General features: G+C 44.9%; 3 protein-coding genes across 7 annotated transcripts; all 3 read left to right on the top strand.

Moving 5' to 3' along the window:
- Positions 1-41,496: 41,496 nt before the first annotated feature.
- LOC137357369 (espin-like) lies at positions 41,497-63,228 on the top strand. Of its 4 annotated transcripts, XM_068023650.1 has the most exons (6): positions 41,575-41,815; positions 47,801-47,903; positions 48,168-48,299; positions 49,134-49,266; positions 57,299-57,435; positions 62,901-63,228. In XM_068023650.1, the coding sequence occupies exons 3-6, from the start codon at positions 48,285-48,287 to the stop codon at positions 63,033-63,035; spliced, it is 420 nt and encodes a 139-aa protein (XP_067879751.1). In that variant the 5' UTR covers positions 41,575-41,815; positions 47,801-47,903; positions 48,168-48,284; the 3' UTR covers positions 63,036-63,228. The 4 variants fall into 4 exon arrangements, with proteins under 4 accessions (XP_067879749.1, XP_067879751.1, XP_067879750.1 ...); XM_068023648.1 differs by lacking the exons at positions 41,575-41,815; positions 47,801-47,903 and adding an exon at positions 41,497-41,518; XM_068023649.1 differs by lacking the exon at positions 47,801-47,903.
- Positions 63,229-76,042: 12,814 nt separating this feature from the next.
- LOC137357368 (ceramide-1-phosphate transfer protein-like) lies at positions 76,043-92,960 on the top strand. 2 transcript variants are annotated; one of them, XM_068023647.1, is made up of 4 exons: positions 76,043-76,333; positions 81,052-81,122; positions 84,034-84,203; positions 92,319-92,960. In XM_068023647.1, the coding sequence occupies exons 1-4, from the start codon at positions 76,207-76,209 to the stop codon at positions 92,842-92,844; spliced, it is 894 nt and encodes a 297-aa protein (XP_067879748.1). In that variant the 5' UTR covers positions 76,043-76,206; the 3' UTR covers positions 92,845-92,960. The 2 variants fall into 2 exon arrangements, with proteins under 2 accessions (XP_067879748.1, XP_067879747.1); XM_068023646.1 differs by lacking the exon at positions 76,043-76,333 and adding an exon at positions 79,377-80,143.
- Positions 92,961-105,847: 12,887 nt separating this feature from the next.
- Positions 105,848-135,952, top strand: psmb6 (proteasome 20S subunit beta 6). Its single transcript, XM_068023630.1, has 6 exons — positions 105,848-106,017; positions 106,825-106,892; positions 121,471-121,602; positions 124,781-124,910; positions 126,194-126,338; positions 135,683-135,952. Exons 1-6 carry the CDS (start codon positions 105,901-105,903, stop codon positions 135,808-135,810), a joined length of 720 nt encoding a protein of 239 aa, XP_067879731.1. The 5' UTR covers positions 105,848-105,900; the 3' UTR covers positions 135,811-135,952.
- The last annotated feature ends 748 nt before the right edge of the window (positions 135,953-136,700 follow it).

Raw genomic sequence — 136,700 nt, 5'->3', positions numbered from 1 at the left:
GGAAAGGGTGCAGAGGAGATTTACTAGGATGTTGCCTGGTATGGAGGGAAGGTCTTACGAGGAAAGGCTGAGGGACTTGAGGTTGTTTTCGTTGGAGAGAAGGAGGAGGAGAGGTGACTTAATAGAGACATATAAGATAATCAGAGGATTAGATAGGGTGGATAGTGAGCGTCTTTTTCCTCGGATGGTGATGGCAAACATGAGGGGACATAGCTTCAAGTTGAGGGGTGATAGATATAGGACAGATGTGAGAGGTAGTTTCTTTACTCAGAGAGTAGTAGGGGCGTGGAACGCCCTGCCTGCAGCAGTAGTAGATTCGCCAACTTTAAGGGCATTTAAGTGGACATTGGATAGACACATGGATGAAAATGGAATAGTGTAGGTCAGATGGTTTCACAGGTCGGCGCAACATCGAGGGCCGAAGGGCCTGTACTGCGCTGTAATGTTCTAATTCTAATTCTAAATTGGGTTGAAACTTAGCTAGAGTACTTGTGCTCGAAAGATCCGGCTGATATCGCAGCAAACTCTCTCAGACACTGCACTGATATTGCAGCAAACTCTCTCAGACACTGCACCGATTCACAACAAACTCTCTCAGACACTGCACCGATTCACAACAAACTCTCTCAGACACTGCACTGATTCACAACAAACTCTCTCAGACACTGCACCGATTCACAACAAACTCTCTCAGACACTGCACCGATTCACAACAAACTCTCTCAGACACTGCACCGATTCACAGCAAACTCTCTCAGACACTGCACCGATTCACAACAAACTCTCTCAGACACTGCACTGATTCACAACAAACTCTCTCAGACACTGCACCGATTCACAACAAACTCTCTCAGACACTGCACCGATTCACAGCAAACTCTCTCAGACACTGCACCGATTCACAACAAACTCTCTCAGACGCTGCACCGATTCACAACAAACTCTCTCAGACACTGCACCGATTCACAACAAACTCTCTCAGACACTGCACCGATTCACAGCAAACTCTCTCAGACACTGCACCGATTCACAACAAACTCTCTCAGACACTGCACTGATTCACAACAAACTCTCTCAGACACTGCACTGATTCACAGCAAACTCTCTGAGACACTGCACCGATTCACAGCAAACTCTCTCAGACACTGCACCGATTCACAGCAAACTCTCTGAGACACTGCACCGATTCACAGCAAACTCTCTCAGACACTGCACCGATTCACAACAAACTCTCTCAGACACTGCACCGATTCACAGCAAACTCTCTCAGACACTGCACCGATTCACAGCAAACTCTCTCAGACACTGCACTGATTCACAACAAACTCTCTCAGACACTGCACCGATTCACAGCAAACTCTCTCAGACACTGCACCGATTCACAGCAAACTCTCTCAGACACTGCACTGATTCACAGCAAACTCTCTCAGACACTGCACCGATTCACAGCAAACTCTCTCAGACACTGCGCAGATCCGCAGCTATGTGTGCCTATGGATTTAGTCAGTGTGCACCAGGTGAGCAGGTGTGTGTGTGTGTGTGTATGTGTGGATTGAGGCAGTGTGCACCACGTTTCTGTGTGAATTCAGTCAGTGTGCACCAGATTTCTGTGTGAATTCAGTCAGTGTGCACCAGATTTCTGTGTGAATTCAGTCAGTGTGCACCAGGTTTCTGTGTGAATTCAGTCAGTGTGCACCAGATTTCTGTGTGAATTCAGTCAGTGTGCACCAGGTTTCTGTGTGAATTCAGTCAGTGTGCACCAGATTTCTGTGTGAATTCAGTCAGTGTGCACCAGATTTCTGTGTGAATTCAGTCAGTGTGCACCAGGTTTCTGTGTGAATTCAGTCAGTGTGCACCAGATTTCTGTGTGAATTCAGTCAGTGTGCACCAGGTTTCTGTGTGAATTCAGTCAGTGTGCACCAGGTTTCTGTGTGAATTCAGTCAGTGTGCACCAGGTTTCTGTGTGAATTCAATCAATGTGCACCAGGTTTCTGTGTGAATTCAATCAATGTGCACCAGGTTTCTGTGTGAATTCAGTCAATGTTCACCTGGTTTGATTGCAGATTCAGACAGTGTGCATCAAACTTGTGTTGGGTTCAGTCAGTGTGGACTAGGTGAGTGTATGTGTTTGTGTGTGGATTCCGTTAGTGTGCACCAAGTGAGTGTGTGGATTTAATCACTGACTACCAGGTGTGTGTGTGTGGATTCAGTCAATGTTTGCCACATGTAGTTACCAGTAGAGGTGTGCAAAGGAAACCAGAAGTGAGCCCAAATTCTGGAACCAGAAGTCCAACCGCACTCAACCTGAACCCTTTACATCAGTACATGGGTAAAGGCCTGCTACCTGACCTAACCCCGACGGGATCCGACGGCATGTGTTGGGTTCGTGTCGGGTCCGTTGGGCTTCTGCGTCCAGAATTCGGGCTTGCATTGGGTTTCCTTTGCACATCTCTAGTTACCAGTGTTTAAAACAGCATTTATTTGTGCTGTAGGCAATCACAGAATCATGGAAAGTTTACAGCACAGAAAGAGGCCACTTGGCTTATCGTGTCTGCGCCAGCTGAAAAACAAGCCATCCAGCTGAATCCCAGCTTCCAGCATTTGGTCCCTAGCCCTGCAGGTTACAGCACATGAGGTGCACATCCAGACACATTTTAAATGAGTTGAGGGTTTATGCCTCCACCATCCTTTTTGGCTGCGAGTTCCAGACCCCCACTGCCCTCTCGGTGAAAAAACTTTTCCTCATCTCCCCTCTAATCTTTCTACCAATCAAATCAAAACTGACCTCTCTGCTAAGATAAATAGGCCCTTTCCATCCACTCTGTCCAGGCCTCTCACAATTTTGTACATTTCAATCAAATCTCACCTCAGCCCTCTCTGTTCCAAGGAGAACAACCCCAGCTTATCCAATCTTTGCTCATAGTTGCAATTTTCCAGTCTCGGTAACATCCTCATAAATATCCTTTGTACCCTCTCTAATATAATTACACCCTTTCTATAATGAGGTGACCAGAAGTGCACAGTATACTCAAGTTGTGGCCTAACCAATAATTTATACAGTTCCAGCATTAACTCCCTGCTCTTATATTCTATACCTTGGCTAATAAAGGACAGGATTCCATCTGCCTTCTTAACCACCTTATCGACCTGTCCTGCTACCTTCAGGGATCTGTGGACATTCACTCCAAGGTCCCTCACTTCCTCTACACCTCTTAGTATTCTCCCATTATTCTCCCGTGTATCCCTTTGCCTTAAAATAAAAGCAAAACACAGTGGATGCTGGAAATCTGAAATAAAAACAAGAAATGCTGGAAATACTCAGCAGGTCTTGCAGCATCTGTGGAGAGAGAAACAGAGTTAACATTTCAGGTCAGTGACCCTTCTTAATTCCTTTGCCATGTTTGACCTCCCCAAATTAATCACCTCACACTTTTCTGGGTTGAATTCCATTTGCCAATCATCCTCATTTTGCCTCTTTATGTTGCACACAAAAATCTCAGTCAAAATGTGGAACCAATTGGATAACGAGTTATTAAATTCTCGATATCATTGGGTGCAAATAACTAATTATTCATGTTTCATTATAGAAACATAGAAAATAGGAGCAGGAGTAGGCCATTCGGCCCTTCAAGCCTGCTCCACCATTCATTATGATCATGGCTGATCATCCAACTCAGTAACCTGTTCCTGCTTTTGCCCCATATCCTTTGATCCCTTTAAACCCAAGAGCTATATCTAACTCCTTCTTGAAAACATACAATGTTTTGGCCTCAACTGCTTTCTGTGGTAGTGAATTCCACAGGCTCACCACTCTCTGGGTGAAGAAATTTCTCCTCATCTCAGTCCTGAAAGTTTACCCCATATCCTTAGACTATGACCCCTAGTTCTGGGCTCCCCCACCATCGGGAACATCCTTCCTGCATCTACCCTGTCAATTCCTGTTAGAATTTTATAGGTTTCTATGAGATCCCCCCTCACTCTTCTGAACTCCAGCGAATATAATCCTAACCGACTCAATCTCTCCTCATATGTCAGTCCCACCATCCCAGGAATCAGTCTGGTAAACCTTCGCTGCACTCCCTCTATAGCAAGAACATCCTTCCTCAGATAAGGAGACCAAAACTGCACACAATATTCCAGGTGGGGCCTCTGTTAGCCGCTGTGAACGCTGATCTACACTAACTCCTGGTTCGGCCACACCCCGAATTTAAAATTCTCAATCTTGTGTTCAAATCCCTCCATGTCCTCACCCCTCCCCATCTCTGTCACTTCTTTCAGCCCTACAACGCTCCAAGATCTCTGTGTCTCCTATTCTGACCTCTTGTACATCCTTTTAATTCCTTCACCCTACCTTTGGTGAACTTGCCTACAGTTGTCTCGTCCCTAAATTCTGGAATCCCCCCCCCCCCCCCCCCAATAATCCCTATATCTAGCCACCTCTCTCTCTCCTCCTTTAAGACACTTGCTAAAATTGACGAACCTTTTGGCCACCTCTCCCAATACATTCTTGTGTTCTTATTTGTCAACCTTTTGTTTTGATAAGTTCCTGTGAAACGCCTTAGGACATTTTACTACTTAAAGATGCTAAATAAATGTAAGTTGTTATTGGATAAATGTGGGAGTGTTGAATTGTGCTTGTGTTGTAGACTTTGACTGTGTATGAAGATGGACGTGGTTAAACAGTGTGCAAAGTCTTTGTCTATCCTCGAGGTTTGTTCCCCTGTTATGACCTGAGGCGATTTTACTCCAACACGTTTCCATTGAAAAACGAATTGTGGGACACGAGTTGCCAGTGATTTGCGCTTCACATGCGACCCTTTGATGTATCGTCAGTTTTATGTCCTTTCCAAGTCGCGCTTTTGCTCCATGCTTTCAATCCTGGTGCGAATGAACTTCAAAAGATGTGGCAAGGCATTAGCTCGTGTTTTTCTCGGTTACAATCTCACAACTTCCACAGGCTACCAGATTTGTAAAGGTTACGAGTCTGGAGCTGCATTTCTGCTTTGCTTGAAATTCTGCAGGATAACTGCAAACTCTCCGTTTCTCAGCGATTCCGTACGTGTAAAAAGTAGAACAGGAAAATAATGCAATACAGTCAGAATCAGCTGTTAAAGTAACCACAGTGACAAAACAAAGTATCTGTTGTAATGAGGATTTCATGTTGTAAATATATTTTCCACTTTCCCCCTTTCAATGAGAAGTGGGTTTGTTTTTGACAGGAGCCTCCACTCGAATTCTGGACAAAATGGTTTAATGTTTAACTAGTCCTGAGTTATGTGTTGGAATTTGTTTCCGTTGTCACAGCTGATGTTCGCCTTGCATCTTTTTGGACAGGTGCTAAACAGCTATTGCGCATTGAAGTTCATATTCGCGACCTGCTTACACAGTTCATGAAAGTTTGATCAATGCAATAAACAGACAAGTACACAGGCAGAGATATAAAATACCGGTTCCGCCCAGAAGTAAACTTAAGAGCAGAGTTACACTCATAAAGGAGTGTCACTCTGCTTCATAATATGTAAGAAGGGAAAGTCACATTGTGGTATCTGATTTATGGTTACGTCACGCTGAGAATGAATGTGAACAGTTCAGGACTCCATATTATAAAAAGGATATAGAGGAACTGGAGAAGGTACAAAAAAAAAAGATTTACAAGGATTATATGAGTAACTCACCTCCTGACCTCCCAAAGCCTGTCCACAAGGCACAAGTCAGGAGTGTGATGGGATACTCTCCACTTGCCTGGATGGGTGATGGGTACAGCTCCAACAACACTCTAGAAACTCGACACCATCCTGAACAAAGCAGCCTGCTTGATTGACACCCCATTTACAGAAACATTCACTCCCTCCACTGCATAATGGCAGCAGTATGTACCATCTACTAGATGCACTGTAGCAATGTACCAAGGCTACTCAGGCAGCACCTTCCAAATCCGCGACCTCTACCAACTAGAAGGACAAGGGCAGCAGATGCATGGGAGCACCACCACCTGCAAGTTCCCCTCCAAATCACACACCATCCTGACTTGGAACTATATCGCCGTTCCTTCACTGTCGCTGGGTCAAAATCCTGGAACTCCCTAACAGCACTGTGGGTGTACCTACACAACATGGACTGCAGCAGTTCAGAAAGGCAGCTCACCACCACCTTCTCCAGGGCAATTAGGGATGGGCAATAAATGCTGGTCTAGCCAGCGATGCCCACATCCCATAAAAAAATAATTTAAAAAATACAAGATCACGAGAGGTTGTGCCTATCAGGAAGGACTGAACAGGCTGGGGTTCTTTTCTCTAGAAAAAAGGCGGCTTAGGGGTGACCTGATACGGATCTTTAAAATTATGGAAGGGTTTGATAGAGTAGAAGTAGAGAAGATGTTTCCACTTGTGGATGAGACCAAAACTCAGGGCCATCAATATAAATAGCTACTAATTAATTCAATAGGGAATTTAGGAGAAGCTTCTTTACCCAGGGAGTGGTGAGAATGTATATCACAAGTAGTTGAGGCAAATAGCACAGTTACATTTAAAGGAAAACTAGATAAGCACATGAAGGAGAAAGGAATAGAAGGATATACTGATGGAGTTAGATGAAATGATGTGGGAGGAGGCTTGTGTTGATTAATATTGAACAGCCTGCAACAAGCCTGCAACTCTTAATCTCTGGATAGTCTAGCAAGAGGAAGAACCACTTGTGCGGATTTGGGATAGCTATTAGTTATGTACTGTGCAGCAAGAATCAGAGTCTGGGAGGTTTCAATTATGCATTTGAAGGCTAAGAATTTAACTGACTTGGTGATTGAAAGTTAACACAACTCTCTGAACACACTGCACAGCATTAGAGCAATAGAGTTCCCAATGTGATTGAAACCAGGGAATGAATCTGGTAAAGTCAAATCTCATTAATATCATTATGGTGAAGTCACATGCAGGTAATGCAATTTTTCCCAATGTGATTGTTATCACCAAATCATAGATGTCACTGGGATTTATAACCTACTTTCTAGAACCCAACTAAATAGTTCACTGAATCTCGAGAAACCCAACTTGTTCTATATTGAGTATTCTGAGCTCCTCCCATATTTATAGATTAAATTTTGCCTGCACATCCACCCAATTTTGGATTCAATAATCTTTTAGAGATGTTTATCAGTTATGCAAGTTATCAGAAAATACTGCAATAATTAATTCCCCCGAAATTTTCTCTTTTCCTGAAGACACTGAGGTAATTTTGATCTTGTGCGATTGCATAAAATAGGCGATGGTGAGTCAGCTGCCCATTTTACACCCCTCCCTTTGTTCTTTCCAATCAATGCAACTATACAGTCACTCCAGCTGAGACCAGCTAATTGAGCACAGATCCAGGAACAGAGCTGGTCTGTGTATCCGAGAGTTATACTTGGCACAAGTTACTAAGGATGCTCAATTAGGTTTAATTTGGTCAACACTCAAGATTAGATTAACCGGATAAAGAGATATTGTTATAGGGCATGTAAATGTGTTTGGAACTATTTGCTCACATGGAGCGTAAATTTCAATACAGATTGGTTGATCTGAATGGCCTGTTTCTATGTATTTCTATGTAACAGTTATACTAGACACTAACATCTACAAAATTGGAAGCATATATGATGCTTTAAGGTTAAAACAGAGAAGGTCACATTTCTGTCTATCTCTTTCATTTAGAAAAAGACCCAGCAACAAATATATTAGCTTGGCCTCATTCACTTACAACAAAGACTATTAATATCCTCTATGACCAGGGCCTCCATGCATGTGTTTCAATTTCTAAGTGATTTTGAATGCGTTGTGTTTTCTTACCATTGTTTCTGTGAAGCCCAAGTTCAGCTGTACAGCTTTTTGAGTTTTCACAGTTCTACTACAGATTTGCTGTTTTATTGGTTTGCCTGGATTTGTGAATTGCAATGGTTGAACACTGTATTTGAAGAGATGTTCATTGTAAATCTCCATCCCACTTTCCCTGTAGAGTCTCCCTAAGGATCCATGGACAGTCTGACTTTCCTGATCAAGCTGTGTTCAAGAGGATATTTCAGGGCTGAAAAACATTGAGAATCCAGGAAAAATTGTCATGCACAGCCTCATGGGTAAATGTCCTAAAAACAAACATCCAAACAAGGCAGAAGCATTTGCAACCATTTTCAGCTAGAAGTGCCGAGTAGATGATTCATCTCAGCCTCCTCCTGAAGTTCCTACCATCACAGAAGTCAATCTTCAGCCAATTTGATCACCCTACATGATATCACAACTTGACTCAACTGCACTCTGGTAGTTGATGTAGGAATGGAAACATTACATAATGCAATAGGTAGACAACACCGTTCTGAGGCTGTGATTAAGGCACATTTTTGTGGTTAGTATAAAACAAGTTTTCTCTGAGCTAGGCTGCATTAGACTGGGTCCTGAGAGTTCAATCCCAGCACTAAATGCCTCTAATGGAAACAGATTCCCTAGCACTGACAGTCCCTCATTTTGATGAGCAGAAAAGGTCACTGAAAATTTAAATATGAAAAGATTAACTGCTATCTCTGCTACAGTGGGAAACAAAAAATGAGAATAACCCACTGGAGTTTGACTATAAAATTGGGAGCTTACATTACATGGAATTACATACAATACACAGCACAGAGAAAGGTCATTCGACCCAATTGGTCTATGCCAGTATTTATGCTCCATGCAAGCCTTCTCTCACCCCATCAGCTTATCTTTCTATTCCTTTCTTCCTCATGTACTTATCTAGGTTCCCTTTAAATGCATCTATGCTATTCACCACAACTACTCTTGTGATAGTGAGTTCCACATTCTCACCACTCTCTGGGTAAAGAAGTTTCTGCTGTCTTTCTTATTGGATTTATTGTTAAAAATGATATTTATGGCCCCTAGTTTTAGTCTTCCCCAGAAGTGGAAACATCTGCTCTATGTTTACCCTATCAAACTCCTTCATAATTTGAAAGACCTTTATCAGTTAACCCCCCAGCCTGTTCAATCTTTCCTGAGAGTTCTGATATCATACTTGTAAGCTTTAATATAGAGTTTCATGTAGGTTATAGGAAGCCAGAAAATACAAGCATATACTTTTGCACACTCATAAAAGCATTCACATTCACCTGGCAAACAAACTCAATCACTCATTCTCCTGTTCATTCAGTCACTTGTTCACTCAATTACATATACAAGCACAATGCTGAGTCCAGCCCATCATCCCTCACCCAGACATTCTTGTACACTCATTCACTCTGATAGACAGATAGTGACTTGTACTGCCATTACACATTCAATGCCTGTAGAATTTTCTCTGGGTACCAAATTGTATTTTCAAAGACAATCTGCTGCTGAAACCCTCAACCGTGCTATTTTTACCTCTACACTTGACTATTCCAATGGTCTCCTGGCCAGCCTTCCATCTTCTACCCACATAAACGTGAGCGACCCAAAACTCTGCTGCCCATATTCTAATTTCCACCAAATCCTGTTCACCCATTACCCTTGTGCTTGTTAACCTACATTGGCTCCTGATCCAGTAAGGCCTAGATTGTAAAATCTTTATTCTGGTGTTCGAAATGGCTCCAATTTTGGCCTCTTGTGCATCCCCAACTTTCATCACTCCACCCTCAGTGACCAATGCCTTCAGCTGCCTGGGCCCTAAGCTCTGGAATTCCCTCTCTAAACCTCTCTGTCTCTCTCTCTCCTCCTTTAAGATGCTCCTTAAAACATACATCTTTGATCAAACTTTTGGTCACTTGTCCTAATATCCCCTAATGCGGCTTGGTGTCAAATGTTGTTTGATAATACTCCTATGGAGCACTTTGGAACATTTTACAACTTAAAAGGCACCATATAAATGAAGTTGTTGTTGATGTGGTAAGTGTGTTTCATGTTTGAGTTTTAAAATGCAGATGCCCTGTAGAAGTTTTTATCCCTGTTTTAGAGTGAGATATAATTCTGATACTATCACAAAGAATTACAATTGATGTCTTTTAAATGCAATGGGTTACACAGTTGTGCTTTGAGTTATGCAATTCTTTTCACAATGATGGAGCATTTTGAAAAACTCACACCTACACAATTAAGCAGCATGCCATTCTAAAGACAAAGAAAGTACAGCACAGGAACAGGCCATTCGGCCCTCCAAGCCTGCGCTGATCTTGATGTCTGCCTAAACTAAAACCTTCTGCATTTCCGGGGACCGTATCCCTCTATTCCCATCCTATTCATGTATTTGTCAAGATGCCTCTTAAACGTCATTATCATACTTGCTTCCACCACCTCTCCCGGCAGCAAGTTCCAGGCACCCACCACCCTCTGTATAAAAAACTTGCCTCGCACATCCCCTCTAAACTTTGCCCCTCTCACCTTAAATCTATGTCCCCTAGTAACTGACTCTTCCACCCTGGGAAAAAGCTTCTGACTATCCACTCTGTCCATGCCGCTCGTAACTTTGTAAACCTCTATCATGTTGCCCCTCCACCTCCGTTCCAGTGAAAACAATCCGAGTTTATCCAACCTCTCCTCATAGCTAATGCCGTCCAGACCAGGCAACATCCTGATAAACCTCCTCTGTACCCTCTCCAAAGCCTCCACGTCCTTCTGGTAGTGTGGCGACCAGAATTGCATGCAATATTCTAAGTGTAGCCTAACTAAAGTTCTGTACAGCTGCAGCATGACTAGCCAATTTTTATACTCTATGCCCCGACCAATGAAGGCAAACATGCCATATGCCTTCTTGACTACCTTATCCACCTGCGTTGCCACTTTCAGTGACCTGTGGTCCTGTACGCCCAGATCTCTCTGCCTGTCAATACTCCGAAGGGTTCTGCCATTTACTGTATACTTCCCACCTGCATTCGATCTTCCAAAATGCATTACCTCACATTTGTCCGGATTAAACTCCATCTGCCATTTCTCCGCCCAAGTCTCCAACCGATCGATATCCTGCTGTATCCTCTGACAATCCTCATCACTATCCGCAACTCCACCAACCTTTGTGTCGTCCGCAAACTTACTAATCAGCTCAGCTACATTTTCCTCCAAATCATTTATATATACTACAAAGAGCAAAGGTCCCAGCACTGATCCCTGTGGAACACCACTCGTCACAGACCTCCATTCAGAAAAGCACCCTTCCACTGCTACCCTCTGTCTTCGATGACTGAGCCCGTTCTGTATCCATCTTGCCAGCTCACCTCAGATCCCGTGTGACTTCACCTTTTGCACCAGTCTGCCATGCGGGACCTTGTCAAAGGCTTTACTAAAGTCCATATAGACAACATCCACTGCCCTTCCCTCATCAATCATCTTTGTCACTTCCTCAAAAAACTCAATCAAATTAGTGAGACACGACCTCCCCTTCACGAAACCATGCTGCCTCTCGCTAATAAGTTCATTTGTTTCCAAATGGGAGTAAATCCTGTTCCGAAGAATCCTCTCTAATAATTTCCCTACCACTGATGTGAGGCTCACCGGCCTATAATTTCCTGGATTATCCTTGCTACACTTCTTAAACAAAGGAACAACATTGGCTATTCTCTAGTCCCCTGGGACCTCACCTGTAGCCAATGAGGATGCAAAGATTTCTGTCAAGGTCCCAACAATTTCTTCCCTTGCCTCCCTCAGTATTCTGGGGTAGATCCCATCAGGCCCTGGGGACTTATCTACCTCAATGCTTTGCAAGACACCCAACCCCTCCTCCTTTTTGATAATGAGATGAATGAGACTATCTACACTCCCTTCCCTAGGCTCATCATCCGCCAAGTCCTTCCCTTTGGTAAATACTGATGCAAAGTACTCATTTAGTACCTCGCCCATTTCATCTGGCTCCACACATAGATTCCCTTCTCTGTCCTTGAGCGGGCCAACCCTTTCCCTGGTTACCCTCTTGCTCGTGATATATGTATAAAAAGCCTTGTGATTATCTTTAATCCTGTTTGCCAATTACTTTTCATGACCCATTTTAGCCCTCCAGACTCCTTGCTTAAGTTCCTTTCTACTGTCTTTATATTCCTCAAGGGATTCGTCTGTTCCTAGCCTTCCAGCCCTTATGAATGCTTCCTTTTTCTTTTTGACTAGGCTCACAATATCCCGCATTATCCAAGGTTCCCGAAACTTGCCAAACTTATCCTTCTTCCTCACTGGAACATGTTGGTCCTGGATTCTAATCAACTGACATTTGAAAGACTCCCACATGTCAGATGTTGATTTACCCTCAAACAGCCGCCCCCAATCTACATTCTTCAGTTCCTGCCTAATATTGTTATAATTAGCCTTCCCCCAATTTATCACCTTCACCCGAGGACTATTTTTATCCTTATCCACAAGTACCTTAAAACTTATGGAATTATGGTCACTGTTCCCGAAATGCTCCCCCACTGAAACTTCGACCACCTGGCCGGGCTCATTCCCCAATACCAGGTCCAGTACAGCCCCATCCCTAGTTGGACTATCTACATATTGTTTCAAGAAGCCCTCCTGGATGCTCCTTACAAATTCTGCCCCATCTAAGCCCCTAGCACTAAGTGAGTCCAAGTCAATATAGGGGAAGTTAAAATCACCCACCACCATAACCCTGTTACCTTTACATCTTTCCAAAATCTGTCTACATATCTGCTTCTCTACCTCCCGCTGGCTGTTGGGAGGCCTGTAGTAAACCCGCAACATCGTGACTGCACCCTTCCTATTCCTGAGTTCCACCCATATTGCCTCGCTGCATGACCCCTCCGAGGTGTCCTCCCGCAGTACAGCTGTGATATTCTCCTTAACAAGTAATGCAACTCCCCCACCCCTTTTGCACCCCCCTCTATCCCGCCTGAAGCTTCTAAATCCTGGAACATTTAGCTGTCAATCCTGTCCTTCCCTCAACCAAGTCTCTGTAATAAGAACAACATCATAGTTCCAAGATGCTAGTGTCCTCCCTGTATGTAGAATCTATGATGGTGGACTTTTACAGATACATTTGTGTGCAAGGCACAATGGTTTATTGTTGAATCCAGCTGCCAGTGTAAGATTAGTGCCCTGAGAGATAATTGCTTGGCTGAATTTAGTATAGAGCCTGGGATATTAATCCTCTTTGCACCTGTATTTGCATGCCACTTGAGGCATAACCAATGTTTTATAAAGGCTTAGTATCAATTCCTTGCTTTTGTATTCTGTTCCTCTATTTATAAAGTCAACATGTGTGCATTTATTGCCCACCAATAATTGCCCTTGAGAAGGTGGTGGTGAGCAGCCTCCTTGAACCACTGCAGACCGTGTGGTGTTGGTATACCTACAGTGCTGTTAGGTAGGGAGTTCCAGGACTTTGACCCTGTGATGATGAACTTGTATATGAACTTGTATATCAACGTGTCCTGCCACCTTCAAAGATTTGTACATGCGAACGCCCAGGTCTCTCTTTTCCTTTACCCTTTTAAAAATTATGCTGGTTCGTTTATATTGCCTATCCTTATTTTTCCTACCAAAATGCATCACTTCACACTTCTCTCTGTTAAATTTCATCAGCCACATGTTTACTCATATTGCCAGTGTGTCCATGTCCTCCTGAAGTCTATTATAATCATTACTGTTTACTACATTTTCAATATTTGTGTCCTTTGCAAACATAGGAATTATGCCTTCTATATGTAAGTCCAAGTCATTAATATATATCAAAAAGGGCAGGTGTCCTAATCCTGCCCCCTGTGGGACACCGCTGTATACTTCCCTTCCAGCCTGATAAACATCTGTGTGGTTCTACAGGTGCTGGAAGCTCTCCTGTGGCTCACCAATGCCATCATTCTACAGACGTTTAAAAAATGCCCAGTCTAAGTATTGGCCCCAGAGTTAAACCAGGAGTAGGCCACTCGGCCCTTCGAGCCTGCTCCGCCATTCAATAAGTTCATGGCTGAACTGATTACTCCACATTTCCACCTACCCCCGATAACCTTCCATATATCTATCCATCTATTCACCTGCTGCCTGATGAACAGATTTATCCTGTTCAGTGACAAACTGGGATTCCTAATATTCTCTTGTGTTTTGAACACACGAGTTGATGCTAATAGGAGCGAGCAAATTAATATTAAATATTGAGAAGTAATGAGCGGTTTGTGGGAGCATTTTTGCGACGTCTTTTCATCGCTGTCAAAGGCTGTAGGCACCAAAGACTGAAGAAGAGTCAGTAACACGGTGTCTGGGAAGTCGAATGAGCTCTTTCTATGTTATGCATTCAATGTGAAAAAATAAGTCAGTGCTTCCTGTGGAAAAGGATGGTGTTTCTTTCAGACTTCACTCATTCTGTATTTCAATGGGGCCAATGGTGTGAGAAAAGGGTTGGTAATTTCACACTTTGACGCTGATTCAAGCCGAGGCTAACTGCAGCCAATGTTAGAAATTCATAATCATTTCAGAATATGTTAATATTTGAAGGACATTAAAATGCGTTCACATTTGCATAAATATCAACGATCTGTTTAGCAGACAGCAACTTGTATTTATCCAGACATAGCCAAAGGATTACCTGCAATGGCTTCTGTTCCCACACCCACACCGTTACCTCTGGTATCCTCCAAGCATCTATTCTTGGCCGCCTCCTATTTCTCATCTATATGCTGCCCCTCGGTGAATTCATGCCCCTTGTATTTATTGAATCATTCAGGCACTTTGAGAAGTGAAAGCAGGAAATGACGGAAATGCACAGTAACCCAGTTGGACGATATAAAGAGGGAGGGCAGGTTGATGAAATCAACCCTCAATCATACCCATCTTGTGCACAGATGCTTTGTACTCTATACCAGCAGAGGATTCAAGAACATCAGAGATAATGCAAGAGAGGGGGGAACGTAATAGCTAGAATGCAAAATACAATAAGCAAATTGAGTATGTAACTCTTTGCTCCGTTTCTCTGGAATGGTGTGTTTTGTCGTTTTTTTTACAAAAAAAGATATTTCCACATTCTATTTCTTAGTCCACTCGGTTTATTGCCTGGGTTCTGTTACTCATGTTCACCTAATACAGTGGAATATATGGAAGGATGAATATATTGAATTCCTGGAGAAAGTGTGGGAGTGCAGTTGAGAGTCTTCTGTGCTGTGGTTCAGTTGTGGATTAGTTCCAGGCGATGATGTCTCTTTATCAATCTGCCTGTCCACTAAAAAGCAGTGGGACATACCTTGAGAAAGTCAGTAAGTATTTTATCATCACCTTTATCGATCACATGAGAACCCATGAGTTCTAGATGCTTCCAAGACCTCTCTGGCAGCAGCCTAAGAGTTTGGAGAGAGTGGATACCAAACTCCAGCCACTGACTAATATATTTATATGTTAATCTAACCGCAGCTTCCCTCCTTTCCCATAACCCACTCTTCCAAACTTCTCCAAAGGTACCACCCACCATCTGAACTCACATCTTTCTCTAGTTTCTCCCCTCATGCCATCTCTGAGCTCATCTTGTCCATGTGACCCACCTCATCTTCCCTTGATCCTATTCCCACTAAACTGTCGTACGTCCAGCATCCCTTCCTATTTTTAACAGTTCTTTTCCAAGGTACTGGCCACCTCCCCTTCAAAATTGCTGTCATTACCCCCTGCCTCAAAAAGGACCCTCTGTCCTTGTAAGCTGCCGCCCATCTCCAACCTCCCTTTCCTCTTCAAAGTCCCTGAATGTGCGGTCGCCTTCCAAATCAATGCTCATCTTTCCCAGAACTTCATGTTTGAATCTCTCCAAAACAGCTCTTATCATAGTCACAAATGATATCCTACATGACTGTGACGATTGTAAACTAACCCTCCTCATCCTTGTTGACCTGTCTCCAGCCTTTGACGCAGCCTAGCACACTATCCTCCAACAAATCAATTCCTCTGCCATTCAGCTGGGTGGGATTGCACTCTCCTCATTCCCTTCTTGTCTATCCAGACATAGCCAAAGGATTACCTGCAATGACTTCTCTTCCCACACCCACACTGTTACCTCTGGTGTCCCCCAAGGATCTATCCTTGGCTGCCTCCTATTTCTCATCGATATGCTGCCCCTCAGTGACATCAACCAGAACCACAATGTCAGGTTCCGTATGTATGCTGATGACATCCAAGTCTACCTCACCACCACCTCTCTCAACCCTTCCACTGTCACTAAATTGTCAGATTGCTTGCCCAACATCCAGTATTGGATGAGCAGAGATTTCCTCTAACTAAACATTGGCAACTCATTGCCTTTGGTCTCCGCCATAAGCTACATTCTCTACACATTGACTCCATCCTTCTTCCTGGCTAAGGCTGAACGAAACTGTTTGCAACCTTGGTGCCAAATTTGACACTGAGATGAGCTCTGACCACATATTCAGGCCATCACTAAGACTCCCAGCCTGTGCTTGATGATCTCCTGCAACTTCCTGTCATGGATGAGTTAGATAAAGAACCCTCACCACTGGAACTCAAGAAGGCCATAGACCGCCTAACAAACAGAAGGGCACTGGGCAAGAACAGAATCTCAGCTGAACTGCTCAAGCAAGGAAAGACCTTCTGCTTCTCTGCTGGAAAGTAGGCTCTATTCCACAGGAGATGCATGATGCCAAAATCATCACACTTTACGAAAACAAAGGCAATAGAGGAGACTGCAACAACTACAGGGACATCTCACTCCTCAGCGTCACAGGGAAGGCCTTTACTTAAACATAGATTTACAATAGATAGTCCCTGTTTAAGAGCTAGCAGCGGCACAGGCATGATGAACAAAATGCCCTCTGTGAATTTGATCGAAGTTATTCACTCTGATTCCAAATCAAGCCAAATTTATTCACTTCTGATTGTTTGGCTATAATATTTGCATGAAATGAATAAAATTAATGTTGAAATGTGCAGCGCTGACGGGGTTGTACTACGAACTGAATGTAATGCATTTTATTAAAAGAGTTCAGTTACAGGTGACCCTGGCTGTAACTGTAAAGTGCGGCGAGGTGGAGAGTGAAACAGTTGGGTGAGTTGGGAATTCCAGCATCAAACCACACTCGTGTTCACACTCGGGAGTGAAAGTAGGTTTTCCTGTCGGGGTGACGCCATGGGAAAGAAAGAATTTATTTGAACCGACGGAGAGTCGTGAAGTTGACATGTTTCCCAGATATCTGTAATTCCTGGGGAGTCATTGATGTTTTCCCATTGTTTATGACCTTATGTCAGGCACTGCAAAATCGCATTGGTTTTAACTTGTTCCCAAATCGCGCTGCGAATGTACAACATGTAAAGACTTAATCGAGAGAAAGGATAGCCTGAGAATTAGTGTGAACACATCGGTAGAGCAAAGTTAGCGCCGCTAGAACCACCCGCTCTTTAGCCGAAGCATTATCCATTTCAAATTAACTAGTGGAGGCCTCGTGTGACGGAGGAATATTCTGAGAAACGGGTTGTCCGCTAATATTGCCAACAGTAATCTCTCGTCACTTACTGGAAATGTCTGTTGCGCCAGTTTATTGGAGGGTCGGTTTGCTTCTTCTGAACCATCCTAGTTTTCACATGACAGGCAAATGAATTGTGCCCATGTCTTGACACAGACATTGTCAGGAGTGAGGTACAGCTCCTACATTCCCGTGCCCCACCAACTGTGACAGCAAGTAACATAACGGAATGAGTGACTGCAGATAGAGGTAGAATGTGCAAATAACAAAATATAAACCAGAAGAAGTAACGCTCACAGTTAGAGGAATATGTGACAAAGAGTTAACTATTCCACTCCTGTCTTGGTATTACCATGAGCGAGCTGATGAATATTAAAATCTAAAATTAAAAACATATTAAATTTTCCAATTAGTAGCAGGGCGATCAACATGTTAAAAAAGACCCGTGAACTGTTAAGGTGGAAATTGACAGAACTGGACAACTTTTCCATTTTGGTGATTCCATGTTATAAATATTGAAACTCCGAGTGTAACTTTCGTGGCCCCTAAACTCCATTCAGCACCAAGTAGTTTAACAGTATGAAATACATCACACATTCGAAATGGGAAATGGTTAGCAGAGGTGGAGCTCACACTGGGTTGAAACATTTTCCACCTACATGATTTTCTGGCCAAGACGCCACTTTTAAAACACGAGGAAAGGAAGATTTCGGGTTTTCCCAAGGGAAAATATCAACACTGACACGTCCTTAAATCGAGCCCGGTCATGGTTAGCAAGTTAAATCGCTAATATAGGGAGGAGCTATTAAAAAAAAACTTTTAAACATCGTTTAACCCCCTTGGGAGGTGTCCAAAATGTAGCGAGAGTCAACGTATAACGAACGCATCGTTGATATGGTAACATTGGCCCCGCAGAATGATACTACAACCTCATCAGTCTGTCAGATTATTTTGTATTTAAGTATCTGCTTTAAGGTGAACCTAAAGATTTGGCTCTTAAATTACAAACAATGCAATAATAACGAGGACAGAAACTCGGCAATGTAGAGGAATCGGACTAAAACATTGTAATATATTGAAAATGAACAAGAAATAATGGAGAAGAGGCAATTAATGAAAGAAAGTTGCAGGTTAGCGGTAAAACCTGTTATCTATCTCATAAGAGCAGCAATTCCTTCCAAAGACATGATGTTTAGGAATATTTCCAGCTGCGGGTTACTTTTACCGGTGTCATCCGGATGCATTTTGCTTTCGGTCACTTCTAAGGAGTCACTTTGACAAAAGTTTTGTTCATCACCTCTTAGTTGCTTGATTTCCATTTGTGCACAATTTGTTGCCAGCTCGTGTCTTGCACTCGACACGTGTCTGTGACTCCAATCAGAGTGTTAACATCCCAGGCAGGGAGCAAAATCACAGCAAAAGGCCAACAAAAGTGCGTGAATACTCAAGGTAAGGCGTGCCCATTTCTAATTAGTCAAGTTTAAAACCAAATTTAGACAGGGGCAGTTATCACTGTGCTAATAACAGAACCTTCCAGCTTAACGCCTCAGAAAGAAAAGCAGGTGTTACGATGGGATTCGAGTCCATTTTAAAAATGAATACATCTCCAAGTTTCCAAAACATTCGGAGATTTCCACCCATCCCCAACTCCTGCACCTCCGGATTACAATCACTGACAAACAGGCGATAAGGAAATGTTCACTGATCCGCAGAAAATAAAAAGACAAACATTTATCATGCTTTATGTGCGTTGGTAAAATGATATTTTATTTTCCACAGAAAGATGCCAATCGTGAAGGATTGAGTGAATACACTGCATTTCATGATGGCTCTACAAGGAGTCAGAACAACGCCGGTACTCCGCAGGTAAACACTGGCTGCCAGCGACTCCCAGTGATTTAAATCGAAGTTAATGCTCGGCTGGCCCTCCACATTACTAATATAATATTACAGAGGATAACAGAACTATATTTAAAAAGATTGCACTCTATTCGGTTCTTCACATCACAAATCTAAAAATGGACACTCGGTAAAGGGCGAAAACTGAATGTTGTCAGTCATTCCTCATTAGACAATACTGCTTGGACCTGATGTGTGGGCTCCGCGGTAAACATGGGGCAAGCTGACGGTCTATTTCTGTGAAAATATCTTTCCTCTTTAAAATACAGAAGGTAAATCTGTGAAAAAGCAAGCTGTGTCTGTGGGTAATCTATTCACCAAACTTCTGGGTGCTATTCGCCATGTGAAGTGACGGCACGGGCTCTTACCTTTAACTCTGTCAAAGGTTTAACACCTTTCACCATTGAGATACCTACAAAATGGGGAAAACGGCGAAGACTGAGGTGGTACTAAACCGTCAGACTTTCCCAGGCCCCAGCTCTGCGCTTCCCATAGAAAGAGAGTATCGGTGCGAGGAAGGTGTAATTTAGGATTGTAAATATTCTTCAGCCACACCTCAGTAACTGACAGGTGAGCATGGGAAGCAAAGATTTAGATGTTCTCAGGATTTACGGCCTGACGTAATTCATATTTGTGTTCCCAGGTTTTCTTTTAAGTTGCCGTCAGCCATGGCTCAGTGGGAAGGGAGCAGTCTCATTTCTGAGTCAGCAAGTCTTGGATCTAAATTTTTTTTAGATTTAGAGATACAGCACTGAAACAGGCCCTTCGGCTCACCGAGTCTGTGCTGACCATTAACCACCCATTTATACTTTCTTTCTTTTGGGCCTCCTTATCTCGAGAGACAATGGATACGCGCCTGGAGGTGGTCAGTGGTTTGTGAAGCAGCACCTGGAGTGGCTATAAAGGCCAATTCTAGAGTGACAAGCTCTTCCACATATGCTGCAGAGAAATTTGTTTGTCGGGGCTGTTGCACAGTTGGCTCTCCCCTTGCGCCTCTGTCTTTTTTCCTGCCAACTACTAAGTCTCTTCGACTCGCCACAATTTAGCCCTGTCTTTATGGCTGCCCACCAGCTCTGGCGAACGCTGGCAACTGACTCCCACGACTTGTGATCAATGTCACACGATTTCATGTCGCGTTTGCAGACGTCTTTATAACGGAGACATGGACGGCCGGTGGGTCTGATACCAGTGGCGAGCTCGCTGTACAATGTGCCTTTGGGGATCCTGCCATCTTCCATGCGGCTCACATGGCCAAGCCATCTCAAGCGCCGCTGACTCAGTAGTGTGTACAAGCTGGGGATTTTGGCCGTCTCGAGGACTTCTGTGTTGGAGATACGGTCCTGCCACCTGATGCCAAGTATTCTCCGGAGGCAGCGAAGATGGAATGAATTGAGACGTCGCTCTTGGCTGACATACGTTGTCCAGGCCTCGCTGCCATAGAGCAAGGTACTGAGGACACAGGTCTGATACACTCGGACTTTTGTGTTCCGTGTCAGTGCGCCATTTTCCCACACTCTCTTGGCCAGTCTGGACATAGCAGTGGAAGTCTTTCCCATGCGCTTGTTGATTTCTGCATCTAGAGACAGGTTACTGGTGATAGTTGAGCCTAGGTAGGTGAACTCTTGAACCACTTCCAGAGCGTGGTCGCCAATATTGATGGATGGAGCATTTCTGACATCCTGCCCCATGATGTTTGTTTTCTTGAGGCTGATGGTTAGGCCAAATTCATTGCAGGCAGCCGCAAACCTGTCAATGAGACTCTGCAGGCACTCTTCAGTGTGAGATGTTAAAGCAGCATCGTCAGCAAAGAGGAGTTCCCTGATGAGGACTTTCCGTACTTTGGACTTCGCTCTTAGACGGGCAAGGTTGAACAACCTGCCCCCTGATCTTGTGTGGAGGAAAATTCCTTCTTCAGAGGACTTGAACGCATGTGAAAGCAGCAGGGAGAAGAAAATCCCAAAAAGTGTGGGTGCGAAAACACAGCCCTGTTTCACGCCACTCAGGATAGGAAAGGGCTCTGAGGAGGAGCCACCATGTTGAATTGTGCCTTTCATATTGTCATGGAATGAGGTGATGATACTTAGTAGCTTTGGTGGGCATCCAATCTTTTCTAGTAGTCTGAAGAGACCACGTCTGCTAACGAGGTCAAAGGCTTTGGTGAGATCAATGAAAGCAATGTAGAGGGGCATCTGTTGTTCACGGCATTTCTCCTGTATCTGACGAAGGGAGAACAGCATGTCAACGGTCGATCTCTCTGCACGAAAGCCACACTGTGCCTCAGGGTAGACGCGCTCGGCCAGCTTCTGGAGCCTGTTCAGAGCGACTCGAGCACTAATCCTACTAATCCTACTAATCCCATATTCTTACCACATCCTCACCTGTCCCTATATTTCCCTACCACCTACCTGTACTAGTGGCAATTTATAATGGCCAATTCACCTATCAACCTGCAAGTCTTTTGGCTGTGGGAGGAAACTGGAGCACCCGGAGGAAACCCACGCAGTCACAGGGAGAACTTGCAAACTCCACACAGGCAGTACCCAGAATTGAACCCAGGTCGCTGGAGCTGTGAGGCTGCGGTGCTAACCACTGCACCACTGTGCCGCCCTAGGCTGACATTTCAGTCCCATATTGAGAGAAACCAGGATGATAGGTTAAATTGAGGCCCCCATCTGTCACCTCAGCTGGACCTATCCCACTGCCACTACTGAAAAAAATCCGGAGAGTTCTCTGGGTGTCCGAGGCAATATTTACCTCTCAACAACAACAGATTACCTGCTCTTTTATCACCCACACTCAGGGGCACCAGCTCAATCTTGCTGTCTCACTTGACTTCCCTACTCCTATAGTCTTTATTACAAACAAAACCATCTCAAACCATCACCTTGTCCCTCATTACTAGGGCCCTTTTAAGAATCATGAATTTCATGATTTCACATATTTAAATCCTAAATTTCACAGTGTTGCAACAAACCATGGAAATAATCTATTTAAAACAAGGACAAAGGCGTTTATTGTATACTCAAAAACTATTGTAAAAAGCTGACTATAAATGGGTCACATTCTTTACCCACCAATTCAGTGGTTGAATGTGAGCATGGAGCAACCTGCAACTGTTTCTTTCTTCATTCCCTGTCTCCGCACTGTGAATACCTGTCTGTGTTTAGACACAGCTTTCTCCATGTCCACGGAGTTTGCTGGAATTGTCAGACAGTGCCTTGCAAGATGCGGGATTCTGCATTCCACAGAATTCCAAAACTGCATCACAGTTTCTTTAGCTTCTTTTGCAATGTTTTTATAAGCAGGAATTTCCCGTCTACAGTTCTTGTCAAAGTCAGGAATCACATCAAACAAGTTTAAATCAACCATCAACAGGAGCATTTGTGCAGGGTCAAAGATAGGCACAGCCTTCAGAAACACTACAAAAGGTTGTTGAAAAAGATGAAATTGGTGATTTTCTTTGCATGTTTGCTTTCTAGCAGTGTTGGGTGGTGATGACCTGGAACTCACTGCCCACTAAGGTGGTGGAAGCGGAGATAATCAATGACTTCAAGAGGAAGTTGGAAAACCACTTGAGGGAAATAGACTTGAAGGGCTATGGGGATCGAGTGAGGGTGTGGGACTGATTGGATAGTTCTGTGGAGAGCCAGCATGGACTTAATGGGCTGAATGGCCTTCTTCTGTGCCAGAAATGACTCTATGAACCATTGTCTGCTGAATGCAACCCAATGAAATGCTGCAGCTTGTACAAAACAGCATACTACCATTGGCAACCAGAATGTGGCTTCCAAATTCTTTCACTCGATATGCTGCGGTAATGGTTGTGGCCACTTTTGATTTACTCATTCTGGCATTCTCACTTGTCTGCCACTACTTGAGACTGTTACTGTCAAAACTGCATTGGACGCCCTCCCTCGTCTACCAATCAGCAAGTTGAATCCTGTGTCAGTCAGTAAAATGTATGATGTTTGCAACATGCCCAGCAATTGGCGAGTTCAGCATGTGTCAATCCGAAAAAGGCGCAAAGTTTGCAAAATAGCCGATTTCATGAAGGACTCGAGATTTCACAGAGGATGTGAGATTTGGGCCGTGACGCATTTTTCATGGCCGTAAATTTGGTCGGGCACTACTCATTACCCATATCCAGTATGTCCTTCGAACATCAAATTCCTTCAGTCTCCCTCCTTAGAAAGGCTCCCTCAAAGTCACTACCACTGCACTTTCTAAATCTTAACTGCCAAAACTTTGGCCTGTTGTTTGCCATGACACTTCTGAAGCCATCCATCTGCCTGCTTTAAATCTCTCTCTCTCTTTGGCTAAATCCTTAATATGTCCTCTTAATACTCTGTATCTTCTCTGAGATTGTTTGTTGGGAAGGTGTAGAGGGAGCTTTACTCTGTATCTAACCCATGCTGTACCCGCCCTAGGAGTACCTGCTACTGTTTTGGCGAATACTGGAACTGTTCACCTTTGTTGGACACAATCAGTTCCCCCTCCCCAAAATAGTTTTAGTTGCTTATCAGACAAGACAACTGGGAGTTGTTAGGAAGTCAGATCAGACACTAAAAATGGATTTCCCTTTCTGCAATCACATTTCCTTGTACCAAATAGTGCTAGTCATTTAAGTAAAACAATTCAATATTCTTCAGCAGCAGCAGCACCTAGTGGTAGGACCATGGCAGATATAACCAGGATTCCAGCCGCTATTGCCTTGGAGGCCGTTAGCTACTTTTACACTGCGACTGTTGTCAATTTGTTATAATGGAACAATTCCCATTGGTCATTTTGTATTTAATTTTGATTTAAATTGCGATTGTATACATGTAGTTGAAAGTTTCCTGTTCAAATTCCTCCAACCCAAATAGTCTTATACAAAGTCACATACTGTGCGCAGCACAGTGGCGCAGTAGTTAGCACCGCGGCCTCACAGCTCCAGTGACCCGGGTTTGATTCTGGGTACAGCCTGTGTGGAGCTTGCAAGTTCTCCTGTGACTGTGTGGGTTTCCGCTGGGTGCTCCAGTTTCCTCCCACAGCCAAAGACTTGCAGGTTGATAGGTAAATTGGCCATTGTAAATTGCCTCTAGTGTAGGTAGGTGGTAGGGGAATTGAGGGGATGTGGTAGGAATATGGGATTAATGTAGGATTAGTATAAATGGGTGGTTGATATTCAGCACAGACTCGGTGGGCTGAAGGGCCTGTTTCAGTGCTGTATCTCTAAATAAAAAAAAATAAACAACATTCTCTGAGACCATGATGCATTATCCCAGCTTGGCTTCTATGTGATCTCTTCACAGCCATTGGCATGGTTGTTAACCCCTCCTCCAGTGCTCTTCCTCCATTGTTCAAATAAGTGGGGTTGCCTTCATATGGTTCCAACATTGCTTCTCTAATTTCCATAGCATTGTCACTTTCACACTCCAAAAGTTCTGTACACTTCACTCTTCTTCTTCACAGTATTCCTTGGTAGCATCATTCAATCCACAGATACTGTGTCAGTACATTGATAACACTGCATAAAAGGCTGGTTAACAAAATTGAGGCTCATGGAATAGGATAGGTGTCAGCTTGGATAAAAAATTGACTTAAGGACAGAAAACAGTGAGTCATGGTAAATGGTTATTTTTCAGACTGGAGGTTGGTAGATTGTAATGTTCCCCAAGGATCAGTGCTCGGACCATCCTTTTTTTAACACATAAATGACTTGGATATTGGAATACAGAGTAACATTTTAAAATTTTTCGATGATACCAAACTTGGAGGAGTGCAAACAGTGAGGATGGTACAAATTGACTGCAACAGGACATAGTTAGACTCGTAGAATGGGCAGGCAAGTGGCAAATTAAATTTCATACAGAGATGTGTGAGGTGATGCATTTTGGCAGAAGGGATGGCAAAGGTCATATAGACTTAATGGCACAGTTCTAAAGATTGTACAGTGACCAAGGGACCTGGGGTGCATGTGCGTAGATCTTTGAAGGTGACAGGACATATTGAGAGAATGGTCAGCAAAGTATATGGGATCTTGGGCTTCATAAATAGAGGTATTGAGTACAAAAGCAGGGAAGTTATGCTGAACCTTTATAAAGTTCTGGTTAGGTCACAACTGGAGTATTGTGTCCAATTCTGGTCACCACACTTCAGGATGGACGTGTGTCCTTGAGAGTTTGCAGAGGAGGTTTATCAAAATGGTTTCAGGGATCAGGGATTTTAACTATGATAAAAGCAAAATACTGCAGAAGCTGGAAATCTGAAATAAAAACAAGAAATGCAGGAACCACTCAGCAGGTCTGTCAGCATCTGTGAAAAGAGAAGCAGAGTTAACGTTTCGGGTCAGTGACCCTTCTTCGGAACTGACAAAAATTAGAAAAGTCACAGGTTATAAGCAAGTGAGGTGGGGGTGGGGCAAGAGATAACAAAGGAGGTCTAGATTGGACCAGGCCACATAGCTGACCAAAAGGTCACAGAACAAAGGCAAACAATATGTTAATGGTGCGTTGAAAGACAAAGCATTAGTACAGATTAGGTGTTAATACACTGAATATTGAACAGCAGCAAGTGCAAACCTGAAAAAAAACAGTGGGTAAGCAAACTGAACAAACTAAGATGAAATGAAATAAATGCAAAAAAAGATTGTAAAAAATGTAAAAAAAGAATGTAAAAAGAAAGAAAAAAAAACACTAAAAATGAAAGTATAATGGGGGGCTGTCATGCTCTGAAATTATTGAACTCAATGTTCAGTCCGGCAGGCTGTAATGTGCCTAATCGGTAGATGAGATGCTGTTCCTCGAGCTTGCGTTGATGTTCACTGGAACACTGCAGCAATCCCAGGACAGAGATGTGAGCATGAGAAAACTCCCCCCAGCATTTCTTGTTTTGATTTTAACTATGAGGTTATTTTGGAGAAGCTGGAGTTGTTCTCCTTGGAGCAAAGGAAATTGAGGAGAGATTTGATAAAGCTGTACAAGATTATGACAGATTTGGACAAGGTGGACAAAGAAAAACTGTTTCCACTAACTAGTGATACAAGGACTAGGGGACACAGATTGAAGGTTTTGGGCAAACAATGCAGGGGGAATATGAGGAAGAACTTTTTTATGCAGAGGGTGGTAATGGCCTGGAATTCACTACCCACAAGGGTGGTGGGAGCAGAGATGATCAATGATTTCAAAAGGAAATTTGAAGGACACTTACAGAAAATAAACTTGCTGGATTATGGGGATAGAACAGGAGAATGGGACTGACCGGATTGCTGTACGGAGAGCTGGCATGGACTCGATAGGCCGAATGGCCTCCTTCTGTGCCGTAAATCACTATAATCCTGCTCGATCACTCTCCGGCCTCTTAAACATCCCCCCTCCTTCCCAAACTGGTCATTGTCTCAGGATGAACTACACTGCCTGCAACCTTGGCTTCCTGTTTAACCTGAAATGGTTCCGGACCCCATAGCGTCTCCAACACAAAAACCGCGAACTTGCACCTACACATCATTGTCTGCCTTTGGCTTTGGGCTGCTGCCGGAATATTCCAGACTTGATGATTCCAATGCTCTCTTTACTGACTTCCTATTCTCCATCTTTCTTAAACTCTAACCTGTCAAAACATCTGCCCCAGGTATCCTGTCCTGCACTAAGTTCTGGTTGCCTATCACACCTTCATTGAGCTACACTGACTCACGCGGCACGTGCACGATAATACATTCGAAATAGTGAGTGGCTTCAGAAGGCCTAAGGTACTGCACCTCAATGCAAGATTATGTTCTAAATTAGAGATAAATGGGCCAACATTTAACTTCATGTCAGAGCTGAACTTGACGGCATACTGAAACTAAGAGGAAGTGGAAGGACAGAAACCGTCATTAGATATAAAAACAAGAAATGCTGGAACCATTCAGCAGGTCTGGCAGCATCTGTGGAAAGAGAAGCAGAGTTAACGTTTCAGGTCAGTGACTCTTCGTCATTAGGGGAAAAGTTTAGGGGGGATATGCGTGGAAAATTCTTTACGCAGAGGGTGGTGGGTGCCTGGAACGCGTTGCCAGCGGAGGTGGTAGACGCGGGCACGATAGCGTCTTTTAAGATGTATCTAGACAGATACATGAATGGGCAGGAAGCAAAGAGATACAGACCCTTAGAAAATAGGCGACATGTTTAGAGAGAGGATCTGGATCGGCGCAGGCTTGGAGGGCCGAAGGGCCTGTTCCTGTGCTGTAATTATCTTTGTTCTTTGTTCTTTATTAGATGTCTGTCTGCATTTGTTGAGAAAAAAGTAATTGAAATCAACATGGATGGCTGCAGAAGAAAAAATTGTCTGTACAACCCTCCTAATCAGATTTCCCCCACTGTGAGGAACTGACCAGCCCATCCTCAGATCAGCAAATCCTTGTCCTTCGCACTCTTTCCCCCGATCAAGTTCTCACAGCCCTGAACAAGTGTTTTGTCTCCTGCGCTGATCCCTCTATTGTAATATTTCCACCCTCCACACCCCCCCACCACCCCCCCCCCCGCCCCAACCCCGCCCACTTGCTGTCCACACCTCCCCCTTTGAGCTAGTATCTTCCCCAAGCTGAACAGGAATCATAAAGCCCCCACCCCCAAACCCTCCTCTCATCTTCATTGCTGCAGTCGTCTCTGGCTCGCTATCCCACGCATAGGCTGTTCCATATTCTATTCATTTTCCTATTCATCGTGATTCCACCTCCATCTACAGTACCCCCGCCCCCACACTGCCTGATTCTCCTCCCCTAATGACTGATTCTCCTATGCCTCAATTCCTTTACTTCTCCTGATCTGAATTCCCATCCTCAGAGCTCCCCCCTCACCGGCCGGCTGACCTTTCTGGTCATAGTCAGCACCCTACCCCCACCATCCATTAAAACATCCCAATCCCCCCCATCCCTTCCTCCTTTTCCCATTCCCTACATTTCCTTCCCATCCTCTGGCCCACTAATGGTGTAAAACCCTCAACTACCCAGGTCTGACTATTTGGAATTCTCTCCCTAAACCTCTTCACCTTTCTGTTTCCTCTTTTAGAAACATCCTCATAACCTATTTACTTTGATCAATGCCTCTCCACTGGCTCATGTGGAGCATAATGACCAGCATGGAGCTATTGGGCCAAATAGCCTGTTCTGGGCTGTGAATACTACAATATAATTTATTCTTTCCTGACTTAGTGTCCATCTTTCACAGGCATATCGCGAATCACCAGCATTTTTTAATATTAAAAGAAGCTATATCAATGCAGTACTTCCTCTTTGTTGTTGAAAGAATCACAAAATTTGTACAGTAGACACTCAGTCCTGGGCAGTTCAGTGCCAGCATTCAAAAATGCAAAGACACTGGTTCATTTATCAATAACTTCTGTTATCCCTCCAATCAGGTTTCTGCCCCTGCTACAGTATTGTAACGGCTTTTATGAAAGTCACAAATGACATCCTATGTGATTGTGACAAAGGTAAACTTTCCCTCCTCATCTTTCTTGATCTTTCTGAAGCCATTGACACAGCTGACCACACCATCATTCTCCAATGCCTCTCCACGGTCATCCAGCTGGGTGGGACTGCTCTCACCTGGTTCCATGCTTATCAATATAATTGTAGCCAGAGAATCATTTGCAATGGTTCCTCTTCCTGCTCCCACACCGTTACCTCTGGTGTCCCTCATGGATCTATTCTTGGCCCCTCCTATTTCTCATCTACTTGCTGCCCCTCAGCAACATCATCTGAAAGCACAGTGTTAGTTTCCATATGTACGCTATTGACACCCAGCTCTACCTCACCACCACCTCTCTCAAATCCTCCACTGTTGCTAAATTACCAGACTGCTTATCTGACATCCAATACTGGATGAGCAGAAATTTCCTCCAATTAAGTATTGAGAAGACTAAAGTTATTGTTTTTGGTCCTTGCTCCAAACTCCATTCTTCTCCCTGGCAACAGTCTGGGATTAAACCAGTCTGTTCGCAACCTTGGTGTCACATTTGACCCCGAGATGAGCTTCTGACCTCATATTTGTGCCATCACTAAGACTGACCATTTCCACCTCTGTAACATCGCCCGACTTCACCCCGTCTCAGCTCATCAGCTGCTGAAACCCTCATTCATGCCTTCATTGCCTGTAGACTTGATTGTTCCATCCCACTCCTGGCTGGTCTCCCTTATACTACTCTTTGTAAACTTGAGGTCAACCAAAATTTTGCTGCCTGTGTCTTAACTCGTACCAAGTCCTGTTTCCCTCTCACCCCTGTGATCAATGACCTACACTGACTCCTGGTCAAGCAACATCTTGATATTAAAATTCTTATTCTTGTTTTCAAATCCCTCCATGGCCTCTCCCCTCCCTATTTCTGTAATCACCTCAAGTCCATAAGCCTCCAAGATATCTGCAGTCCTCTAATTCTGGCCTCTTGTGCATCCCTGACTTTAATTGCTCCACCATTGGTGGCCACATCTTCCGTTGCCTCTGCCCCAAGCTCTGGAATACCCTCCCTACACCTCTCTGCCTCAAAACCTCATTTTCCTCCTTTAAGACACTCCTTAAAACCCACCTCTTTGATAAAGCTTTTGGTCACCTGACCTAATATTGCCTATTGTTGCTCTGTGTCATACTTTGTTTTATAATGCTCCTGTAAAGTGCCTTGGGGTGTTTCATTACGCTAAAGGCACTATATAAAATGAGTTGTTGTTGTTGATAGTGCCATGGTAAGTGTAAAAATAAATGCCTCACAATGATGGGAAATGACTGGTTAACTCTGAACTGGGTCCCTCAGACTCTGAAGAGGTATTGGTGGTGGTGGGGGGGGGGGGGGGGGGGGTGGGGGGGGGGATGGTGGTGGGCGCAGGGCAGGGTGGGGAGGTGGTGGTATATCAGATGCATTGGAGAAGACTGACTTGTATTTGACGCTACCTTGGATTATAACTACAATTCAATGCACTGGAATGCCATCTTTATGAAGCCAGTACTGAGTCCAGGGTTCTTTATAATCGCACACAGTTGACAGTAAACACTCACACTGGGTCTCTAAACATGTTTAACATCTAACTAGCCAAGACTTACCAACAAGCATCTGGGTTTTGAATTCTCTGCAACTTGTAAATGCAATTCATAGCCGGGTAACAGAGATTAAATACTTGAAAGATCAAAACTAATTTTTAGACTGAGAACATAATATAATGAGGGGACATAGCTTTAAGTTGAGGGGTGATAGATATAGGACAGATGTCAGAGGTAGTTTCTTTACTCAGAGAGTAGTAGGGGCGTGGAACGCCCTGCCTGCAACAGTAGTAGACTCGCCAACTTTAAGGGCATTTAAGTGGTCATTGGATAGACATATGGATGAAAATGGAATAGTGTAGGTCAGATGGTTTCACAGGTCGGCGCAACATCGAGGGCCGAAGGGCCTGTACTGCGCTGTAATATTCTAATTCTAATTCTAATTCTAATTCTAATAATATGCAGCCTGATCCTCACTGTCCAAGGTCACAGGCACAATTCACTCAGCACTTTTCCAGTTCGGATGAAAGGCCATCAACCTGCAACATTAACTCTGTTTCTCTCTCCATGGATGCTGCCTGACCTGCTGAGTATTTCCACCATTTTTATTTCAGGTTTCCAGCATCCATAGTATTTTGCTGTTGTTTCATTCAGTATTTATTTGCTCATGAGGTGAAGTGGCCAGATTGTGAGCACTTATCAGAGAACAGCCACAAGAGTCACCAAGTCTGTGTTACGATCCCTATAGAGATCACCAACAAACTAAAAGAAAATAATCAATTCCACTGACTGATCCCAATTTAGGAAATGGACAAGATTTCACTTTTATAAATTTTACTTTAACTCTCAAACCAAAACCAACATAAACATGAACTAGCAGTTAAATCATGGTCGGTTATATATATATACATATATATATATCTCTCTCTCTCTATATATATATATATAGAGCGAGAAAGTGTTACAACCTCAGAGAGATCGTTAACGTGAAAAATATGAGATATTAACCCCCAGACCAATTTAATGAATTATACGACAAGATTTCACATTTTAAGACTTTTATTACAACAACTAAACTAAAAGAAATCCCCAATTAACTAAATGGTACTTTGTAAGTAGCTGATACTCCAAATTACAAATAAAGGTATTTTCCTTACTTATTCAAACACTTGAAAACCTCACACCACACTTATACGTTACACAGTCCTTTTTGATGATGAAATCCTTTGCAGTTAAAAGGCGTAAACTCCTCCCAGTTGCAATGAGTTGGATCGCCCAGATTTTTCAAAAATCAGTATTCTCTTTGTTCACTTCTCCGAGCACTTCTGACCTGGACATCTGTGGATAATGTGATTTCTTGTGATCCCATGGGTCCTTCATGCCTCCTCAAGCTTCAACTCTCAAACAGGTACAAGTCTTCACAGTCTTTTGCTGTATATCTTCAGATTCCCTCTCCCTCTCTCCCTTTCTCCCACTCCAGCTGCTACCACCAGGTGTCTTCTCTTGCAGCTTGCCATGAGGCTGCACCCCGATGGGTTCCCTTCTTACAGTCTGTTTGCCTTCAGAAAGTCTGTTAAATTTATGTGAATTCAGAAGTCAATAGCTTATTGTTCTGCTCCAAAATGCAGAATCCAGAAGTCTGGGTTCATAAAGCCACTCAGGCCTTTTCATTATTCCAGCTTCATTTGCATTTACCCAATTACTGACTCCTTGCTTTATGACCCAAAAGTCTGGAATGGTGAAACCCATTGTTCTTCAGATGTTAGTGCAGCAGTCTCTGTTTTTCAGAAGACAGTCTTTGATCTGTGTTCTCTGTTGTCTTGGTAACCTTTCACAGAGTGGAGGTGAGGTCACTTGACCTTCCGGACTCCATCTTGAACTTTTAAACATCACAATAAAAAAAAATCATGTTACAAGGTCCAGCGTTCAAAACAATGGCTTAAATATTACATGTTAATTATCAGATGTAACAAAAATTTCATCTGAGTAGTCCTTTCAGCATGCATGGCCCCAAATTACAGTCACACAGTCCTTCAGGCAGGTTTCCAGTTCTTGTCTTCCAAGATACAGCCACAATTTCCCATTGACAGCAGTTTCACTTTAATCCTGAACCTCACCGGTACAGTCATCACCAAAAGAAAAATGGCATACTTCTCCAGAACCTTCTCAGTTCTCCATAGGGATCATAACACAGACTTAGTGATTTGCTGGTGTGGATTCCCGGTGTCACTATTATCTGTGCCTTTCAGTGACAACCCTGTGCACCGTATGGCCGGATCTTGGTAATCAGTTCATTTAAATAACAGAGACTGGTCTTATATCCAGTTCTTCACTTTCTTCAACCTGCCTGTAAAACAAAACCTTCCTGCTGTCCTAGCTTGGATAGCACTGTTCCACCTTTTTATCTGGTCCCACCCAGTTTTAGTTACCTCAGCAACCTGTCCATTTTGGCAGTAAGAATAAAAAAGAAGCTTATTATCTAAATGGTGAAAGATTGCAAAGCTCTGAAATGCAGAGGGATCCGGGTGTCCTTGTGCATGAATCACAAAAGGTTAGTATGCAAGTGCAGCAAGTAATTAGGAAATAGAATATTATTGTTTATTGCGAGAGGAATTGAAAACAAAAGTAAGGAGGTTATGCTTCAGTTATACAGGGCATTGGTGAGACCACATCTGGAGCACTGTGTACGGTACTGGTCTCCTTATTTAAAGAAGGATGTAAATGCGTTGGAAGCAGTTCAGAGAAGGTTTACTAGACTAATACCTGGAATGGGAGGGTTGTCTTATGAAGAAAGATTGGACAGGCTAGGCTTGTATCCGCTGGAGTTTAGAAGAATAAAAGGCGACTTGATTGGAACTTATAAGATCCTGAGGGGTCTTGACAGGGTGGATGTGGAAAGGATGTTTCCCTTGTGGGAGAATCTAGAACTAGGGGTCACTGTTTAAAAATAAGAGGTCACCCATAAAAGACAGAGATGAGGAGAAATTTTTTTCTCTCCGAGGGTCGTGAATCTTTGGAATTCTCTTCGTCAAAAGGCAGTGGAAGCAGAGTCTTTGAATATTCAAGAACAGGAGCAGGGATGTCTTGCTGCAATTATACAGGGCCTTGGTGAGGCCACACCTGGAATATTGTGTGCAGTTTTGGTCTCCTTATCAGAGGAAGGATGTTCTTGCTATAGAGAGAGTGCAGTGAAGGTTTACCAGACTGATTCCTGGGACGGTGGGACTGAAATATGAGGAGAGATTGAGTCGGTTAGGATTATATTCGCTGGAGTTCAGAAGAGTGAGGAGGTTCCCATAGAAACCTATAAAATTCTAACAGGACTTGACAGGATAGATGCAGGAAGGATGTTCCCGATGGTGGGGGAATCCAGAACCAGGGGTCATAGTCTAAGGATACGGGGTAAACCTTTCAGGACTGAGATGAGGAGAAATTTCTTCACTCAGAGAGTGGTGAACCTGTGGCATTCGCTACCACAGAAAGCAGTTGAGGCCAAAACATTGTATGTTTTCAAGAAGGAGTTAGATATAGCTCTTGGGTTTAAAGGGATCAAAGGATATGGTGCGAAAGCAGGAACAGGTTACTGAGTTGGATGATCAGCCATGATCATAACGAATGGTGGAGCAGGCTCGAAGGGCTGAATAGCCTACTCCTGCTCCTATTTTCTATTCTATGTTTCTATTTTTAAGGCAGAGGTAGACAGATTCTTGATAAGCAAAGGTGTGAAAGGGTATTGGGGGTAGGCGGGAATGTGGAGTTGAGGTTATAATCAGATCAGCCATGATCCTATTGAATGGCAGAACAGGCTCGAGGGGCTGAGTGGCCTACTCCTGCTCCTAATTCGTATGTTCGTAAGTATTTCTTTTCAATTTCTATTAGGACATTCTGTTGCAAAAAATGAAACAATCTTTTGCAATTTGGGTCAATGCACTTGCCAGATAATTCGACAAGGTATCTATTCAGATAACAGTGCACACCCATTTCCACATGGATCCTGCAGACCACAGATTCCATCACGGTCGAACTTTCATGTCCCCCACCCCCCCCCCCCCCCCCCCCACCACACGCCCCTTGGTGAGCTGAGAAAACTTGGTCACAGATGGTTGTCTGGGAGAGAACTCCACCTGCAGGCAAGGTGAGGTATAAAACGTTGCTGTGGAAAGACTTTGAATTGATGCAAATTGTAATGCAAGTATCCCAGCTTCAAACGCAGAAGCCTGAGGTCTTTCCGTATTTTAGCTCTATTAAATAATTAAAGGGCTGGATAGCGTCCTTGTTGATAGATTATTCCACTGCAAGATTACAAATGTTACATTCATGTTCAAAAAAGGGGCAAATGGATAAACCCGGAGAACAGAGAGCCTAACGACAGTGGTGGGAAAACTTTTAGAAACAACATTCAGACAATGAATTGGGAAAAGTATGGGCATGAAATGAAAGATGTCATGGATTTTTTAAAGACAAACCATGTTTAAGATGAATAGCAAAAGAACCAAAGGCCGCACGAGGAAAAACCTTTTTTACTCAGCGAATCGTTCGGATCTGGAATGCACTGTCTGAGAGTGTGGTGGAGGCAGGTTCAGTGTGTGTTTAGGATCTGGAATGCACTGCCTGAGAGTGTGGTGGAGGCAGGTTCAGTGAGTGTTTAGGATCTGGAATGCACTGCCTGAGAGTGTGGTGGAGACAGGTTCAGTGAGTGCTTAGGATCTGGAACGCACTGTCTGAGTGTGTGGTGGAGGCAGGTTCAGTGTGTGTTTAGGATCTGGAATGCACTGCCTGAGAGTGTGGTGGAGGCAGGTTCAGTGTGTGTTTAGGATCTGGAATGCACTGCCTGAGAGTGTGGTGGAGGCAGGTTCAGTGTGTGTTTAGGATCTGGAATGCACTGCCTGAGAGTGTGGTGGAGGCAGGTTCAGTGTGTGTTTAGGATCTGGAATGCACTGTCTGGGAGTGTGGTGGGGGCAGGTTCAGTGAGTGTTTAGGATCTGGAATGCACTGTCTGAGAGTGTGGTGGAGGCAGGTTCAGTGTGTGTTTAGGATCTGGAATACACTGTCTGAGAGTGTGGTGGAGGCAGGTTCAGTGAGTGTTTAGGATCTGGAATGCACTGTCTGGGAGTGTGGTGGGGGCAGGTTCAGTGTGTGTTTAGGATCTGGAATGCACTGTCTGAGAGTGTGGTGGAGGCAGGTTCAGTGTGTGTTTAGGATCTGGAATGCACTGTCTGGGAGTGTGGTGGGGGCAGGTTCAGTGTGTGTTTAGGATCTGGAATGCACTGTCTGGGAGTGTGGTGGGGGCAGGTTCAGTGTGTGTTTAGGATCTGGAATACACTGTCTGAGAGTGTGGTGGAGGCAGGTTCAGTGTGTGTTTAGGATCTGGAATGCACTGTCTGAGAGTGTGGTGGAGGCAGGTTCAGTGTGTGTTTAGGATCTGGAATGCACTGCCTGAGAGTGTGGTGGAGGCAGGTTCAGTGAATGTTTAGGATCTGGATTGCACTGTCTGAGAGTGTGGTGGAGGCAGGTTCAGTGAGTGTTTAGGATCTGGAATGCACTGTCTGAGAGTGTGGTGGAGGCAGGTTCAGTGAGTGTTTAGGATCTGGAATGCACTGTCTGAGAGTGTGGTGGAGGCAGGTTCAGTGAGTGTTTAGGATCTGGAATGCACTGTCTGAGAGTGTGGTGGGGGCAGGTTCAGTGAGTGTTTAGGATCTGGAATGCACTGTCTGAGAGTGTGGTGGAGGCAGGTTCAGTGAGTGTTTAGGATCTGGAATGCACTGTCTGAGAGTGTGGTGGGGGCAGGTTCAGTGAGTGTTTAGGATATGGAATGCACTGTCTGAGAGTGTGGTGGAGGCAGGTTCAATGAGTGTTTAGGATCTGGAATGCACTGCCTGAGAGTGTGGTGGAGGCAGGTTCAGTGAGTGTTTAGGATCTGGAATGCACTGTCTGAGAGTGTGGTGGAGGCAGGTTCAGTGTGTGTTTAGGATCTGGAATGCACTGCCTGAGAGTGTGGTGGAGGCAGGTTCAGTGAGTGTTTAGGATCTGGAATGCACTGTCTGAGTGTGTGGTGGAGGCAGGTTCAGTGAGTGTTTAGGATCTGGAATGCACTGTCTGAGAGTGCGGAGGAGGCAGGTTCAGTGTGTGTTTAGGATCTGGAATGCACTGCCTGAGAGTGTGGTGGAGGCAGGTTCAGTGAGTGTTTAGGATCTGGAATGCACTGTCTGAGAGTGAGGTGGAGGCAGGTTCAGTGTGTGTTTAGTGTCTGGAATGCACTGCCTGAGAGTGTGGTGGAGGCAGGTTCAGTGAGTGTTTAGGATCTGGAATGCACTGTCTGAGAGTGCGGTGGAGGCAGGTTCAGTGAGTGTTTAGGATCTGGAATGCACTGTCTGAGAGTGTGGTGGAGGCAGGTTCAGTGAGTGTTTAGGATCTGGAATGCACTGCCTGAGAGTGTGGTGGAGGCAGGATCAATCGTGGCTTTCATAAGGATATTAGATAATGATCTGAAGAGAGAAATAATTGCAGGGCGATGGGGAAAAGGCAGGGGAGTGGGATTAGCTGAGTTGCTATTGCAGAGAGCCGACATGGACACGATGGGCCGAATGGCCTCCTTTTGTGCGGTAACTATTCTATGATTTTATGTGTGACTAATTCAATTGACATTTTTGATGAAGTAATTGAGAGGGTGGCTGAGGAAAGTGCAATTAATGTTATTTATATGGACCGTCCAAAGGCATTTGATAAAGTACAACATAATAGACTTGTTAGCAAAATAAAAACCCGTGGAATTAAAGATTCACTAACAGCAGGGATACAGAATTGGTTCAGGGTCAGAAAGCAGTGTAGTGGTGAGCAGCTATTTTTCAGACTGGAGGAAGGTGTTTCCCAGGGGTCAGTATTAGGACCACTACCCTTTTTGATATATATCAAGCATGTGAGCCACATGGAAGATGGCAGGTTCCCCAAGGACACATTGTACAGCGAGCTCGTCACTGGTATCAGACCCACCGGCCATCCATGCCTCCGCTTTAAAGACGTCTGCAAACGCGACATGAAGTCCTGTGACATTGATCACAAGTCGTGGGAGCCAGCGTTCACCAGTGCTGGCGGGCAGCCATAAAGACGGGGCTAAAATGTGGCGAGTCGAAGAGACTTAGTAGTTGGCAGGAAAAAAGACAGAAGTGCAAGGAGAGAGCCAACTGTGTAACAGCCCCGACAAACAAATTTTTCTGCAGCACCTGTGGAAGAGCCTGTCACTCTAGAATTGGCCTTTATCGCCACTTCAGGCGCTGCTCCACACAACACTGACCACCTCCAGGCGCTTACCCATTGTCTCTCGAGACAAGGAGGCCAAAGAAAAAAAAAACGTCTTGGTATACAGGGCATAGTTTTAAAGTTTGCAGATAACACAAAACTCGGAAATGTAGTAAACAATGAAGATCATAACAGACTTCAGGGGAACATAGACATACTGGAGAAATAGGCAGGTACGTGGTAGATGAAAAGTGAAGTGATAAATTTTGTTAAGAAGAATGAGGAGAGGCAATATGAATGAAATTGTACCATTTTAAAGGGAGTGCAGGAGCAGAGAGACCTGGGGTTTATGTACACAAATCTTTAAAAGGTGGCAGGACAAGTTGAAAAGGCTGTTAAAATAAAACAAATAGGATCCTTGTCTTTATTAATAGAGACATAGACTACACAAGCAAGCAAGTTAAATTCAATCTTTATAAAACATTGCTTAAACCTCCACTGAAGTATTGTGTTTATTTCTGGGCAGCACATTTTAGAAAGGATGTCAAGGTCTTAGAGAGGGTGCAGAAAAGATTTACCAGGATAATACCAGGAATGACAGACAACAGTTATGTGGAGAGACTGGAGAATCTGGGGTTGTTGTCCGAAGAGGAGAGAAGGTTAAAGATAAGATTTGTTTGAGGTGTTCAAAATTATAAATGGTTTTGATAGAGTAAGTAATGAGAAACTGTTTCCAGTGATAGGAGGGTCAATAACCAACCAACAACAACATGCATTTATACAGAAATAATACATCCCAAGACACTTCATAGGAGTGCTATCAAACAAAATTTTAAACTGAGCCACACAAAGAGATATTAGTGTAGATGACCAAAAGGTAAAGAGGTAGTTTTGAAGGAATGTCTTAAAGGAGGAAAGAGAGGTAGAGAGGTTTAGGGCAGAAATTCCAGAACTTAGGGCCCAGATAACAGCAGGCATGATCAGTAATGGTGGAGCAATTAAAATCAGGCATGCTTGTGAGGCCAGAATTAACAGGGTGCAGATAACTGAGGGTTGTTGGGCTGGAGGAGATCACAGAGATAGGGAAGGGAGAAGCCATGGAGGAATTTCAAACCACAGATTAGAATTTGAAAATTGACACATTGCTTAACCAGAATCCAATGTTGGTCAGCCAACACAGGGATGATGGGTGAATGGGACTCAGTGAAAGTTAGGATATGAGCATCAGAGCTTTAGATGACCTCAGGTTTCCAGAGGTTAGCACGTGGGAGGTTGGCCAGCAGTGCATTGGAATAATCAAGTCTAGAGGTAACAAAGGCATGGATGAGGGTTTCAGCATCAGATAAGCTGAAGCGGGGGTAGAGTCTGGCAATGTTACATCGGTGGAAATAGGCGGTCTTAGTGATGGCATAGATATGTGGATGGAAGCTCATCTCAGGGTCAAATATGACACCAAGGTTGTGAACAGTCTGGTTCAGCCTCAGGCAGTTGTCACTGGAGAGTGTAGGGGTGGTGCAGAAGCAGATTAAATAATAACTTTCAAAAGGGAATTAGAAAAATACTTGAAGGGAAAACATTTACACGGCTATGGAGAAAGAGCTGGAGAGTAAGAATAATTCGATAGCTCTTTCAAAGTTTTGGCACAAAACCGAGAGCCAATTGGCCTCCTTTATGCTGTATCATTCTATGATTCTATTATTACAGTTTACAGATTGGGGAAGACCCCATATGATTTCAAACTAGGCATGCGTATGAATAGACTGGATGTTGGGTGGGTCTTCTTTTCTCAGAGAGTAGTAGAGTCATATAAAGTTTACAGCACAGAAAGAGGCCACTTGGCCCATTGTGCCTGAGTCATGAGCCCCTTGAACACATTGTCAGCTGGTGTGGTGGGTGCTGGCTCTCTGCCTCCCAGAGGAGGGATTCTCAACTTTTTAGCTTCTGAGGCCCCCTTCCCAAGTTTTAAAGATTCACTGACCCCTGTGAAGCAACACAAGTATTTTTTCTGCTTAAAAATTAATTATATAATAGACATGTATTTAATATTATTTTTGTTTTACTTACTTAATGTGAAGCCTGAGAGTAAATGTACAATGTCTGCCATTGACATTGGCTCCTTGCATTCTCTCACCAAGCACCCACTAGAAACTCCACACTTTGGATACACTGGCTCTGAGGCCTTTATCTCCCCCTCTCCAAGGTTGGCTGCCTTGGTAAGTAACCTGTTGGAAGACAGCCCTGTGCTTCTCCCGCATCAAGTGGTCAAAGGCTGACTGTATTTTTGCGCAGAATTTTGTTGGCACATGCCTGAGGATTACAATAATCAGCCTTATTTCTATATGTACTGTACAAGGGGAGGAGGCTGCAGGGGCTCAGATCCTGGCTCCTCCTGATGCTGCCACCCTCTGGCACCCAGCATCAAGGTTTGTTCCTTTTTATCTCAATGCATTATCTTTTCTCTCTTCCTCTTGCACATCACATATTTCAGTATTCTGATGTTCAGGTTAACCTGGAGCCAAGCTATCAAGCCCAGGCTTGGAAAAAATCCACAGTTATTGTTGGTGGACCTCATGAAACCTTTTGTTGATGCCTAGGAGACTGTGGACCCTGTTTGAGAACCCCTGTTCAGTTCCTGACAGGGGCAGAGATCACAAGATTTACAAAGGTCTTTATAGATAACATTTGATCAATGTGATCTATAGAACTGCTTTTCATCATCTGAGGGGATTGGAGAGAAATTTTACAAAGTACCCTTTCCCTTATTGGCCCTGTTTCTTTGCTCTCTGATTTGTTTCCTCTCCCAGGGGATTATATGGCAGTGTGTGTGAGGTGGTAGGAGTGAAGGAGTGTTTAGCTATGATGGTTTGACCATTGTTGGGTGGTGCAGGTTTGCTGGACCAGCTGTTTTTTTTTTCTTGCTGATCTATTTAAATGTTCACATGTGACGAATCAGTGTGGGAAACACATTGGCTGGTCTGAAAGAAAGCCATTCAGGCCAGGATAGTCCCAGGTTTCATCCCTGGTCTGTGACAAGTTAGCTATTCTTGGCTAATACTTGGAGCACTACAAGTAACATTAGTTCCTTGGGACCAAGAGGCAGAAGAATCAACTGGAATCCCTGCTGCTGATTAGTGACCTCTGCTGTAAAGTGTACAAATGAATATCAAGGAAAGGCAAGAGTCGGGTCAACTGTGATGGCCTCCATGGTGAATAGCTTATTAAATAGGATCACATAATAATAGCATGGATTTAATCTTCATATAGACTGGGTAAGCCAAATTGGCAAAAGTAGCTTGGAGGATGAGTTCATGGAATGCACTCAAGACAGTTTCAGGATAAAGAATCCGTCATTTAGAACTGAGATGAAGAGAAATGTCTTCACGCAGAGGGTTTTGAATCTTCAGAATTCTCTAACCGAGGGCTGTCGATGCTCAGCCAACGAGTACATTCAAGACTGAGACCAATAGATTTTTGGGCAGGAAGGAAACCAAGGGATATGGAGATCGGTGGGAAAGTGGTGTTGATTTAGAAGTCCAGCCATGATATTATAGAATGGTAAAGCAGGATTAAGGGGCTGAATGGCCTCCTCGTATTCTGTTCTTTCACATTTTTCTTTTTCAAATATGAATTCATTTTAAAAGATATTCTGGATTCTGTTCTCCACTGGACGTTCATGTCATCACAATCCTCTGTGTAAAAATCATTCATTTCCTTTGTCATTTTGGGTAAGATCTCAGAATTGAAGTCCTCCTATTCCCAACTCCCTGTCCAGTGGTAATAGTTTCTCACTATTTATCGTGTCTTACGTTGAACACTTCTTTCCTCTTTGCGATTAACTTTCTTTGCTCTGATAAAAAAGCCCCAATTTCTGTAGTATGCCCTCGTCGCTAAAGCCTGCAATTATTTTGCAATGGCTCGGAGAGGTACGGGTTTGGAGCAGAGCCTGGAAGCAAATCGCCTGCTTGGCCCCAGTCGCTGTGGGATATTGCCCTTTTAAATGTTGCTCCAACAGATGGTGGTGAGTTCCTACAGACCTAAGCAGCCAATTAAAGATCTTGTGATTTCTCCCAGCCAAGAAAGTCCAACTTTAGTCCTAAGCGTGTTGCTATGGGTTTTCCCTACAGAACCAAGGTTAATAATTGACTAGAACAACAGGTGCCCGCATACCGGGTGCTGGATTAGACCGAAGTCTGGCCCTGGTTATTCTCATGTTGAGGACTTCTCTTTAATGGTGTAAATATTGTTGTTCTTTGCTGCTGCTCGCCTTTGGCTGTTGTAGAGAAATTTGGTTGTGTGCCAGATTGCACTGACGCAGGTAAGACTGGCCAAGTCTTCATTCCGAATCCCTTTATATTCGTAAATCCCAGCTGGCTTCCACTCCGTTCGTTACCCCTGTTTGTCTTTTAGTCATCTTCTAATCTACAAGTCTTTCAAATTTAAGCGTTGGGTCATTAACTAACACTTCCCGATTAACTTCTCCATTTTTAAAATAAAACCTGCGTGTGACCTGGTCTACGAGCTTAACTATTCACCTAAGCTTTTAAAACAAAAAGTTAAAGTCTAGTACAAACCATAAATATTTTTCTGCTGTATCGTTGCGTAATCTCCAACTGACCTGTGCCAACAAATGACGAAGCTAAAAGAAAGTTCGACATAAATATGTATTCTGTTTTGTGTTAAACAGACCAGGCATCTAATATAGGGGAAGAGGAGGACGACAGATACCGTAAATCAGGAGGCAATGTTTGGGCGACCCCACACTTAGATTTTCAAAGTCCTTTGTTGGAAGGGAGCTGAAGTGCTTCAGTTTCGGGGTCCTGGGAGAGTAGGAGACGAGCTCTGAACATGCAGGAGGAAGACGAGTGTGTAGGATGAACAAAGGGTTAAGATTAATAGGAGCACATACCATAATAGTGTCAATAGAACAGAACGACGCCATAAGGGCTGCGATAGAAGAGGTTGAAAATTAGAGGTGAGAAACACCACCTCTCAGGTATAAAGCTTTTTCTACTGGCAGTGCTGCTTAACTTGGTTTAATCAGGGGGTTCAGTTAGAGGTTATGGAAGAGATCGTGCAATTGAAAGTCTGTGGATTGAGGAATAGTGTGGGGTGTTTGTATGAAATGGTCACGATGATTTATTTCGTTACATTGTGACGATGCTGGTAGATTATTGATTCTTTACTATTCAGTGAAATCCCCGATCCCGTTGACCAACTAGTTATTAAAATAGGCAATTGTAAGATGGATTTTTAAAAATCTACTCTTTTGGCTATCAATTAGGATGTTTAATCATCGCTTGGAATCACTTCAACTGCAAGGGACACAAACAATAAGTTCTAAATTATAATAATGTAACTTATCCAATTATAATTATCTCCTGTATTCACTATGTACTGCAGTTTCCCCGCCCCTGGATGCAACCACTTGCGGAAAGTCATAGCCATAACAGCACAGAAGGAGACCATTCGGCCCATTGAGCAATCCAGTTAGTCCCTTTCCCTGGCTCTATCCATGTAACCCTGTAAGTCTATTTCACTCAAGTACTCATCCAATTTCCTTTTGAAATTATTCATCGTCTTTGTTTCCATCACCCTCATAGACAGTGAGTTCCAGGTCATTACTACTCACTGCTTGAAAAAAAATCTTCATGTTCCCCCTGGACCTCTTGCCTTAAAGTGAGTTAAATTGGCACCCCCTAGTCCTTGTATCATCAACAAATGGAAGTAGCTTTTCTTTGTCCGCCCTATCCAAACCTGTCAGAATCTTGTACATCTCTATCAAATCTCTCTGCAATCTCCTTTTGCTCCAAGGAGAACAGCCTAGCTTCTCCAACCTAACCTTGTAGCTAAAAATCCCTGATCCCTGGAACAATTCTGGTAAATCTCCTCTGCACCCTCTCGAGGCCCCTCACATCCTTCCTAAAGTGTGGTGATCAGAAGTGGACATAGTACTGCACTTGTCGTCAAACTAGTTTTATAAAGGTTCACTATAACTTGCTTGCTGTTGTACTCCATGTCTCCATTTATAAAGCCCAGGATTCCAAATGACTTATTAACCACTTTCTCAACTTGCCTTGCCACCTTCATAGATCTATGCACAGGAATCCCCAGGTCCCTCTGTCCCTGTACACTCTTTAGGGCTATGCCATTTAGTCTATATTGCCCTCCCTGTCACCAAATTGCATCACCTCAAATTTCTTTATTAAATGCCATCTGACACTTGTCTGCTCATTCTGCCCGTCCCGCCCCCCCCAATCATTGTTTCTAAAACCTTACCTACCACTGCTGTTAAACTGACTGGCCTGTAGTTATTAGGAATGTCCTTGAACTCTTTCTTGAATAAGGATGTCACATTTGCCACTCTCAATCCTCTGGCACCTCCCCTGTAACTAGGGAAGATTGAAAGATTATGGCAAGCCCTTCCCCTATCTCCTCTCTGACTTCCTATAACAATCTGGGATGCAAGTCATCCAGACCAGGTGACTTGTTCACTCAAAGCATAGCCAGTCTTTCCAGTACATCCTGCCTGTCAATTTTCATCTTGTCCATTACCTCTGTCATCTCCATTTCCACTGATCTGTTGTCAACATCTTCCTTAGTAAACGCTGATACAAAGTACTCATGAAATATTCTAGCCTTGCCTTGTGCCTCTAAGCATATATCACCCTGTTTGTCTCTAATAGGCTCCACCCAACTCTTACTACCTGCTTACTATTTACATGCTGCTAGAAGATTTTTGGGTTCTCTTGTATGCTAAATGCCTTTCTAGTCTCATAATCCCTCTTTGCCAGTCATATTTTCCTCTTCACTTCCCCTCTCAGCTTATTGTATTTGGTCTGCTTCTCGCTTGAAGAATTCACCTGACAGGCATCATTCACCATCTTTTTTTGTTTCATCATATTCTCTATTTCCCTCACTATCTGAGGAGCCCTGGCTTTGGTTTCCTAACTTTTCACCCCTGTTGGAATGCTTAAATGGATGCAGCTGCAACAATGCTGAAGAAGCTTGACAGGAAAGTGCAGTTTCTTGACTGAAACCCTTGCCAATATCCACCCCAAACTACTACTACTTTGGCCTCCTTATCTCGAGAGACAATGGGTAAGCGCCTGGAGGTGGTCAGTGGTGTGTGGAGCAGCGCTTGGAGTGGCTATAAAGGCCAATTCTAGAGTGACAGACTCTTCCACAGGTGCTGCAGAAAAGATTAGTTGTCAGGGCTGTTACACAGTTGGCTCTTCCCTTGCGCCTCTCTCTTTTTTCCTGCCAACTACTAAGTCTCTTCGACTCGCCACACTTTAGCCCCGCCTTTATGGCTGCCTGCCAGTTCTGGCAATCGCTGGCAACTGACTCCCATGACTTGTGATCAATGTCACAGGACTTCATGTCACGTTTGCAGACGTCTTTAAAGCGGAGACATGGACGGCCGGTGGGTCTGATACCAGTGGCGAGCTCGCTGTACAATGTGTCTTTGGGGATCCTGCCATCTTCCATGCGGCTCACATGGCCAAGCCATCTCAAGCGCCGCTGACTCAGTAGTGTGCATAAGCTGGGGATGTTGGCCGCCTCGAGGACTTGTGTTGGAGATACGGTCCTGCCACCTGATGCCAAGTGATCCACCCCAAACTAATGTAACTAAAAGCACTATGGGAACGCAATCATCACAAGGACTGCAGAAATTTAAGAAGGCCTCTACCACCTTTTCAAGGCAAACAGGGATGACCAAGTTTTGCCAATGCACCCACATCCAAAAATGAATAAAATGATGGGCCATAATTTGCTGTCAAAATAGTGGTGATTCTAATGGCACTCAGTTATTTATGATACTTCATGCAAGATTAAACTAATAGACATGCATTGAAAAATGTAAATAAGAATTAATTTATAACTTCAACAGCAGGTAAATGGCTGGGAATTCTGTGGTGAATGAATCACCTCCTAACTCCCCAGAGCCTTTCCACCACGTACAAGGCACAAGTCAGGAGGATGATTGCAGCTCCAGCAACTTTCAAGAAGCTCAGCACCATCAGGACAACGCAACTTGTTTGACAGCCAACCCATCACCTTCAACATTCACTCCCTCCACCACCGGCACACAGTGGCAGTAGTGAGCACCATCTATAAGATGCACTGCAGTAATTCACCAAGGCTTTTTCAACAGTACCTCCCAAACCAATGACCTTTACCACCTAGAAGAACAGGGGCAGCAGATGCATGGGAACGCCACAACCTCCAAGTTACACACCAGCCTGATTTAGATGTATATTGCCGTTCCTTCATATCGCTGAATCCTGACCTAACAGCGCTGTGGGAGCACATTAACCATATGTTCTGCAGAGGTTTGAGGAGGTGGCTCACCATCACCTTCTCAAGCCAATAAGTGCTAGCTTCATCAACGATGCCTATATCCTGTAAATGAATATAAAAAAATTGTGCGGTGGATGCAAGCTAACTTTCCACAAAGTTGAATTTTCCTTTCGGTCTAAGCACCCTTTTAATGACATGATAGGTGTTAATTACTGCCAGTCAACAATACCTCTTGCACCAAAAACTAACTAACTTAAGTCTGAAGTGTCAGTCCTTCATGTTTTAATTGTTGGAGATTTTTAAAAAAGTAAGATTTAATTTTTTGTTTACTTTTCCTATGTGTCTCATTCTCTCTTGAAATCCAATCTTTCTTTCCCTCTCTTTCTCCTCTTGCACCTAATTTTACATTGAATTCACCCACACTAATTTACACTTCCTTCTCTGTCCGTATGCTGTTTATTTCTCAATCGTTCAGTCTGATTGGTTAAGCAGATACACTGTTAGTTCCCCTGTTAACTCAGGTCCCAGATGCCTGATTTGCCTCAGTTATCAGTCTCACTTTTAGTAACTGTCTTCCAAAAAAATTTTCAACTTAAACATGCAAGGGCAAATCTAACTAACAGCAAAAAATGTTGGATGTTCTGCTACAGCAAATTCTGCCCCAATATATAAACCATTTTAGGTAAATTTTAGGGAGTTGATTCCTAATTATTTTATTTATGTGATATGGGCATCACTGGCAAGGCCAGCATTTATTGCCCACCCCTAATTGCCCTCGAGAAGCTGGTGGTGAGCTGCCATCTTGAACCGCTGCAGTCCATCTGGTGTAGGTACACCCACAGTACTGTTAGGGAGGGAGTTCCAGGACTTTGACCTAGTGACAGTAAAGGAATGCCAACATATTCCAAGTCAGGATGGTGTGTGGCTTGGAGAACTTGCAGATGGTGGTGTTCCCAGGCGTCTGCTGCTCTTGTCCTTCTAGGTGGTAGAGGTCGCAGGTTTGGAAGGTGCTGTTGAAGGAGGGTATGAGGTGAGTTCCTGCAGTATCAAATCCCAGTGCTATGAGCAACCTCATACGCTAGAATAATTAGAACTGAAGCCTGCTGAATTGCACAGCAACATTGAAGAACTGAATGCTACTGTCTGGCTAGGAGGTATCGGGCAGATCAGTGACTTGAAGCCTGTTTCGCTCTACTAGGGGAGGGAAAATTGCTCTTCAGGCTGATGTGAACCTTTGGTTTCAGTAGATGACCCACCCTGCCTGAGAGGCACGGTTTGCTTTTGTGCAGCTCCTTTCTCCCTCCAGAGATGTTAATACTTGGACCCTTGGAGACTGCGTCCTTTTCAGACATGGTACAGCAATGACTGAGTCCTTGTGTTGACTTATTACATAAACTACACTCTACATGAACTCCTGTGGGAAAACAAATTATCCTTTTTTTTAAAGGGATCCTTGAAAGAACAGCTCCCTTGTTTCAGTACCTGGTTGGCAATCAGAATATAAAGTTGTTGGCATAAAATACTCTCGGGTTTCTATAATGCTGGGGTTGGAGATGTGATGAGGGAGGGATATTCTGTTTTATTTTGTGATCAGTGTGCATTCATATGGAGCCTTTCCTCTGGAAATTAAATAGATGGGGGAGATACACTAGGGCCCCGCTGTGATGCAATCTGCTATAGTGTGGAACTTGGTATAATACGGGTTCATCTTGGATCCCAAAATTTTAATTAAATTTATCCTTTCAAAACGTAATTCCAATCTTTTTTGTGATGTGTCGAACATTGTTGAAGTATAAATGCTCCACAAATAACAGATAAAACATATCACAACCCAGCAAAGTAATTCAGTAAAATTAAACTTTATTGTCAAACTTTACAGCTCACTTTATTTATAGAAATATCAATTTAAATAAACATCTTTAATATTCACAATTGTGTTCTTTATTAACTGCTGGATTATTGCTAATGCTTTCATTGTTATTTTTGATAAAACACAAAGTTAGACAGTGTTGGACGGTAAGGATGACGAGACAACTTGCCTGACCAAAGTCAAAGTGAAAGAGGGAAACTACATATGTACCATGCCTGGCAAGAAGAGATAAGTACGACATGAGCTATGGGAGGATGTTATTTGGTAGGGTAAAGTCAATGATGAAATTGTACATGGTCTGTTGAAGGAGATTAAATGAAAGGGTAGAGTGTACATGGGCTGTGGTTTAGATGCAGGCTTGATGTCCTATTCTCATTTGATGCTGTTGAACATTATTGTTTCAGATGAGTGACTGAATTCATGAAATAATCCCTGGTTGTCTGTTGCAACCACCATTGCTGTGTTTCCTGATGCATTTTAAAATGTTTTTATACAGGCATTTACAGCTTTCTGCTTTTGGAAGAATTATATCTACACTGGAGGTTCGTTCACTGTTCAGACAGGTTTGGAGTCATTGCTACACATCACTCAGCACAAGAACATTTCCAGAAGCATGGATAATGAAAGGGTAAGAATATTTAAAACTAGCTGCTGCTGTCAGTAAATGTGACTAACAATCTGTTGTTAAAAACCCAACTGGTTTACTACTGAACTTTAATGAAAAAAACCTGCTGTCCTTACTCCGACAGGTATATGTGACTTCAGTGCCACAAAAATGTGGTTGACTCTTGATTGCCCTCTGGAAAAGGTATAGCAAGCCCCCATTTGTATAAACCACATGGGCTGTAGCGGTTCAAGGAGCCCCCCCCCCCTACCACCCACCACCTTCCGAGGGCAGCTAGGGATGTGTAATAAATTGTAGCCTGGCCAGTGATGCCCACCTCCCAATGACCTAACCGTTGTGCTGCTATACGGTATTAATTCAGAACTGCCATACGCTAATAGGCTGCCCAATGAGCCGATCACTACTTGCACAGGGACACTTGGTTGATCTGATACTGTGAGATGTTCTACCCCTGACATCTGGATTCCCAATCCACATCAAGTAGATCAGATGGTTCTTTGTCTGAACACGGGACATACTTAATAAAAATCCAAAGGCATTTGTTACCTAGTTTTTTTTTTACTTTCAACTGAAATTTTGATGGCTTTACCCTGAATTCTATTTATATACAAGCAATGTTTCATCACTGTAAGCTGTTCCTGTGGTAATACCCAGACAAAGTGTTTGCCAGAAAACAAATTTAAAGTGACTGCCCATGTCTCAACTATGGAGATTTCAAGAGTTGAAACGTGACCTTTCTCAAATTGTCGCAAAATTTACTCTGAGCCTCACCGGAAGTAATTTTTGGACTATGAGCTCTCTTGTGCACAGTCCAATTAATGACTGTTAATGTTTCAGGATTCTTCTCCCTCGTCCCTCAGCCACAGGGTAGTGCCAACATTCCTTCCTCTGTCCGACTCCCGAACATCCCATCTTCCAAATTCAACAGTGTGTAATGGGATGACATCTCCCCTTCGATTTCCGCATGAAGGTCAGTACAGATGTGGAATTTTATTTATGGGAAGTCGGTGGCACTGTTAGATGCTGATGTTTCATGTTTGGAATGTATATTAAAATCCAACCCTGATTAATGGGATGAATGGCTGTCTGTGTATTTTGTGGGGGTCCTACATGGAATGAATTAAGACAGTCTCAACACTGCACATCTTGACACTATGTGCAGAACACAGAACTATTCATATTTCACCGTTAAATGATAATCTCACTCAGGGAGATAACATAATGGTTGGAGTGGGATGCTTTTAATTCTGGGTGGAACTATTGTGTTTGATTTATTCAAACTATAAATAGAAATTTGCAGCACCTTCTGTGTTTACGTGTTGATCACACAATAACATTATATCTATACACAAAATATTTCAGATTAGGATTATTGTGACAACATTGGCCTTTATGATAGAATGGTTATAGCACACAAGGAGGACATTTGGCTTGTCTGTATCAGCTCTCTGCAAGAAGAACTTTGCTAGACCCACTCCTCTACTTTTTCCCTGTAGCCCTGCTAATTTGTCTCTTCAAATAATTAGTCAATTCTCTTTTGAAAGCCATGATTGAATCTGCCTCCACCACACACTCAGGCAATGCATTCCAGATCCTAACTACTTAACCACACAAAAAAAAGAATTTCCTCATGTCGCTTTTGGTTCCTTTGCCATTCACCTTAAATTGACGTCCACTGGTTCTCGACCCTTCTGCCAAAGGAAACAATTTCTCTCTATCTACTCGGTCTAGAACCCTCATGATTTTGAACACTTCTGACGAATTTCCTCTCAACCTTCTCTAAGGAGAATAGCCCCAGCTTCTCAAGTCCTGCATCCCTGGAACCAATCTTTTCTGCACCCTCTCTAATGCCTTCACATTCTTTCTAAAGTATGATGCCCAAAATTGGACACAATATGCCAGTTGAGGCCAAACCTGTGTTTTATAAAGTTTCACTATAACCCCCTTGCTCTTGTACTCTCTGCTTCTATTTATAAAGCCCAGATCTTGCCTTATTACCCTACCCTGCCACCTTCAACAATTTGTGCACATGTACCTCCAGCTCCTTCTGCTCCTGCTCCCCCTTTAGAATTGTATCCTTTATTTTATATTGCCTCTTCTCATTCTTCATCCCAAATTGTATCACTTCATATTTCTTGCATTACATTTTATCTGTTATGTGTTACGACCAAGGCAGGAGGAGTGCACTGTTTGTTCTAGTTCCACTTCTTCATAGGTCACAACATATATTTAACTTTTTTCCCACTTACTGATACGGTCAATCATAGACTGTATTTTTATCCCAGAATAAAACACACCAACCAGGTTTCTTTAATAAACAACAAAATTATCAGTTTATTATTAAAAAAAAAGTCTTGACCAATAATGAAGTAAAGCATAAACACACAGATTGAAAAATTAAAGTTCCCTTTTTACCTTAGCCCCTCACACTCCTATACACCAGTTAATCGGAAAAATAAAGGGATTTACGTTTTAGAGCTCTATTTAAAAAAAAAAGACAAAAACCACTTGGGTTAAATACTTGCTAATTCTTGAAGAAAGAGAAGATATGGAAAGATGTCCTTTGGTTTGGCATCCCCAATGCTTATAGATGGCTGTCACTAGAATCTCCCTAGAACAGTTCTTTTCAGGCGATGTTGAAGATCAGTTTGGGTAGGCTTTCCAGGTGATACAGCAACAGTGGTTTCAGACACATGCCTTACAGGAGGAATGCAGCCATAGTTTTAGTCTGCTTCTTAGACTTGTTTCTCAGCTTCTTGAGATGGAGATCTGGCAGGTTCTCCCCCCCCCCCCCCCCCCCCCCCCCCCCACCACCCAAAGAGCTGGAACAGACTGAGTTAGGGTGGTTTCTTCTCTTGGCAAGCTGATTCTTTACTAACCACTGTTCATCCCCAACTGCCTTTTGTAACAATTCAAAGTGAAACCAAAAACATTCCAGAAGTCAAGCCTCCTGACCTCTATAAATTGTGACCTGTCACTTTTTTGTAAACATCTGCCCAAGTCAAAAACAACTGCTGCTGGATAATTATCTGCAGACAGGTGCCTTCCAGTAATTGTTTGTTATCAAGCTCAGTCCAAAAACCTTCTTGTGACCTCCCTTTCAAAAATAAAACACAGCATCGATGGAATCTTTTCTGTTTTGAAACACACATCTTCAAAATTTACCAAAAAAATGGAAGCACGCATAACATATGTGTCTGCCCATTCCACCAGCCAGCCTATGTCCTCTTGAAGTCTATCTCTGTCCTCCTAAAAGTTCACATTACCTCCCAGTTTTGTCATCCACAAATTTTGAATTTGTGTCCTGCACATCCAAGTCTAGGTCATTAATATAGATCAAGAAAAGCAGTGGCTCTAATACTGGTGGCTTTCCTTAATCACATTGATCCAAGTGACTGCTAATTTTGTCACAGATTATCATTTCTAAAAGCTTTCCCATCACTGAGGTTAAACTGACTGGCCTGTAGTTGCTGGGTTTATCCTTACACCTTTTTTGAACAAGGGCTTAACATTTTCAATTCTCCAGTCCTCTGGCACCACCCCTGTATCTAAGGAGGATTGAAAGATTATGGCCAGTGCCTCTGCAATTTCAACTCTTACTTCTGTCAGTATCTTCGGATACATCTAATGCAGTCCTGGTGACATATCAGCTTTTAAGTACAGCCAACCTTTCTAATACCTCCTCTTTATCAATTTTTAGCCCAACCAGTGCCTCAACTACCTCCTCTTTCACTATGACTTTGGAAGCACCTTCTTCCTTGGTAAAGACAGATGCAAAGTACCTCGAGCATACCCTCTGTCTCCACATGTAAATCTATTTTTTTGTTCCTAATCAGCCCCATTCTTCCTTTTATCACCTTTTTACTGTTTATCTGTCTATAGATGATTTTTGGATTCTCTTTTATGTTAGCTGCCAGTCTCTTCTCATACTGTTTTTCTTATTTCTTTTTTTGCTTTCCCTCTGAACTTTCTACATTCAGCCTGTTTCTCACTTGTATTATCAACCTAACATCTGTTTATATACACCCTTTTTCTGTTTCATCTTGCTCTTCTATCTCTTTCATCATCCACAGAGCTCTGTATTTTGTCCTACCTTTCCCCCTCCTGGGATTGTACCTCAACTGTCTCAGAACCATCTCTCTTTAATGGAACAATGGTCTGCCTTTATAGTTTTGCCTATCAATCTTTGATTCCAATTTACCTGGGCCAAATCTGTTCTCACCCCATTGAAACTGGCCCTCCTCCAATTAATTCTTACTTTGGATTGCTCCTTGTCCTTTTTCATAGCTAAACTAAACCTTATAGTATGATCACTGTCCCCTAAATGTTCCCCTATTTGACACATGATCCACTTGACCCACCTCATTCCCTGGAACCAGATCCAGCAATACCTCTTTCCTCACTGGACTGGAGATGTATTGATCTAGAAAATTCTCCTGAACACACTTCAGAGGCTTGTCCCCCCTCTCTGCCCTTTGCATTATTACTTTTCTAGTCTATATTAGGATAGTTACTGCACTCCATTATAACTACCTTATAGTTTTTGTACCTCTCTAATTTTCTTGCAAATTTGTTACTCTATATCTTTCCCACTACTTGGCCTATATAATAGACTTAGTAGTGTGATGTTACCTCTCTTGTTTAGATTATGATTAGATTAGATTAGATTAGAGATACAGCACTGAAACAGGCCCTTCGGCCCACCGAGTCTGTGCCGAACATCAACCACCCATTTATACTAATCCTACACTAATCCCATATTCCTACCAAACATCCCCACCTGTCCCTATATTTCCCTACCACCTACCTATACTAGTGACAATTTATAATGGCCAATTTACCTATCAACCTGCAAGTCCTTGTTTCTTAGCTCTAACCAAATAGATACTGTCTGTGACCCCTCTATTTATTTTTATTTTTTAAAGATACAGCACTGAAACAGGCCCTTCAGCCCACCGAGTCTGTGACGACCAACAACCACCCATTTATACTAATCCTACATTAATCCCATATTCCCTACCACATCCCCACCATTCTCCTACCACCTACCTACACTAGGGGCAATTTACAATGGCCAATTTACCTATCAACTTGCAAGTCTTTGGGAGGAAACCGGAGCACCCAACGGAAACCCACGCAGTCACAGGAAGAACTTGCAAACTCCACACAGGCCGGACCCAGAACTGAACCCGGGTCGATGGAGCTGTGAGACTGCGCTGCTAACCACTGCGCCACTGCGCTGCCCTCTAGGATATCCTCTCTCTCCAGCACTGTAATATTCTCCTTAATCAGTACTACCACCCCTCCTTTCTTTCCTGAACACCTTATATCCAGGGATATTTAGTATCCAGCCCTAGAGTCATAGAGTTATACAGCACAGAAATAAGTCCTTCGGCCATCGTGTCCTTACTGGCCATCAAGCACCTATCTATTCTAATCCCATTTTCCAGCTCTTGGCCCATAGCCTTGTATGCTGTGGCATTTCAAATGCTCACCTCGATACTTCTTAAATGTTGTGAGGGTTCCTGCCTCTACCGCCTCTTCAGGCAGTGCATTCCAAATTCCAACCACCCTCTGAGTGAAATTATTTTCCTCAAATCCCCTCTAAACCTCCTGCCCCTTACCTTAAATTTATGCCCCCTGGTTATTGACCCCTCCGCTAAGGGAAAATGTCTCTTCCTATCTAACCTATCGATACCCCTCATGATTTTGTACACCTCAATCATGTCCCCCTCAGCCTTCTCTGCTCCAAGGAAAACAACCCTAGCCTTTTCAGTCTCTCTTCATAGCTGAAATGCTTCAGCCCAGGCAACATCCTGGTGAATCTCCTCTGCACCCTCTCCAGTTCAATCACATCCTACCTATAGTGTGGTGACCAGAACTGTACACAGTACTCCAGCTGTGGCCTAACTAGCATTTTATACAGCTCCATCATAACCTCCCTGCTCTTATATTCTATGCCTCAGCTAATAAAGGGAAATATCCCAAATGCCTTCCTAACCGCCTTATCTACCTGTGCTGCTGCCTTCAGTGATCTATGGACAAGTACACCAAGGTCCCTCTGACCCTCTGTACTTCCTAGGGTCCTACCATCCATTGTATATTCCCTTGCCTTGTTAGTCCCTCCAAAATGCATCACCTCACACTTCTCAGGATTAAATTCTATTTGTCACTGCTCTGCCCATCTATATCGTCCTGTAATCTAAGGCTTTCCTCCTCACTATTTACGACACCACCAATTTTCATGTCATCTGTGAACTTACTGATCATACCTCCTATATTCACGTCTAAATCATTAATGTGCACTACACCACTGGTCACAGGCTTCAAAACACAAAAACAACCCTCGACCATCACCCTCTGCCTCCTGCCACTAAGCCAATTTTGGATCCAATTTGCCAAATTGCCCTGGATCCCATGGGCTCTTACCTTAACCAATCTCCCGTGTGGGACATTATCAAAAGCCTTACTGAAGTCCATGTAGACTACATCAACTGCTTTACCCTCATCTACACATATAGTCACCTCCTGCCCTAGTCCTCATCTAGTTCTGCCCTTATTTGAGCCAGGTCCTGTTATCATCTCAACATCATAATCCCACTTGTCTATCTGTGCCTGCAGCTCACTGCCCTTATTTACCATACTCCATGCATGCACAGTAAACCTAATTTAGACTTTATTGCTTTCCCCCCTGATGCTTACAGTTGTATTTGAACTATTTATGGCTCTTGCCAGGTTTATTTCCATTTATACAAGCAGAGTGTAGGTATGAGCTTGTTCTTGCCCCCACTTTTTCTTTCTTTCTTGCTGAACATTTTCTGTTGGAACACTTGTGACTCAAATCCCCAAACCTGTGGACTTCTTACATTTCAATAAAGATATGAGCGTGCAGGCTGTCCCATTGAAACCCTTCACTCTGTCTCCACCACTAACCAATGTTCTCCAGAACTTTGAACCAGTGGAATTTCACCTTTCCATCTACAGTTTGAAGGTTTTAAAAACTCAATCCTGGCATCAGCTAATCATTACATTTTTTCTTTTCCTTTACACTTACTAACAACCAGCATTGACATTGGCAGAGCCAATGTTGCCTTATCATGCTTTCCTGGTTACACCTAATATAAAAGCTTATGCTGCACATTCTAATCTAAAGAAATTAGATCAAGGAACAATACTTTAAAAAAAAAAGGACATTTAGTTATAATTTTTAGTGTTTACCAGTACCAAATATCTGAATAATGTAAAATATCGCAGATGGGTCAAAAATAGGCAACACAATTAGAAAGAACAAATATGAAAGAACTTGCAATTATATAACATCTTGCATGACCTTAATGTGCCAAAGTACTTTACACCCAACAAAGTACCTTTAATAAAAACAAGAAATGCTGGAAATACTCAGCAGGTCTGGCAGCATCTGTGGAGAGAGAAGCAGAGTTAATGTTTCCAGTCAGTGGCCCTTATTCAGAACTGGCAAATATATAATGGCAGATAGTGATGTTGGTTGATGGAGAACTCCCCTGCTGCTCCTTAATTATTTCCATGGTATCTTTTACATACACCTGAGGGGACAGTTTAATATCTCATCTGAAAAATGACACCTGCCAACAGTACTGCACTGGGAGGGTCAATCCTGCATTATGGGTTAAGTCTCTGGAGTTTGTACAGAACTCTGTTAAATAGGTTAGATACCACAAACGTCCATGATTTTAAAATATCAATGTTTATTATGATTAATCAAGGATTCTCCCAACAGAATGTTGTCAAAATTACAGCTCTAGGATGGGCTCTGGGAAACAATGTGAATAGTTCAAAGTATACAACTTAGACTGAAGGAAGTAAAAAGGAGCCTATTAAGGTATGTAAACTTTTAAGTGATAAAGTGTCAGCCATGGCTCTGTGCTTCACTCTTGCCACTGAGTCAGAAGGTTGTGTGTTCAAATTCCACTCCAGAGATTTGAGCCCATAATCCAGGCCGACCCTCCCCGTGCTGTACTGTTGGTGCAGTAGTACTGAGGGAGCGCTGCACTGTCGGAGGTGCTGTCTTTCAGTTGAGATGTTAAACTGAGGTCCCATCTGCCCTCTCTGGTGAAAGTAAAACATCCTATGGCACTACTTCGAAGAACATGTGAATTCTTCCCAGTACCCTGGTCAATATTTATTCCTTAACCAACCTCATTAAACTAGATTATCTGGCCATTATCTCATTGGTGTTTGTGGGATTTGCTATGTGTAAATTGGCTGCTGTGATTCCTACATTACAACAGTAACTACACTTCAAAAAATACTTCATTGGCTGTGAAGTGCTTTGGGATGTTCTGAGGTGGTGAAGGGTGCTATAGAAATGCAAGTCTGTCTTTCTTTCACTTCTCCCCCATGTATGTGCACACATCACAGTAGCTGATGGATAATGATCAGAGCAGGAACCAAGGCTGTATTTTCCTTCTTAGCCCATAGATACTGAGGTTCATTTATTTGCCCTACCACTATCATGCACAGTAGCTGCTCAGTAAACACAGAGCAGGGTGAAGCCTGTGACCTTTCCACTCTGTGATTCAGTGCCACAGTTCACTGTGTAGAAGGTTATGCCGATAGGGTGAAATTAAATAAGGTGGGAGGAGGCATATATTTACCTAAACACCAGCATAGACTTGTTGCTGGCCTGGTTTTGCGCTGTACATCCTATGCATATCATGCAATCAGCAAAGAACAAATGCACTTTTAAACTACTTGGCAGACCAAGAATGGCTGGAGCTTTGGGCTGTGATTTGCTTTTTACTGTGCTGACAGCAATGAGAAAAAGACAAGTTGAAGAGACATCCATCTTTGTTGCTGCCATCTAGTTCAGACATGGAATAAAGCCAAGTCAGTGAGTGTGAATATTTACTGGTAGCTTTGTGGCTTGTTCCACGTGTCACTAGCCATGTTGGGACATTAGACATTCTATCTTTAGCTGATGGATGTCTAGCTATAATTTACCAATTATTTCACTGGCTTTGCAGAACAGGCATATTTCAACATGACCTCCCCTTCTTCAAGCAACGAAGAGCTTTTGTGTGAACTGAAGGCTGGAAAGGCCCTGAGACCAACACAACAGACTAAAGGCCTGACCACAATATTTTCTGGCAGTGGAAGAAATGTGAGTGAAGATCAGCAATAACTTGCAATCCTAAAGCATCTTTAATGTAGTAAAATGCCCCAAGACTCTTCACAGGAGCCATTATCAAACAAAATTTAAGACTGAGCCATATAAGGTGATATTAGGGCAGGTGACAAAAAGCTTTGTCAAAGAGGTAGGCTTTAAGGAGTGACTTAAAGGAGGAGGGAGAGGTAGAGAAGTGGGGAGGTTAAGGGAGGGAATTTCAGTGCTTAGGACCTAGGCAGCTGAAAGTACAGCTGCCAACGGTGGAGTGATTAAAATCGGGGATGCACAAGAGGCCAGAATGGAGAAGTGCAGAGATCTTGGAGAGTTGCAGGGCTAGAGGAGATTAGAGATAGGGAGGGGCAAGACCATGGAGGGATTTCAACTCGAGGAAGAAAATTTTAAAACTAACGTTTTGCTCGACCAAGAGTCAATGTAGGTCAGCAAGCACAGGAGTGACAGCTGAACAGGACTTGATGGGAGTTAAGGATACAGGTAGCAAAGTTTGAATGAACTGAAGTTTACGGAGGGTGGAAGATGAGAGGCCAGTGAGGAGAGCATTGGAACAGTCGATTCTGGAGTTAACACAATCCTGGATGAGGATTTCAGCAGCAGATGAGCTGAGGCAGTGACAGAGATGGGAAATATTCTGCTGATGGAGAGAATATTTTGGGGTCAAATAGAATGCTGAGGTTGCAAACAGTCTGGTTCAGCTTCAAACAGTTGCTAGGGAGAGGGTTGGAGTCGTTGGCTAAAGAAAGTAGATTGTGGTGAGGACTGAAGACAATGGTTTTGGTCTCCCAATAATTAATTCAAGGAAATTTCTGCTCATGCAATAATGGATGTTGGATAAGCAGCATAACAAATCGCAGACAATGGAGTAGTTGAAAGAAGTGGTGATGGTTAAGTAGAATTTATGTATGCTTTCGCAGCATACATATGGAACCTGCTGTTGATAATGTCCCCAAGGGGCAGCATGTAGATTAGAATTGGGAGGAAGCCAAGGATAGATGCTTGGGAGCCTCCAGTGACAACAGTTCAGCAGCAGGAAGAGAAGCCATTACAGGTGATCCTCTGACAATGACTGGATAGATAAGAATGGAACCAGGCTTGGGCAGTCCTACTCAGCTGGACAACGGGGGAGAGGCATTTGAGGAGGATGCTTTGGTCAACCATGTCTGGAAAGGTTCCTGCAGACTGGAAAGTAACAAATGTAACCCCACTATTTAAGAAAGGAGGGAGAGAGAAAACAAGGAACTACAGACCTGTTGGTTTGATGTCAGTGGCAGGGAAAATGATAGAATCGATTATAAAGGATGTGATTTAAAAAAAAATTCATTCTCAAGATGTGGGCATCGCTGGCCAGGCCAGCATTTATTGCCCATCCCTAATTGCCCTTGAGAAGGTGGCAGTGAGCTGCCTTCTTGAACCGCTGCAGTCCATGTGGGGTAGGTACACCCACAGTACTAGCGGTTAGATACAACTGAGTGGCTTGCTAGGCCATTTCAGAGGGCATGTAAGAGTCAACCACATTGCTGTGGGTCTGGAGTCACATGTAGGCCAGACCAGGTAAGGACAGCAGATTTCCTTCCCTAAAGGACATTAGTGAACCAGATGGGTTTTTTACAACAAATTGACAATGGTTTCATGGCCATCATTAGACTAGCTTTTTAATTCCGGATTTTATTAATTGAATTCAAATTCCACCTTCTGCTGTGGTGGGATTTGAACCCATGTCCCTAGAGCAATACCCTGGGTCTCTGGGTTACTAGTCCAGTGACAATACCACTACGTCACTGTCTCCCCCATATGAGACACTTAGAAAATAATAGAATTGGGCAGAGTTAACATGGATTTATGAAAGGGAAATCATGTTTGCCAAACCTGTTGGAGTTTTTTTGAGGACGTTACTTGTAGCATAGATAAAGGAGAACCAGTGGTTGTGGTGTATTTGGATTTTCAGAAGGCTTTTGACAAGGTCCCACACAGGAGGTTAGGAAATAATCTTAGAGCACATGGGATTGGGGATAACATACTGGTATGGATTGAGAATTGGTTAACAGACAGAAAACAGAGTAGGAATAAATGGGTCATTCTCAGGATGGCAGGCTGTTACTCATGGGGTACAGCAAGGATCAGTGCTGAGTCACTAAAAGCTAGCATGCAGGTACAGCAAGCAATTAAGAAGGCAAATGGTATGTTGGTCTTCTTTGCAAGAGGCTTTGAGTACAGGAGGAAAGCAGTCTTGCTGCAATTGTATAGAGCCTTGGTGAGACCACACCTGGGGTAATTTGTACAGTTTTGGTCTCCTCATCTAAGGAAGGATATACTTGCCATAGAGGGAGTGCAATGGAGGTTCACCAGACTGATCACTGGGATGGCAGGATTGTCTTGGAAGAGATTGAGGAAACTGGGCCTATATTCGCTGGAGTTTCGAAGAATGAGAGGTGATCGCATTGAAACTTAAACATTCTTACAGGGTGTGACAGGGTGGTCGTGAATAGAATGTTTCCCCTGGCTGGTGAGTCTAGAACCAGGAGACATAGTCTCAGAATAAGGGACAGGCCATTTAAGACTGAGATGAGGAGTTTCTTCACTCAGAGGGTGATGAATCTTTGGAATTCTCTACCCCAGAGGGCTGTGGAAGCTCAATCATTGAATATGTTCAAGACATAAATCGATAGATATCTGGATACTAATGACATCAAGGGATATGGGGATAGTGTGGGAAAGTGGCATTGAGGTAGATGATCAGCCATGATCTAACTGAATGGCAGAGCAGACTCAACGGGCTGAATGGCCTACTCCTGCTCCTACCCCTATGTTCCTATGTCAAAAGCTGCAGATGGGTCGAGAAGGATGAGGAAGAATAATTTATTACAGTGAAAGTTTTAAAAGTGGGATAATGTGACTCGTGTGATGGGCAGTGTTTATATGGGAATACAGAACACACTTAACAGGATTGTGCAGCCATTTTACGTGGGTGGGGGTGGGGGGAGGGGTGGGACGGGATACATTACAATTTTTGTCTTGCATGGGAGGGCTGGGGAGACAATTTCAGAAAGATAAAGGCATTAAAAATTTATCCTACCATTAACCAAAAAAAACAAAGGTGCATTTTTGTGAAGAAGCTTTAAATGAATTAATTTATTGACTTACTTTCTCATCACTATGTTGGACACTGCTTTAGTGAGATATCTGGCATTTTTCTGCTTGCGCAAGTAGTCAATGTTTGTCCGCACACTTCTTGTAGCGATGAGAAGTATTCTAGATAGACAGCCACCTGTCATGGTTACCCCCCCCCCCCACTCCCTCTTTACCCCTCCCTCCCGCTTTACCCCTCCCTCCCTCATTACCCCCCTCCCTCCCTCCCCTCTTCTCTCCTCCTCCCTCCCTCTTCTCTACTCCCCCCCTCCCTCCCTCCCTCCCTCCCTCTTCTCTCCTCCCTCCCTCTTCTCTCCTCCCTCCCTCTTCTCTCCTCCCTCCCTCTTCTCTCCTCCCTCCCTCTTCTCTCCTCCCTCGCTCTTCTCTCCTCCCTCGCTCTTCTCTCCTCCCTCCCTCTTCTCCCCTCCCTCCCTCTTCTCCCCTCCCTCCCTCTTCTCCCCTCCCTCCCTCTTCTCCCCTCCCTCCCTCTTCTCCCCTCCCTCCCTCTTCTCCCCTCCCTCCCTCTTCTCCCCTCCCTCCCTCTTCTCCCCTCCCTCCCTCTTCTCCCCTCCCTCCCTCTTCTCCCCTCCCTCCCTCTTCTCTCCTCTTCTCTCCTCCCTCCCTCTTCTCTCCTCTTCTCTCCTCCCTCCCTCCCTCCCTCTTCTCTCCTCCCTCCCTCCCTCCCTCTTCTCTCCTCCCTCCCTCCCCTCTTCTCTCCTCCCTCCCTCCCCTCTTCTCTCCTCCCTCCCTCCCCTCTTCTCTCCTCCCTCCCTCCCTCCCTCCCCTCTTCTCTCCTCCCTCCCTCCCTCCCTCCCTCTTCTCTCCTCCCTCCCTCCCTCCCTCCCTCTTCTCTCCTCCCTCCCTCCCTCCCTCCCTCTTCTCTCCTCCCTCCCTCCCTCTTCTCTCCTCCCTCCCTCCCTCTTCTCTCCTCCCTCCCTCCATCTTCTCTCCTCCCTCCCTCCCTCTTCTCTCCTCCCTCCCTCTTCTCTCCTCCCTCCCTCCCTCTTCTCTCCTCCCTCCCTCCCTCTTCTCTCCTCCCTCCCTCCCTCTTCTCTCCTCCCTCCCTCCCTCTTCTCTCCTCCCTCCCTCCCTCTTCTCTCCTCCCTCCCTCCCTCTTCTCTCCTCCCTCCCTCCCTCTTCTCTCCTCCCTCCCTCCCTCTTCTCTCCTCCCTCCCTCCCTCTTCTCTCCTCCCTCCCTCTTCTCTCCTCTTCTCTCCTCCCTCCCTCCCTCCCTCTTCTCTCCTCCCTCCCTCCCTCCCTCTTCTCTCCTCCCTCCCTCCCTCCCTCCCCTCTTCTCTCCTCCCTCCCTCCCTCCCTCCCCTCTTCTCTCCTCCCTCCCTCCCTCCCTCCCCTCTTCTCTCCTCCCTCCCTCCCTCCCTCCCCTCTTCTCTCCTCCCTCCCTCCCTCTTCTCTCCTCCCTCCCTCCCTCCCTCTTCTCCCCTCCCTCCCTCCCTCTTCTCTCCTCCCTCCCTCCCTCCCTCCCTCCCTCCCTCTTCTCTCCTCCCTCCCTCCCTCTTCTCTCCTCCCTCCCTCCCTCTTCTCTCCTCCCTCCCTCCCTCTTCTCTCCTCCCTCCCTCCCTCTTCTCTCCTCCCTCCCTCCCTCTTCTCTCCTCCCTCCCTCCCTCTTCTCTCCTCCCTCCCTCCCTCTTCTCTCCTCCCTCCCTCCCTCTTCTCTCCTCCTCTCTCCTCCCTCCCTCCCTCCCTCCTCCCTCCCTCCCTCCCTCCCTCTTCTCCCCTCCCTCCCTCCCTCCCTCCCACTTCTCCCCTCCCTCCCTCCCTCCCTCCCTCTTCTCCCCTCCCTCCCTCCCTCCCTCCCACTTCTCCCCTCCCTCCCTCCCACTTCTCCCCTCCCTCCCTCCCACTTCTCCCCTCCCTCCCTCCCTCTTCTCCCCTCCCTCCCTCCCTCTTCTCCCTCTTCTCTCCTCCCTCCCTCCCTCCCTCCCTCTTCTCTCCTCCCTCCCTCCCTCCCTCCCTCTTCTCTCCTCCCTCCCTCCCTCCCTCCCTCTTCTCTCCTCCCTCCCTCCCTCCCTCTTCTCTCCTCCCTCCCTCCCTTCCTCCATCTTCTCTCCTCCCTCCATCTTCTCTCCTCCCTCCCTCCCTCTTCTCTCCTCCCTCCCTCCCTCCCTCCTCTGTCCCTCCCCCCACCCCCCCAAGTCGCTTTGAAAGAAGATGACAATGGGAAATTTGTCATCTCTGAAATACATCCGCAGGCTGAATGGAATCCTTTGGTAGGCTCCATGTTGAACAACCCTGCCCCAACAGGTCGCATGACAGAGTTATTTCATTTAATTTACTGCTACTTAACCATTTTTTTTCAGAATCAGTGGTTAAATATGGGCCGTGGAAAAGTGCCGCTACATGGCCGAGTACAGTCCCTGCAGGGGAAGCCTTCGAACCCATCAGCAGCAGGTGCCCCTGGCAAATCGAGCACTGATCGCAAGTCGTCAATATGAATATATAAGGGGAGAAAGGTGTGGCTGAATTGAGCCAATAAGTAGAGGTTTCATTTCTTATTAAATTCATTTTAATTAATATCTCCTTATTGTTAAGGTCTTTACTTCTCTGATATTTACTTTTCTGTCCCAGTTGTATCTGCTGAAATTACTGGCTCGGGTTATTGAGATGATAAATGCTTATCTATCCTGATATGTGACTGTCAACTTTGTGGCTCAATATATATTATTGTCTGTTTCTTTCTCAGCACCACAATGGGATGGTTCAGTTGCAGGTTAATGGAGACAGAAGGTATCCATGATGCATGGTGAATGAGAAACCTGCAAGTTTCAAATCCATTCCCCCCTTGCTGAGCAGAATGGGCAAGCTCAGCCTCAATTAATATTAAACTGTCTCTCTTTCAGACTGTAATGAATCAGATCAGGGAAACAAAGTAAGTAGTTCATACATTGGACAATGATGTTTGTAGTTATACATGATTTATCAACTAAGCCAGACCAAGCACAGGCACGATGGGCTGAATGGCCTCTTTATGCTGTCACATTCTATGGAGCACTAGCAGCAGAGGACCTAAATCTCTCAAACTATCAAGTGCCACTTCCAACTGCAAAGGCTTTTCAGAATATATGATCAATGAACCACAAACATCATGAGCTAATGTCAAGAATCATTGCCTTAAAATTGTAGAATCCTTTACCTCCTCCATTCTTCACTTTTCTCTAACAGCTACAGGGCCTGATGATGAACCTGAGATTACTACAAGTCAGACATTTGGCGACATGGGTTCACTCTTGAGCAGGAAAGCAGTCAGACAATTTTTAGATTTTGGTACGCTAGCCAGTGGATGGTGAATGTGTTTAACATTGTCCTGGAAGGAAGGGAGGTAGAAAACATAATTAGATAGTTAAAGAAGTGTGCAATTAAGAAAAATGAGTTTGAGATAGACTGTGAAATCCTTTCTAGTCCTGTATTTTCCCATGATCCTAATGGACTCCTGGCCTTCCCCCCCTCCTCTCCAACACTCCCCAATTTGGAAGGTCTCCTGGTATTATCAGCCTTGTAATTCACCTGTTGTTTTTTCAATTAGAAACTGAAATGCATTTTCCAGCTCTGCAGTAAAGATTGTTTTTACTGTCTGCAAGCTTCTGAAACTGTTTCATTTAACAGATAAAAATGCAACATTAAAAAAATTCAGACACTGCCCTCCTCTCTGAAAAGAACATTTAAAACCTGAAGCAAGTTATCCTGCCATAGTTAACAATCCAATCTGCAGCTGTGTGATTTGCCTGTGATAATGTTGTCATACAGCTCAGAGAATAAGCCTATCAGTTTAAAAATAAATCAGCAGAGCAAACAACAACTTGTTTTTATAGAGCACCTTTAATCTAGTAAAGTGTTCCAAGGCATTTTACAGACTTATCCGTTCCAAGAATTTGCTGCATCAATTTTATCCTCCGGAGTGGTATGGAGTCTAATGTTCTGACCAGTTGGTGCTGTCCTGTCCCGAGCCAAGCAACAGAGACCAGATTTTATTTTCCCAGATTTACCTTTCCTGCTTAAATTAAATTGACCATGCTGAAATCCTGAATTATTAGCTGCACAAACTTACCCTGGAATCATTATTGAATTTGGATTGATGCAGAAGAATCATGAACCAATTTCCAGAAAGTAGCCAACTGCAGCCCTGAACATGTGAGAATGAATTAGTGCCAGGCTGCTGGTCATGGCAGAGTTTGTTTCACAGAAGGTATTAAGCACATCATTGATCTACTGATCCTGTGATGAGAAATGTTGAATGAAAAGGAAAAGAGGGAGAGGGACTGTTAGAGAATGACCGGGAAAGAGGGATTGGAGAAAAGAAACAATGAGGGAGTTAGATAGTGAAAAGAATGAGAGGCAAGAAGAGCAATAAAAGAAAGGAGAAAAAGAGGAACAAGATATTTTAACTTGAGTAAATAGAAACAAAGCAGATAACAAGGCACATTATGGCTTAGTTTTAAATGTCATTTCAATGGGTTACATGATTCCTTTCTAGTGTAGGAGAGGAGGGGGGAGGCCAGGCATCCATTAGGATCATGGAAAAATACAGAACTGGAAAGGATTTCGTAGCCTATCTCAAATTCATTTTTCTTAATTGCACACTTCTTTAATTAGGTATTTATGTTTTTCTACCTCCCTTCCTTCCAAGACAATGTTAAACACATTCACCAGTTGTAGCTTCAGCTCTCTGGATCGAAGCATGATACAGGGGAGCACAATAAACTGGAGCAAGCGTGGCTATCTTTATAGTCTAAAACTAGAAAGGAACCATGTAACCCATTGAAATGACCTTTAAAACTAAGCCATAATGTGCCTTGTTATCTGCTTTGTTTCTATTCACTTGAGATTCCTTAAGTTAAAATATCTCGTTCCTCTTTTTCTCCTTTCCTTTATTGTTCTTGCCTTCTCATTCTTTTCGCTATCTAGCTCCCTCATTGTTTCTTTTCTCCTATCCCTCTTTCCTTGTCATTCTGCAACATTCCCTCTCCCTCTTTTCATTCACTTACACTCAGCTCCTGACCTCATTACAGCCTAGGTTCAAACATGGATTCGAGGTGAGGTGAGCGTGACTGCCCTTGACATCAAGGCAGCATTTGACTGAGTATGGCATCAGGCGCCCTGGCAAAACTGAGATCAATGGGAATCGGGGGAAAACCCTCCGCTGGCTGGAGTCCTATCTAGCAGAAAGAAAAATGGTGTGGTTGTTAGAGGTCAATCATCACAGCCTCAGGACATTGCTGCAGGGGTTCCTCAGGGTAGTGTCCTAGGCCCAACCATCTTCAGCTGCTTCATCAATGACCCTCCATCATAACGGGGATGTTCGCTGTTGATTGTATGCTCAGTACCATTTGCAACTCCTCAGATACTGAAGCAGTCTGTGTTCATATGCAGCAAGACCTGGTCAACGTTCAGGCTTGGGTTGATAAGTGGGAAGTAACATTCGTGCCACACAAGTGCCAGGCAATGACCATCTCCAACAAGAGTGGATCTATCCATCTCCCCTTGACATTCAATGGCATTACCATTGCTGAATCCCCCACTGTCAACATCCTGGGGGTTACCATTGAGCAGAAACTGAACTAGAGCATAAATGCTGTGGCTACAAGAGCAGGTCAGAGGCTAGGAATCCTATGGTGAGTAACTCACCTCCTGACTCCCCAAAGCTTGTCCACCATATACAAGGCACAAGTCAGGAGTGTGATAGAATACTCTCCACTTGCCTGGATGAGTAAGTCTGCAACAACACTCAGGAAGCTTGACATCTTCCAGGATAAAGCAGCCAACTTGATAGGCACACCATTCACCATGTTAAACATTCACTCCCTCCACCATCGACATCCAGTGGCAGCAGTGTGTACTATATTAGAGATGCACTGCAGCAACTCCCCATGCCTCCTTCAACAGCACCTTCCAAACCTGCAACCTCTACCACCTAGAAGGACAAGGACAGCAGACACATGGGAAGACCACCTCTAAGTTCCCCTCCAAACCACACACCGTCCTAACTTGAAAATATATCGTTGTTCCTTCACTGTCACTGGCTCAACATCCTCGAACTCCCTCCATAACACCATTGTGGGTGTACCTACCCCACACCCCAAGGACTGCAGTGGTTCATGAAGGTAGCTCACCACCGCCTTCTCAAGGGCAGTTAGGGATGGGCAACAAATGCTGGCCTTGAATTACACGAGTTTTGTGGTGTAATTGTTGTGGATGAAAATTAGTTGAATAAGATCTATCAGGTTTCTGTTCATTTCGATAACTATCTCTTGCCATCAGTTGAAGCTCTAATGGAATAAGGCAATAACGTCATAGGACGCTTATTCCATTGGTGTAGAGTTTTACTGCGGCTTGCAACGGCATTTGACAAATGAGTGAAGCCGAGCCCTGGAGTGAAGATTGCAAGCAGAGTGTGGAGATACAAGTTTGGTGAGTGGGGGGGTTCGGTGAAGGGGGAGGAAGTGCTTATTTTTTTTATTCCTTTTTTAAACCCTCCAGCATTTGTTTCGTTCTTCGGTGCAGTGGAAGGTGCTGCTTGGTGAGTAAGCTATTATACTTATAATAAATAGTCTGTAAAGTTAAGGTATGGCAGGGCAGCTCCGCCAAGTGGAATGTACAGCCTGTGGCATGTGGGAAATCATGGATGCACCATGTGTCCTAGCCAAACACATCTGCAGGAAGTGTCACCGGCCGCAGAAGCTTGAGCTCCGGGTTTCAGAACTTGAGCAGTGGCTGGAGTCACTGTTGTGCATCCACGAGGCAGAGAACTTCATGGATAGCATGTTTAGGGAGGTGGTCACACTGCAGGTTAAGAGCGTGCAGGCAGAGAGGGAATGGGTGACTGCCAGGCAGTCTAAGAGAACCGGGAAGGTAGTGCAGGAGTCCCCTGAGACAATCTCACTCGCTAATCAGTTTTCCATTTTGGATACTGCTGAGGGTGATGGTTCCTCAGACAAGTGCAGTCAGAGCCAAGTGCAGCACCGCAGGTGGCTCAGCTGCACAGGAGGGGAGAAAGAACAGTAGTGATAGGGGGTTTGTTAGTTAGAGGAACAGACAGGTGCTTCTGCGGCCATAGATGTGACTCCAGCATGTTGTGTTGCCTCCCTGGTGCCAGGGTCATGAATGTCATGGAGCAGCTACAGGAAATTCTTGTAGGGGAGGGTGAACAACCAGAGGTTGTGATCCATGGTGGCACCAATGACATAGGTAAGAAGGGGGATGAGGTCCTGAAAGATTTTAGGGAGCTAGGAGGGAGATTAAAAAGCAGGACCTAAAAAGCAGTAATCTCAGGATTACTCCCAGTCTCACATGCGAGTGAACATAGCAATAGAAGAATTGAGCGATTGAACACGTGGCTGGAGAACTGGTGTAGGAGGGAGGGCATCAGATTTCTGAGGCATTAGGACCAGTTCTGGGGCAGGTGGGACCTGTACAAGATGGATTGGTTGCATCTTAGCAGGACTGGGATTAATACCCTTGCAGGGAGATTTGCTAGTGCTGTTGGGGAGGGTTTAAACTAGATTGTCAGGGGAATGGGAACCCGAGAGGAAACCTCAGATTGGAGGGAAGCAAAACTGGTAACTTGTCAGGGGTGTGGGAACCAGGAGCAAATGTCAGAGAGGAATACCAAGGTGCACAGAATACTGAGAGAGATGGATAGCACTGGAGTAGAGAATAATAAGTTGTCTCTTGGTAGTACAGAACTTGTGTTGCTGAAAGTAGAGACATTTCGTCAAAGCTTTTCATCTTGCACTCATCAGGACAATTTGAAAGAAAACCAATGTAAGGAAAAGCAACAGATTTATACTGTATGAGAAGAGAGTGCTGATTGGTTGGCAAGTGGACTCTAATTGTTAGAGGCATTGCCATGGAGAATGCACCAGCTTATGGTGACTGACAGTTAACTGCCAAGCTTTGTTTGAAATTTAAACCAGGCAGCTTGACTCTGATTAGTCAAGGCATTGCCCTGAGGTATGAACCAGTGAATGACTGTCACTTATTTTGTTTAGCTGAAACAGGTGCAATGTGTATACATGTTTTGTGTGCAAAGAACAGGGCCCTGTGTATTAATATATGTAGCTTCCAGTACAGACACATGCGCCACACTGCGAACCCGACTGACAATCTTAAATTGATTGTCAGCGTAATTTTTAGCACACTGAGGATTATTTAGCAAATGTTGTCCAATCGCGGAATCGCATCTAATGTTAGACACTGTGTTTTGAGTTTTGCAAGCATGGGCTGGTTGGGTACGGCCTGTACCTTGTCCGTTGTGAACAATGGAAGGGATATGTTTGATGTGATCTGCCAGTCTTTGGGATGTACAGCCTACATACATTAAAAAAAAACAAGGTATAAAGATATGCCCAGCAACTACAGGCCAGTCAGTTTAACTTTGGTGGTAGGGAAACTTCTAGAAAAAATAATTCAGGATAAAATTATTTAAGAAGTACACTACACTCAAGAAGGAAATTAGGAGGGCAAAAAAGGGCCATGAGATTTCCCTGGCAGATAAGATAAAGGAGAATCCTAAAAGATTGGCAGCTAAATGTTCCAGGCTTTAGAAGCTTCAAGCAGGATAGAGGGGGATGTTAAAGGGGTGGAGGAGTTGCATTACTGGTTAAGGAGAATATCACAACTGTACTGCGGGAGGACACCTCAGAGGGGTCATGCAGCGAGGTAATATGGGTGGAGCTCAGGAATAGGAAGGGTGCAGTCACGATGTTGGGGGTTTACTACAGGCCTCCCAACAGCCAGCGGGAGGTAGAGGAGCAGATATGTAGACAGATTTTGGAAAGATGTAAAGGTAACAGGGTTGTGGTGGTGGGTGATTTTAACTTCCCCTATATTGACTGGGACTCACTTAGTGCTCGGGGCTTGGATGGGGCAGAATTTGTGAGGAGCATCCAGGAGGGCTTCTTGAAACAGTATGCAGATAGTCCAACCAGGGATGGGGCCATTCTGGACCTGGTATTGGGGAATGAGCCCGGCCAGGTGGTCAGGACTAGCTGTTAATGTGACAGTCCCTAGCACCCTATACAATGCTGAAAAGAACTGGTTGCTGCTGTAACGAAGTATAACGTTTTACGCTCCCTCTCTGTTAGCATCCTGCACACATGAGCAGGGACATCCCACCGCTGTCATTGAGTATCCTTTGCTTTAAAATATCGAACTGTGTAAATATGCATGATCCTTACTTCATTTACCTGTATGTATTGTGAAAGAGCAATAATTTGCCGTTATATAGCACATAACAAAGAAAAATGTCCCAAAGTGCTTCACAGAGACATAATCTAAAAATGTGTGTTGAGCCAAGGAAGGAGATATAAGTGGGATGAAAAAATATTTGGTCAAAGAGGTGAGTTTTAAGAAGGGCCTTAAAGGAGGAGAGGGAAGTGGAGAAGTGGAGAGGTTCGAAAATTTAGGAGGGAATTCCAGAGTATGGGAGCTAGCTGGTGGTGGGGCAGCACCTGAATAGTAGGGCAAAAGGAAGAGAAAATGCACTCGGGGTCAGAGTCTGAGGAATTGAGAGTTTGAGGGAGTATGCCCTTTAAATGTACTCTGTAGGAAACCATTCTTGTATAAAATTTGAAGGAAGTTTCAGTGGGGGAGCATTTCGGGAGCAGTGACCATAATTCCATAAGTTTTAAGGTACTTGTGGATAAGGATAAGAGTCGTCCTCGGGTGAAGGTGCTAAATTGGGGGAAGGCTAATTATAACAATATTAGGCAGGAACTGAAGAATGTAGATTGGGGGCGGCTGTTTGAGGGTAAATCAACATCTGACATGGGAGTCTTTCAAATGTCAGCTGATTAGAATCCAGGACCAGCATGTTCCTGTGAGGAAGAAAGACAAGTTTGGCAAGTTTCGGGAAGCTTGGATAACGCGGGATATTGTGAGCCTAGTCAAAAAGAAAAAGGAAGCATTCATAAGGGCTGGAAGGCTAGGAACAGATGAAGCACTTGAGGAATATAAAGACAGTAGGAAGGAACTTAAGCAAGGAGTTAGGAGGGCTAAAAGGGGTCATGTAAAGTCATTGGCAAACAGGATTAAGAAAAATCCCAAGGCTTTTTATATGTATATAAAGAGAAAGAGGGTAACCAGGGAAAGGGTTGGCCCACTCAAGGACAGAGATGGGAATCTATGTGTGGAGCCAGAGAAAATGGGCGAGGTGCTAAATGAGTACTTTGCATCAGTATTCACCAAAGAGAAGGACTTGGTGGATGATGAGCCTAGGGAAGGGAGTGTAGATAGTCTCAGTCATCTCATTATCGAAAAGGAGGAGGTGTTGGGTGTCTTGCAAAGCATTAAGGTAGATAAGTCCCCAGGGCCTGATGGGATCTACCCTAGAATACTGAGGGAGGCAAGGGAGGAAATTGCTGGGGCCTTGACAGAAATCTTTGCATCCTCATTGGCTACAGGTGAGGTCCCAGAGGACTGGAGAATAGCCAATGTTGTTCCTTTGTTTAAGAAGGGTGGCAAGGATAATCCAGGAAATTATAGGCCGGTGAGCCTTACGTCAGTGGTAGGGAAACTATTAGAGAGGATTATTCTGGACAGGATTTACTCCCATTTGGAAACAAACAAACTTATTAGCGAGAGACAGCATGGTTTTGTGAAGGGGAGGTCGTGTCTTACCAATTTGTTTGAGTTTTTTGAGGAAGTGACAAAGATGATTGATGAAGGAAGGGCAGTGGATGTTATCTATATGGACTTTAGTAAAGCCTTTGACAAGGTCCCGCATGGCAGACTGGTACAAAAGGTGAAGTCACACGGGATCAGAGGTGAGCTGGCAAGATGGATACAGAACTGGCTCGGTCATAGAAGACAGAGGGTATCAGTGGATGGGTGTTTTTCTGAATGGAGGGATGTGACTAGTGGTGTTCCACAGGGATCAGTGCTGGGACCTTTGCTCTTTGTAGTATATATAAATGATTTGGAGGAAAATGTAGCTGGTCTGATTAGTAAGTTTGCGGACGACACAAAGGTTGGTGGAGTTGCGGATAATGATGAGGATTGTCAGAGGATACAGCAGGATATAGATCGGTTGGAGACTTGGGCGGAGAAATGGCAGATGGAGTTTAATCCAGACAAATGTGAGGTAATGCATTTTGGAAGGTGTAATGCAGGTGGGAGGTATACAGTAAATGGCAGAACCCTTAGGAGTATTGACAGGCAGAGAGATCTGGGTGTACAGGTCCACAGGTCACTGAAAGTGGCAACGCAGGTGGATAAGGTAGTCAAGAAGGCATACGGCATGCTTGCCTTCATCGGTCAGGGCATAGAGTATAAAAATTGGCTAGTCATGTTGCAGCTGTACAGAACCTTAGTTAGGCCACACTTAGAATATTGCGTGCAATTCTGGTCGCCATACTACCAGAAGGACGTGGAGGCTTTGGAGAGGGTACATAGGAGGTTTACCAGGATGTTGCTTGGTCTGGAGGGCATTAGCTATGAGGAGAGGTTGGAAAAACTCGGATTGTTTTCACTGGAACAACGGAGGTGGAGGGGCAACATGATAGAGGTTTACAAAGTTATGAGCGGCATGGACAGAGTGGATAGTCAGAAGTTTTTTCCCAGGGTGGAAGAGTCAGTTACTAGGGGACATAGGTTTAAGGTGCGAGGGGCAAAGTTTAGAGGGGATGTGCGAGGCAAGTTTTTTATACAGAGGGTGGTGAGTGCCTGGAACTTGCTGCCAGGGGAGGTGGTGGAAGCAGATACGATAGCGACGTTTAAGAGACATCTTGACAAATCCATGAATAGGAAGGGAATGGAGGGATATGGGCCCCGGAAGTGCAGAAGGTGTTCGTTTCGGCAGGCATCAAGATCGTCGCAGGCTTGGTGGGCCGAATGGCCTGTTCCTGTGCTGTACTGTTCTTTGTTCTTTGATTCTATAAGCATATTAAGAGTAAAAGGGTAGCTAGGGAGAGAGTAGGTCCCCATAAGGATCAGTGTGGTAATCTATGTGTGGAGCCACGGGAAATGGGCGAGGTCTTAAATGAATATTTCTGATCCGTATTTACCGTGGAGAAGGTCTTGGAAGCTAATGAGTTCAAGGGAGGGAACAGCGATATCCTGGAGCATTTCAACATTACAAAGGAGGAGGTGTTGGAGGTTTTGAAGCGCATTAAGCTGGATAAATCCCCAGGGCCTGACCAGGTGTATCCTCGGATGCTATGGGAAGCAAGGGAGGAGATTGCTGGGGACCTGGCAGAGATTTTTGTATCATCGTTAGCCACGGGTGAAGTACTGGAAGACTGGAGGATAGCTAATGTTGTGCCTTTATTTAAGAAGGGCAGCAGGGATAAGCCAGGTAACTACAGGCCGGTGAGCCTTACATCAGTGGTGGGAAAGTTATTGGAAGGGATTCTGAGAGACAGGATTTATACGCATCTGGAAAAGCATGGTCTGATTAGGCATAGTCAGCATGGCTTTGTGCGTGGGAAATCATGTCTCATGAATTTGATTGAGTTTTTCCAGGAGGTGACCAAGAGGATTGACGAGGGCAGGGCGATGGACATTGTCTACATGGACTTTAACAAGGCCTTTGACAAGGTCCCGCATGGTAGGCTGGTCCAGAAGGTTCAAACACATGGGATCCAGGGTGAGCTAGCAAATTGGATACAAAATTGGCTTGGTGATAGGAGGCAAAGGGTGGTAGTGGAGGGTTGTTTTTCAGATTGGAGGCCGGTGACCAATGGTGTGCCGCAGGGATCGGGGTGCTGGGCCCTCTGTTGTTTGTCATATATATTAATGACTTGGATGTGAATGTAAGGGGCATGATTAGTAAGTTTGCAGATGACACCAAAATTGGTGGTATAGTGGACAGTGAAGAAGGTTGTCTAGGGTTACAACAGGATATAGATAAACTGGGAAAGTGGACAAGGGAGTGGCAAATGGAATTTAATGCAGACAAGTGTGAAGTGATGCATTTTGGGAAGTTAAACCAGGGCAGGACATATACAGTGAATGGCAGGGCCCTGTAGAGTGTTGTTGAGCAGAGAGACCTTGGGGTCCAAGTACATAGTTCCCTGAAAGTGGCAATACAGGCAGACAGGGTGGTGAAGAAGGCATATGGCATGCTTGCCTTCATCAGCCCAGGCATTGAGTACAAGAATTGGGACATCATGTTACAGTTGTACATAACGTTGGTTAGGCCTCATTTGGAGTACTGTGTGCAGTTCTGGTCGCTGCACTACAGGAAAGATGTGATTAAGCTAGAGAGGGTACAGAAAAGATTCACAAGGATGTTGCCTGGTTTGGAGGGCTTGCGTTATAAAGAGAGATTAGATAGGCTGGGTCTGTTTTCCCTGGAGCGAAGGAGGCTGAGAGGGGGCATGATAGAGGTATATAAAATTATGAGAGGCATAGATAGGGAGATAGCCAGAGTCTGTTTCCCATGGTAGGGGTGACTAAAACTAGAGAGCATAGATTTAAGGTGAGAGGGAGGAGGATCAAAGGGGTAGATTTTTCACACAAAAAATAGTGGGTATCTGGAATGAGCTGCCAGAGGAGGTGGTGGAGGCAGGAACAGTAGCAACATTTAAGAGGCATCTGGACAGATACTTGAATGAACAAGGCATAGAGGGATATGGAATTAATGCAGGCAGATGGGATTAGTATAAATAGGCATTATGGTTGGCATGGACGCGGTGGGCCGAAGGGCCTGTTTCTATGCTGTATGACTCTGACTCTATAATTAATTGTCACATGGACAAATGCTGGTTAATTAAAGAAAGCCAGCATGGATTTCTTAAGGGAAAATCATGTTTAACTAACTTGGTGGAGTTGTTTGAGGAGGTAACAGAGAGGGTTGATGTGGTGTACATGGACTTTCAAAAGGTGTTTGATGCAGTGCCACACAACAAACTTGAGCAAGGTTGTAACTCGTGGAATAAAAGGGACAGTAGCAACATGGATAGTGAATTGGCTGAGTGACAGGAAACAGAGGCATGGTTAATGGATGTTTTTCAGGCTGGAGGAAGGTTTTTAGTGGAGTTCCCCAGGGGTCAGTGGTGGGACCCTTGCTTTTCCTGATATATATTAATGACCTAGACCTTGGTGTACAGGGCACAATTTCAAAGTTTGCAGATGATACGAAACTTTGAAGCATTGTGAACTGTGAGGAGGATAGTGTAGAACTTCAAAAGGACATAGACAATTTGGTGGAATGAGCAGACAGGTGACAGATGAAGTTCAATGCAGTGAAATATGAAGTGATTCATTTTGGCAGGAAGAAACTGGAGAGACAATATAAAATAAAGGGTACAATTCTAAATGGGGTGCAGGAGCAGAGAGATCTGGGTATAAATCATTGAAGGTGGCAGGACAGGTTGAGAGAGTGGTTAATAAAGCATACAGTATCCTGGGCTTTATTAATAGGGGCAGAGAGTACAAGAACAAGGAGGTTATGTTGAACTTGTATAAGACACTAGTTCGACCTCAGCTGGAGTATTGTGTCCCGTTCTGGGCACCGCACTTTAGGAAAGATGTGAGGGCATTGGAGAGAGTACAGAAAAGATTCATGGGAATGGTTCCAAGGATGAGGAATTTCAGTTATGAAGATAGAATGGAGAAGTTAGGACTGTTTTCCTTGGAGAAGAAAAGGTTGAGAGGTGATTTGATAAAGATATTCAAAATCATGAGGGGTCTGGACAGAGTAGATAGAGAGAAACTGTTCCCACTCGTGAAAGGATTGAGAACGAGAGGGCACAGATTTAAAGTATTTGGTAAGAGAAGCAAAAGTGACATGAGGAAAAACTTCTTCACACAGTGAGTGGTTAAGGTCTGGAATGTGCTGCCTGAGAACGTGGTGGAGGCAGGTTCAATTGAAGCATTCAGAAGAGAATTAGACAGTTATATGAAAAGGAAGAATGTGCAGGGTTACGGGGAGAAGGCAGGGAAATGGAACTGAGGGAGTTGCTCTTGCAGAGAGCCAGTGTGGACACGATGGGCCGAATGTCCTCCTCCTGCACTGTAACAATTCTATGATTCTGCAATTGATTATGAGGTAATTAATTTGTTCTCCACTTGACTTTACATTGATTTTAGAAGAGACTAGTCACTTCTCTGTCATGGAGATGCCAGTGTCTTGCAGCTCCCCTGGTGGAAATCTCGCTGAATTATGTAATTGGGTTGACGCTGGGAAATTCTCCAATATCAGTTTCGTGCGTGCCAGGTGAACGGAATTTCCACCACACTCACAACTGAGTTAAGAGAAGTTCCACCATCAGGCCACGTCCAAAACTCCAACCTGCAAAGGTTCAGGCAACAGGTCCAGGAAAGTCAGGATGACGTTAGCCAGTTTACTTACATAAACCCTACGATTGACCAACACAGAGTTTAGCTGCAGATGAGTGTTCTTTACATAATTTAATGTAAACAGGAGCTCTGCTACTTTAACGCTGTAGGCACACATTTCCCTTTTAAAATTCTAGTATGTTGACTGTGTGATCGCTGAGAGGGAAATGGTACTTTGGAACCTCTTTGTTTGCAGTGAGAGGCCACTCTTTAAACATTTCACAAGAGGGAACAAAGGCTTCACTTTGAAAGCTGTCAATGAGGGCTCTGTTCGCAACCAGTCAGCAGATGGAACGCAGCCTGACAGTGCATTAAGTCTGCAAACATGATATGTTTTCGAGAAATCTGCACACAATGAATAAGGAAGGATTGATGTGTAGCAAAGGGAAGACCCTCCGGTTTCTGCCCCTTGTAGTGGTCCTCCTGCTGCTTATCTATCTAACAAGCTTTAACCTCCGTAAGTATAGCGGATCCTCAAAGTACATGTTAGTTGCGGGCTGAAAGTTTATGCTACCTGCTCACTCTTATTTTTCCTCTCCATTTCCACGTTCAATGGAAATCCGTGCTCGTAAGGATCACATCAACTGACAGTTAAAACCAGAAGAATGTTGATTTAGTTGGTTAATGAACTGCCTGGTGACATCAGCGCTGAGTGAGCTGATGCCCTGATTATTGGAAAGTGCATGATAGTCGTGTTATCAAATCATATTGTGATGCCTAACAGGAGCAAAGAGCAACATCCTGAATGATAGAAGTGCAGTAGTAAAGTTGAAACTAAACACAAGGAAACAAATGTATCCAGTCCAAAAAAACAAGCAACAGGTTTGAGGTTAGTTAGGATTACAGTTAGTCTGTTCGGGTTCGAGTTATTAGTTAAGTAAGGGTTAATGATAAAGTCAGAGTTAGAGCAAGTGATAGAGTTAAAAGTTAGGGTTAGGGTTTGAGTTAAGGTTAAGATGAACATTTTTAAAAAAAACTTCTTGTAGCTCCAGCTAACATTGGTACTTGACATCAAAACTCATGCGCCCTGAAATGAATATACTAAGGTTTCCCCATCAGAGAAAACAGAGGAAGCACAGATCTGCCACAAGCCAGTAACTCCAGTACTCCTATGCTCAGGATGGGCTTGTACGGGAACAGAATTTCAACCCCTGGAGTTAAAACAATTTTGTGTTTTGGACGCCGGAAATGCATTCAGCCACATAGAATGGGTGAACAAGGATACTTGCTTTGTGTTATAGCATAAGGGGTTTAAAAGGACAAACAGCAAGTTGAGCTGATTGTCAGCTGTTGTTGAAGCATTGTTTTTGCGCACTTTTACTGAGAAGGTTTGGTGTCAATGGCCTTTAACATGAACATTTTTTTGGTTTGTCCAAGCATTGGGCCAATTGTTTTCCGGAGAACTGCTCTCCAGTTATGTTCATTTGGAGAAGAAGCAATGGATGGATTTCTAGAATGGAGTACGACAGTGCTGACTGCACCGCCTGCTATTACCCTCCACATGACACATACAAATATATTTAATTACATTTGTTGGAAGCATTCAATTTTTATGCTTCAGGATCCTTCCAGGCTGTCACAACAGATATCGGCACATGCAGTACACTGTTAGATCAACCATTGTTAGTCAAAGCAAGCGGCTTCATCATATTGTACATAATAATCAGCAACAGCATGAGAAAACATTTGTTTTCCCAAAGGGAAACTTTCTCCAAGGTCCAGCTCATCACTAATACTCTGATGGGTTCCTGCACACACTAGTTGTGCTTTTAGACATCACAAGGGCTGCCACTCCATGACGTTGCAATTTGTTTATGACCATCCACATAGGACCATTTGAACGTTCCATTTTTGCTCCAATGATACAAGATTCACGACAAAGTCTCCAAGGCTGCAGCCCTGGCAAATGACACATCTATGACAGCAGTGTGCAGCTATTGAGCACAGGTCCAATAGGGTGTGTGCAGTCTGGGTCATCACAGAACATGGCATAACATGTTACACCTCTACATGTTCTCTCTACACCTCCATCCCCCACCAGGATGGTTTGAGGGCTCTCCGCTTCTTCCTGGAACAGAGGCCCAACCAGTCCCCATCCACCACCACCCTCCTCTGCCTGGCTGAACTTGTTCTCACATTGAACAACTTCTCCTTCAACTCCACGCACTTCCTTCAAGTAAAAGGTGTCGCTATGGGTACCCGCATGGGTCCTAGTTATGCCTGTCTTTTTGTGTGATATGTCGAGCATTCTTTGTTCCAGTCCTACTCAGACCCCCTCCCCCAACTCTTTTTCCGGTACATTGATGACTGTATCGGTGCCGTTTCCTGCTCCCGCCCCGAACTGGAAAACTTTATCAACTTTGCTTCCAATTTCCACCCTTCTCTCACCTTTACATGGTCTATCTCTGACACTTCCCTTCCCTTCCTCGACTTCTCTGTCTCCATCTCTGGGGATAGGTTGTCTACTAATATCCATTATAAGCCCACCGACTCCCACAGCTACCTCGACTACACTTCTTCACACCCTACCTCCTGTAAGGACTCCATTCCATTCTCCCAGTTTCTCCGTCTCCGACGCATCTGCTCTGATGATGCTACCTTCCATGACGGTGCTTCTGATATGTCTTCCTTTTTCCTCAACTGAGGATTTCCCCCCACTGTGGTTGACAGGGCCCTCAACCGTGTCCGGCCCATTTCCCGCACCTCTACCCTCACCCCTTCCCCTCCCTCCCAGAACCGTGACAGGGTTCCCCTTGTCCTCATTTTCCACCCCATCAGCCTCCATATCCAAAGGATCATCCTCCGCCATTTCCGCCACCTCCAGCGTGATGCCACTACCAAACGCATCTTTCCCTCCCTTCCCCTGTCAGCATTCCGAAAGGATTGTTCCCTCCACGACACCCTGGTCCACTCCTCCATTACCCCCACCACCTCGTCCCCTTCCCATGGCACCTTCCCCTGCAATCGCAGGAGGTGTTAATACCTGCCCATTTACCTCCTCTGTCCTCACTATCCCAGGCCCCAAACACTCCTTTCAGGTGAAGCAGCGATTTACTTGTACTTCTTTCAATGTAGTATACTGTATTCGCTGCTCACAATGTGGTCTCTTCTACATTGGGGAGACCAAATGCAGACTGGTTGACCGCTTTGCGGAACACCTCCACTCAGTCGGCAAGCAGGACCCTGAGCTTCCGGTTGCTTGCCATTTCAACACTCCCCCCTGCTCTCATGCTCACATCTCTATCCTGGGCTTGCTGCAGTGTTCCAGTGAACATCAACGCAAGCTCGAGGAACAGCATCTCATTTACCAATCAGGCACACTGCAGCCTGCCGGACTGAACATTGAGTTCAATCATTTCAGAGCATGACAGCCCCCCATTTTAGTTTTATTTTTAGTTATTTTTTTCTTTTTAAAATTTCTTACATTTTTTTTGTATGTTTATTTTATTTCATCTTAGTTTGTTCAGTTTGCTTACCCACTGTTTTTTTTCATGTTTGTACTTGCTGCTGTTCAATTTTCAGTCCGTTAACACCCTATCTGTACTAATGCTTTGTCTTTCAACACACCATTAACATATTGTTTGCCTTTGCTCCATGACCTTCTGGTCCGTTATTCTGTGGCCTTGTCCAATCTACACCTCCTTTGTTATCTCTTGCCCCACCCCTGCTTTACTTGCTTCTAACCTTTGACATTTCTAATATTTGTCAATTCCGAAGAAGGGTCACTGACTCGAAACGTTAACTCTGCTTCTCTCTCCACAGATGCTGCCAGACCTGCTGAGTATTTCCAGCATTTCTTGTTTTTATAACATGTTAAAGCTGCATTTCAGATCAAATGGCATCCTCCAGTACAACCCAGTCTCCCATATCTTTGGTTTCTCGAGACATGCAAAAGAGGAAAAAGCTAACAGGCAGCAAGACGCTTGAATAGCCCCTTTCCCAATGGCTATCAGCAAAGCTCAGGTTTTCATTTTGCCGATCTTCTAACGAACCCATTATATCAACAGTTCCCCCTTAGTTCTTCACCTGCATTACCGCAATTGCAATAGGTCCCATTCCTGTTCCCTTCCGGTACATTGAGTGACTTTTAACTCCCCCAATGGGGTGGACGAGCGGGCACTTAAGATGAATCTGGTGAAACACCCTGTACGTTCTCAGTTTGCCCAAGTCATTAATAGGACCCTGATACCCATCTCAACCCAACCCACAATGGAATGCTCACAAGGACAGTTACAGTCAGGTCCGAAGACTGAAAAGGTCTTTCCAGGTAAGTCACTGTCGCTCCGGATGACTCCCTGTGATTTTGCTGCTTTCCCGCCCGGGACATACCTTCCATATTCAACAAGAACAATGTCGGGGGGCACAATACCTTTTTAATTGTGAAGAAAACGTAAAACTGCAAAAAGACGTGGACTAACATGGGAGCAATAATAGCAAGTGTACGTGTTCTAGCCAGATAGCATTTGGCTGCTCTCAGCAACTCAATCCCCGCTACTTTGTTAAATTCCGATGTTGTCACAAGGTTCAGACATCGGCCCCACCCAGCCTTCTTGTGATTACCAAGTGAGTAATTGATTTACAGGCCAAGTAGTTTTAACATTAAGGAATGCTCCAGGCCTCAGCTTGTCATTTGACTAATTGTAATAACAGCAAAGTAACAGCACCCACATCAACACATATTTTCCAGCCAAAAGGAAACTTCATCTAAATTATTGAAATTGCATTGCCTAGTTTGCAGAAGGACGAATAACGGGTCATTTTGTAACCACTTTTGTCGGATAATAAAGTGGGAGGTGTTGGTACTCAATCTGGCTTTTTACTGTTGAATCACCTGTGTAATAGCAGGGTACCTCTCTGCACTACATACTTATTGACTGCCTTTCAATGTAAATACTAGCAACCAATTTTTTCTGCAGCGCCCGTGGAAGAGTCTGTTACTCTAGTATTGGCCTTTATAGCCAATCCAGGCGCTGCTCCACAAACCACTGACCACCTCCAGGCGCTTACCCATTGTTTCCCGAGACAAGGAGGCCAAAGAGAGACTAGCATGCCCCATCAGTGGTCTGTATGGCTTCATACCAGGTGAAACAATGCCCACTTTACACCAGTTATACCCAGACTCTACTGTAAACGAAGTTTCAACAACTGTTTTCAGTATTTTATTATTTCCTGCAGCCCAATTTCATCAGTTAAACCCTCAGGAATTAGAGACCGAAAACAAGGAAAAGGAGCGTCGTGAAAACAAGGTAAGGCTCCTACCCACAGTGAACATCAACCCCAATAATATCAAATCCAGGCTCCTGATGTCCACGTCCGTTTCTTCGTCTGTAGGGTCCCGAGCAATTGCTGCACTGTGGAAGATCCGGTTTTGCCCGGGAAGAGAAGTAGGCCCCTGAGTCTGTTAGAGAATCATAGATATAATTTAATTCATTCTAAATTTAATTATAGCTTAACAAGGCCATAAAATGCAAAGCACCAAAGTTCATTCCTAGCAGAATAGAACTGAAAAGCAGAGATGTTACGTTAAACTGAATGGAACCTTGGTTAGACCACACTTGGAATACTGTGAACGGTTCTGGTCTCCATATTATAAAGAAGAAATAGATGCATGGGAAAAAGTGCAAAAACAATTTACATGACTGATACCAGAACCAAAAGGTTATACCCATCAGGAAAGATTTTTCGGGCTTGGGTTCTTTTCTCTCTACCTAATAGAGGACTTTAAAATTATGAAGGGGGTATAGAGATGACGTTTTGGAGGAATCCAAACCTTGGTGCCAAAATATAAGGTAGTCACTAATAAATCCAGTAGAGAAGTTCGGGGAAATTTCTTTACCCAGAGAGTGGTGAGAATGTGGAATTCGCTACCACAGCGAGTGGTTGAGGTGGTGAATAGTATCAATACATTTAAGGGGAAGCTGGATAAACACATTAGGGAGAAAGGAATACTTAGCGTGATATGAGGGAGAGTGTGAGGAGGCTCGTGTGGAGCATAAATGCTGGTATGGACCTGTTTCTGTGCTGTAAATTCTATGTAATATTGTTACACCATTTAACTAAATCATGCTGATCAAATATAAGAACAGGGAGGTTATGATGGAGCTGTATAAAACGCTAGTTAGGCCACAGCTGGAGTACTGTGTACAGTTCTGGGCACCACACTATAAGAAGGATGTGATTGCACTGGAGAGGGTGCAGAGGATATTCACCAGGATGTTGCCTGGGCTGGAGCATTTCAGCTATGAAGCTAGACTGGATAGGCTAGAGTTTTCCCTAGAGCAGAGAAGGCTGAGGAGGACCTGATTGAGGTATACAAAATGATGAGGGCCATAGATAGGATAGATAGCAGAGATGTCAATAACCAGGGGGCATAGATTTAAGGTAAGGGGCAGGAGGTTGAGAAGGGATTTGAGGAAAAATGTTTTCACCCAGAGGGTGTTTGGAGTCTGGAATGCACTGCCTGAAGGGGTGGTAGAGGCAGGAACCCTCAACATTTAAGAAGTATTTAGATGAGCACTTGAAAAGCCACAGCATACAAGGCTACGGCCAAGTGCTGGAAAATTGGAATAGAATAGATAGGCGCTTGATGGCCGGCATGGACACGATGGGCCGAAGGGCCTGTTTTTGTGTTGTTTAACTCTATGACTCAATGTACCTCAGCTCCATTTAACCAACTTGTCTCCATATTTCTTGATACCAACAAAAATCGATCTCAGTCTTGAAAGCTCCATTGACCACCAGCCTACTGAGGCAGGGAATTCCTGATTTTAATGATCCTTTGTGTGAAGAAATTCTTGTTGATTTCACCCCTGAATAGTCTAACTCTAATTTTAAGGTTCTGATACCAGAGGAAACCGTTTATTTGTATCTACTTTATTTGCATCTATCTTCTCAAATCCCTTTATCATTTTAAACACCTTGGTTAGGTTACTCCTCAATCTTCTAAACTCAAGGGAATACAAACCCTTGCAAACTTTATGCAATCTGTCCTCAAAATTTAACTTTCTATGTCCCTGTATCATCCTGGTGAATCTGTGCTACACCCCTCCAAGCTAATATTTCCTATCTGTGGTGTGGTGCCCAGAACTGAACAGTGTGCCCAGATATGGTGTAACTGGAGGTTTATACAAATGTAGCACAACTTCCCCACCCCTTTACATTTCAGCTCCCTGAAGACAAATGCCAATATTCTATTAGCCTTTTTGATTACATTTTGTACCCGCACACTAGTTTTTACTGATGTTTACATGGAGACACAAATCCCTTTGCTTCTCCACGACTACTAGTGTCTCATCATTCAGAAAATATTCTGATTCATCTTTTTCAGCTTCAAAGAAGATGATCTCACACTTCCCCAACTTGAACAGCATCTGTCATAGTTTTATCCACTCACTTAGTATGTCTATACCCCTTTGCAACTTTCTGCTCCCATCTACACAACTTACTGTTCCTCCTAACTTAGAGTCTTCAGCAAACTTGGATATATTTGTATTCTAGTTTTTCATCCAAGCCATTGATATATATGATGGAAAACCTAAGGTCTCAATAGATTCCTGGAGACACCACTTGTCACATCTGTCTATATTTTGAATGAGACATTAAACCACATCTTTCTGCCCTCTCGGATAGACATATAAGATCTCAAGGCACTTTTCAAAGACTAAAGGAGTTTTTGCAGTATTCTGGCCAACATTTATACTTCAATCAATGCCACTAAATCCAGTAATTTATCTTGTTGCTGTTTGTGTGCAAATTGGTTTCTGTATTTCCCTACATTACAAAAATGACTACACTTCAAAAGTTTGTGAAATGCTTTTGGATCTCCTCGCATCATGAAAGATATTATATAAAAGCTAGTTCTTTTTCATCCATATTATAAGATACAGAATTAAGTGACCTGGATACCCAGATAGTACGAGCCATGTCAGTGTGTTTATCAACAACAGTGAATTGGATGCAGCAAGCTCTCCCTAACTCTCACACCAGAGACGTACAGGAAAGGAAAGCAGCAGTGGAGATATGAAGGAAAGTGAGGAGAGGGGGGAAGGAACATACTGTCATGGATAATGTAATCCAGGAGTGATCAGGTGTTAAGGATATCTGACTCCATTTTAATAGCTTTCTCCTGTTCTTGTTTCCTTTGGTGAATGGGAATAGCTTATCGATGCTTCACGGTCAGTGAATTCTGTGGATAAAAATCATGGAGAGAAGTGTGACAGCAGCAATTTCCAGATCAAACAGGTTCAAGCTGCGTTCCAGGCTTGTGTGGCAAAGAATGAAGATATTTTACTTAAAAGCTACCTTGAAGGATGGACAGAACTCCAAAAGTAAGCAAAATATTAATCAAATTATCTTCATTTAACAACAGAGATGGAATTGGCAAGGCAAAGGGAAATCCAGAGAACAGGAGACTTAGAGTGGTATGGAAGGAGCATGGGACAAGAATCCTGGTGATAGGAGTCAAGAGTGTCTGTGGGATGTAAGTCATGAAGATCACTGAAATGGTATGGGCAAGACAAAGAAGTATTCTGAAGTTACCATGCAAGGCCATGGGGAGCTAATTGAGCTTGGAGGGAACAGGAGTGAAGGGGGCATAAGGCCTTGTGTATGCGAGTACCTGAGCTACTGTGTTTTTGATGAACTGAAGCTTGCAGAAGGCTGAGGCAGAGAAACTAACTCGGAGGTTTTAAGAAAATTCATTCCTCAGATGATAAGGCGTGGAGCAGGACAGAAATAGCAATGGAGATGGGTATCATTATGGAATGTGGGGATGATAAACTCTGAATCAAAGTGTAAAATCATAAAAATTGCAATACCTTTAACATTGAAAAATGTCCCAAGGTGCTTCATTGCAGCATAACCTGACCAAAATTGACAATGAGGGAAAGAATAGGACAGGAAACCAAATGCTTGGTCAAAGTGGAAGGTTTTAAGGCCCCACCAATGGTGGGGCAAAGGGATTGGGGAGTTAAGCCTTTAAGAGACTAGAGTTGGAGAAACAGTTCTTGGAGGTTTGTAGGGCTGGAGGAGGTTACAGGGTTGGGTGAGGGGCAGGTGGCTGGTGAGACCATGGATGGAATTGAACACAAGGATGAGAATTTTGAATTTGTGGCTTTGCCAGACTGGGAGCCAACATGGGTCAGCGGGCACAGGGGGTGATGGTTGGTTGGGAGTTGGTGCAAGGTAGCATATGGGCAGTAGAGCTTTGGATAAGCTGAGGTTTATTGAGGATAGAAAATGGGAGGCTGACCGGGAGAACATTGCAAACATTAAGGTAACAAAGGCATGGATGAGGTTTAAGGAGCAGATGAGTTGAGGCAGGGTGGAAATGGGACAGTAAGCGGTCTTGGTGATGGAGAGGTTATGGAATTAGAAGCTCAGTTCAGGGTTAAATGTAACACCAAAGGTTGCAAGCAATCTGGTCCAGCTAGGGAGAGGGATTGACTCGGTGGCTAAGGAATGAAGTTTTTTGGCAAGGTCTCAAGGCAATGGCTTTGCTCTTCCCGAAGTCAATATTAAGCTGCTTTAAGGATCATGTTCCACTATTCGGACCCTTTAGGAATATTTAAGGAGATCCCTCCTCAACATTGGGCTGCTTATCGAATTCAATGATGCCCTCTGCTGGCACAAAAGTGATGTGATGCCCCAGTTGCAAAGTCATTGCTGAATCTCCAGACACCCAGAAATACAAACATTTTCCTGTACAAAAACAGGCAATTGTCCCATTGCAGTCTTCCCCAATGAATCATTTAGTCTAATCTACTCACTTAGTGCGTTGACCACCCATCTTGTGTAATTAGGTCCAGCTACCTTTCCTGATTGTTGTCAATGAGAGTATTGCCCGTGGTGGTGGTGGAGGGGTGGGAAGTGGGGGCAGAGGCGGGGGGGAATAGTGGGGCTGATAATCCCCTTTCACTGTTGATTGTGATGGTTCTACATGAATGATTTTAAAGCAGCTTTCTATACTGAGATCATAAATGTGCTTGTGAAGATTACCTAAACGAATACATTTATAGTTTTATTAGATAACACCAAAAGAGCAAATCTTCATTTGATGATGTTGATATACAAAGTGACAAGAGGAATTCTTACACAGAGATCCACATTAAGAATGCCTTGAATTTGTAGACTGGGTAAAGTGACTCAGAGAGGTCATGTATCAGCAGTACTTCAGAGTTTAAACCTGAGAACATTGTAGAGCAATGTATAGGGAGAATTACTCTCTATCAAACCCAGTTTTTTTTAGTATATAACCCCATTTTTTTTCTTTTTTTGTGTTTGATGGTGACAGTGTAGAGGGAGCTTACTCTGTATCTAACCCCTTTTTTCTTTTTTTTTTGAAGGCGGCCTTTATATCCCAGGCCCCTTTTATATTTTTGTTGAGGGGGTCTTTATTCCTCAGGCCCCCATTTATATGCATTTTAAAATAACTTTATTAAAAACATAAATAAATCAAAAACTCAAATTAAAATGCCATTCTCGGCATCAATAATGCACTCCAGTCCTTGCGGTGTCCACCGGTGGCGGAAGGCCCCAAGTGTACCAGTGGACACCGCATGCTCCTTCTCCAGGGACACCCGGGCGTGAACGTAACCGCGGAAGAGGGGCAGGCAATCAGGGAGGACGGACCCCCCCCCCCCCCGACGGCCCGCAGCCTGGACCTGTGAATTGCCACCTTGGCCAGGCCCAGGAGCAGACCGTGAGGAGATCCTCCTCCCGGCCCACGCCCCTCCGCACCGGGTGCCCAAAGATCAGGAGCGTGGGACTGAAGTGCAGCCAGAACTTGAGGAGCAACCGCTTTAAATATGCAAACAGGGGCAGCAACCTCGCACACTCCAGATAGACGTAGAAACAGACTCGTCCAGGCCGCAGAAATCACAGGCGGCCTGGGAGTCCGTGAACCTGCTTAAATGTCTATTGCAGGGGACTGCCCTGTGCAGCACCCTCCATCCCAGGTCCCCCATGTAAAGGGATAGGACTCCCACTTGGAGACCTCCACTGGGGTTTCCCCTCGCCGCCAGATGGCAACACGGACCACCAGGGCGTGTCCGTCTGGTTGACAAGGGCGAGGAAGTGGAGAGTGTGCAGGAGCAGCCCGTACAGGAAACCCCTCTGCGCCGTTTGGAATGGTACAGTGGGCATTTCCAAGAGGTGACTCGGATTGTGCAGGACCGGCTCTCAAGGAGGGTTTCGGGGCCTGGGTCCGATAAGCAGTCAGCTTGGCCGGGAGCACTCTGCACACCCGAGCCCCCTCATCACCCCACAAAACTCTGTGCATGTCCTCGCTGGATGGATCCGTAGAGAACAACGCACTGTAATAGATATGAACCAGGAGGCCCATTCCCTCCAGATCCGTGATGGAGGATCCGTCGTCGGCCAGCAGCTCAACGAGCTGCTTACAGACCTCCCGCCATTTTTCCAGCGAGTAGAAGAAGGGTGAGGTGCAGTTCAAATCTTCCAGGATCTGGATCCGCGACCTCACGTACGCGTGTCGGGACCCTATGAGCTGCAGGTCCCTCAGCGCGCCCTTTTTCTGTTGTATGCCTGCCACAGGGCTGGGTCCGCGACGGCTTGACTGAGGCGGGTCTCCAAGTCGAGCACCTCTCTAGGCGTCCGTTCTCAGCTTCCCGCCTCTTGGTCAACCCCTTCGCGTACTCTTGATAGAAGACACGGATGTGAGTCTTGCCCACATCCCACCATATTCTCAAGGAGGGGAAGCCCCCCTGCTTCCTTCTCCAGTCAGCCCAGAATCGACAGAACGAGTCCTGGAATCACTCGTCCTCCAGCAGCCGGTTGTTAAAGTGCCAGTACGCAGACCCCACCCGCGTGCGGAGCGGAATGAACTCCACCCACACCAGGTGGTGGTCCGAGCACGGCACTAGCCGCATGGAGGCCGCTGAGTTGCAGGAGATGTATGCCTGCGAAATGTAGAGGTGGTCGATTCGGGACCGTCCTCCATGAGAAGGCGGAGTCGGGATGGAGATTCCGCCAGACTTCCGCTAAGTTGAGGGAGCTGATCAGTTCCCTCAACTTCTCCACCGACGCTTGGCTGCGCTGGGGACCGGAGCGATCCCCCACCTCGAGGTTACAGTTAAAATCCCCCCGAGGATGATGCACTCACCACTATCAATAGGGCTCAAGAGAGTAGACACTTCTTCAAAGAAGCGCGCTTGCAACGCGCCGGGCCTGGGCGCGTACACGTTCACAAAGTGGAGCGGCACGCTACCCAGGTGAATGGCGAGGTGGAGCAAGCTGCCCGGCACAAGCTCCTTGACCCCCAAGATCTCCGGCTGAAAAGTCGGGGCCAACAAGATAGCCACCCCACTAGAAATAGGGGTGAGGTGACTCATGTAGACCCCGCCCTGCCACTCCAGGAGCCAGGTGGCTTCGTCTCCTGGAACGGTGTGGGTTTCCTGCAGAAAGCTCACCGCGTATCTCCCTTCCCTGAGGACTGAGAGATTGTGAAATCTGCGGTGAGACCCCCTGCTGCTGTTGATGTTGAGGCTGGCTATGGTTATCTTCATGTCAAAGGTACTTAAAACCCGTCACCAACACCTCACTGTGAGGAGGGAGTGGAAGTGCACCTGGCCTTTCACTCTCTCAGCAACCCATTGAGGAACACATTAAACCAGCGCCGCTCAACCAGTTTCACGCCCGCGCCCTTCCCCGCTTTCTTAGGGCAGTACGGATGGACCGGATGATCAGCGCCAGATTCAACCAATGGCCGAGGGCCAGCTGACCTTTATTGCAGCAACCCCTGCAAGCCGTGAAGAATTCCTGGAGTTCCGCCGTAAGGATGAATCGAGACTCGGTGGGAGACACGAGGGAATCCACCGCCTCACTGGCGATGGATTCAAGATCGTCCTCTGTGCCCCACACTGAGTCCCCATTCTCCTCCGGGTCGTCAACGCCAGCAGCCGACACATCCAACACACATCCCGGCTGCGCATCTGGTCCCGCCTCCGTCACAGTTTCATCGCTAGGATCGATGGCAGAGGAGTCCTCTCTGGGTTCTTGAACGGAACTGGAGCCTATGGGCGGTTCAGGACCCCCATCCACCTCCATCACCAGGCCAATGAGTGGCCCAGGGAGATGGTAGTTGCCAACTCCGGAAATCCAGCCGGAGCTGAGACTGGAGGTGGAGAGAGGAGGCCATCGCCCGCTCCGTCAGCGCCCACAGGCCCAGCAGACAGGGAAACATGCAAATTGGCCTGAGTCAGGTATATCCTGGGCGGCAGCGCCAGGCTGTTGGGAGGGTTGACCCTCACAGGACTCGCACCCACCCAGGACAGATGGAATATTTTCTCCTGGTGGGTCCCCAGACTCCCCTACCATGGGCGGGCCCCCACTTCAGGAATTGCCAAGATTATAGGGGCATCTCCTCCCCACCGTTCCAAGGGATAGAGTGTTCCCACCCAGGGGTCGAGGCCCTCATGGAGCTGGTGGCGGGGGGAGCTCAAGAAGCCACGCTAGGAGATGGACCCTGTAGTTCAGAGCCTTCTTTACAGGAGGGGCGCCTCCTCCTCTTATTCCAGGAGGGGCACATAGGCTCAGAGACCTCCCTCTCAGTCGAGGCTTCTGCTTCTACCTGTGTACCCCCTGCCCAGATCCCTTGGGCCTGAGATCAGCCACGGGGCAGGTGGGCTCCCTTGGATTGGGCCGAGGGATAAGCTCAAGCTCAGGTTCTCCTGTTGTGTCCAAAGGGGCCCACCTTTGGGTGTTTCGACCTGCGCTGTGTCTTCCTTCCACTCAGTGAAAACCACAGCCTCCAGAACCGCCTGAACGGTGGTTGTTGCAGGTTTCGGGGGAGGTGCAGCGGCGCCGCCCTGGGCTGCCAAGGTGGAGTTGGCCGCCTGGATGTTGGGGCAGCTCTTCTGAACATGCCCCACCTCCTTGCAGGCATGGCACTGCGCCCATCCAAGGTCCAGAAGTCACGGTAGGAATTCCACATTAAACTGGCCCTCTGTAACCTCCTCCCGTGCCAGCTGCATAAAGAGCTGGCGGCGGAAGTATATATGCCAAAGGCTGTTCTCCCAAAGGCTGAGCGGGACTGGGGTTATCCCCGATCTCACCTCCCGCAGATGGTGCAGGGGTGGGAGGAGCTAACTGGGAATGAAGGGTGGGACTTTTGACAACATTACCACTGTGCAGTGGCCCCCAGAGGCTCCACCTGCAGGAAGGATTCCCCCACCCCACCCCACCCCACCCCACCCCACCCCACCCCACAGTGAGCCCCTTGCTCAGGGCCAGAGACACTGCCCGTTTGGTCTCCCCGTACATCTTTGAGGCTGCCACAATGGCCGAGGGGCCAACAGCCTCAGCCATTGCCTTCACGCAAGCCTCAATAGACATGTTGGGGTGGGCATAGCTCTTCAGCCCATGGCTGGAAGTGATCAGCTTGAATGGTGACGGGGCCACATGGGCAGCCACAGAGGTGTCAGAGGGCCCCGCCGCTGGCACAGATGGACTTGCCATGAGTCGAGCTAAACCCCACCCCAATTGTAGGCCTGCAGATTTGAAATTTGAAAAATAAATAAGAAGGAATAAGGTAGGGGAGAGGCAGAGGTTGTGCTGAAGAGGAAAAGGGAGGCTTGGAGTGATGACTTGCTTCACCGAGGTGATATGACAGACAACAGATCAATCAAACAGTCCTTCACAAGCTCTTCTGGTCTTCCAGTTGGGGAGAGGTGTCTTCACCAGGCAGTATCTGTCTTCTGCTTTTTTCTTAGCTAGTCAGCTGACCCAGCCTGGGCAATTGGGGCGGGCAGGAGCTTCCTTGTATGGTTAGTGCAACTGCACAGTTCCCTGCAGAATTGTACAGCCCCCACCCCTTGTTCTTCCGTCCTCTCCCAACAGTCCAAATCAAATTCAAGTCTGATGCTCGACACCCACCTCGAAACACAGCCTTATGTTTGAAAAGTATTTTCCTCCTCTGTAGCAAAAGTTGTTCAAATCGTTGCAGCGCTCTGCTCAGCTCTCCCGCTCCAGCAGCACCTCCAGCAACAAACTGAAACACTGTCAGCTGTTCCTCATTGCTGCAATCAGCAGTCAGCAATCCAATTAGGCAGCAGCCAACCCAGTGCTCTACCCCACCTCTTGCCCCACCCCCACCTCACTTGCTTATAATCTGTGACTTTTCTAATATTTGTCAGTTCCGAAGAAGGGTCACTGACCCGAAACGTTAACTCTGCTTCTCTTACCACAGATGCTGCCAGACCTACTGAGTGATTCCAGCATTTCTTGTTTTTATTCCAGTGCTCTACCTGCCCTGGGAGTACTTGATGGAGACACTGTAAAGGGAGCTTTACTCTGTATCTCACCCCTTTTTTTTCCTTTTTGAAGGTGGCCTTTATGCCCCAGGCTGCTTTTATGTATTTCATGTCAAGGGGGTATCTAACCCAGTGCTGCACCTGCCCTAGGAGTGTTTGATGGGACAGTGTAGAGGGAGCTTTACTCCATATCTAACCCTGTTTTTTCTTTGTTTATATAAGGTGACCTTTATGCCCCAGGCCACTTGAATTTTGGTTGAGGGGGCTTTTAATCCCCAGGACTCCTTTTATATACATTTTAAATAAATATTAAAAACAGATAAATAAAACAAATAAAACTCAAAGTAAAATGCCATTCTCGACATCGATGATGTACTGCAGCCCCTGCGGCGCCCACGAGTCGTGGAAGGCCTCAAGCGAACCGGTGGACACTGCATGCTCCTTCTCCAGGGACACCCGGGCATGAACGTAACCACAGAAGAGGGGCAGGCAATCAGGGTGGATGGACCCTCCGATGGCCCGCGGCCTGGACCTGTGAATTGCTACCCTGGCCAGGCCCAGGTGCAGCCCGTGAGGAGATCCTCCCCAGGCCCACCCCCTCCACACCGGATGCCCAAAGATCATGAGCGTGGGGCTGAAGTGCAGCCAGAACTTGAGGAGCAGCCCCTCCAAATACTCAGGGGCTGCAACCTCAAACATTCCATATAGACATGGAACATGCACTTGTCCAGGCTGCAGAAAGTACAGGTGGCCTGGGAGTCCGTGAACCTACTTAAAAGTCTATTGCACAGCACTGCCCTGTGCAGCACCCTCCACCCCAGGTCCCCGATGTAAAGGGGGAGGACTCCCGTGTAGAGACCTCCATCAGGGTTTCCCCTCGCTGCCAGATGGCAACACCATTTAACCCATGCTGTCCCTGCCCTCAAAATGCTTGATTCTGATGTCAGATACACAAAGTAAAGATGAAATATGCAGTATTGATTCGCAGGTGAGCAATTTGTAATGTGGCAAGTTGCAAGCGATAAATTCCAGGTAATTGCTATCCTACTTGCAGCATTATATTGAGGATATGCACTGGCCTAATACTCTAGCAGTAACCTAGCTCCAGAACTATGCTGGGGACTTGGTCAGGCCTATTGTTACTGAAATACATCCTGGATCTTGTCTTTTCAGATTTATCAATGCACTTGGCACCATCTTTGGATTTATATCTGAAGAGGTCACCAGTAAAATGAAGATAATCATCCAACATCAGCAGGGAGTGCATGGAAGAAAATACACCTCAATAGGATCCATGATTGATTATGAATTGGCAAACAACGTGGTTAATTTCAATGAACTTTCCAGTGACCAACTGCCATCAGGCTGTCGCACTTTACTACGTCTCCACCGAGCATTGCGGTGGTTGCAGCTCTTTCTTGATGAGCTAAGGAGCAGCTCTGAGAATGACTCAATGTCGGTCATGTGCGCTGATGCCTACCAGCAGTCCCTTGCCAAGTACCACAGTTGGTTTGTGCAAAGAGCTGCTGGGATTGCATTCCTTGCCCTTCCGTTACGGACAGACCTCCTTCACATATTGTGTGTGGAAGACAGCAAGGAGACCCAAGACAAACTGTGGAGCACTGTGAGTGCGATTGAGAGAGTTTATAACATTACACAACGCATGTATGCCCAGCATAGTATGCTTGACTTACCCTAGAACCAGAATGCTTCATCAAATAGGATAAATGGAGTGTGGCAAAGAAAGAGGAAATCACTGTTTCAAGGGCATTCATTGAAACTGATTTTAAGGAGCAATAAAATTTTTAAATTTAAAAATAATGTTTGCATATTTGTTGCACAGAATTGATACAGTACATGATGGAACATATGCTCCTGGAGCAAACGAATGAGTTGCTTGGGAGTGTAGTGATATGACCAGTTTAATTCTCCCAATTGTTTTCAGAGTCTTCTCAAACAAAATCATTTCATTTACAATATACTAGAATACTGCTCTCCATTGCTCACACACTGTTGTTTTATATATACATATAAATACATCATTAATTGCTGGATCTGTTCTTGGAAATCAGCTGTTAACTCAACTGTATCAAACCACTGCAGAAAAAGTCATAAAATAAAACTGGATGGATCACCTGGCATTGATCTAGGCACCGGAAACAACTGAGGCACACCCTGCCTAGTCGACCCTGCAAAGTCCTCCTCACAAACATCTGGCGACCTGTGCCAAAACAGCTGCCCCACAGACTAGCCAAGCAACAGCCTAACATAGTCATACTCACCGAATCATATCTTACAGTCAATGACCCAGACTCTTCCATCACCATCCTTGGGTATGTTCTGTCCCACTGGCAGGACAGTCCCAGTAGATGTAGCGGCACAATGGTATACAGTGTGGAGGTAGTGGCCCTGGAAGTCCTCAACATTGACTCTGGACCCCATGAGGTCTCATGGCAACAGGTCAAACCTGGGCAAGGAAATCTGCTGATTTCCACCTACCTCCCTCCTTCAGTTACGAAACAGTGCTCCTCCATGTTGAAGACCTCTTGGAAGAAGCACTGAAGGTAGAAAGGTCACAGAATGTACTCTGAGTGGGGTACTGCAATTTGATTATCAAGAGTGGCTCAGTAACACCACTACTGACTGAGCTGGCTGAGTCCTGAAGGACATAGCTGCTAGACTGGGTCTGCGGCAGGTGGCAAGAGAGGGAAAAACCTACCAGACCTCATCCTCACCAATCTACATGTCACAGATACAACTGCCCATGACAAAATTGGTAGGAGTGACCACAGCACAGTTCACACTCAGCATACACAGTGGCGCAGTGGTTAGCACCGCAGCCTCACAGCTCCAGGGACCCGGGTTCGATTCCGGGTACTGCCTGTGTAGAGTTTGCAAGTTCTCCCTGTGTCTGCGTGGGTTTTCTCCGGGTGCTCCGGTTTCCTCCCACAAGCCAAAAGACTTGCAGGTTGATAGGTGAATTGGCCATTATAAATTGTCACTAGTATAGGTAGGTGGTAGGGAAATATAGGGACAGGTGGGGATGTTTGGTAGGAATATGGGATTGGTGTAGGATTAGTATAAATGGGTGGTTGATGTTCGGCACAGACTCGGTGGGCCGAAGGGCCTGTTTCAGTGCTGTATCTCTAATCTAAATCTAATCGTACCCTCCATTGTGTTATATGGCACTACCACTAAATGGGAGAGACTCAGAACAGATCTAGCAGCTCAAAACTGGCATCCATGAGATGCTGTGGGCCATCAGCAGCAGCAGAATTGTATTCAACCACAATGTGCATCCTCATGACCTGGCATATCCCTCACTCTACTATTACCATCAAGCTAGGGGATCAACCCTGGTTCTATGAGGAGTGCCAGGAGCAGCAGCAGGCATACCTAAAAATGAGATGGCAGCCTGGTGAAGCTACAACACAGGGCCACATGCATGCTAAATACAGAAGCAGCATGCAACAGAGCTAAGCGATCCCAAAACCAATGGATCAGGTCAAAACTCTGTAGTCCTGCCACATCCATTCATGAATGATGGTGGACAATTAAACAACTAACCAGAGGAGGAGGCTCAGATACACCCACATCTTCAATGAAGAGGGAGCCCAGCACGTCAGTGCAAAAGACTAGGCTGAAGCATTTACAATCATCTTCAGCCAGAAGTGCCGAACAGATGATCTATCTCGGCCTCCTTCTGAGCATCACAGATGCCAGTCTTCAGCCAATTCGATTCACTGAAGACTTGTACTTCAGAACTAGCTGCGTCCCTAACCTAGCTGTTCCAGTAAAGCTCCAACACTGGCATCTACCCGACAACGTGGAAAACTGCCCTGATATGCCCTGTCCTCAAAAGGCAGGACAAATCCAATCAAGAAAATTACTGCCCCATCAGTTGACTCTTAATCATCAGTAAAGTGATGAAAGATGTCATTGACAGTGACATAAAGTCGCACTTACTCAGCAATAACCTGCTCACTGACACTCAGTTTGGAATCTGCCAGAGCCACTCGGTACCAGACTTCATTACAGCCTTGGTCCAAACATGGACGAAAGAGCTGAACTCAAGAGGTAAGGTGAAAGTGACTGCCCTTGACATCAAGGCAGCATTTGACTGAGTCAAAGGGATCGGAGGAAAATTCTTTACTGGTTGGAGTCATATCCAGCACAAAGGAAAATGGTTGTGGTTGTTGGACGTCAATCATCTCAGCCCCAAGACATGGCTGCAAAAATTCCTCAGGGTAGTGTCCGAGGCTCAACCATCTTCAGCTGCTTCATCAATGACTTTCCCTCCAACATAAGATCAGAAGAGGGGGTATTCACTGATGATTGCACAACATAGAAACATAGAAAATAGGAGCAGGAGTAGGTCATTCGGCTCTTCGGGCCTGCTCCACTATTCAAAAAAGATCACGGCTGTACAGTATCCTGATCCCGCTTTCTCCCCATATCCCCAGATCCCTTACGCATTAAGAAACCTTCCGAAGAAGGGTCACTGACCCGAAACGTTAACTCTGCTTCTCTTTCCACAGATGCTGCCAGACCTGCTGAGTGATTCCAGCATTTCTTGTTTTTGTTTCAGATTTCCAGCATCCGCAGTATTTTGCTTTTAAGAAACCTATCTATCTCCTTCTTGAATATATTTAATGACTTGGCCTCCACTGCCTTCTGCGCTAGAGAATTCCACAGGTTCACCACCCTCAGTGAAGAAATTTCTCCTCATCTCGGTTCTAAATAGCATACCCCGTATCCTGAGACTGTGGCTCCTGGTTCTGGACTCCCCAGCCATTGGGAACATCCTCCCTGCATCTAGCCTGTCTAGTCCTGTTAGAATTTTATAGGTTTCTATGAGATCCCCTCTCATTCTTCTAAACTCTAGTGAATATAGGTCTAGTCGACCCAATCTCTCCTCATATGTCAATCCTGCCATCCCAGGAATCAGCCTAGTAAATCTTCTTTGCACTCCCTCCATGGCAAGAACATCTTTCCTCAGATAAGGAGACCAAAACTGCACACAATACTCCAGATGTGGTCTCACCAAGGCCCTGTATAACTGCAGTAAGACATCCTTGCTCCTGTACTCAAATCCTCTTGCAATGAAGGCCAACATACCATTCGCCTTCCGAATTGCTTGCTGCACCTGAATGCTTGCTTTCAGCGACTGGTGTACAAGGACACCCAGGTCTCGTTGCACCTCCCCCTTTCCCAATCTATCACCATTCAGATAATCTGCCTTTCTGTTTTTACAACCAAAGTGGATAACCTCACATTTATCCACGTTATACTGCATCTGCCATGCATTTGCCCACTCACCCAACTTGTCCAAATCACACTGGAGCCTCTTTGCATCCTCCTCACAGCTCACATTCCCCCCCAGCTTTGTGTTGTCTGCAAACTTGGAAATGTTACATTTAGTTCCCTTACCTAAGTCATTAATATATATGGTGAATAGCTGGGGCCCAAGCGGTACCCCACTAATCACTTCCTGCCACCGAGAAAAAGACCCGTTTATTCCTACTCTCTGTTTCCTGCCTGTCAACCAAATGTTCAGCATCATTCGCAACTCCTCAGAAGCAGCCGTGCTCACATGCAGCAAAACCTGGACAACATTCAGGCTTGGGCTGATAAGTGGCAGGTAACATTCACGCTACACAAGCAGCAGGCAATGACCATCTCAAACAAGAGAGAATCTAACCATCTCCTCTTGACATTCAATGGCATTGCCATCGCTGAATTCCCCGCCATTGACATCCTGCGAGTTACCATTGGCCAGAAACTTAACTGGACTAGCCATATAAAAACTGTGGCTACATGAACAGGTCAGAAACTGGAAATTCTGCAGCGAGTAACTCATCTCCTCACTCCCCAAAGCCTGTCCATCATTGGCAAGACACAAGTCTGCTGGAATATTCTCCATTTACTTTGATGAGTGCAAATCCAACAAACTCATGAAGTTTGAAACCATCCAGGTCACCATAGCCTGCTTGGCCGGTACTCTGTCCACCACCTTAAACATTCACTCCCTCCATCACTGGCACACTGTGACTGCGGTGTGTACCATATACAAGATGCCCTAAAGCAACTCACCAAGTATCATCGTCAAGGGCAGATGGGCAGATTTTCTCTTGTTGGAGATGGTCATTACCTGGCACTTGTGTAGCGCAAATGTTACTTGCCACTTATCAGCCCAAGCCTGAATGTTGTCCAGGTTTTGTTGCATGCGAGCACAGACTGCTTCTGAGGAGTTGCAAATGGTGAACATTGTGCAATCAGCATCTTCCAAACATCTACCACCTAGAAGGACAAGGGCAGCAGACACATGGGAACACCACCACCTGCAAGCTCTCCTCCAAGTCACACACCATCCTGACTTGTAAATATGTCACCGTTCCTTCACCATTGCTGGGTCAAAATCCTGGAACTCCATCCCTAACACCACTGTGGAGTAATAACACCACATGGACTGCAGTGGTTCAAGAAGGCAGCTCACCACCACTTTCTCAAATGCAAGTAGGGATGGGCAACAAATGCTAACTTTGTCAGTAATGCCCACATCCCAAAGACCAAGCTTTTGGTCATAGAATCATTGAATAGTTACAGCACAGAAAGAGACCATTCAGCCCATCGTTCCTTGGTGGCTCTCTATAACAGCACCTCATCTAGTTCCACTCCCCTGCTTTTTCCCTGTAGTCCTGAGAATTTTTACTCCTCAGATAATTATCCAGTTCTCTTTTGAAGGCCTCAATTGAGTCTGCCTCCACCATACTCTCAGGCAGTGTATTCTAGTTCCTAAACACTTGCTGTGTAAAAAAGTTTTTATTCTTGTCACCATTGCTTCTTTTGTCAATCACCTTATATCGGTGTCTTCTGGTTCTGGATCCTTCGGTCAATCGGAACAGGCACGGCTTCTCCAACCTAGCCACGTAACTCATCCCTGGAACCATTCTCCTGAATCTTTTCTGCACCTCCACGGAGGTGGAGAGGCGACATGATAGAGGTTTACAAAGTTATGAGCGGCATGGACAGAGTGGATAGTCAGAAGCTTTTTCCCAGGGTGGAAGAGTCAGTTACTAGGGGACGTAGTTTAAGGTGAGAGGGGTAAAGTTTAGAGGGGATGTGCGAGGCAAGTTCTTTACACAGAGTGTGGTGAGTGCCTGGAACTTGCTGCCGGGGGAGGTGGTGGAAGCAGGTACGATAGCGACGTTTAAAAGGCATCTTGACAAATACATGAATAGGATGGGAATAGAGGGATACGGTCCCCGGAAGTGCAGAAGGTTTTAGTTTAGGCAGGCATCAAGATCGGCACAGGCTTGGAGGGCCGAATGGCCTGTTCCTGTGCTGTACTGTTCTTTGTTGTTCTAATGCCTTCACATCCTTCCTAAAAGTGTGGTGCCCAGAACTTGACACCAAACCAGTGTTTTATACAGGTTTATCATAATTTCCTTGTTTGTGTGCTCTATGCCCCTAGTTATAAAGACCAGATCCTGTATGCTTTATTAACCACTTTCTCAAACTGCCCTCTAACCGTCAATGATTTGTGCACATATACCCACATGTCCCTCTGCTCCTGCACCTCCTTTAGAATCACACCCTTTATTGCCTCTCCTCGTTTCTCCTACCAAAATGAATCACTTTTCTGCATTAAATTTCATCTGCCACATGTCTGACCATTCCACCAGCCTATGTCCTCTTGAAGTTTATCAGTATCTTTTTCACAGTTCACAATACTGCCAAGTTTTGTGTCATCTGCAAATTTTGAAATTGAGCCCTGTGCACCCAAGTCTGGGTTATTAATATATATCAAGATACACAGTGGTCCGAGCACTGACTCCTGGAGAACCCCACTATATAATTTCCTCCAGTCCGAAAAACAACCGTTCACTACTCTTTGTTTCCTGTCACTCAGCCAACTTTGTACCCACGCTGCCACTGTCCCTTTTATTTCATGGGGTCTAACTTTGCTGACATGCCTGTTATGTGGCACTTTATCAAATGCCTTTTAGAAGTCCATGTTCATCACATCAATTACTTCACAGTGGCGCAGTGGTTAGCACCGCAGCCTCACAGCTCCAGGGACCCGGGTTCGATTCTGGGTACTGCCTGTGCGGAGTTTGCAAGTTCTCCCTGTGTCTGCGTGGGTTTCCTCAGGGTGCTCCGGTTTCCTCCCACAAGCCAAAGACTTGCAGGTTAATTGGCTATTATAAATTACCCCTAGTATAGGTAGGTGGTAGGGAAATATATAGGGACAGGTGGGGATGTGATAGGAATATGGGATTAGTGTAGGATTAGTATAAATGGGTGGTTGATGGTCGGCACAGACTTGGTGGGCCGAAGGGCCTGTTTCAGTGCTGTATCTCTAAACTAAACTAAACTTCACCCTGTTACTTCATCAAAGAACTCAAGCAAATTAGAAATGTTGGAAATACACAGCAGGTCCAGCAGCAACTGCGAAGAATGAAAACCAGAGTTAATGGTTCAGTTCCCTAACCTTTCATCCATTTCCAGCCAGCCCCAAGTCATTTATTCCTCCATGTTCCCGTCGGGCCCCGCGCCAATCATTCCTCCACTTTCCCGTCGGGCCCCGCGCCAATCATTCCTCCACGTTCCCGTCGGGCCCCGCGCCAATCATTCCTCCACGTTCCCGTCGGGCCCCGCGCCAATCATTCCTCCACATTCCCGTCGGGCACCGCGCCAATCATTCCTCCACAGTCAAACTCTGAAGAAGTAAGTTTATTTAACGTTCTTACAAGATCGGGTGTCCTACAAGCAGGCACCCCGATCAACATATTCAGTTCATGTTTATACAATACAAATCCATTTGTCCACGCCTTTATTTTACATTATTCTTTTGGGCCTCCTTATCTCGAGAGACAATGGATACGCGCCTGGAGGTGGTCAGTGGTTTGTGAAGCAGCGCCTGGAGTGGCTATAAAGGCCAATTCTGGAGTGACAGGCTCTTCCACAGGTGTTGCAGAGAAATTTGTTTGTTGGGGCTGTTACACAGTTGGCTCTCCCCTTGCGCCTCTGTCTTTTTTCCTGCCAACTACTAAGTCTCTTCGACTCGCCACAATTTAGCCCCGTCTTTATGGCTGCCCGCCAGCTCTGGCGAATGCTGGCAACTGACTCCCACGACTTGTGATCAATGTCACACGATTTCATGTCGCGTTTGCAGACGTCTTTATAACGGAGACATGGACGGCCGGTGGGTTGGTTATAACATATTATGACACTAACCTATCCTATGGTTGCTACAGTCTCCTCCTCTGTTTACTTCTCCCCCTACTCTAACTTTCTAGCCCCTAACTCTTGTTTTTGTTTTACCTTATTTGGCTCTCCATTGTGTGTTTTAACTTGCAGCTGTCATTTACTCATTCACTACATCCTTTGTTCTAACTCTTGCTGTTTTTCTTTTCTCTGCCTAAGCACAATTTTTAACTGCCGTACTGTCTCGAGGTCTTTACTCACATCCCCTTATCAGTTCCCTTGTTCAGTGTTTTCATTATGTTGTGTAGAAATGACTTCTTGGTAATTTTCCACAAGCTGTAGAAACAACATTTCAGTATTTCTTATTCTCACAATTCCCCCTTTTCTTTTACTTAATCCTTGTTGTTTTCTACATACTGAGGAGGGGTCTCATATGTCCTCTCAAATCCTCTGAGCATTATTTCAGCTGCCTTCTCAATGTCTGTACTCCCGTTGATACTATCCATTCTGTCATTTGGTTTCGGGCCTTGAATTTATCAGGTACCCCTCTTGGGACCCCTATGGAATCCATGTACACCTGGTTGTCAAAAGAGTTCGCTATCGCTTCCCTTTTACCCCTTTCCCTCGTTATTATCTTTTGTTTCTCAAATGCCAAGGTGAATGGTATTGCCAATTGAACAATTGCGCACGTCCCCTTCCACTGGGAGGGTAGGGTCTGTCTCAGGATTTTTCCTCCGCAATACCACCATAAATCCGCTCTGGGGACATTCAATGATGAGTAGTTCCCTCCCCTGACTCTTCCAGTTACGTCCTCAGTCTCTATGCATGACTTCAACTCTCCCATATTTCTGGTTAGCTCCGCACCGTGTCGACTTACGCATGATGTGTGATTCACACTGGTGGCTAAAAATGAAGGGGGAGTCCTTGAATCTTTTTTCTCTAGGGGAGAGAACATTAATGACAAGGATAGGCAAGTTTTGAATACCCCAAGCCGTCTTATCCTGATATAGGGCTAACATGCATTCCATGCCCTTTCGGTCACGCTCCCACCCCAGCGGGAAAGGTACTACTTGAGCTATCGGTCTACCAGATGCACAAGCATAGCAATTGTTTTTGTTCAAACTTTTTACAGTATATTTTATCCATTCTACCCAGGCATTTGTGTCCCCGTAACCGGTTTCTATCTCAATTGTCTTTGTCAAGTCTTTTACCTCTATTATTTTTACTATGTTAGGATCGTTATGAGAGGTCCCTTTTAGTTTGTTAGATGGTTTACCAGTCTTATCTATTGTTACCTGAAAACAACATTTTAATTCACCTTTCTTTTTCCCTTCTCTAACTGTTACTCCAAACACCTTGTTGTCTAATTGGAAGGGTTGCATTCCTTATCTGGACAATCTGGGCCTGGTTTTATGGGTCTCTGGTGAATGGATATAATCGGTGGGAGTGGGTCTCCTGTTAGTAGTCCATCCCCATAATAATGGAGGGACTCCACATGATAATTTCTTTGGTTATGTATGCCCCCACATGGGATTAGGAAACATAAGTCTACTTCTACCACCTGAGGGTCCTGGCTCTTGGGGATTTCTGTGTACCGTTGTCCCCGTCAGTTCCGTCCCACATTGTTATTTTTCCCATTACTGGGATGACTAATACTGCATACAAAAACATCCAACCCATTTTAATCTGGTTCTGATTTCCTGGCTACTTTTGAAAAGAAAGAGAGAGAGAGAGAGAAAGAGAAAAGACACACAATACTACAGACAGTATTTCCGCGCTCGCGCCGCTATATAAAAAAGTTCGTTACTCAAAGTCTTTTTAGCTTTAGTTTCAATGGTTCTTCTGTTAATTCGGTTGTCCAAGTTCCTTCCTCGGCCGGGGAGGGGGGGGTTGTACCGGCCCCTTGATTCTTGTGTCGTGGGTCCAACCTCTTTCTGCCATTCTTATGGCTGTTTCAGTGGTCAGGAGAGTCTGGTATGGTCTTTCCCAGTTCGGTTGTAGTTTAGTCTCTTTCCACGATTTCACCAGAACCCAATCTCCTGGTTGGATCTTGTGTACTGCAAATTCGAGAGGTGGGGTCTGTGCTAACAGGCCTTGCTTCCTTAGGAATGACAATGAGGAAGACAACGCCAGTATGTAGTTCTTTAGAAACAAATCTTTAGTTTCTAAGGTTGGCATCTCGCCCCTGGTTCCCATATAGGGTAATCCGAATAGCATTTCATAGGGGGACAGTCCCACATCTTTTCTAGGGGCTGTCCGAATTCTGAGTATCGCTATAGGTAAACATTTTGTCCAGGGTAACCTTGTTTCAAGTACCAGTGCCATGCCTTTCTGCTCACTTCCACATTCCCCCCTTTTATCATTCTATGATAACCTTCTCTCTACTGATCAACTTATATATGATTATATATATTCACTAGGATTATGTGGATCTATTTACTCAAATAACATTTAAACAGTATAATATAAAAGCAAATATAAAAAACTCAGCAACTGTTGAATCAGAAGGGTAGGCTGAGCCACCCTCTAACAAGGGGGCGTGTATTAGCCTGGTCGGTATGTTTTTCATTCTAACTTTTCCCTAGGATTGTCATGTCTGGATGATAAGAAGAGTGCTGTTGAAGTACAATGTCTCTCTCTCTCGCTGTACCAGCTGCAAGGCCAAGTTGCCTCTGCAGCCCTGAAGTTATGAAGTCATTTCTGATAAGCTGTCCCTCCCTGCAGCACTGAAGCTAGCTTGTTAGCAATACATGACTGATTAATTGTTTCATCTTAAATGTTCCCATGTAATTCTGTTCTTAAAAATTCTAAAATCTAAATTCTGTTCTCACAATCCCCCCTTTGATTCTTCAAAACATTTTAAAAAATCAATCCCTTGATCCCACCTAGGTGCCTTTAATGGTCTCTATTTGTCTAGAAACAGCCTTCAACACCCAGAGGGGTCGCACTCAATACGTCGCCTGCTTGTGCCATAAGAGGGGCCTGCGGTAACTCTGTAAAGGCATAAGTTTTGCAGGGGCTTCAACTACTTGTCTACAACATAAAAGGGTGGAACACCTGTACAATTACCATCTCATTTAAGCTTCACTGTTTTTCTCTGGCTTCATCTCTATTAACGAAAACTTTCTGCGCTTCTCTGAGCAGTTCGTCCAATTGTTTTTCACTCCATCCATCTATCTTTTGAATTTTCTTTTGGATGTCTGGCCATGATTTTGTTACAAAATGGACTCGAAGGAGTCCTTGGGCAACCGGGTCTTCTGGATCTAAACCTGAATATTTCCTCATTGTGTCCCGTAATCTCTAAGAAATTTGAGGGAGTCTCATCCTTTTCCTGTCTTACTTCGAAGGCCTTATTCAAATTTTGTGATTTCGGGACAGATTCCCTAATGCCTTTTACTATCAGATTTCTAAGGTCTTTCATCTGGCCCACGTTATTGTTCTGCCACTGCGGGTCTTGATTAGGGTATTTTTGTTCGGCTGGTTCATTTCCCCCTACCCCGGGAGGGTTTTCTCTTTCCCAAATTTTCAGGGGTCTTCTACGAGGACTTTCATTTCCTTTTTAAACACTCTTATCTCTCCTGACGTTAATGGTGCACTAACAAATCCAATTTCATTATTTCCTATTGGTACCTCTCTCAAGGGCATCATTGTCTTAGGAGACTCTCTGTCTCTATCGTCGTCATTATCGTCGGGTTTAGGGGTGGTCCTTCTTGCTGTCCTTAGATCATATTTGGGTCTTTTTCTCCTTGGTTTTTGACTCTAAATTAGTACTTAGAAGGTCTTATCCTACAGTTAACCAGTATTCACCTCCTAACTGAAGGGTCTTATACCTTAATGTACTCACCTCCTAGTTGAAGGGTCTTATACCCCACAGTATTCACCTCCTCGCTGAAGGGTCTTATACCTTACGGTACTCACCTCCTAACTGAAGGGTCTTATACCATACAGTACTCACCTCCTAGCTGAAGGGTCTTATACTGCAGGACTGTAAAATTCACTCCTCAAGGACTGGACAATTAGTACTTAGAAGGTCTTATCCTACAGTTAACCATAAGTCACCAAGATAATACTTAAAAGTCGTTTTGCTTACCTTGGTCCGTGCACGGAGTTGCCTGACTTCACGTGTGTACCTGCCGCACTAAATACTCATTCAGAGTGACTTCCCTAGGATCGTTTTCAGTCGATTACTCGGGTCCGCTACCGACGAGAGAAACGAGACCGTTTTTAAATTAACGGGACGCGTCTTCTCGTCTGTCGTCGGCCGCGGTCCCGGCAATGATGAAGAGATCCCAGACGAACTCCCAATTGTGAGAAACGTAGCCCACTTAATAATAATTTACACCAAGTCAAACTCTGAAGAAGTAAGTTTATTTAACGTTCTTGCAAGATCAGGTGTCCTACAAGCAGGCACCCCGATCAACATATTCAGTTCATGTTTATACAATACAAATCCATTTGTCCACGCCTTTATTTTACATTATTGGTTATAACATATTATGACACTAACCTATCCTATAGTTGCTACAGTCTCCTCCTCTGTTTACTTCTCCCCCTACTCTAACTTTCTAGCCCCTAACTCTTGTTTTTGTTTTTCCTTATTTGGCTCTCCATTGTGTGTGTTAACTTGCAGCTGTCATTTACTCATTCACTACATCCTTTGTTCTAACTCTTGCTGTTTTTCTTTTCTCTGCATAAGCACAATTTTTAACTGCCGTACTGTCTCAAGGTCTTTACTCACATCCCCTTATCAGTTCCCTTGTTCAGTGATTTCATTATGTTGTGTAGAAATGACTTCTTGGTAATTTTCCACAAGCTGTAGAAACAACATTTCAGTATTTCTTATTCTCACACCAATCATTCCTCCACATTCCCGTCAGGCCCCGCACGAATCATTCCTCCACATTCCCGTCAGGCCCCGCACCAATCATTCCTCCACATTCCCCTCAGGCCCCGCACGAATCATTCCTCCACTTTCCCGTCGGGCCCCGCACCAATTATTCCTCCAATTCCCGTCGGGCCCCGCGCGAATCATTCCTCCATTTTCCCGTCGGGCCCCGCACCAATCATTCCTCCACTTTCCCGTCGGGCGCCGCGCCAATCATTCCTCCACGTTCCCGTCGGGCGCCGCGCCAATCATTCCTCCACGTTCCCGTCGGGCGCCGCGCCAATCATTCCTCCACCTTCCCGTCGGGCCCCGCGCCAATCATTCCTCCACGTTCCCGTCGGGCCCCGCGCCAATCATTCCTCCACGTTCCCGTCGGGCTCCGCGCCAATCATTCCTCCACTTTCCCTTCGGGCCCCGCGTCAATCATTCCTCCATATTCCCGTCGGGCACCGCGTCAATCATTCCTCCATATTCCCGTCGGGCACCGCGCCAATCATTCCTCCATATTCCCGTCGGGCCCCGCGTCAATCATTCCTCCATATTCCCGTCGGGCGCCGCGCCAATCATTCCTCCACGTTCCCGTCGGGCACCGCGCCAATCATTCCTCCACGTTCCCGTCGGGCCTCACGCTAATCATTTTGGTGTTCTGTTTGTGTTAAGATGGCGATGCTAGTTCCGCAGATGCCGTTGTTTGAGAGCCGGGGTTTCGGCCCCGCTCCTGTTCAGTGTAGCTCCAACCTCTACCCCGAGTGGATGAGTCAGGAAGTCAGCACGGGAGTAAGTATCAGCGGCGGGAGTAGGTGATGGCAGTGGCTACGGCCGCCGGTGATGCAGCAGATTTGAGGCCTGGGTGAATGTGCGGCTGCTCGGGTTTTATTCGTTGATGGGATGTGAGCATGTATTTCCCAAACCTAATTGCCCTTGAGAAGGTGGTGGTGAGCTGCTTTCTTGAACCGCTGCAGTTCATTCGGGGTAGGTAGACCCACAGTGCTGTTAGGAAGGGAGTTCCAGGATTTTGACCCAGCGACAGTGAAGGAACGGCGATATAGTTCCAAGTCAGGATGGTGTGTGACTTGGAGGGGAACTTGCAGATGGTTGAATCGGCTGTTGGGATGGCTGGGTTAGGGTTAACATTTAAGGTTAGCCCAGCGTTTGTCATTGGTGTCGGGGTGCATGGGCAAAAATATTGGATGAGACAAGATTATTTGACTTTTGAATATACTTTAGTTTAGAATTAACTTTTGTGTTTGCCAAGTGCAACATTACATTTTGTTTGTGGTTAAAATGATTGTTATTGGACTCCACCATTGTCACTAGGCTCAGTATTGGTACTCTTGGGACCCTACCACCCACCACCCCACCCCTGCCCCAATACAATGGTTTCTGGCTCTTGAAGGTTTAAATTTAATCAATGTTAAATGGCAGTATATGCCACAAATTGAGCACTCGGTATAAGATATTTTCTTGTTTTATTTTGCTCTCTTTTTCTCTGCCTTTTAACTCTCAGCTATTCAATCTCTCTTATCTGTTGTGGATGAATTTCATATGTGTGTTCCAGTGTAAAACTTGTTTCTTCTAATACAGACAACCATTATGGCTGTGGAGTTTGATGGTGGAGTTGTTATCGGTGCTGATTCCAGAACTACCACAGGGTAAGGCTTTAGGGAACTGACTGCAACGAGTGAATGAGATGTAAGGGGGCTGATATTATGCATATATTACTGTATTTTAAGCAGGTTCATATACCCAGAGTTCCTTGTATCTTTTGTTAATTTAACTTGTGTACACTGTTCTGGAGATGCCACCCACCCTGATTAAATGTACTGAAAAAATGTAATTGGTTCTTTGCAAAAGACAAACTGGCACTGAAATTAGTCAGTCATTTATGGTACTGAAGGAGCCCATTCAGCCCATCAATTCCATGCCAGCTCTCCAGGGAGTTATGCAGTCAGACCGATTCGCTGGCTCAATCCCCGAAGCCCTGCAAATCTTTCAGGTGGCCATCCAACTTCCTTTTGAAGTCATTGATAATCTCCGCTTCCACCCCCCTTGTGGACAGCTAGTTCCAGGCCATTGACTGCGTTAAAAAAAAAAGTGCTTCCTTGTGTTCCCCCTGCATCTTTTGCTCAAAACTTTCAATCTGTGTCTCCTAGTTTTCTGCACCATTTGTTAATGGCAACAGTTTTTCCTTGTCTAACTCATCTAAGCCTGTCATAATCTTGTACACTTCTATTAAATCTCCCCTCAGTCTCCTTTGTGCTAAGGAGAACAAACAGCTTTTTCAACCTAACCTTGTAACACAAATCCCTGGTCCCTGGAACCATTCTGGTAAATCTCCTCTGCACCGTCTCAAAGACCCTCACATCCTTCCTGAAGTGTGGTGACCGGAACTGGATGAAATACTCCAGTTGCGGCCTAATCAGAGCTTTATAAAGATTCAGCATAACTTCCCTGCTTTCATACTCAATGCCTCTACTTCTGAAGCCCAAGATCCCATGTGCTTTACTAACCACTCTCAATATGTCCTGCCACCTTCAAAGATCTATGCACATAAACACCCAGGTCTCTCTGTTCCTGCACACTCTTTAGAATTGTGCCATTAAGCATATATTGCCTTTCCCTCTTCTGCTAAAATGCATCACCTCACACTTGAACAAAGTGTTGCTGCATTAATTTTCTCTGTTTCTTGCTTCCTTTGCTTCTTTCCCTCCCTCCTATCATCTGCCTTCAATTTCAGTTAATTTCTCCCCATGTCCACTGACTGTACTTGGATTTCCTACTGAAAGGTTAGCAAGTGACTTTCTCTGTAGCAGGCACCGGGAGGAGTACCTGAGGTCTGCATTGAATCCCTATTGGGGAAAGGTCTTGCCATTCGCTTGGTACTTTCTCCTTTTCTCTCTTGCCTCGGAGTCAGAAGTTTGGGGTTCTAACCCCTTTTGAGTTAGAGAGGCAGCACGGATTTGTAAAAGGCAGATCATACTTGGCAAATCTAACTGAATTTTTTGCTGAAATAACAGAAGGTTGATGAAGGGAATACAGTGGATGTTATGGATTTTAAGAGAACTTTTGATAATCTTTCTTTTTGGGCCTCCTTATCTCGAGAGACAATGGATACGCGCCTGGAGGTGGTCAGTGGTTTGTGAAGCAGCGCCTGGAGTGGCTATAAAGGCCAATTCTGGAGTGACAGGCTCTTCCACAGGTGCTGCAGAGAAATTTGTTTGTTGGGGCTGTTGCACAGTTGGCTCTCCCCTTGCGCCTCTGTCTTTTTTCCTGCCAACTACTAAGTCTCTTCGACTCGCCACAATTTAGCCCTGTCTTTATGGCTGCCCGCCAGCTCTGGCGAATGCTGGCAACTGACTCCCACGACTTGTGATCAATGTCACACGATTTCATGTCGCGTTTGCAGACGTCTTTATAACGGAGACATGGACGGCCGGTGGGTCTGATACCAGTGGCGAGCTCGCTGTACAATGTGTCTTTGGGGATCCTGCCATCTTCCATGCGGCTCACATGGCCAAGCCATCTCAAGCGCCGCTGACTCAGTAGTGTGTATAAGCTGGGGATGTTGGCCGCTTCAAGGACTTCTGTGTTGGAGATATAGTCCTGCCACCTGATGCCAAGTATTCTCCGAAGGCAGCGAAGATGGAATGAATTGAGACGTCGCTCTTGGCTGGCATACGTTGTCCAGGCCTCGCTGCCGTAGAGCAAGGTACTGAGGACACAGGCCTGATACACTCGGACTTTTGTGTTCCGTGTCAGTGCGCCATTTTCCCACACTCTCTTGGCCAGTCTGAACATAGCAGTGGAAGCCTTACCCATGCGCTTGTTGATTTCTGCATCTAGAGACAGGTTACTGGTGATAGTTGAGCCGAGGTAGGTGAACTCTTGAACCACTTCCAGAGCGTGGTCGCCAATATTGATGGATGGAGCATTTCTGACATCCTGCCCCATGATGTTCGTTTTCTTGAGGCTGATGGTTAGGCCAAATTCATTGCAGGCAGACGCAAACCTGTCGATGAGACTCTGCAGGCATTCTTCAGTGTGAGATGTTAAAGCAGCATCGTCAGCAAAGAGGAGTTCTCTGATGAGGACTTTCCGTACTTTGGACTTCGCTCTTAGACGGGCAAGGTTGAACAACCTGCCCCCTGATCTTGTGTGGAGGAAAATTCCTTCTTCAGAGGATTTGAACGCATGTGAAAGCAGCAGGGAGAAGAAAATCCCAAAAAGTGTGGGTGCGAGAACACAGCCCTGTTTCACACCACTCAGGATAGGAAAGGGCTCTGATGAGGAGCCACCATGTTGAATTGTGCCTTTCATATTGTCATGGAATGAGGTGATGATACTTAGTAGCTTTGGTGGACATCCGATCTTTTCTAGTAGTCTGAAGAGACCACGTCTGCTGACGAGGTCAAAGGCTTTGGTGAGATCAATGAAAGCAATGTAGAGGGGCATCTGTTGTTCACGGCATTTCTCCTGTATCTGACGAAGGGAGAACAGCATGTCAATAGTCGATCTCTCTGCACGAAAGCCACACTGTGCCTCAGGGTAGACGCGCTCGGCCAGCTTCTGGAGCCTGTTCAGAGCGACTCGAGCAAAGACTTTCCCCACTATGCTGAGCAGGGAGATTCCACGGTAGTTGTTGCAGTCACCGCGGTCACCTTTGTTTTTATAGAGGGTGATGATGTTGGCATCGCGCATGTCCTGGGGTACTGCTCCCTCGTCCCAGCACAGGCATAGCAGTTCATGTAGTGCTGAGAGTATAGCAGGCTTGGCACTCTTGATTATTTCAGGGGTAATGCTGTCCTTCCCAGGGGCTTTTCCGCTGGCTAGGGAATCAATGGCATCACTGAGTTCCGATTTGGTTGGCTGTATGTCCAGCTCATCCATGACTGGTAGAGGCTGGGCTGCATTGAGGGCAGTCTCAGTGACAGCATTCTCCCTGGAGTACAGTTCTAGGTAGTGCTCAACCCAGCGGTCCATCTGTTTGCGTTGGTCAGTGATTATGTCCCCCGATTTAGATTTGAGGGGGGTGATCTTCTTGATGGTTGGCCCAAGAGCTCTCTTCATGCCATCATACATTCCTCTGATGTTTCCGGTGTCTGAGGCCAGCTGAATATGACTGCATAGGTGTTGCCAGTAGTCGTTTGCGCAACGCCTAGCTGTTCTTTGTGCAGTACTTCTGGCTGCTTTAAGTGCTGCGGATGTTAAATCGCTGGGGGCTTTCTTGTAGTTCAAAAGTGCAATGCGCTTAGCGGCTATGACAGGTTCCAGCTCTTCATTATGAGATTGAAACCAGTCTGCATTTCTCTTCGCACTTTTGCCGTAGGTGGTCAAAGCTGACTCATAGATGGCGTCTCTGATGTGGGCCCACTTGGTCTCAGCATCCCCTGTGGGAGTGTTTTGAAGGGCTGTTACAAGTGAATTTAGAAATTTTTGTAACAGCTGTGGGTGAGAAATTCTGCTCGTGTTGATGCGCGGGTGGCCCTTCTGCTTGGAATGATGCAACTTCTTTGGTCTGAGTCTAACCTTGCTGCACACCAGGGAGTGGTCGGTGTCGCAGTCCGCACTGTGGAAGCTGCGTGTGATTTGAACACTGTTTAAGGCGGCTCGCCTTGTGACAATGAGGTCTAGCTGGTGCCAACGACGTGATCTTGGGTGCCTCCATGAAACCTGGTGACAGGGTTTAGTGTGAAAGAACGAGTTGGTGATGCAGAGGTTATGATAGGTACACAACTCAAGCAGTCTCTGCCCGTTCTCATTCATCCTTCCAACGCCATAGCGCCCAAGGCAGGAGGGCCATGAGTCATGGTCGGCCCCAACCCTGGCATTAAAGTCCCCCAGCAGGAATAGGTGTTCGGTGTTGGGGATGCTGCTAATGATGTTATGGAGTTGTTCATAGAACTGGTCTTTAGCTTCAGGTGCGGAACAGAGTGTTGGAGCATAGATGCTGAGTAGGTGTACTGGGCCAGAGGTGGTGAGCAGTCGGATGGACAGTATGCGTTCCGAGCCATTTGAGGGAGGCTCTATCATGCTGAGCAAGGAGTTTCTGATGGCGAAGCCCACTCCATGCTGTCTTGGTTCTTCAGGATCCCTGCCCTGCCAGAAGAAGGTGTAGTCTTGCTCTGCTAGAGAGCCACTCGCGGGGAGGCGAGTCTCCTGAAGTGCTGCAATGTCCACATTGAGTCTACTGAGCTCGTTGTTAATGATGGCGGTCTTCCGAGAATCGTTGATTTGTGTAAGGTCTTCCGACAGGCCAGGACACATAGTTCTGACGTTCCAGCTTGCAAAGCGAAGGGCTGGTACCTTCTTTCCTTTTTTCATGTTGTTTGGTGCGGTGTATCAGTCCACCTTTCGGGCAATGACCCTGAGCTCCAAGCACCCATTGAAGCAGGCAGACTGTGGCGGGACAGAACCTTATTGACCGGGGGCTGCCCGGTTTGAGGCGGGCGGTAGCTGTCCAGTGAGGTGCAATGACCTCTCCCACCGACAAAGGCAACCCGTGGCGCCCAGTTTCTACGCCAATTTATCTGGACTTATAACCCGTAACTGCTGCCTTCCGTGTTGTTTCAGTCGCTGTGAGGCAACTATGGAGTGACCTCTCCATGGCGCATGCCTGGGCAAATTTATGGAGGTTGAGAGTTGCCCAGTCGTCAAAACCCCCCTCTCGGCCTTTCTGGTGGGGTCCAAAGGAGTGCAGGACACGACGTTTGGCACCAGTATGGCTGCAGGAACTGCCGGAAACATGCCAAAGGTGACACATGACCGCCTACGGGGTTCCGCTCCGGATTTTCTGTTAGGGTTTACTCCCTTAGCCTTGGTCTCTCCCGAGACGCCCACAAGGCAGTGGGGTTGTTGGGGCCCCTACACAGGTGTAGGATGGTGCCGGTGGGAGGAGGGGATGCAAGGGGGAGGGGTAGAGGGAGGGGGTGGGGGGGGTGCAGGGGAAGGGGGTGCGGGGTGAAGATGGTGCGAGGGGGGGCGGGCTGGGACGGGGTTGTGAGGGGGTGAGCTGAGAGGGTGGAGCAGGGAAGGGGACGGGGGTGGGGGGGGTGGAAGGGGGGTAAAGGGGGGGGGTGGAATCTGGTGCAGGTAATAAGCCATTTCCTCAGTGCCCACCATCGACGTCCGGAAAGCTCATCCACGTCCTTCGGGAGGTGAAGCATCATTTGGCAGACTTAGAGGTGATTACATTTGCTAAGGGTTTTTTTTTTGCAGTGGTTTAAATAAAGGCATGCAGCATTGCCGACAGTGCGATGCAGATGCTCTCCGAGCCATCTCCCGCGGGCGCTTTGAAGTTGCGGCCGGGGGGGCCGTTCGTGGATGTTTTGGGTGTTCGGGGCACCTTTTCACAGGACTTCTCTCGGGTCCCGCAGCTCCTTCTTCACCTCAATGGACTTACCGCATGCCGTGGCTGCAGACACTCTGGACTGTGAAGACAGCAGGATCGGAGATTGAAGTATCGGCAGCTGTTCTCGTCAGTTTCATCCGGATCAATTTCATTGAGAAAACAAAGAGCAGGTGTGGCTGGGGGAGGGCAGTGGGCCCAGGTAACATACACTAAACTAACTGTTAACTTTTAGATAGGGCTAAAATGAACTGATTTAAAGAGCCAGGGGAATTTAAACAGTTTAAGAGGGCAGATTGGGGGAGAAAACGTTAGGGATGGGAGCAGATGGCCATGGATAGAGTTGAACAGCAAGGGAGCTTCCTAGGGAGCTTCCAGCCCAGGAGCCATCTTGATAATGTACCACATAAAAGGCTGGTTAACAAAATTGAGGCTCATGGAATAGGGGGGTCAGTGCACAATTGGATTAAAAAATTGGCTTAAGGGCAGAAAACAGTGAGTCCTAGTAAATGATTGCCTTTCAGACTGAAGGATGGTAGTCAGTGGTTTTCCGCAAGGATCACTGATTTTTTTCTATAGATAAATTACTTGGATCTTGGAATACAGAGCAAAATTTCAGAATTTGCCAATGATACCAAACTTGGAGTGGCAAATAGTGAGGATGATACAAACCACATGCAACAGAACATGGGTAGTTTAACAGAATGGGCAGACCAGTGGCAGATGGAATTTAATACAGACAAGTGTGAGGTGACGTATTTTGGAAGAAGGGTTAGTGTGAGGCAATATAAACTTAATGGCGCAGTTCTAAAGAGTGTGCAGGAACAAAGGGATCTGGGGGTGCATGTGCATCAATCTTTGCAGGTGGAAGGACATATTGAGAGAGTGGTTAGAAAAGCATATGGGAGCTTTGGCTTCATAAATAGAGGCACAAAGTAGAAAAGCAGGGAAGTTATGCTGAACCTTTATAAAGCTCTGGTTAGGCCACCGCTCGAGTATTGCATGCAGTTCTGGTCACCACACTTTAAGATGGATGTGAGAGTCTGAAGATGCAGAGGAGATTTACCAGAATGGTTCCAAGGATGGAGGATTTTAATTACAAGGTCACATTGGAAAAGCTGTGGTCCTCCTTGGAGCAGAGGAGATTAAGGGAGATGTGGTAGAGGTGTATAAGATTATGAAACAAAAACAAGAAATGCTGGAATCACTCAGCAGGTCTGGCAGCATCTGTGGAAAGAGAAGCAGAGTTAACGTTTCGGGTCAGTGACCCTTCTTCGGAACTATAAGATTATGACCTGCTTAGTTGAGTTAGACATGGAAATCTGTTCCCATGAACTGATACAAGGACTAGGGGATGCAGGTTCGGGCAAGAGATGCAGGGGGAATGTGAAGATGCACTTTTTATGGAGTGGGTGATAATGACCTGGAACTTTGTTTCTACTTCTACCACTCTTGTGGACACCATCAATGTTTTCAAAAGGAAATTAGGCAGCTAGCTGAAGAAAATAAACTTAGGCTACGGGGTTCGAGTGGAGGAGTGGGACTGATTGGATTGTTCTATGGAGAACTGGCATGGACTCGATGGGCCGAATGATCGTCCCCTATGCCCTAAATAACTTTGACTCCAGTGACTTGATCTAGGCTGACATTTCAGTGCAATACTGAGGGAGTACCGTCTTTCGAATGAGATGTTAAACTGAGGTCCTGTCTGCTCTCTGAGGTGGTCGTGAAAGATCCTGTGGCACTATTTGACTGAGTACAGAATTTCTTCCAGTTCTATGGCTGATATTTATCCCTCACCAACTTGGGTTGCCAGTCCTGCCACATTGTGCGGATCTCCCTGGTGCTGTTGATGCTCTTTGGTTGTCTCTACAGCCTATACTTTGAATTCCTATCTGGCACTATCCTTCTGCTCTTTGGCATTGTCCATCTCCAGCATCAGCCATTCCCTGCTGGAATATCCTTGTAGCTGCTGTTGCCATGCCGCACTGCAGTGAAGTTACATTAGTGGAGCCACCTGGAAATTCTGTCTGTTTTGGTGTCTTGCTGATTGAGGGGATTCGGTGTGAGAACAATGGAGACATTCTCTTCAATAGACACGTTGAGAGGTTCGCGTTAGTTAAGGATAGCCGGCACGGATTAGTAAAAGGCAGATTATGCTTGACTAATCTAATTGAACTTTTTGGTGAAGTGACAGAGAAGGTCAATGAAGGGATGTCATAGAGTTATACAGCACGGAAACAAGCCCTTCAGCCCATCATGTCCTTGCTGGCCATCAAGCACCTGTCTTTCTAATCCCATTTTCCAGCACTTGGCCCGTAGCCTTGTATCCTATGGCATTTCAAGTGCTCATCTAAATACTTAAATGTTGTGAGGGTTCCTGTCTCTACCATCCCTTCAGGCAGTGCGTTCCAGATTCCAACCACCCTCTGGGTGAAAATCTTTTTCCTCAAATCCCCTCGAAACCTCCTTCTCCTTGCATTATATCTATGCCCCCTGGTTATTGACGCCTTCGCTAAGAGAAAAGGTTTCTTCCGATCTATCCTATCTATGCCCCTCATAATTTTGTATACCTCAATCAGATCCCCCCCTCAGCCTTCTCTGCTCTAAGGAAAACAACCCTAACTTATCCAGTCTCTCTTCATAGCTGAAATGCTCCAACCCAGGCAACGTCCTGGTGAATCTCCTCTGCACCCTCTCCAGTGCAATCACATCCTTCCTATATTGCGGTGACCAGAGCTGTACAAAGTACTCCAGCTGTGGCCTAACTCGCAGTTTATACAGCTCCATCATAACCTTCCTGCTCTTATATTCTATGCCTTGGCTAATAAAGGCAAGCATCCCATAGGCTTCCTAACCACCTTATCTACCTGTGCTGCTGCCTTCAGTGATCTGTGGACAGGTACACCAAGGTCCCTCTGTACTTCCTAGGGTGATACCATCCATTGTATCCATTATACCCTTGCCTTGTTAGTCCTCCCAAAATGCATCACCTCACACTTCACAGGATTAAATTCCATTTGCCACTGCTCTGTCCATCTTACCAGCCCATTTATATCGTCCTGTAATCTAAGGCTTTCCTCCTCACTATTAACAACACAAATTTATGTGTCATCTGCGAACTTACTGATCATACCATCTATATTCGTGTCTAAATCATTAATGTACAACACAAACAGCAAGGGTCCCAGCACCGATCCCTGCGGTACCACACTGGTCTCAGGCTTCCAATCTCAAAAACAACCCTTGACCATCACCCTCTGCCTCCTGCTGCTAAGCCAATTTTGGATCCAAATTGCCCTGGATCCCATGTTATCTTCTTAACCAATCTCCCATGCGGGATGTTATCAAAAGCCTTACTGAAGTCCATGTAGACTACATCAACTGCTTTGCTCTCATCTAGACATCTAGTCACCACCTCGAAAAATTCAATCAAGTTTGTTGGACACGATCTCCCCCTGACAAAGCCATGCTGACTATCCCTGATTAATCCTTGCCTCTCCAAGTGGAGATTAATCCTGTCCCTCCAGAATTTTTTCCAATAGTTTCCCAACCACTGATATAAGTCTTACTGGCCTGTAATTACCTGGTTTATCCCTGATACCCTTTTTGAATAATGGTGCCACAATCGCTATCCTCCAGTCCTCTGGTACCTCTCCTGTGACCAGAGAGGATTTGAACATTTGTGTCAGAGCCCCTGCTATCTCCTCCCTTGCCTCACATAACAGTCTGGGATACATCTCATCTGGGCCTGGGGATTTATCCACTTTTAAGCCTGCTAAAACCGCTAATACTTCCTCCCTTTCAATGCTAATTTGTTCAAGTATATCACAGCCCCCCTCCTTGATCTCTGCTCCTACATCGTCCTTCTCCATAGTGAACACAGATGAAAAGTAATCATTTAAAACCTCACCTATGTCTTCCGGCTCCACACAGCTTGCCACTTTGGTCCCTAATGGACCCTACTCTTTCCCTGGTTGTCCTCGTGTCCTTAATATACTTATAAAACACCTTGGGATTTTCCTTCATTTTGCCTCAGTGTTTTTTTCATGGTCCCTCTTCGCTCTCCTGATTACTTTTTTAAGTACTCCCCCTACGCTTTCTATACTCCTCTAGGGCCAGGTGAATAGGTGAATCGGTGTCCAATGGGATAAAAAATTGACTTAAGGATAGAAAACAGCATGTTGTGGTAAATGATTGCTTTTCAGACTGGAGGATGGTAGAACAAAGAACAGTACAGCACAGGAACAGGCCATTCGGCCCTCCAAGCCTGCGCCGATCTTGATACCTGCCTAAACTAAAACCTTCTGCACTTCCGGGGTCTGTATCCCTCTATTCCCATCCTATTCATGTATTTGTCAAGATGCCTCTTAAATGCCTCTATGGTACCTGCTTCCACCACCTCCCCTGGCAACAAGTTCCAGGCACCCTCTGTGTAAAGAACGTGCCTCGCACATCCCCTCGAAACTTTGCCCCTCTCACCTTAAACCTATGTCCCCTAGTAACTGACTCTTCCACCCTGGGAAAAAGCTCTGACTATCCACTCTGTCCATGCCGCTTATAACTTTGTAAACTTCTATCATGTTGCCCCTCCACCTTTGTCGTTCCAGTGAAAACAATCCGAGTTTATCCAACCTCTCCTCATAGCTAATGCCCTCCAGACCAGGCAACATCCTGGTAAACCTCTTCTGTACAGTCTCCAAAGCCTCCACTTCCTTCTGGTAGTGTGGCGACCAGAATTGCACACAGTATTCTAAGTGTGGCCTAACTAAAGTTCTGTACAGCTGCCACATGACTTGCCTATTTTTATACTCTATGCCCCGACCGATGAAGGCAAGCATGCTGTATGCCTTCTTGACTACCTTATCCACCTGCGTTGCCACTTTCAGTGACCTGTGGACCTGTACGCCCAGATCTCTCTGCTTGTCAATACTCCTAAGGGTTCTGACAGTGGTGTTTCCCCGAGGGTTAGTGCTGGTTGAGCAGGGGAGTGGGACTGACTGCATAGGTCTGCGTAGAGCTGACGTGGACTCAGGCCAAATGGCTTCCTTCTGTGCCGTAAATGACTGGCCAGGACACTGAGGGTAACTCCTGATCTTTGAAATAGTGCCTTGGGACTTGTATGTCCACCTGAGAGGGCAGGCAATTCCTCATTGTAACGTCACACCTGAAAGATGGCCCCTCTGTGCAGCCCTCCTTCAGTACTGCACTGGAGTGTCAGCCTAGATTTTTGTTTCTCTGAAGTGGCTTTGGAAAACCAGGAACTAAACATTTATGGTTAGCCAATGTAGATCGGGTCTCTTGAGACCTGACTTCAGTTATTTGAAATAAGTCAAATGATATCTTTTGATATTATCCCAGCACTGAGAAATGCATAGCACTAAACTGCTTCATTTAGAATGATGAGCTTGTCTGAGCAATCTATAATGTCTTGAGTTTGAGGTCAAACTTGGATTGTTGGTGTAATACTGGGGAAATGTGAAATGATGTTGCTGCTGAATATTGTTCAGGTTTGCAGTTAAAGGAGTGGCAAACGTCAATTACTGGGAGGGCAGCTTTCCTAATTTTGTGAGAGTTCACCTTTTCCTTTATTTTGGGAAACCTTTTGATCACTGTAAATCCAATGCTGTCTATATAAACAAGACCTATTATGCAGAAAATGTTGGTATTTTCGGGAAGGAATGGAAAACAAGTGTTCAGACGCTGCAAGGAGGTATAACAGATGAGCAGCTTATATGAAGGTACAGAGTAACTTGATTCAGAAAGTGGGGGAAGCAGAAGGAGACTAACTGAGAATTGAAGCAGCAGCAAATGTAATGTAATAATTGGCAATAATAATTGGCAACCCTACAGATATCACCAGAGACCGACTACTCAATCTCATTACACTTTCTGGAATCTTCTGTGCACAAATAAGCTGTTCTTGCCCTACATTACAATAGTGACTACACTTGAAGAAAAATTATTGACTGTAAAAAGAATGAATATATATTTGTGGTATGCTGGGGTGATAAAAGGTGCCATATAAATGGATGAACTTGGCAATGATGGATTGAGAAACATTACTTAAAGGGATGACGGTGGAAAGGCAATGGCAAACATTCAAAGAGCGCATGGATGAACTGCAACAATTGTTTGTTCTTGTCTGGCGCAAAAGTAAAACGGGAAAGGTAGCCAAACCATGGCTTACAAGGGAAATTAGAGATAGCATCAGATCCAAGGAAGAGGCATTTAAATTTGCCAGAGAAAAAACAACAGACCTGAGGATTGGGAGCAGTTTAGAATTCAGTGAAGAAGGACGAAGGGATTGATTAAGAAGAGGAATATAGAGTACGAGAGCAAGCTTAGGGGGAACATAAAAATGGACTGTAAAAGTTTCTATAGGTATGTGAAGAGAAAAATATTAGTGAAGACAAATGTAGGTCCCTTACAGTCAGAAATAGGGAAATTTATTATAGAGTCGTACAGCATAGAAACAGGCCCTTTGGTCCACCGCGTCCATGCAGACCATAATGCCTACCTATACTAATCCCACCTGTCTGCATATCCCTCTAATGCCTTGCTCATTCAAGTACCTGTCCAGATGCCTCAAATGTTGCTACTGTTCCTGCCTCCACCACCTCCTCTGGCAGCTCATTCCAGATACCCACTATTCTTTGTGTGAAAAATTTACCCCTTTGATCCCCTTTAAATCTCCTCCCTCTCACCTTAAATCTGTGTCCTCTAGTTTTACTCACCCCTACCATGGGAAACAGACTCTGGCTATCTACCCTATCTATGCCGCTCATAATTTTATATACCTCTATCATGTCCCCTCTCAGTCTCCTTCGCTCCAGGGAAAACAGACCCAGCCTATCCAATTTCTTTATAACTCAAGCCCTCCAAACCAGGCAACATCCTTGTGGATCTTTTCTGCACCCTCTCTAGCTTAATCACATCTTTCCTGTAGTGCGGCGACCAGAACTGCACACAGTACTCCAAATGCGGCCTAACCAACGTTATGTAAAACTGTGCAGTTATGGGGAATAAAGAAATGGCTGACCAACTAAATGCATACTTTGGTTCTGTCTTCACAAAGGAGGACACAAATATCATACAAGAAATGTTAGGGACCACAGGGTTTAGTGAGAGACAGAGGAACTGAAGGAAATCAGTATTAGTAGAGAAATGGTGTTGGGGAAATTGATGGGATTGAAGGCCGATAAATCCCCAGGGCCTGATGGTGTGCATCCCAGAGTACTTAAGGAAGTGGCCCTAGAAACATTGATGGTCATCTTCCGAGATTCTATAGACTCTGGAACAGTTCCTACAGATTGGAGGGTAGCTAATGTAACCCCACTATTTAAAAAGGGAGGTAGAGAGAAAATGGGGAATTATAGACCAGTCAGCCTGACGTCGGTAGTGGGGAAAATTCCAGCGCCCATTATCAAAGATTTTATAGCAGAGCACTTGGAGAACAGTAGTAGAATCGGACAGTCAGCATGGATTTACAAAATGGAAATCATGCTTGACAAATCTTCTAGAATTCTTCGAGGATGTATCTAGTAGAGTTGATGAGAGCGAGCCAGTGGATGTGGTTTATTTGGACTTTCAGAAGGCTTTCTACAAAGTCCCACATAAGAGATTAGCATGTCAAATTAAAGCGCATGGGATTGGGGGTAGTGTATTGCGATGGATAGAAAATTGGTTGGCAGAGAGGAAACAGAGTAGGGGTAAATGGGTCTTTTTCCGAATGGCAGGGAGTGTCTAGTGGGGTGCCGCAGGGATCGGTGCTAGGACGGCAGCTATTCGCAATATATATTAATGATTTAGATTAGGGAACTAAATGTAATCTCTTCAAATTTGCAGATGATACAAAACTGGATGGGAGGGCGAGTTGTGAGGAGGATGCAGAGAGGCTTCAGGGTGACTTGGGCAAGTTGAGTGAGTGGGAAAATGCATGGCAGATGCAGTATAATGTGGATAAATGTGCGGTTATCCACTTTGGTAGCAAAAACAGGAAGGAAGATTATTATCTGAACAGGTAAAAACTGAGAGGGGAATATGCGACGTGACCTGGGTGTTCTTGTACACCAGTCACTGAAGGTAAGCATGCAGGTGCAACAGGCAATTAAAAAACACAAATGGTATGTTGGCCTTCATAGCGAGAGGATTCGAGTACAGGAGTAGGGATGTCTTGCTGCAATTATACAGGGCCTTGATGAGGCCACACCTGGAATCTTGTGTGCAGTTTTGGTCTCCTTATCTGAGGAAGGGTGTTGTTGCTATAGAGGGAGTGCAGCAAAAGTTTACCAGACTGATTCTTGACTGACGTATGAGGAGAGATTGAGTCGCTTACCATTATATTCGCTGGAGTTCAGAAGAGTGAGGAGGGATCTCATAGAAACCTATAAAATTCTAACAGGACTTGACAGGGTAGATGCAGGAAGGATGTTCCCAATAGTGGGGGAGTCCAGAACCAGGGGTCATAGTCTTAAGGATACGGGGTAAACCTTTCAGGACTGTGATGAGAAATTTCTTCACCCAGAGAGTGGTGAACCTGTGGCATTCGCTACCAGAGAAAGTAGTTGAGGCCAAAACATTGTATGTTTTCAAGAAGGAGTTAGATATAGCTCTTAGATTTAAAGGGATCAAAGGATATGGGGCGAAAGCGGGAACAGGTTACTGAGTTGGATGATCATCCATTATAATGAATGGCGGAGCAGGCTTGAAGGGCCGAATGGCCTACTCCTGCTCCTATTGTCTGTTTCTCCTTCCTTCATTTCCCTTTCCTGCAGATGTATTGTCTGAAAAATCAACATGTGCCTGTGTGAAATAGTAATTTTGGTGAAATTCAGTTATCAGTTCTACTCCCTTGTGATGTGCTATAATTTTATTTTTTTCAGGTCATACATCGCAAATAGGGTAACAGATAAACTGACTCCGATTCATGATTTGATTTTCTGTTGTCGCTCAGGATCTGCAGCAGATACCCAAGCAATCGCAGATGCAGTGACCTATCAGCTTGGCTTCCACAGGTTAGTCCAATCTGAACATTCTTCATAATGGTAAACATTATTTTATGTAGGGTAGGATTTAAAATGACTAACTGATCAGGAACAGCTCACTTTAATCCTCATAGTGTGAGATTTTGAACATTTCTAACTATCTTCATGCAAACAATGGGAAGGCAAGTTGGGTGAAGGGAGTTTGTAGATCATTTTCTTTGAAACCGCCAGTCTACGAGTACTAAGCAAAGTGGATCCAGCACTCGCCCTGGGATATTTCAGCTCTCAACCTTTCTCAGTCCGAGTGGCACCCATCAACACTAACCTTTGTTTTTGCAAACTAACTTTCTGAGAGTGCTGCTACATTTCCTCTTGTATTATGCGCCTGAACATTTATGACAGACTATTGTGAGACACCTTTTCAACAGCCTTCTGAAAATCCATACACTAACTTGATCGACCCATGTGGTCACTTCTTCAAACATTCAGTTAAGTTTGTCAACAAAGCTTACTTTTAAATATCTATTTTGGCTGTTTTTGATTACCTTGCACATTTCTAAATGCTCAGTAATTTATGCTGGTGGCTTCGATTAAACCCATACATGTCTAATTACTCAGACTTGACCGTGGTGGTAGCAGTCGTAATGGCTTTTCAAGCGGGTATGAATAATGTAGGACAGGGATTCTCGACCTTTTTGACCCTGAGGCCTTCTCCTCCCCACCCCCGCCCCCCCCCCCCCCCCGGCCCTTTGCCCGTGTTAGAAAAATTTCACAGACTCCTTGAAACACAAAACAAGTTTTTTTTTCTATATTGAAGTTAATACAACTAAACATATTAAATAAGTAAAGCAATAATAAATGTGAAACTTGTTGCTTGTGCAAGTCAAGATGTGGAAATCTGAACTACTAGATGCGGTAGAAGGACTTCCTCTGCTCCATTTACCAGATCCATGACCAAATTAAGAGGTAGATTTCAGGCAAATAAAGGAACTCTGCATGAAGGAAAGAGTCCGGGTTAAAGCAAACCATGATCAACTAAAGTATAGGGAGGACAGTCCCAAGGTGTGAATACCTCTGCTAAACCCCCTGACATGGGGCCATGTATTTCCCATGTCATAGTTGGTGGTGAGTGTACCTGGTAAATGGCACTGGATTTAAACATCAAGAACATCGAGGTGGCTGATATCCTGTCATTGATCCTATATAACCCCAACCACTGCACTTATGGCAGGTGCCCCATCTTATGGCTAAAGGGAAAACTTCAGACCTGGCAGGATAGTCGCTGGAGACTAAACTCGCAAGAACCATCCCAGTGCTTTGTACTGGGAAATGGACCTGGTATGCTGGGTAAACTCCAGTGGGACACTTGGACACATTTTAGGGTCTGTAACCTTTTGGTTCTATAAACATGCCCCTAAACTCTTTCTAGTCAGGTCAATCGAGCCAGTCAGGGAAAGAGTTTGGAATCCATATCCAGATCCTGTAGATTTTTCTTGGCACTGATTTACTGGAGCCATTGAACTGAGTTGCCCTACCCCCATTCTACTTCAGCACTGTAATTTTGGGGACCAGAAGGATCTGACGAGTTTGAATTCTTGCTTTATCTCTCCCAACATGTTTTCTTTCTTTGTATGGAGCTGTCTTAATTATCACATCACATTTAATATTGATTCCAATGGGCTACTGGGGTTGGAGTGTCTTATTCTGCTTTTTTATATTCAGGCGCTTGAACTGTCGTGAGATTTTTATCACTGACTAAATCCCGATGTTTTGTTGCAGACAGTTTTGCGGTAGAGGCAAAAATTTATCAGGTGTGACATCAAGAAACACAATATAAATGGATGAACTTGAGCAACAGTTTAATCTGCTCCTCGTTCACTAGGCCCAATTATTTAGGCTGCCAACTAAAGGGGATTAGTTCTCTACCCCTGTTGTAGTTTAGGGTGAGGAACATTCGACTGTTTTAAAATGAATAAACCAGAGACTGAAACAGTGCTCAACGTGAGATCTTTATCCTTGCAGTTCCTGGGGGAGCATTCCAGGTTCAATCACTGAAATTAAATACCAGCTTTACCTTGTGTCTGCCTTTTTTGGCAGACCCCTTGAAACCTTGTCGACCCCAGTTGAGAACCTCTGCTGTATGGTATAGATAAAGGACATAAGAATGGGACAGAGTAGATTGTTTGAGACCTTGCATAATGGCCTCCTCCTGCGCTGTATTATTCTACCTGCTGTGAAGCTTCTGCCCTTAGAAGGATCGGAGTGTTCAGTTTCATTCACTGCTTAAGTATTATATTTGCAATAAAATGTTGTCTATCTACATGTTTGCAGCGAGGTGGCTTGTGTTCTCTATCTCTCCATCATAGCGTGGACGTGAGCTCCCAATAGGCCGTCTGCTTCCTCCTGTCATCCTGTAGGCTGACCTGAGTTTGCTCTTCAGCACCTGCAGATTCCAGACAATAATCACATAGCACATTTCACGATGACACATGCTTCTGGTCTCATTCCACAGTTTCTGTCCAATGGCGTTAACTATCCTTAACGAGATCTCCTAACTCGATAGGAACAAAGTATTGTGCATAGAAGCTGTTCTCTTGTACTAGAATGTCACATAAGAGCAAGAAGAACATATATTCTCAATGTATTATAGAGGCATGATTGATTAGCAGAACATGTTGATTTGAACCTTAATTATTACTCAGTGATAGAGTAGCAAAAGCTTTATGCCCATAAAATTGCTGAAAATACAGACACAGTAAAAATTATTTAAACTCTGGCTTGGGGGCAATTGCGGGGTTGTGTGAGGATGCAGGGGTGAGTCGGGGGTCAGCTACAAAGGTGCAGGGACAAGTGCAAATCATGAAACCGGAGAGGTTTTAACTCTCATGCTTCCTTTAAATATTGTCTGAGTTTCCCATCTGATCCTGATTGGGATCACCTACCTACCTAGCTAGCCAGTGGCAGGAGGTCACAGCTGGCGACCCAGGAGAACTATTGCAGACACTAAGGTACATGGTGAAAGGACCCAGTTGCAGGTGGGGGAGTGGAAACGCTCGGGGCTCCATCTGGGACATAGAGAAGCTTCTCAAGGCAACCAAGGGGAAAAATAATTTTACTAACAGTTTTGTGCTTCTGCTGGACCCGGCCCACTCCTTTGGAGTGTGTAGCGTCTGACAATCTATTATTCTCTGCCTCACTTTCTTTACAGCATTGAACTTGATGAACTTCCACTCGTGCAGACAGCTGGCAATTTGTTCAAAGACATGTGCTACAAATACCGAGAGGAGCTGATGGCTGGGATCATTGTTGCTGGGTGGGATAAAAGAAAAGGTGGACAGGTAAAGTTTGTGGTTTAATCTTTTAATCTTCTATGACACGCTGCTGAGTTGAAAGGACGTGTTGGTGAGTGGACCCTCCGCCGCGGCCCTCCAGCCCCCGGCTGAAGAATGAGAGTGAATGTAGCCTTTTTTTCCCCTCTGTTGTCTTCAATTATTGCCACTTTTTTAACTTTGCTCTCCAATGTCCTTGAATGTCTTCTCGTCACTTAACTCCATGCTCACATCCGCAGTAATTTACTATGGGAAATCCCTCCAGTCCACCATCTGACCTTCCCACAGCATTGGTGCTATCCTGGTTAAGGTCATGGCAGGTTACCTTTCCTTGTCTTAATTACTCTGCAGCAATCGACACAGTTGATCACTGCATCCTCTGATGCTGTGCCACCTTGGTGATCCACCTTGCAGGACTGCACACCTCCAACAAAGACCATAATTGGCTCCTTCTTTTCCTTGTTTGCTCGCCGCTGATCAGACTGTAGGTATGAAGGTGAGGTTTCCACACATGACAGTTTTTTAGGTGGACGTGAGCAATAAGATCATGGGAACTCCTATCACCTCTCACCATCCTGTCCTGGACATACTTGTTGCTTTTCCCTCGTTGCTGGGTGAAAATCCTGAAATTTCTGACCTCATTCCATTGTGAAATTGCCATCAGCACAGAGATGGCAGCAGTTCAAGGAGAAGGCCCACTGGCAAAGGGTAACTAGGGATGGGCAATTGTGGCTATAACTCTATCATCTACATCGCAAAAGTGAACTGAAATAACACCTAACCCTGCTGAAACTTTACACCCATGCCCTAAACCCACTTGCAGGGTGAGGCCGAGTGAAGAGAGAACAATCTTCGTGCCCTTTTCCAAGGAGAGAAAATCTCAATGTTCATACTCTGTTAAGGGTGGGAGGGGAAGACAGAATCAGCTGGTTTGTTCTGTTGCAGGGGGACACGGGGATGAAACAGAACTAGCCAGCTTCGCTTCTCTTGCAGTAAAGGAAAGATGAATAGAGAATCAGTTTGGGTTGCTCTGTTAACAGGTGGAAAATTCATCCATCCTGATGCTCCTCTTTATCCCTCTGGGATGATGCCAATGAATGGATAAAAAGTTTCCAGTGCAGGACATTTTTTTTCCTCCTCCCCACCACCCCCTCCTAAGCATATCAGCTTGTGATAAGCTACAGTTCCACTGATGGAAGATGTAGTTCCTGAGTGCCCCCAAGCCACCTGCCTTCATTTGTAAGTGGGTGTGATCATTCTCTGAAAGTTAATAACATTGCTTGTGATTGTAGGTGTACACTGTTCCAATGGGTGGGATGATGGTCCGGCAGCCATTCTCCGTTGGTGGCTCTGGGAGTACCTACATCTATGGCTATGTTGACTCCTCATACAAACCTGGAATGACAAAGGAGGAGTGTTTAGATTTCACAGCTAATGGTGAGTGCAGATGGAGAGCGGAGTAATTGTTGGTTTTGTGCTGGGGTAGTTAAAGTGCTGATCAGAAGTACAGCCAATCAGAGTTGATTTTGTCGGGGAACTTGGCAGGAAAATGCTTGTCGAAGCATTTATCATTACAACAAAATGCAATGTCTGTCCTCGCTCGATGTTCCATATTTATTATTCAGAGATCTTCCATAGTCAGGTGCTGCACTTAAGGACCAAAGTGTTTAACCACACTGCACACAATGCCTTCTCTCCGTAACCCTGCACATTCTTCCTTTTCATATAACTGTCTAATTCCCTTTTGAATGCCTCGATTGAACCTGTCTCCACCATACTCTCAGGCAGTGCATTCCAGTCCTAACCACTCACTTTGTGAAGTTTTACCTTATGTTGCTTTTACCAATCACTTTAAATTTGTACCCTCTCGTTCTTGATCCTTTCACGATTGGGAACAGTTTTGCCCTATCCACTTTGTCCAGACCCCTCATGATTGAGTACCTCTGTCAAATCTCCTTTCAGCCTTCTTTTCTCCAAGGAAAATAGTCCCAACTTCTCCAATCTGTCTTCATACCTGAAGTTCCTAATCCCTGGAACCATTCTCGTGAATCTTTTCTGTACTCCAGTGCTTTCACATCTTTCCTAAAGCGCGTCACCCAGAACTGGATGTAGTTGAGGTCGAATTTGTATCTGATACAAGTTTAACCTAACCATATTTGCTCTTGTACTCTATGCCCCTATTAAAAAGGCCCAGGATACTGTATGCTTTATTAACTGCGCTCTCAAGCTGTTCTGCCACCTACAATGACTTATGCACATATACCCCAATGTCACTCTTACATCCCCTTTAGAGTTGTACCCTTTGTTATATTGTCTCCATGTTCTTCCTACCAAATGAATGACTTTACATTTCTCCACATTGAACTTCATTTGCCACTTGTCTGCCCATTTCACCAATTTGTCTGTCCTTTTGGAGTTCTACACTATCCTCCTTACAGTTCACAATTGTTTCAAGTTTCATTTCATATCTGCTGTTGGATCCCATCAGTTACAAAGAGACGAAGTCCGACCGTAACTTTTAGAAACTTTATTGCAGTATGTGATACGTTACAAGGATACGAAAAGAACAAAAAGCAAAACAAAAGAACATGCAAAAGAACAAAACAAAAGAAACAGGTGCTCACTACAGCAAGCCTTTCTTATAGTTATTCAAACAAAACTAGTAAAGCCCCCCCCGTTTGAGTGGTTTACAGACTTCTATTATCAGTGCATGATTGGTTCATTTGTCCCAGCATTTTATTCTTGCATCTTATTTCAGTAGTTTCACATCCCCCCTCCTTGAACTGTTAGGCTGATTATTAAACATTAAGCTATCTGCAGCTGTCCTGTTAGCTTCTGCTTGTTGTTTTTTATAAATTGGCTCCACAACTCCACAGTTAGTTTGTTAGCTGATTAGCTTACTTTTGATCTGTCCCCACATCTGCAAATTTTAAAATTGTGCCCAAGGTCTAGGTTAACATGTCAGAAAGAGCAAGGGTCCCAAAACTGACCCCTGGGGAACTCCACTAAAACTTTTCTCCAGCCTGAAGAACATCCATTAACCCATACTGTTTCCTGTCACGCAGCCAATTTCGCATCCATACTGTCACTTTTATTCTTTCCTGTGCCAAATATCTAAAAGCTAGGCTGCTCACCTCCCTTTTCTGTAACTACCCAATAGTGTACATTTCATTGCCACAGGTTCACTCTGGCTCTGATTAATGTTTCCTTTTTGTGTTGAGTTAGCTCAAGCAGCATTGGAACATTACAGTTGGCTTCACATTTTGGATAAATAGTTGAATGGGAAAAAAAATGACAGGGCTGTGGGAAAAAGGCAGGGGGTAGGATTAATTGGATAGCTCCAATGAGCCAGCACTGGCACAATGGGCCAAATGGCCTCCTTTGCTATACCATTCTATGATTACAGCACCGTTCCTAGTGGCAATGCATGCCAATATAATGCAGCATGAGCTCAAAGATCATATGAAAAGTCTTTGCTATTGTATTTTGTACATATAAAATATAAAAAAATTGCTAGATGATTAAAGAAATTCATGGGCAAAGTCACTTCATCATTTACACAACCTACACAAGAATTAGGAACAGGAGTAGGCCATTTGGCCCCTTGAGCCTGCTCCACCATTCAATAAGATCATGGCTGATCTGATTGTGGCTTCAACTCCACTTTTCTGTCTGCCACCCAGAACCCTTGACTCCCTTGTCGATCAAAAGTCTATCTAACTCAGCCTTGAGCATGTTGAATGATCCAACCTCCATTGCTGTGTGGGGAACAGAATTCCACAGACTAATGACCCTCAGAAAAAAAATTCTCCTCATCTCAGTGACATGAGTGACCCCTAATTTTTAAACTGTGTTGCCTAATTCTAGACTTGCCCACAGGGGGAAACATCCTCTCAGCATCCACCCTGTCAAGCCCCCTCAGGATCTTGTATGTTTCAATAGGATCACCCCTCATTCTTCTAAACTCCAATGGCTATAGGCCAACCTGCTCAAGCTTTCCTCAAAGACAACCCCCTTCATCCCAGGAATCAGTTGAGTGAACCTTCTCTGAACTGCTTCTAATGCAATTATATTCTTGAGACCAAAACTGTACACAGTACTCCAGATGTGGTCGAACTAAGTCCCTGTACAGCTTTAGCAACACTTTCCTGCTTTTATACTCAATTCCCCTTGCAATAAACACCAACATTTCATTTGCGTTCCTAATCACTTGCTGTACCTGCATTCTAACTTTTTGTGATTCATGTTCCAGGACACCCAGATCCCTCTGTACCATAGAGTTCTGCAGTCTCTCCATTCAAATATTATGTTACTTTTCTATTTTTCCTGCCAAAATTGACAAATTCACATTTCCCCACGTTACACTCCATTTGCCAGATTTTTGCCCACTCACTTAACCTATCTAATAGGCGTTTGGTAGTATAGAACTTGAGTATTGCTGAAAATAGAGACATTTTTGTTGAAGCTTTTCGTCATGCACTCATCAGGACAATTCACAAAAATACCAATGTAAGGGAAAGCAACAAAGTTATACTGTGTGAGAAGGGAGTGCTGATTGGTTGGCAAGTGGACTTTGGTAGAGGCGTTGCCATGGAGAATGCACCAGTTATGGTAGCTGACAGTTAACTGCCAAATTTAAAGCAGGCAGCTTGACTCTGATTAGACAAGGCATGAACCAGAGAATGGCTCACTTATTTTGTGAACTCAGCAACTCGCGCAGTTGAGTTCAGTTTTAACAATACCCATGTATTCCCAAATAGATGGTGTTGCCATGGGATCCCCTCGGCTCAGTTGTTGCAAACATCTTTGGGTTCCATGAGAAACATGACGTCAAGGGAATGGCACCTAACCTCCTACCTCTTGCATATTTCTGATATGTAGATGATACGTTTGGTATATTTCAATCTGCAGCTGTATGTAATAATTTCCTTACACGTCTTAATGGGCTCATTCACCTTTGAAATGGAGCAATCTAAATGAGTTCCTATTCCTTGATGTATTAGTTGAGTCTACCGCAAGCCTACCGTCACTGGTCAATACATGCATTGGGATTCTTACAGTTCCATGGGCTTTAAGAACGGCCTTATCAGCGACCTCATAAATAGGGCCCAAGCCATTTGCTCACCATGTAAGCTTGATGCCGAAAAAAGGTGAATCAAAGGCATCCTGTGTGACAATGGCTACTCTGATATAATTTCTCGCTATATATCGTCCAAACTTATGAATGGGCCTTAGGCCATTTTCGGCACTGAAAACTGCCTAGTCTACCTCAGGTTATCCTGGAAGGGTAATGCATCCCAAAAATTTGAGCAACAGGTGAAGCTAGCTGTTTGACGATTTTACAACACAATAGCAATGCGTATGGTGTTCACTACTAACAAGATGCTGCTGTCAAGCCAAAAAAACAGAAATGAGTAATGTGATATATGAATTTCAATGCCAGTCTGATGCTAGGTATATAGGCTGTATGCCCCAAAGACTGGCGGATCGTATCAAACAAGATGTGTCTTCCTCTGTTCGCAACAGGCAATGTACAGGCTGTATTCAACCAGCCCGTGCTTGCAAAACTCAAAACAGTGTCCAACATTAGATGTGATTTTGCGATTGGACGACATTTGCTAAATAAGTCTGCGAGCTAAGAGTTACGCTGACAACCAATTTGTCAGTCGGACTTGCAGTGTGGAGCATTTGCATGTACTGGAAACTACATATATTACATAGAAACATAGAAAATAGGAGCAGGAGTAGGCCATTTGGCCCTTCGAGCCTGCTCTGCCATTCATAATGATCATGGCTGATCATCCAACGCAGTAGCCTGATCCGGCCTTCGCCCCATGCCCTTTGATCCCTTTAAACCCAAGAGCTATATTTAACTCCTCTTTGAAAACATACAATGTTTTGGCCTCAACTGCTTTCTGTGGTAGCGAATTCCACAGGCTCACCACTCTGGGTGAAGAAATTTCTCCTCATCTCAGTCCTGAAAGGTTTACCCTGTATCCTTAGACTATGACCCCTGGTTCTGGACTCTCCCATCATCGGGAGCATCCCTCCTGCATCTGCCCCGTCAAGTCCTGTTAGAATTCTATAGGTTTCTATGAGATCCCCCCCTCTCACGCTTCTGAACTCCAATGAATATAATTCTAACTGACTCAATCTCTCCTCATAAGTCAGTCCCGCCATTCCAGGAATTAGTCTGGTAAACCTTTGCTGCACTCCCTCTATAGCAAGAAGATCCTTCCTCCGATAAGGAGACCAAAACTGCACACAATATTCCAGGTGTGGCCTCACCAAGGCCATGTATAATTGCAGCAAGACATCCCTGCTTCTGTACTCCAATCCTCTCACTATGAAGGCCAACATACCATTTGCCTTTTTTGACGCCTATTGCACCTGCATGCTTATCTTCAGCGACTGGTGTACGAGAACACCCAGGTCTTGCTGCATATTCCCCTCTCTGTTTATAGCCATTCAGATAATCCGCCTTCTTGTTTTTGCTTCCAAAGTGGATAACCTCACATTTATCCACATTATACTGCATCTGCCATGCATTAGCCCACTCACTCAACTTGTCCAAATCACCCTGAAGTGCCTCTGCATCCTCCTCACAACTCACCCTCCCACCCAGTTTTGTGTTGTCTGCAAATTTGGAGGTATTACATTTAGTTCCCTCATCTAAATCATTAATGTATATTGCGAATAGCTGGGGTCCTAGCACCAACCCCCGTGGTACCCCACTAGTCACTGCCTGCCATTTGGAAAAAGACCCATTTATCCCTGCTCTTTGTTTCCTGTCCGTCAACCAATTTTCTATCCATCGCAATACACTACCCCAATGCCATGCACTTTAATTTTATATGCTAATCTCTTATGTGGGACTTTGTCGAAAGCCTTCTGAAAGTCCAAATAAACCACATCCACTGGCTCCCCCTCATCAACTCTACTAGTTACATCCTGGAAGAATTCTAGTCGATTTGTCGAGCATGATTCCCCTTTCGTAAATCTTTGCTGACTCTGTCCGATTCTACTACTGTTCTCCAAGTGCTCTGCTATAAAATCTTTGATAATGGACTAGAATTTTCACCACTACCGATGTCCGGCTGACTGGTCTATAATTCCCTGTTTTCTCTCTACCTCCCTTTTTAAATAGTGGGGTTACATTAGCTACCCTTCAATCTGTAGGAACTGTTCCAGAGTCTATAGAATCTCGGAAGATGACCACCAATGCATCCACTATTTCTAGGGCCACTTCCTTAAGTACTCTGGGATGCATACCATCAGGCCCTGGGGATTTATTGGCCTTCAATCCCATCAATTTCCCCAAAACAATTTCTCTACTAATACTGATTTCTTTCAGTTCCCCTCCCTCACTAAGCCCTGTGTTACCCTCACTAAGCCCTATGTTCCCCATATTAATACACAGGGCCCTGTTCTTTGCAGACAGAACATGTGCACACATTGTGCCTGTTTCAGCTAAACAAAATAAGTGAGAGCCATTCGCTGGTTCATTCCTCGGGGCAATGCCTTGACCAATTGCAGTCAAGCTGCCTGGTTTAAATTTCAAACAAAGCTTGGCAGTTAACTGTGAGTCGCCATAAACTGGTGCATTCTCCATGGCAACACCTCTAGCAATCAGATCCACTTGCCAACCAATCAGCAGTCTCTTCTCATATGGTATAAGTTCGTTGTTTCCCTTACTTTAGCATTCTGGTAAATTGTCCTGATGACTGCAAGGCGAAAAGCTTCAACAAAGCATCTTTATTTTTAGCAATAACCTTCCTAAATCCTTTTGTAGACTCCTTTTGTCTTCTTGACCACTTACTTTCCTACCTATCTTTGTCATCAGCAAATTTATCTGCCATACATTTGGTCCCTTCACCCAAGTCATAGATATAGATTGTAACTAGTTGAGGATCCAGCACTGATTCCTGTGGCACCCCACTAGTAACTCCTTGCCAACCCGAAAATGACCCATTTATCCCTACTGTCTGCTTCCTGTTAGCTAACCAATCCTCTGTCCATGCTAACATGTTACCCCCTACACCACGAGCTCTTATTTTGTGTAGTAACCTTTGATGTGGCACCTTATCGAATGCCTTTTGGAAATCCAAGTACACCATATCTACGGGTTCCCCTTTATCCACCTTGCTTGTTACTTCCTCAAAGAACTCTAATAAATTAGTCAAACATGATTTCCCTTTCACAAAATCATGTTGACTCTGCCTGGTTGCATTAAGATTTTGTAAATGTCCTGATATTAGCTCCTTAATAATGGATTCAAGCATTTCCCCTCGACAGATGTTAGACTAACTGGCCTATAGTTTCCTGCTTTTTTTGCTACATTTGTGATTTTTCTTTTCCAATCTGCTGGGACCGTTCCTGAATCGAAGAAATTTTGAAAGATTACAGCCAATGCATCTACTATCTCTGCAGTCATTTTTTTAAGCCCCTAGGATGCAGCCTTCAGGTCCAGGAGACCTGTCAGCCTTAAGTTCTAAGTTTTCCCAGTACCTTTTCCCTCGTGATTGTGATTAAGTTCCTCCTTCCCTTTTGCCTTTTGATTTTCAAGTATTTTGGGGATTTTTTTTTGTCTTTCACAGTGAAGGCAGACAAAATACCTGTTCAGTGCTTTCTCATTTCCTTGTTTTCCATTATTAATTCCTCAGCCTCACCCTGTAAGGGACCAGTGCTAATTACTTTTTTTCCTTTTTAAATGCTTGTAGAAACTTACTATTTTTATATTTCTAGCCAGCTTTCTCTCACTGTAATTTCTTTAGTTTTTTTTGCTGGTTTCTAAAACCTGCCCAATCTTCTGACCTCCCACTAATTTTGCAGCATTTTATGCTTTTGTTTCAATTTGATACTATCCTTAACTTCCTTAGTTAGCTACAGATGGTGCATCCTTCCCAGAGAGTCTTTCTTTCTCAATGGAATGTATCTTTGCTGAGTGTCATGAACTATGTCTGCCACTGCTTCTCTACTGTCTTAACTTTTTAACCTATTTTCCCAGTTCACTTTAGCCAACTGTCCACATACCCTTGCAATTGCCTTTATTTAGGTTTAAGACATTAGTCCTGGACCCACACTTCTCGCCCTCATCTGAATGTGATATTATTATGTTATGATCACTGTTGCCAAGAGGCTTCTTACTATGAGGTCATTATTTAATCCTATCTCATTGTAAATTATCAGATCTAAAATAGCCTACTCCCTGGTTGGCACTCGAACATACTATAAGAAATTGTCCCGAATACACTATGAACTCTTCCAAGCTACCTTTGTCACTCTGATTTGTCCAATCTATATGAAGATTAAAATCGCCCATGATTATTGTAGTACCTTTCTTACAAGCCCCCATTATTTCTTCCTGTATACTCTGTCCTACAGTGTAGCTACTGTTAGGGGGCCTATAAACTACTCCCACAAGTGACGACTTACCTTTGCTACATTTGCTATTTCTCATCTCTACCCAAACTGATTCTGGATGAAGGTTATTTCTCACTTATGTACTAATGTCATCTTTAACAGAGCTACCCCACCTTTTCTTCGCTTCCTGTCCTTCTGAAATGTCAAATACCCATGAATATTTGTGTCCCAGCCTTGGTCAGCTTGCAACTATATCTCTGAAATGGTCAAACATATTGATTTCTATTTGTGCTATCAATTCATTCATTTTGTTATGTATGCTGTGCGCATTCAGATACAGAGCCTTTAAATTCTGTCTTTTTACCATTCCTGCAAACGTTGGTCTTGTCTGGCAGTGCACTCTTCAGTTTATACTCTCTGTCCCTTCCTGCTGCACTCTGATTATCATTGCCCATATTGATACCCTTCTCTATTGCCTTGTCCTTTTCTCTTTAATGTACTGCATCTCCCCTCATGCTCCCTCCCCCTCACTAATTAGTTTAAAGCCCTCTCTACTGCCCTAGTTATACAACTCGCCGGAACACTGGTCCCAGCACAGTTCAGGTGAAGACTATCCTATGGTCAACAGGGCTTTCCTTCCATTCTGTGGGGAAATACTCCTTTCTTAGTTGAATCAAGGTGAGTGTGGTGCAAGGGGGGTGGGGGGGGGGGCGGTTGGTGGTGGAGTATGGGTGTGGTCACCCCTAAATTGAGTCATGTCTGCCTGGATACTGATTGTGCTAGGCTACCATATTTTTACAGGTTTCAATATTTTCTCAGAGCTCACCTTATGTCATGTTGGTAAAAACAGTGAATCACTAGTCCAGTCTGAGCCAGGATAGCAGAAGGGGTTAGCTTCTGTAACCTTGGGTGAATAGGAAAATAAAATCAGCCAGGTTTCCTGTTCCTGATCATCATTCAGTGACCCTGCTAAAGAGTCTTTGTGTGGGGATAGGATGTGACTCTGCCTTTGGACACTGTGTTCGAATGTATGCTGTCATTCTGTCAGTCAGTGAATGAGGAATGACAGCTTATACTAGATACACTGACAAAAGTCAGTCCCTTAAGGACTTAAGAATGTGGCGAGTCGAAGAGGCTTAGTAGTTGGCAGGAAAAAAGACAGAGGCGCAAGGGGAGAGCCAACTGTGCAACAGCCCCGACAAATAAATTTCTCTGCAGCACCTGTGGAAGAGCCTGTCACTCTAGAATTGGCCTTTATAGCCACTCCAGGCGCTGCTTCACAAACCACTGACCACCTCCAGGCGCGTATCCATTGTCTCTCGAGATAAGGAGGCCCAAAAGAATAAGGATGAGCAAGGGTTTAAACAAAAAATACTGTAATTTTAAAGAGATGCTCCCATTTTCTGTTTGTGCCTCAGCAATTGCACTTGCGATGGATCGAGATGGGTCAAGTGGTGGGGTGATTCGTCTAGCAGCCATCACCGAGAAAGGAGTTGAACGCAAGGTCATCTCTGGGCACCAACTGCCAAGGTTTCCTTCTGCTTGAGGTGATTGGCGAGAGCAGTTCAACGCTATTGTTGCATCATGATTGTACTGTCAATGAATAGTGTATTCTTCAGCATGCAGCATTGTTGCTTAAAGGCTTCCAGTAACAATTGCTACAAATAAAAATGTAGAGTTCATAAGAATATTGTTTGTGTGCAATCTGATGCTGTTGTAGGTCCACAGAAACAGAAACCTCTTGTTTCCATGCTGGCTCTGTGAATAAATACACTGCTCCCATTGGCACAGTGACATGAAATATGATTAGACCATTCAGCCCTTCTCCTGTTACATATTTTAACTAGATCATGGCAAATATGTATTTTAACTTTGTTTAACTGTATTGGTTCTGTAACACATAATAGCCTTGCTTAACAATTTTTTTCCCAGTTTTGAAGTTTACAATTGACCCCAGCCTCAACGGTTTTCTGGGAGAGAGTTCCAGATTTCCATGACACTGTGTGGGAAGAAATACTTCCTGACATCACTGAACCACCTGCCTGTACTTGTAAGGTTATGGCTCCTTTTTTCTGAACTATCCCACCAGAGGAAGTAACCCCTCTCCTCTCGCCCCTCTCCTCTCGCCCCTCTCCTCTCGCCCCTCTCCTCTCGCCCCTCTCCTCTCGCCCCTCTCCTCTCGCCCCTCTCCTCTCGCCCCTCTCCTCTCGCCCCTCTCCTCTCGCCCCTCTCCTCTCGCCCCTCTCCTCTCGCCCCTCTCCTCTCGCCCCTCTCCTCTCGCCCCTCTCCTCTCGCCCCTCTCCTCTCGCCCCTCTCCTCTCGCCCCTCTCCTCTCGCCCCTCTCCTCTCGCCCCTCTCCTCTCGCCCCTCTCCTCTCGCCCCTCTCCTCTCGCCCCTCTCCTCTCGCCCCTCTCCTCTCGCCCCTCTCCTCTCGCC

This window comes from Heterodontus francisci, chromosome 48 (assembly GCF_036365525.1).
Source record: "Heterodontus francisci isolate sHetFra1 chromosome 48, sHetFra1.hap1, whole genome shotgun sequence".
Classification (NCBI taxonomy): domain Eukaryota; kingdom Metazoa; phylum Chordata; class Chondrichthyes; order Heterodontiformes; family Heterodontidae; genus Heterodontus; species Heterodontus francisci.
The sequence above is the reverse complement of the archived record's forward strand: the minus strand, read 5'-3'. Positions and strand labels throughout refer to the sequence as shown.

Coding starts and splice junctions, on each gene's coding strand:
- LOC137357369 (XM_068023648.1), top strand. CDS start 41,498: ATGTTGCTCCAACAGATGGTG. Junction 48,300..49,133: donor GAAGCATGGATAATGAAAGG/GTAAGAATATTT, acceptor TTAATGTTTCAG/GATTCTTCTCCCTCGTCCCT. Junction 49,267..57,298: donor CCTTCGATTTCCGCATGAAG/GTCAGTACAGAT, acceptor CTGGCTTTGCAG/AACAGGCATATTTCAACATG.
- LOC137357368 (XM_068023646.1), top strand. CDS start 80,002: ATGAATCTGGTGAAACACCCTGTACGTTCTCAGTTTGCCCAAGTCATT. Junction 81,123..84,033: donor AGGAGCGTCGTGAAAACAAG/GTAAGGCTCCTA, acceptor GAATGGGAATAG/CTTATCGATGCTTCACGGTC. Junction 84,204..92,318: donor GGATGGACAGAACTCCAAAA/GTAAGCAAAATA, acceptor TTGTCTTTTCAG/ATTTATCAATGCACTTGGCA.
- psmb6 (XM_068023630.1), top strand. CDS start 105,901: ATGGCGATGCTAGTTCCGCAGATGCCGTTGTTTGAGAGCCGGGGTTTC. Junction 106,893..121,470: donor GATTCCAGAACTACCACAGG/GTAAGGCTTTAG, acceptor TATTTTTTTCAG/GTCATACATCGCAAATAGGG. Junction 121,603..124,780: donor TATCAGCTTGGCTTCCACAG/GTTAGTCCAATC, acceptor CTTTCTTTACAG/CATTGAACTTGATGAACTTC.